This window comes from Limanda limanda, chromosome 22, assembly GCF_963576545.1.
Source record: "Limanda limanda chromosome 22, fLimLim1.1, whole genome shotgun sequence".
In the NCBI taxonomy this organism is placed as follows: Eukaryota; Metazoa; Chordata; class Actinopteri; order Pleuronectiformes; family Pleuronectidae; genus Limanda; species Limanda limanda.
Genome location: NC_083657.1, coordinates 13,611,996 through 13,728,278, shown reverse-complemented (window position 1 = coordinate 13,728,278; position 116,283 = coordinate 13,611,996). Strand labels below are relative to the sequence as shown.

General features: G+C 41.1%; 8 protein-coding genes, 1 long non-coding RNA gene and 5 pseudogenes across 9 annotated transcripts; 1 reads left to right on the top strand and 13 right to left on the bottom strand.

The window, feature by feature from the left end:
• Positions 1-12,427: 12,427 nt before the first annotated feature.
• LOC133028841 (uncharacterized) lies at positions 12,428-13,784 on the bottom strand (annotated as a pseudogene).
• A 610-nt stretch (positions 13,785-14,394) lies between these two features.
• On the bottom strand, positions 14,395-18,526 carry LOC133028839 (uncharacterized). Its single transcript, XM_061095871.1, has 7 exons — positions 18,475-18,526; positions 17,737-18,090; positions 17,349-17,381; positions 17,078-17,191; positions 15,477-15,518; positions 15,330-15,394; positions 14,395-14,403 (listed from the first exon to the last, which is right to left on the bottom strand). Exons 1-7 carry the CDS (start codon positions 18,524-18,526, stop codon positions 14,395-14,397), a joined length of 669 nt encoding a protein of 222 aa, XP_060951854.1.
• A 4,816-nt stretch (positions 18,527-23,342) lies between these two features.
• On the bottom strand, positions 23,343-25,200 carry LOC133028838 (uncharacterized). Its single transcript, XM_061095869.1, has 5 exons — positions 25,149-25,200; positions 24,455-24,808; positions 23,726-23,839; positions 23,615-23,644; positions 23,343-23,509 (listed from the first exon to the last, which is right to left on the bottom strand). Exons 1-5 carry the CDS (start codon positions 25,198-25,200, stop codon positions 23,343-23,345), a joined length of 717 nt encoding a protein of 238 aa, XP_060951852.1.
• Positions 25,201-26,121: 921 nt separating this feature from the next.
• Positions 26,122-27,459, top strand: LOC133028837 (immunoglobulin kappa light chain-like). The gene is made up of 4 exons (XM_061095868.1): positions 26,122-26,152; positions 26,257-26,622; positions 26,959-26,966; positions 27,028-27,459. The coding sequence occupies exons 1-4, from the start codon at positions 26,122-26,124 to the stop codon at positions 27,457-27,459; spliced, it is 837 nt and encodes a 278-aa protein (XP_060951851.1).
• Positions 27,460-29,273: 1,814 nt separating this feature from the next.
• Positions 29,274-29,935, bottom strand: LOC132996045 (uncharacterized). The gene is made up of 3 exons (XR_009677064.1): positions 29,828-29,935; positions 29,615-29,708; positions 29,274-29,523 (listed from the first exon to the last, which is right to left on the bottom strand). It is a non-coding gene; the product is annotated as an uncharacterized LOC132996045 (long non-coding RNA).
• A 20,601-nt stretch (positions 29,936-50,536) lies between these two features.
• On the bottom strand, positions 50,537-57,803 carry LOC133028836 (uncharacterized; annotated as a pseudogene).
• Positions 57,804-61,157: 3,354 nt separating this feature from the next.
• Positions 61,158-65,696, bottom strand: LOC133028834 (uncharacterized; annotated as a pseudogene).
• A 3,270-nt stretch (positions 65,697-68,966) lies between these two features.
• LOC133028833 (uncharacterized) lies at positions 68,967-70,257 on the bottom strand. Its single transcript, XM_061095867.1, has 4 exons — positions 70,254-70,257; positions 69,468-70,154; positions 69,328-69,386; positions 68,967-69,095 (listed from the first exon to the last, which is right to left on the bottom strand). Exons 1-4 carry the CDS (start codon positions 70,255-70,257, stop codon positions 68,976-68,978), a joined length of 870 nt encoding a protein of 289 aa, XP_060951850.1. The 3' UTR covers positions 68,967-68,975.
• A 1,996-nt stretch (positions 70,258-72,253) lies between these two features.
• On the bottom strand, positions 72,254-74,413 carry LOC133028832 (uncharacterized). The gene is made up of 5 exons (XM_061095866.1): positions 74,347-74,413; positions 73,558-74,247; positions 72,821-72,934; positions 72,472-72,515; positions 72,254-72,373 (listed from the first exon to the last, which is right to left on the bottom strand). Exons 1-5 carry the CDS (start codon positions 74,411-74,413, stop codon positions 72,254-72,256), a joined length of 1,035 nt encoding a protein of 344 aa, XP_060951849.1.
• Positions 74,414-75,950: 1,537 nt separating this feature from the next.
• LOC133028831 (uncharacterized) lies at positions 75,951-85,284 on the bottom strand. The gene is made up of 6 exons (XM_061095865.1): positions 85,131-85,284; positions 84,354-85,031; positions 84,160-84,267; positions 79,743-79,771; positions 76,173-76,205; positions 75,951-76,061 (listed from the first exon to the last, which is right to left on the bottom strand). The coding sequence occupies exons 1-6, from the start codon at positions 85,282-85,284 to the stop codon at positions 75,951-75,953; spliced, it is 1,113 nt and encodes a 370-aa protein (XP_060951848.1).
• Positions 85,285-86,695: 1,411 nt separating this feature from the next.
• LOC133028830 (uncharacterized) lies at positions 86,696-88,544 on the bottom strand (annotated as a pseudogene).
• Positions 88,545-91,765: 3,221 nt separating this feature from the next.
• Positions 91,766-101,268, bottom strand: LOC133028829 (uncharacterized). Its single transcript, XM_061095864.1, has 6 exons — positions 101,211-101,268; positions 100,749-101,102; positions 92,961-93,296; positions 92,197-92,310; positions 91,980-92,023; positions 91,766-91,885 (listed from the first exon to the last, which is right to left on the bottom strand). The coding sequence occupies exons 1-6, from the start codon at positions 101,266-101,268 to the stop codon at positions 91,766-91,768; spliced, it is 1,026 nt and encodes a 341-aa protein (XP_060951847.1).
• A 3,773-nt stretch (positions 101,269-105,041) lies between these two features.
• Positions 105,042-106,114, bottom strand: LOC133028828 (uncharacterized; annotated as a pseudogene).
• Positions 106,115-109,049: 2,935 nt separating this feature from the next.
• Positions 109,050-110,938, bottom strand: LOC133028827 (uncharacterized). Its single transcript, XM_061095862.1, has 5 exons — positions 110,872-110,938; positions 110,083-110,772; positions 109,417-109,530; positions 109,279-109,322; positions 109,050-109,169 (listed from the first exon to the last, which is right to left on the bottom strand). The coding sequence occupies exons 1-5, from the start codon at positions 110,936-110,938 to the stop codon at positions 109,050-109,052; spliced, it is 1,035 nt and encodes a 344-aa protein (XP_060951845.1).
• Between the last annotated feature and the right edge of the window lie 5,345 nt (positions 110,939-116,283).

Genomic DNA, 116,283 nt, shown 5'->3' with positions numbered 1-116,283 from the left:
ATATGTTTTAGAGAACAACTAGAATGGCACTTTGAAGAGCGCACACTGGAACCAAGGCCCAACAGCATGAAAGTATAAAATCTTTGTGCAGATAAGTCAGGTAGGATGGTGTTTGAGGAGGACTCACTAATTACAAGGAATACATCTGAAGTAGCATTGGGGCGTTAACACAGGACAAGAATACAATCCATTCCAAACAGGCAGGTTTACTATGGACACGACAGTATTAGTATAAAAAGCTCATAGGTGCGACAACATAATTTCTGGGTCCAAAACACATATAGAGACGATTTAGGATATTGGTCTGAACAGTAAAAGGAAGTTAGAATGGCCATTAATGGATCATTAAGATAAGTGTCACCTTTGGATTTGTTGTGGGGGAGCTGATGACTCTCTATATAAATCCCACCAAAGGTTCTGTTTTTCAGAAGTTATATTTAGTGAATGTATACACATATATATGTTCATGACCAGACTTTATATACAGTCTAATGTCATAATGTGTATAAGCCTGTACCAGATGACCCCGCCCCTTTAGCACATAACATATTGGTTGGTACACACGATGATAGTAAGTTACAAAAACCTTACTAAAGCAATGTGAGGTTGTGTTAACATTTCTGGCCACAAGTAAATTATAAAAAAACTGCTTGTACATGACATGTGGTCACCATGTTTCCAACAGATGGCTTTGGTCTGTGAATAATGAAAGCTCGGGCTTCATTAGAAAGCTCACGCTTCAGCAGGATGCACGTCGTCCACTGTTACCTGCACTACTTTGAATGCACAGACACAGAAGAAATGAGTCATGCACAGTCAAATAAAATCAAACTTGTTTTATTTATAGATGATAGCAAACTGAAGCTCTACATGTTTCACAAAGAGGTTAAAATAAAATTTACAAGACTGTTCTGATGTCAGTAAAGACATAATGTGTTGATTAAACACAGAGACAAATACAGAAGGTGTCCAGCTCTACTGCCTCACACCCAAGTACACACAATCACTCCAGGTATCATCCCTCTGTCCTCTGGATCTGTTCATCTGTATCTCCCTGTGAGTAATGTAGCAGGGGTCGTCTTCATTCTGCTCATCCTGTGCATGAGAAACATGCAGTCATGTCATGTTGTTGGCCATATCAGACAATGTGCAGGTGTTTGAACAGTAACACAACAGCTAATCTTTACCTCTGCATTCATTTTGGAGGATGGAGCATGGGGATCTGAAAAGACAGAATGACTTTTTAATATCATATAGTGATCACTGGGATCATGAGGAACAGATAGTAGCATTTACCTGTAACCCTCATCCTGCATATTGATAAAAGCCAGTAAAACACTCAGCAGGGTGGTGAATGCTGAAGTCATACTCAAGAAAACCACCAGCCAGTCCACCTCATCTGCAGAGTGCCAAAGGACAGGAGACGTCACACACTTTTAACCTAAGGAGTAATGATCACTATTCACCACGTGAGACTCACCATCAAACTCCAGCTTGGTTCTGTCTCCAAAAACTATGGTGCAGAAAAATGCTATCACCATCTAAGTAAGGCGTAAACATTTTTTATTGTATTTTTATGTTGAATAATTTGTGTTCTGATGTGGTTAGTGACCTTAGACAGCTGAACCATTTCAGCAGCAGTTTCTAGGCGACACATGTGACTGAAACTCAACTGAATCATATTTGGTATTTAATCTAGTCTGCACGTTGGTTCCATCATTTTAAATGTTTCCATCGAAAACTAAATCCCTATGTGGTGATCCTGTGAAAACCAAAACTGCTAAGACTCATGTGGAAGGTAAATTAAGCCAATTTAAGAACATAAATTAAGCTAAGGTCACTGAATTAAAACGCTGCTGTGGTGGGGCCATTGATGTCACTGCATGGAAACACCAAGGCATTGTTGTTTGTGGTTCTGGTGCATCGAGTCGAAGGCCAGTCTTCCTGTAGTTGTGGCAGATGTGCAATGTCTTAGACACGCAGGGGATTAAATGAAGTTCTGTCAGACAACTCGCGTTCAAATGTTTATTGCAGCAGTAGAACAGGTCATTGTTTGAGTTCTATAGGCTCCGACTTAATCACTCTCCCAGATATGATTACATAGATATGATGGAAGTGATGAACAAACACTCATAGCCCCCGTGAGAGCCTATAGGTGGATGCTGGGGTGGACGAGGGGCTGAAGCAAATGGCAGCAATATTGACGGAGCAGTGAACTAGTCAAAGTCAGAAAAACCTTTGACCCTAACCCTTGACCTCTCTGTCGCTTCCTGTCAAACAAGTGATGTTCCACCAGACTGCAGACTTCCACCTGGGTGATGGTGGTAATACATTTTAATTTAATTGAAGATGTGTATCATGTTGGCATCTGATCTTGGTGATGGATCATGATCGTAAAGGGGGACCCTGATATTAAATAGTGGTTGTGGATTATGATTACAACAATACCGCTTGATGTACAATATGAACGGAGAATCTCCTGCTGTTTTGTTCATGTATGATAGGCAAACACTGCAGGAAGTCCGGTCCCCATTCTCCGGACATCCCCCGGAGGTCGTCACTAAAACAAAACTCTTGACAGTCATCAACACCTTTTCCAGCCTTTTGCCGTTTTACTTTTGCATCAAGATACACATATACAATGAGAAGATAAAGAGTTGAGTTTAAGTATGATTTTAAATTGTGGCATAGATATCACAATTATTTTTCACAACATCTTGTCACAGTGATGGCAACTGCTCCCATCCACAAGCAGCACAAAAGCCCAAAAGCAGACTGACGACAACGCCTCAGTTCCTCTCTGAGCTTCAGTTCCGGTGGTTTCTTGAGTGCATGGTGGTGGCGTAGACAACATTAGGCTCCGGCTCACTCTCTCTAGCCGGCCTTCTGCTCCGCTCTGCTCTTGGAAGGAAACTCAGTCCTGCGTAGTTCAGGTCATCAGAGCCCACATTCTGTAAATGGAAGTATTCAATGACTTATATCACCCTGAGCTCTCTGTGTGTCATTACATGAAACCATTACTTGATGACTGAAAGACTTGGATCAATGTTAATCTATGGTTCAAGTTTGATTACCTTACTGTCTTGTGGATCCTGTGTCTCTTTATGTGCTAAATGGCAGAAACAACACATCTGGTCAGGAGTCAGGGAGCTTTGTATTGACCATGTTGGAATAAAAACTCATAAATACCTGTCTGAAGTTTCCAGATTTTAAGAACCAGAGCGATGATGATTATAATCAGTGTTGGGAAGGATACTTTCAAAACGTATTCCGTTACAGAATACAGAATACATGCCCAAAAATGTAATCTGTAACGTATTCCATTACATTAACTAATCTGAGTAACGTATTCTGAATACTTGGAATACTTTTGGTTTGTATTGCATTTTTTAAGTGTATGATTGCCGCGTTGTTATAGTCAGTGGAGCAGCAGCAGTTTAAACTCTCTCTCCGCCGATGCGGCGGGCCAGCTGGATGTCCGGCTCCCATCCACTCCCACCTCTGTGCCGGCCCCACCGGAGGCTGAAGGACCCCCCCCTGCGCCAAGGCTGCCTCGCGCCGTGCTACGATCGTTTCGGCGTCGAGTCTATTTTTTTTTGCGCTTGACGCGAGCGTATCGCTCCATGAAACACACTGAAAAATGATTTTAAACGATATTGATGACATTTTATATGATATAAATGATAAAGTATGCATCCCATAGTTTGTATTCCCCTTCTGTTGTCCTGGAGTTTTAATTTTACCAATTTTACCGATCATATTATTAAATGCCCCCCTCTGCCCATCCACTACAGACACACAAGCAGTCATAAAGATAAAAAGAGAGGGGGGGCGGCGGAGAATACGTAATTTACCCTCGACACCCGACATTGAACGGAGAGAACAGCGGAGAAGTTCTTGAAGATGGATGAAATTAAATTGGGACGCTGTTGCAGTTAATGTTGGAGCAACAAGTGACTATATGCTTTTATACTACTGGGTCAACGGGTGATATTATTAGCGCTGCCCGGCGCTTCAGCGTCCGGTGTGAACCCGGCGTGCCTCGCTGGTCTCCTGCAGAGCCATGACAGCGGAGCTCTGGAAGCGCAGGTCGGTCTTCTCTCACCAGGTGCTGGAAGGGCAGCTTGCGGATCAGCAGCTCCGTAGATTTCTGGTAGCGACGGAACTCTCTCAGAGCCTCGGTTCTTCTTCACGCCGCCGGGGGCCCGGGCGCTCTTACGGCAGCCCTGGTCTCCAGCTGCTTCCTGGGGGCTTTGCCGCCGGTGGATTTACGAGAGAGTGAATAAACTCGAGAAGTACCGTCATGTAATCCACTGATTTCAACAATGTAACTGTATTCTGAATACCATCTATTTAATTTGTAACTGTAACGGAATACAGTTACTCATAATTTGTATTCTAAATACGTAACGCCGTTACATGTATTCCGTTACTCCCCAACACTGATTATAATGAGGATGATAATCGGACCGCCCATGAGGATCTCGATGGTCAGATTTGCTTGTTCATCAGACTTTTCTACAAGAAAGATACATTTTTGAGCGTTGAGACCAAAGACTGTATAAATATGGACTATGCGGCTCCACTCCTACATTTCACCTCGTTTTTATGGCATCAGATAACAAATAAGAAAACACTTGAACCTAAGATGTAATGATCACTATTTATCACGAGAGACTCACCATCAAACTCCAGCTTGGTCCCGTCTCCAAAACCTATTGTGCAGACAAATTACAGCACAAAATATGACGTCATTTTCTGGTTTCATAGTGACATCATGATGACAACATTCCTACCATATGATCATGAATGATTTTTCCATCTAAGACTTCTTGATGATGTCACTCATCATATGACATCATAAACTATTTATATATGTAACCTACACATACGATTCTATACATGACCTTTGGCCTTTGTCCAGTCATCATCTGGAGATATTTCACATTTATTAGATTGGAGCAAATTAAAGTAAATCACAACTTGGTGGAGTGGAATCATTCACTTCCTGCCGAGGTCCTGACAAATGCTTAAAGTGTCACACAGAGTGACCTTTTTAACAGCCAATCAGCTGCAACCTAATTTTTACGTTTTGTTTTGTCTCGTGTGTTTCATCTAAATTGTTCTAATAGTTAATTTATTTATCGTACAATGGGTCCTTTATATTCAAATACTTTGAATACTATCAGGATTGGGTTCTCTCTACGGAGGCTACCATGTTTTTACTTCATTCGTGTTTGGAAGGGGAGGGTGAGGTGAGGGGTAAAATTTTCAGATTTATTGCAAAATGTCAAAGTTGTTGAGCAAGAAAAAACCCCACAGAAGTTTAACATTTTTCATTTATTTATTTCCATCTGTGACAACAACTGATTGGTGAAGGCAACATTTCCTTGCGAAGAGAAAACAAATGGTTTAATTCAGACTTTATAAACATATTTCTTCCCCACATGAAGTCACATCACAAGTAGAAGCTTCAAGCAGCATCGTGCATGAGGCTCCTCAGTTGGTCGTCCCTGTTCTCTGTTTCAGCCACGTGACGCCACGCTGCTTCACAGCGACCAATGTGAGCTGATCACTTCTTCAAACCCACTGGAGAAACCAAACGTGAGAAAACCCAAGTGACATCATCAGGGTGGAGAAGACATTCTGCATGCACATGACGCAGAAAAACTGACGTTTGATTAGTTTTGTACAGTTGGTGGAATTTGCCTTCAAATGGATTACAGATTGTTAACCCTCCCTCGCGGTGCAGTGAACAAACCAACCTCAAGCTACTGATCTGGGGACATCCTGTTTCAAACCACAGAGACACAAACAAACGAGAGGGTCTGAGAAGTTTTCTCTTGCTGCCTCTTACACCTCTTGCATGCTTGTTTGGAGTGAGCTGTTCGCTTGTGATGCAATGATGCTGTTGTGCATCCATGATCAAGCAGATTCATTTTTTTGCGCCAAATTTACAGTCAGTGTGATTTGTAGTGTGAATTTGCTGTATTACTGTCACCTGTGTGATAAGTTTGAATTATTTACTGGTTATTTATTCAGACTGTACATGTCGGCTATTTCAAGAGCTTCAGACAACTTTTCAAAATAAAGGCTAAGTAATTCAGCTCAGCATAAGACATGACGGCAACCTAAATAAACGCTGTACTTAAAAAATAAATAAATAAATACAATGTATAAAAAACAGTATTAGCAGGAACGTATTGGGTTATTTACAAACTTATAGAACAAATATAGTCCGGTTGTTCTCCCTCTTTTGTCGGTTTCATGTTTTTACGCCATGTTACGTATGATGTGCTGGATATTCACTGATAGCTACACAACAAAGGAATCATCTTTTCTGTGCTGTTGTCCATACTTCCCACCTCTGATTATTATATTTCATTGCAAACTCTTTCAGTTTGCTCTGTTAGGGCTTTGTCCTTCCCTTCGTTGCACACGGCATTTGTTGTAAATATGACCTGTCTTTGTTTAACACTTCAGTCTTCCTGTGTTAGAGCGACAGGACTCCATTTTCCACCAGCGGAAACCTGCTCACAGTCACAGTGCTCTCACCTTATCCACCACAGAGTCAGAGCAAAAGTCAAACACTGAGAAGAGGCCAGTTTCAAGTCTGCACCGTCCGTTTATGTTTTCGGTTCGAGGAAGTTATAGATCAGAGGAGACTTTTGAGCATGATCTGTTTTTTGTTTTTTCGTGGTTGCTTTAGCACTGCACACCTATATTGATGTTTTGAGATATGCATCTCTGAGTTCCCTGAGGCCCCCAACGTCCTCACTTCAGAAAGGTGGAGTTAGTATCAAATGACCCCGCCTCATTACAGTTAACACTTCTGGCCACAAGTAAATTACAAAAAACTGCTTGTATGTGACATGTGGTCACCATGTTTCCAACAGTTAGCTGTGGTCTGTGAATAATGAAAGCTCGGCTTCATGAGAAAACTCACACTTCAGCAGGATGCACGTTGTCCACTGTTACCTGCACTACTTTGAATGCACAGACACAGTAGAAATGATTCATGCACACACAAAATAAAATTAAACTTGTTTTATTTAGAAGATAGCAAGCTGAAGCTTCACATGTTGCACACGGAGGTAAAAATCTACTTTGCAGGACTGTTCTGATGTCAGTAAAGACATACTGTTGTGATTAAACACAGAGACAAATACAGAAGGTGTCCAGCTCTACTGCCTCACACTCAAGTACACACATTCACTCCAGGTATCATCCCTCTGTCCTCTGGATCTGTTCATCTGTATCTCCCTGTGAGCAATGCAGCAGGGGTCGTCAAACAAGTGATGTTCCACCAGACTGCAGACTTCCACCTGGGTGATGGTGGTAACAGATTTCAATTTAATTGAAGATGTGTTTCATGGTGGCATCTGATCTTGGTGATGGATAGTGATCGTAAAGGGGGACCCTGATATTAGATAGTGGTGGTGGATCATGATTACAACAATACTGCTTGATAAACAATATGAGCAGAAAATCTCCTGCTTTGTTCATGTATGAAAGGCAAAAACTGCAGGAAGTCCGGCCCCCATTCTCCGGACATCCCCCTGAGGTTGTGACTAAAACAAAACTCTGGACAGTCATCAACACCTTTTCCAGCCTTTTGCTGTTTTACTTTTGCATCAAGATACACATGTACAATGAGAAGATAAAGAGTTGAGTTTAGGTATGATTTTAAATTGTGGCATAGATATCACAATTATTTTTCACAACATCTTGTCACAGTGATGGCAACAGCTCCCATCCACAAACAGCAAAAAAGCCCAAAAGCAGACTGACGACAACGCCTCAGTTCCTCTCTGAGCTTCAGTTCCGGTGGTTTCTTGAGTGCATGGTGGTGGCGTAGACAACATTAGGCTCCGGCTCTGTCTCTCTAGCAGGCCTTCTGCTCCGCTCTGCTCTTGGAAGGAAACTCAGTCCTGCGTAGTTCAGGTCATCAGAGCCCACATTCTGTAAATGGAAGTATTCAATGACTTATATCACCCTGAGCTGTCTGTGTGTCATTTCATGAAACCACTACTTGATGACTGAAAGACTTGGATCAATGTTAATCTATGGTTCAAGTTTGATTACCTTACTGTCTTGTGGATCCTGTGCCTCTTTATGTGCTAAGTGACAGAAACAATACGTCTTGTCAGGAGTCAGGGAGCTTTCAATTGGCAAAGTTGGAATAAAAACACATAAATAACTGTATGAAGTTTCCAGATTTTAAGAACCAGAGCGAAGATGATTATAATGAGGATGATAATCAGACCGCCCATGAGGATCACGATGGTCAGATATGCATGCTCATCAGACTGTTCTACAAGAAAGATACATGTTTTCACTTTACTTTTCACCTCGTCTTCATAGCATCAGATAACAAATAACAAAACACTTGAGCATACATCAGTGTGATAACAACGACCTGAAATGACAGAAACCATCTATCTTATTTTGGTCCATGTCCAATTTGCTATCATGGAGGGGGCTTTGGCCTTACTTTCATGGTGCTGTCATGTCGTGCATCTTTTTATACAGTCTATGGTGCAGACAAATGCCATCACCATCACAAAGTCTTCAGCAGTGATTACATTTCTTTAGATCTAAACATGTAATAATTTTCTTATCATCTACTAACGTTGTATAAAACAAACAGGAAAATATAATTTGATGTGTATTTTAACTTTTCAGTTTGCTCCCAGTCCAATCCACTAACACGGAGGAATCAAAGTTTACGACCTATATGGCAGCCAGCCACTAGGTGGCGATCAAGATGCTTTGGCTTCTTTTTGCAAGAACTTAGTAGTAGTTTAGTTCAGACCAGCTCTTATTTCAGGACGGCATAAAATCCATTTCCCCTATAACAAAACACAGACAAAACTCTGCAGCGATCTTACCTTTAACCTTTAAATACGTTGCACTGTAAACTGCTGGGGATTTTCTTGAGTTCCCAGCAGTTCTCGAGTTATAGCCACATATATAGAGTCCAGAGTCAGATAAATCCACTTGTTTGATTTGGAGAAAGACGTTACTGACCTTGGACGTCATGTTGAACTTTTCTCTTTCAAACCCATCGAAGTACAATGCACCTGTGTCATGGGAGAGCATGGAGGAGATGGGGCTGGTGTTGGATCCGTGTTCCAGTCTGAACCATGATATGTGAGAGGGGGAACTGGTGTAGTTGGTACACAGCAGCGTGACCTCTTCACCGGTCTGGACCTCCATAATGTGAAATTCACAACGTGAGACAGAGATCCAACCTGAAACAAACAAGATTCTGACATTTTTCCATTTGTTTTAAGTATTTTCTGTAGACGGATGATGTCAGAAGTATTAATTGTCACCTTATGCATCGGGGGTGAAAGGAGTATGATACGCCTTAAAAGTCAAGATGGCTACATAGCATTATTTAGTTTGTGGAGTGTCTCCCTATCAGTCTTAGGCTAACTGCTGTTTTTTCTAAACAATAGGTCCGACAGATACTGCAAAAGAGTAATGGAGGCCTAATAACAAAGTGGATAAAGGAGAATAAAACTAAGTCAACAAAATAGATCTAAACCATTAAAAATCATAAAAGTTGGCTGTTGATATGTTCAGAAAAAATAGATGTACTTACTGAGTATACAGAGTATATCTGACAGGAGGGTGAAGTTCATTGTCGTGCGCATGGTGCGACAGCACTGCTGTAATGTTCGTCACTGAACTGTGTTTCAAAGACAAGTCGTCTCAGTGTAAAGAGGCGGGGAACAGGCTGACAATACACAGGACTGTCATCATGTATTTGATGCATGTTACACAGGATTTGATTATATATTATCCACTTTCCTCATGCCTGCACTTTTTAAGAAGGTTTCCATTTGCCAAACAGTTTTTATTGTGATGTGTCAGTTTAAGAGTAACTTGCACTTTAATGGTTTATGAAAATATAGTTGTACTATCAACAGAGTAAAGGTGAGATTTTATGAGAGAAAACGTCTTAACTTTATGAAAATAAAGTTGTTATATCATGAGTTATATTATGAGAATCAGTCAAAAAAGTCTTAATATATACCTATATATATTAATATATGTGACTCAACAGTTACTGGTTGCAAAAGTTAAAACATTAACACAAAATATGACATCTTTGTCTGGCTTCACAGTGACATCGTGATGACAACATTCCTGCCATAATCAGCATTTTTTCCCCATCAATATCAGTTTTAGGTCGTGCCTTAAGTCCAGGAAGCAGAGATGCCTCAAATGACAACGATATCAACTTAAGACCTCTTGATGATATCACTCTTTATATATAAACACTATACATACCATACTATACATGACCTTTGGCCTTTGTCCAGTCATCATATGGAGATATTTTACATTTATTAAATAGAAATGAAAGTAAATCACAACTTGGTGGAGTGGAATGATACACTTCCTGCTTGGGTCCTGACGGATGTTTAAAGTGTCACGCAGACTGACCTTCTTAACAGCCAATCAGCTGCAACCTCATTGTTACAGCTGTTGTCTGCTCTTTTTGCACAAAATGTTCATTTCTATTTCTAGGCTCCTCAGTTGGTCGTCCCTGTTCTCTGTTTCAGCCACGTGACACCACGCTGCTTCACAGCGACCAATGTGAGCTGATCACTTCTTCAAACCCCACTGGAGAAACCAAACATGAGAAAACCCAGGTGACATCATCAGGGTGGAGAAGACATTCTGCATGCAAATGACGCAGAAAAACTGACGTTTGATTAGATTTATAAAGTTGTTGAAATCTGCCTTTAAATGGATTAAAGATTGTTAACCCTCCCTCGCGGTGCAGTGAACAAACCAACCTCAAGCTACTGATCTGGGGACATCCTGTTTCAAACCACAGAGACACAAACAAACGAGAGGGTCTGAGAACGTTTATCTTGTTGCCTCTTACACCTTGTGACAGAAAGTTGAATTATCCACCTACATAGAATTCTCTTTGGCCTTTCATGTGCTCATATCGTACACTAGTGCAGTGCCTGTTCTAAACATGTATGTTTAGAGTGAGCTGTTCGCTTGTGATGCAATGAAGCTGTAGTTCAGCCGTGATCAAGCGGATTGTGTTTCCAATTTTACAGTCAGTGTGAATAGTAGTTTGAATTGGCTGTATTATTGTCACCTGTGTGATTGATTCATTAGTCTGAATTATTTACTTTCCTGGTTATTTTGTCAACTTTTCAAAATAAAAGCTTTGTAATTCAGCTCAGTATAAAGCATTACAGCAACCGAAATAAACGCTGTACTTTAAAAAAAAAAAGAAAAGGACAAATTACCAAACAGGAACTGATTACATGAATGTTGTTGCAATGATGCAAAAAAGCTCCTGTCGCGGGTCATACTACATAATAGTTATCAGTCGTATAAAAATAAAATAACAGTATTAGCAGTGACATAAATTGGGTTATTTGCAAACTTATAGAACAAATACAGTCTGGTTGTTCTCCCTCTCTTGTCGGTTTCATCTTTTTACGTTGTGTTACGTATGATGTGCTCGATATTCACTGATAGCTACACAACAGAGGAATCATCTTTTCTGTGCTGTTGTCCATACTTCCCTCTGTGCTGTTGTCCATACTTTCTCCTCTGATTATTACATTTCATTGCAAACTCTTTCAGTTTGCTCTGTTCGGGCTATGTCTTTCCCTTCGTTGCACACAGCATTTGTTGTAAAGATATCTTTGTTTAACACTTAAGTCTTCCTGTGTTTGAAAGACAGGACGTCATTTTCCACCAGCGGAAACCTGCTCACAGTCACAGTGCTGTCACCTTATCCACCACAGAGAGTCAGAGCAAAAGCCAAACACTGAGAAGTGGCCAGTTTGAAGGCTGCACCGTCCGTTTATGTTTTCGGTTAGAGGAAGGTATAGATCAGAGGGGACTTTTGAGCATGATCTGTTTTTGTTTTTTTTAGCACTGCACACCTATATTGAGGCTTTGAGATATGCATCTCTGAGATCCCTGAGGCCCCCAACGTCCTCACTTCAGAAAGGTGGAGTTAGTATCAAATGACCCCGCCTCATTACAGATAATACTTTTGGTTGGTGCACAAGGTTGTGTTAACACTTCTGGCCACAAGTAAATTACAAAAAACTGCTTGTATGTGACGTGTTCACCATGTTCCGAACAGATAGCTGTGGTCTGTGAATAATGAAAGCTCGGCTTCATGAGAAAGCTCAGGCTTCAGGAGGATGCACGTCGTCCACTGTTACCTGCACTACTTTGAATGCACAGACACAAAAGAAATGATTCATGCACACGCAAAATAAAATTAAACTTGTTTTATTTAGATGATGGCAAGCTGAAGCTTCACATGTTGCACTCGGAGATAAAAATCTACTTTGCAGGACTGTTCTGATGTCAGTGAAGACATAATGTGTTGATTAAACACAGAAACAAACACAGAAGGTGTCCAGCTCTACTGCCTCACACTCAAGTACACACATTCACTCCAGGTATCATCCCTCTGTTCTTTGGATCTGTTCATCTGTATCTCCCTGTGAGCAATGTAGCAGGGGTCGTCTTCATTCTGCTCATCCTGTGCATGAGAAACAGTCAGTCATGTTGTTGGCCATGACAGACAATGTGCACAAGTGTTTGAACAGTAACACAACAGCTCATCTTTACCTTTGCATTCATTTTGGAGGATGGAGCATAGGGATCTGAAAAGACAGAGTGGCTTTATAATGTCATATAATGATCACTTGGATCATGAGGAACAGATAGTAGCATTTACCTGTAACCCTCATCATGCATATTGAGAAAGCCAGTACAACACTCAGCAGGGTGGTGAATGCTGAAGTCGCACTCAAGAAAACCACCAGCCAGTCCACCTCATCTGCAGAGAGGCAGAGGGCAGGAGACGTCACACACTTTTAACTTAAGGAGTAGTGATCACTGTTCATCACGTGAGACTCACCATCAAACTCCAGCTTGGTCCCGTCTCCAAACACAATGTGTCCACATGCAGCGACAGCACAGTAGTAGGTCCCAGCATGAGAACGGTTCAGTCTCTCCATTGACAAGTTGTAGAAACAGGTGTGTGTCTGTGTGTCGGGTTTCTTCTCACACTGATCGTTCCTGTCTCCGTGGGTGTAAATTAATCCTGGCTGAGGTTCTTCAGAGCTCTTGAACCAGTAAACACTGTGTTCTCCATCACAGGTCCCAGTGTGAACTGTACAGCTGAGTGTCACTGAGCCTCCTGGCTGGATGCACTCAGACTGATGCACCAGAGCCTGGATGTTAGACCCTGAACCTTTCACACTTACAGTGACGCCCTCCATAAACTCAAAGACGGATGAATTCAGCTGTAAACAGTAGTAAGTAGCTGAGTCTGAAAGCTGCAGATCTGAGATATTTAGGTGACTCACAACATAATTAGATTCCACAGTGAAGTGTCGATTGTCCATGAAATCATTCCGTAACCAAATATCTTTTAAAAGTCTGTACGTCTTTGAGATAATTCGAGGTTTCTGCCCTAGTGTCTGTTTGTACCAATAAATGTTTTTGTCATCCCCCTCATAGAAACACTTCAAAGTCAAGTTGTCTCCAACATCAGCTGATATGAATCCACTGTCTTGATGAGACAAGATAAAGTGATGCATCTGAACTGAAAAGAAAAAGGAGAAAAGCTAAATAACAGTTAATGTTATGTGACAGAAATGAAATTGTATTCAGCACCAGGACTGACTGAATGTTTAAAAAACACACAACTCACCCATTTTCCCCAAGAAGAAACATGTCAGGTAGAGAACGAACTTCGGAGATGTGTTCATGTTGAAATCGTCGTGTTGAGTGACAAACAGCCCGACACTTTCTCCTCTCTTCAGAGTAAAGACTTGTGTTGATTGGCCAGCAGGGCAACACTGATCACATGATCACTGCCCCCTCTGATATTAATCTTTTTTCTTTGAAAAGAGTCACAGTGTTGCAGACTTCTGAAGCAATTAGAGTACATAATACTACTACAATTGTATTCAATTTTTCATACAGCACCTTTAGAAGCACAGTTACAAGGTGATTTACTAGTTAAAAGTGAAGAATTAAGGGCAAACAATAGAACATATTTAAAAAAAAACTGAAAAGAATATATAGTCTAACATGAATAAATAAGACACAGTAGGTAAAGTCGGAGAGAGATTCAAATATATTCATGAAAGTAAGAGGTGAATTCAGACCCGAAGGACTAAGACAGCCCATTTATAAAATGTATTTCTAAAGAGGATACGGAGTTTGGAACAATCTTCCGATGGAGATCCGTCTGACAAAGAGGGGGGGGGGGGGGGGGGGGCTCTAACAGAAAGGACAATTGTTCCAGCCGGGAAAGTGGAATGGTTATTAGGGCCTTTGCCAAAGACCGCAGGTTACAACAGGGACCACATGGTATCAAAAAGTCTGGAGTCAACAGTAAAATCATAGAATAAATTAAAAAATGTTCGACTACTCTACAATTTAGGCAATGAAGAGAAGTGATGAAAACATCCTGGATCAGCCCCTTTTGTCCAGATCTGCACCTCAATTGAATGGGTTGTTTCTTGGCCCATGTCCTGTCCTTCTCCCAAGCAGCCAACCAGCCAAGACAGGGGTGAAAACATGACCTCCTTAGTGGAGTTAATAATTCTATCATAAGAGTAACATCAACACTGCTTGATGAGAGGATTGGTGATTTAGTTTTCTGTCAACTTCTGTTTATTTTATCGCTGTTCATTTGAAGTAGTCTGCTGGGGTGTAGTGAGGACACTGCAGAGACTTCCTGTTTGAAAGCGCTCAGACAAAGAGAGCAGACGGTCTTTTGACCACACGGAGGCTAAATCGTATCCTCACATGTCAGGTACCAAATTGTTAAATAACTTGGGCTTAAGTTCAAGGAGTATATTATATATTTAGTAGAGAGAGTAAATATGGCAACTGACAACATCAAATCAATTCGTATGATTTAAAATCTTTAATTAGTTTTGCAAAGAGAAAATTTACATTCAGCATGTATGGAAGTGTAAGATGTTCAGCTTTACTGCTTTACACTGGTGTACACACATTCACTCCCGTCACCGTCTGTTTGTCTTCTTGCTCTGCTAAACTAGTGTTCCATTAAAATTAATGTTATTCAAATCTGAATGTATGATGCTGACATTACAAAATGTTTTAGAGAACAACTAGAATGACATTTTGAAGAGTGCACACTGGAACCAAGGCCCAACAGTATAAAAGTATAAAATCTTTGTGCAGATAAACCAGGTAGGATGGTGTTTGAGGAGGACTCACTAATTACCAGGAATACATCTTAAGTAGCATTCCTGTGTTAACGCCCCAATGCTTCTTACCTGAACCAGCAGGGTGGTGATTGCTGAGGTCGCACTCAAGAAAACCACCAGCCAGTCCACCTCATCTGCAGAGAGCCAGAGGAAAAGGAGACGTCACAAACTTTTAACCTGAGGAGTAATGATCACTATTCATCACGTGAGACTCACCATCAAACTCCAGCTTGGTCCCGTCTCCAAAAACGACAAATGCTATCACCATCACAAAGTTTTCAGCAGAGCTTACATTTCTTTAGATTTCAACATGTAATACTTTTTCTTATCAAGGACTAGTTTGCACTGTAGTATTTTCAATGCTTGACATCTAAGTAAGGCGTAAACATTTTTTATTGTATCTTTACGTTGAATAATTAGTGTTCTGATGTGGTTTGTAACCTTAGACAGCTCAACCATTCCATTAGCAGTTTCTAGGCGACACATGTGACTGTAAACTCACCTGAATCATATTTGGTATTTAGTCTAGTCTGCACGTTGGTTCCATCATTTTAAATCTTTCCATCGAAAACTAAATCCCTATGTGGCGATCCTGTGAAAACCTAAACTGCAAAGACTCATGTGGAAGGTAAATTAAGCCAATTTAAGAACATAAGTTAAGCTAAGGTCACTGAATTAGAACGCTGCTGTGGTGGGGCCATTGGTGTCACTGCATGGAAACACCAAGGCATTGTTGTTTGTGGTTATGGTGCATCAAGTCGAAGGCTTGCTGTAGTTGTGGCAGATATGCAATGTCTTAGACACGCAGGGGATTTAATGAAGTTCTGTCAGACAACTTGCGTTCAAATGTTTATTGCAGCAGTAGATCAGGTCATTGTTTGGCGTCTATAGGCTCCGACTTAATCACACTGCCAGATATGATTACATAGATATGATGGAAGTGATAAACAAACACTCATAATCCCCATGGGAGCCTATAGGTGGATGCTGGGGTGGTGGAGGGGCTGAAGCAAATGGCAGCAATATTGGAGCAGTGAACTTGTCAGAGTCAGACAAACCTTTGAACCAAACCCTTGACCTCTCTGTCGCTTCCTGTCAAACAAGTGATGTTCCACCAGACTTCCACCTGAATCTCACTTTAAATTTACATGTGGATTGGGATGGTGTATCCTGACAGTGGTGGAGGATCAGGACGATGGATTGACCTTTTATGTAAAGAGCCTTGAGATAATATATATTATGATTTGGTGCTATCAAAATTTCATTTAATTTAATTTAAAATGTGTATCATGGTGGCATCTGATCTTGGTGATGGATCATGATCTTGAAGGGGGTCCCTGATATTAGATAGTGGTGGTGGATCGCTCCCATCCACAAACAGCACAAAAGCCCAAAAGCAGACTGACGACAACACCTCAGTTTCTCTCTGAGCTTCAGCTCCGGTGGTTTCTTGAGTGCATGGTGGTGGCGTAGACAACATTAGGCTCCGGCTCTCTCTCTCTAGCAGGCCTTCTGCTCCACTCTGCTCTTGGAAGGAAACTCAGTCCTGCGTAGTTCAGGTCGTCAGAGCCCACATTCTGTAAATGGAAGTCTATTCAATGACTTATATCACCCTGAGCTGTCTGCGTGGCATTATATGAAACCACTACTTGATGACTGAAAGACTTGGATCAATGTTAATCTATGGTTCAAGTTTGATTACCTTACTGTCTTGTGGATCCTGTGCCTCTTTATGGGCTAAATGACAGAGACAACACATCTGGTCAGGAGTCAGGGAGCTTTGTATTGACCAAGTTGGAATAAAAACACATAAATACCTGAATGAAGTTTCCAGATTTTAAGAACCAGAGCGATGATGATTATAATGAGGATGATAATCAGACCGCCCATGAGGATCTCGATGGTCAGATTTGCTTGTTCATCAGACTTTTCTACAAGAAAGATACACTTTTGAGCGTTGTAAAGACTGTATAAAGATGGACGTGGCTCCACTTCTACGTTTCACCTTGTTTTTACAGCATCAAATAACAAATAACAAAACACTTGAACCTAAGGAGTAATGATCACTATTCATCACGTGAGACTCACCATCAAACTCCAGCTTGGTCCCGTCTCCAAAACCTATTGTGCAGACAAATGCTATCACCATCACAAAGTCTTCAGCAGAGGTTACATTTTTTTAGATCTAAACATGTAATAATTTCCTTATCAACTACTAACGTTGTATACAAACAGGAAAATATAATTTGATGTGTATTTTAACTTTTCAGTTTGCTCCATGTCCCATCCACTAACACGGAGGAATAAAAGTTTACGACCTATATGGCAGCCAGCCACTAGGCGGCGATCAAGATGCTTTGGCTTCTTTTTGCAAGAACTTAGTAGCAGTTTAGTTCAGACCAGCTCTTATTTCAAGACGGCATAAAATCTATTTCCCCTATAAAAAAACACAGACAAAACTCTGCAGCAATCTTACCTTTAACCTTTAAATACGTTGCACTATAAACTGCTGGGAATTTTCTGTTGGTGCCCACCTTATAGCCACATATATAGAGTCCAGAGTCAGATAAATCCACTTGTTTGATTTGGAGAAAGACGTTACTGACGTTGGACGTCATGTTGAACTTTTCTCTTTCAAACCCATCGAAGTACAATGCAACTGTGTCATGGGAGAGCATGCGGGAGATGAGACTGGTGTTGGATCCGTTCTCCACTCTGAACCATGATATGTGAGTGGGGGAACTGGTGTAGTTGGTACACAGCAGCGTGACCTCTTCACCGGTCTGGACCTCCACAACGTGAAATTCACAACGTGAGACAGAGATCAAACCTGAAACAAACAAGATTCTGACATTTTCCCGTTTGGGTAGAGAGGTTGTTTTAAGGAAATCTTGCAGGGTGAAGTTTTTCTGGAGACGGATGATGTCAAAAATATTAATTATCATTTTACCTGATGCATCGGGGGAGAAAGGAGTATTATAAGCCTTCAAAGTCAAGATGGCTACATAAAATGAGTCAATTTGTGGAGTGTCTCTCTATCAGTCTTAGGCTAACTGCTGTTTTGTCTAAACACTAGGTCCGACAGATACTGCAAAAGAGGCCTAATAACAAAGTGGATGAAGGAAACTAAAACTAAGTCAACACAATAGATCAAAATCATTAAAAATCATTAAGGTTGGCTGTTGACATATTGAGAAGAAATAGATGTACTTACTGAGGATACAGAGTATAGCTGACAGGAGGGTGAAGTTCATTGTCGTGCGCATGGTGCGACAGCACTGCTGTAATGTTCGTCACTGATCTGTGTTTGAAAGACAAGTGGTCTCAGTGTAAAGAGGCGGGGAACAGGCTGACAATACACAGGACTGTCATCATGTATTTGATGCATGTTACACAGGATTTGATTATATATTATCCGCTGTCCTCATCCCTGCACGTTTTAAGAAGGTTTCCATTTGCCAAACAGTTTTCATGGTGATGTCTGTTTTTAGAGTTACTTTCATTTAAATGGTCGACAGTTAAAAGTCTTAACTTAAAATAAAGTTGTTATATTGTAAGAAAAACGTCTTTATTTTACGAGAATCAGTCAAATAGTCCGTAATGAAAAAGAGGATTCAGAATATATATATGTGACTTAACTGTTACTGGTTGCAAAAGTTAAAACATTACAGCACAAAATATGACGTCATTTTATGGCTTCATGTTGACATCATGATGACAACATTCCTGCCATATGATCACAAATGATTTTTCCACCTAAGACTTCTTGATGATGTCACTCATCATATGACATCATAAACTATTTATATATGAACACTACACATATGATTCTATACATGACCTTTGGCCTTTGTCCAGTCATCATCTGGAGATATTTCACATTTATTAGATTGGAGCAAATTAAAGTAAATCACAACTTGGTGGAGTGGAATGATTCACTTCCTGCCGAGGTCCTGACAAATGTTTAAAGTGTCACGTAGACTGACCCTCTTAACAGCCAATCAGCTGCAACCTCATTTTTACGTTTTGTTTTCACTCGTGTGTTTTATCTAAATTGTTCTAATAGTTTATTTATTTATCCTAGAATGGGTCCTTTACATTCAAATACTTTGAATACTATCAGGATTACGGCCTCTCTACGGAGGCTACCATGTTTTTACTGTAGCCCAGACTGGACAAACTAAACACTGTTTGAGTTTTTAGAACAGAAGCATCCACAGGTTCTCTTTCATGTTTGGAAGGGGAGGGTGAGGTGAGGGGTAAAATTTTAAGATTTATTACAATCTGTCAAAGTGGTTGGGCAAGAAAACCCCCCACAGAAGTTTGACATTTTTCAATTATTTATTTCTATCTGTGACAACAACTGATTGGTGAAGGCAACATCTCCTTGAGAAGAGATAACAAACGGTTTAATTCAAACTTTATAAACATATTTCTTCCCCACATGAAGTCACATCACAAGTAGAAGCTTCAAGCAGCATCGTGCATGAGGCTCCTCAGGTGGTCGTCCCTGTTCTCTGTTTCAGCCACGTGACGCCACGCTGCTTCACAGAAACCAATGTGAGCTGAACACTTCTTCAAACCCCACTGGAGAAACCAAACACGAGAAGACCCAGGTGACATCATCAGGGTGGAGAAGACATTCTGCCTGCACATGACGCAGAAAACTGACGTTTGATTAGTTTGTTAAGTTGGTGGAATTTGCCTTTAAATGGATTAAAGATTGTTAACCCTCCCTCGCGGTGCAGTGAACAAACCAACCTCAAGCTACTGATCTGGGGACATCCTGTTTCAAACCGCATAGACACAAACAAACGAGAGGGTCTGAGAACTTTTTTCTTGTTACCTCTTACACCTTGAGACAGAAAGTTGAATTATCCACCTACGTAAAGTTCTCTTTGGCCTTTCATGTGCACATATCGTACACTAGTGCAGTGCCTGTTCTAAACATGCGTGTTTAGAGTGAGCTGTTCGCTTGTGATGCAATGAAGCTGTTGTGCATCCATGATCAAGTAGATTCAGTTTTTTGCACCAATGGCACCTGTGTGATTGTTTGAATGATTGACTTTACTGGTTATTTTGTCACTATTAGCAGTAACATAAATTGGGTTATTTGCAAACGTATAGAACAAATACAGTCTGGTTGTTCTCTCTCTTTTGTCTGTTGCATCTTTTTACGTCGTGTTACGTATGATGTGCTCGATATGCACTGATAGCTACACAACAAAGGAATCATCTTTTCTGTGCTGTTATCCATACTTCCCACTTCAGATTATCACATTTCATTGCAAACTCTTTCAGTTTGCTCTGTTAGGGCTTTGTCTTTCTCTTCGTTGCACACAGCATTTGATGTAAAGATAACAGCGTAAACCTGCTCTCAGTCACAGTGCTCTCACCTTATACACCACAGAGAGTCAGAGCAAAAGCCAACACTGAGAAGGGGAGAAACGTATCCTTCGGTTAGAGGAAGATATAGATCAGAAGGGACTTTTGAGCATGATCTGTTTTTGTTTTTTTGTCGTAGCTTTTAGCACTGCACACCTATATTGAGGCTTTGAGATATGCATCTCTGAGATCCCTGAGGCCCCCAATGTCCTCACTTCAGAAAGGTGAAGATGGTATAAAATGACCCCGCCCCTTTAGTAGATACAATTTTTGGTAGGTACACTAGGTTGTGTGAACACTTCTGGCCACAAGTAAATGACAAAAAACTGCTTGTATGTGACATGTGGTCACCATGTTTCCAACAGTTAGCTGTGGTCTGTGAATAATGAAAGCTCTGCTTCATGAGAAAGCTCACGCTTCAGCAGGATGCACGTCGTCCACTGTTACCTGCACTACTTTGAATGCACAGACACAGTAGAAATGATTCATGCACACACAAATCAAATTGAACTTGTTTTATTTAGATGATAACAAGCTGAAGATTAACATGTTTCACACGGAGGTAAAGATCTAAGTTACAGGACTGTTCTGATATCAATAAAGACATAATGTGGTGATTAAACACAGAGACAAATACAGAAGGTGTCCAGCTCTACTGCCTCACACTCAAGTACACACATTCACTCCAGGTATCATCCCTCTGTCCTCTGGATTTGTTCATCTGTATCTCCCTGTGAGCAATGAAGCAGGAGTCGTCTTCATTCTGCTCATCCTGTGCATGAGAAACAGTCAGTCATGTTGTTGGCCATGACAGACAATGTGCACAAGTATCAGTAACACAACAGCTCATCTTTACCTTTGCATTTATTTTGGAGGATGGAGCATGGGGATCTGAAAAGACAGACAGACTTTTTAATATCATATAATGATCACTGGGATCATGAGGAACAGATAGTAGCATTTACCTGTCACCCTCATCATGCATATTGAGAAAGCCAGTAAAACACTCAGCAGGGTGGTGATTACTGAAGTCACACTAAAGAAAACCACCAGCCAGTCCACCTCATCTGCAGAGAGCCAGAGGACAAGAGACGTCACACACTTTGAACCTGAGGAGTAATGATCACTATTCATCACGTGAGACTCACCATCAAACTCCAGCTTGGTCCTGTCTCCAAACACTATGGTGCAGACAAATGCTATCACCAGCACAAAGTCTTCAGCAGAGATAACATTTCTTTAGATGTCAACATGTAATATATTTCTTATCAAGTACTAGTTTGCGCTGTAGTATTTTCAATGTTTGACATCTAAGTAAGGCGTAAACACTTTTATGGTATTTTCACGTTGAATAATTAGTGTTCTGATGTGGTTAGTAACCTTAGACAGCTGAACCATTTCAGCAGCAGTTTCTATGCAATACATGTGACTGTAAACTCAACTGAATCATATTTGGTATTTAATCTAGTCTGCACGTTGGTTCCATCATTTTAAATCTTTCCATTGAAAACTAAATCCCTATGTGGCGATCCTGTGAAAACCTAAACTGCTGAGACTCATGTGGAAGGTAAATTAAGCCAATTTAAGTACATAAATTAAGCTAAGGTCACTGAATTAGAACGCTGCTGTGGTGGGGCCATTGATGTCACTGCATGGAAACACCAAGGCATTGTTGTTTGTGGTTCTGGTGCATCGAGTCGAAGGCCAGTCTTCCTGTAGTTGTGGCAGATGAGTAATGTCTTAGACACGCAGGGGATTAAATGAAGTTCTGTCACACAACTCGCGTTCAAATGTTTATTGCAGCAGTAGATCAGGTCATTGTTTGGTGTCTATAGGCTTAGACTTAATCACACTGCCAGATATGATTACATAGATATGATGGAAGTGATGAAGAAACACTCATAATCCCCATGGGAGCCTACAGGTGGATGCTAGGGTGGTGGAGGGGCTGAAGTAAATGGCAGCAATATTGACGGAGCAGTGAACTAGTCAGAGTCATACAAACCTTTGACCCAAACCCTTGACCTCTCTGTCACTTCCTGTCAAACAAGTGTTGTTCCACCAGACTGCAGACTTCCACCTGGATCTCACTATAAATTGACCTGTGGATTGGGGTGGTGTATCCTGACAGTGGTGGAGGATCAGGACGATGGATTGACCTTTTATGAAAAGCGCCTTGAGATTATATATATTATGATTTGGTGCTATCAAAATAACATGTATTTTAATTTAAAATGTGTATCATGCTGGCATCTGATCGTGGTGAGGGATCTTGATCGTGAAGGGGGTCCCTGATATTAGATAGTGGTGGTGGATTGTGGATTATGATATCAACAATACTGCTTGATATACAATATGAGCGGATAATCTCCTGCTGTTTTGTTCATGTATGAAAGGCAAACACTGCAGAAGTCCGGCCCCCATTCTCCGGACATCCCCCGGAGGTCGTGACTAAAACAAAACTCTGGACAGTCATCAACATCTTTTCCAGCCTTTTGCCGTTTTACTTTTGCATCAAGATACACATGTACAATGAGAATATAAAGACTTAAGTTTAAGTATGATTTAAAATTGTGGCATAGATATCACAATTATTTTCACGACATCTTGTCACAGTGATGGCAACTGCTCCCATCCACAAACAGCGCAAAAGCCCAAAAGCAGACTGACGACAACGCCTCAGTTTCTCTCTGAGCTTCAGTTCCGGTGGTTTCTTGAGTGCATGGTGGTGGCGTAGACAACATTAGGCTCCGGCTCTCTCTCTCTAGCCGGCCTTCTGCTCCGCTCTGCTCTTTGAAGGAAACTCAGTCCTGCGTAGTTCAGGTCATCAGAGCCCCCATTCTGTAAATGGAAGTATTCAATGACTTATATAACCCTGAGCTCTCTGTGTGGAATTCCATCAAACCACTATTTGATGACTGAAAGACTTGGATCAATGTTAATCTATGGTTCAAGTTTGATTACCTTACTGTCTTGTGGATCCTGTGCCTCTTTATGTGCTAAATGACAGAAACAACACATCTGGTCAGGAGTCAGGGAGCTTTGTATTGACCAAGTTGGAATAAAAACTCATACAATACCTGTATGAAGTCTCCAGATTTTAAAAACCAGAGCGATGATGATTATAATGAGGACGATAATCAGACCGCCCATGAGGATCTCGATGGTCAGATTTGCTTGTTCATCAGACTTTTCTACAAGAAAGATATATTTTTGAGTGTTTAGACCAAAGACTGTATAAATAGGGATGCGGCTCCACTTCTACCTTTCACCTCATTTTTATAGCATCAGATAACAAATAACAAAACACTTGAGCATACATCAGTGTGATAACAACTACCTGAAATGACAGAAACCATCTATCCTATTTTGGTCCATGTCCAATTTGCTATCATGGAGGGGGCTTTGGCCTAACTTTCATGGTGCTGTCACGTCGTGCATCTTTTTATACAGTCTATGGTGCAGACAAATGCCATCACCATCACAAAGTCTTCAGCACTGCTTACATTTCTTTAGATCTAAACATGTAATAATTTTCTTATCAACTACTAACTTTGTATAACAACAGGAAAATATAATTTGATGTGTATTTTAACTTTTTAGTTTGCTCCATGTCCCATCCACTAACACGGAGGAATCAAAGTTTACGACCTATATGGCAGCCAGCCACCAGGTGGCGATCAAGATGCTTTTGCTTCTTTTTGCAAGGACTTAGTAGTAGTTTAGTTCAGACCAGCTCTTATTTCAAGACGGCACAAAATACATTTCCCCTATAAAAAAACACAGACAAAACTCTGCAGCGATCTTACCTTTAACCTTTAAATACGTTGCACTGTAAACTGCTGGGAATTTTCTGTTGGTGCCCACCTTATAGCCACATATATAGAGTCCAGAGTCAGATAAATCCACTTGTTTGATTTGGAGAAAGACGTTACTGACGTTGGACGTCATGATGAACTTTTCTTCTTCAAACCCATCGAAGTACGATGCAACTGTATCATAGGAGAGCATGGAGGAGATGAGGCTGGTGTTGGATCCGTTCTCCAGTCTGAACCATGATATGTGAGAGAGGGAACTGGCGTAGTTGGTACACAGCAGCGTGACCTCTTCACCGGTCTGGACCTCCACAACGTGAAATTCACAACGTGAGACAGAGATCCAACCTGAAACAAACAAGATTCTGACATTTTTCCATTTGTTTTAAGTTTTTTCTGGAGCAGATGATGTCAGAAGTATTAATTGTCACCTTATGCATCGGGGAGAAAGGAGTATGATTAAAGGTCAAGATGGCTACATAGCATTATTTAGTTTGTCGAGTGTCTCTCTATCAGTCTTAGGCTAACCGCTGTTTTGTCTAAACATTAGGTCCAACAGATACTGCAAAAGAGGCCTAATAACAAAGTGGATGAAGGAGACTAAAACTAAGTCAACACAATAGATCGAAACCATTAAAAATCATTAAGGTTGGCAGTTGATATATTGAGAAGAAATAGATGTACTTACTGAGGATCCAGAGTATAGCTGACAGGAGGGTGAAGTTCATTGTCGTGCGCATGGTGCGACAGCACTGCTGTAATGTTCGTCACTGAACTGTGTTTCAAAGACAAGTGGTCTCAGTGTAAAGAGGCGGGGAACAGGCTGACAACACACAGGACTGTCATCATGTATTTGATGCATGTTACACAGGATTTGGTTATATATTATCCACTTTCCTCATCCCTGCACTTTTTAAGAAGGTTTCCATTTGCCAAACAGTTTTTATTGTGATGTGTCAGTTTAAGAGTAACTTGCATTGAAATGGTTGATGAAAATATAGTTGTAGTATCAACAGAGTACAGGTGAGATTTTATGAGAGAAAAAGTCTTAACTTTATGAAAATAAAGTTGTTATATCACAAGTTATATTATGAGAATCAGTCAAATAGTCCGTAATAAAAAAAAGAGTCAGAATATATATCTATATATATATAGATATGTATGTGACTCAACTGTTACTGGTTGCAAAAGTTAAAACGTTATTACAAAATATGACGTCATTGTCTGGCTTCATAGTGACATTGTGATGACAACATTCCTGCCATATGATCATCATTTTTTTTTCCATCTATATAAGTTTTAGGTCGTGCCTTTAGTCCAGGAAGTGGAGATGCCTCAAATGACAAGGATATAAACTTAAGACTTCTTGATGATGTCACTATTTATATATAAACACTATACATACCATTCTATACATGACCTTTGGGGTTTGTCCAGTCATCAAATGGAGATATTTCACATTTATAAAATTGAAATGTAGCAAATGAAAGTAAATCACAACTTGGTGGAGTGGAATGATTCACTTCCTGCCGTGGTCCTGTCGGATGTTTAAAGTGTCACGCAGACTGACCTTCTTAACAGCCAATCAGCTGCAACCTAATTTTTACGCTGTTGTCTGCTCTTTTTGCACAAAATGTTCATTTCCCAAGAGCTTTGAGACGATGCACCTGCCTACCTTGGTCTGTGTTGTATGTAAGTGTCTGGATACAAGATCAATTGCGTCTGTGGTCCTGAGTGAGGCTGAAAACTGAATGCTCTCTACTGCTGTGGTAACGTTTTATCTTTTCTTCACCCAGTTCACCTGTCAGCCGTGATCCAGTCGGCTGCAGTCGAGCAGGACACTGGTGTTGTATCGGTCAGCATTGGGGACAACGTGACTCTACGCTGCTCCTACGACAGTCAGGTGTTGATGCACTTCTCCTGGTACAGACAAACATTAGGATTCAGACCGGAGCTCCTGTCTAGTGTTTACAAACATGATGAGCCGTCTAAAGTCTTCCACTGGTTGGAGGAGAATCCTCGTTTCTCTGTGCGGAGGGAGGAAGGGAAGAATCATTTACACATCTCTGACGTCCAACTCTCAGATTCGGCTTCGTACTTCTGCGGAGGCTCGCACTCCAACATGTTGGATTTTGGAGAGGGGATCTTTTTAAGTGTCAGAGGTTGGTGGGGGCTTTTACATTCCTTCGCATGTCATTGGTCATTAGATATTATAAGTAATGATTTATCGCTGGAAGTATCATCTGGATTGCTAGTGTTCAAATCTTAGTTGTTTTCCTGTCATTATTCAAGAGCGTGGTTTTACACTTGAGAGCAGTGCTTCTGTACACACATGACTGACCTGCTCTCAGATTTCTCCTCTTCACTCTGATTTTTTGGTGCAACAAGTCAGTCCAAATTGCAGATTGTTGGAAAAGTTTTAGGCAATTCGAATTATTATGTGTATGTACTGTTCATAGTGCTTATTGTCAGCATTCATTCTTATTAAATTGTCTCAGAAAAAGTAGTTTACTAATATAAAATACTCAATTGTCACAAATACATGTAATTTAGGAGCCAGACTCCAGGAACACGAGGATATTGTCCAGGGGCCTGTATCTGAGACCGTTCCCCAAGGAGGCTCTGTGACTCTCAACTGTACAGTTCTCACCAGGACCTGTGATGGAGAACACAACGTTTACTGGTTCAGACGCGGGTCTCGCCACGGCATCCTTCACACACATGGTGATCAGTGTGAACGCATCTCTGTACCGGGGTCTCCATCACACAGCTGTTCATACCACCTGCAGAGGACCAACCTCAGGGCCTCTGACGCCGGGACCTACTACTGTGCTGTGGCCTCCTGTGGCGAGATACTGTTCGGCAGCGGAAGCGAGCTGCTGGTCCCAGACGACCAAACGGCACAGATGAGAACCTTGGTTTGGCTCTCCATCATTAGAACTGGGATTCTCTTGCTCTGTCTCACTGTTTGTCTCTTGGTTTACTTCACAAACGGCTGAGTACGTCCTTAAAGCTCGGACTTCAACAGGTTATTTCAACTTAAAGGTTCAACTTGTAAGATTTGGGGGAAAGGGATCTATTGGCAGAGAGTGAATTTAAGATAATCCTACTGATATTTTCACTTGTGTGTCTCATCTGAATTGTACAAATTGTTCTTTTCTTTATCCTAGAATTGGCCCTTACATTCAAAAACATTGAATACCATCAGGAGTGGGTCCTCTCTACGGAGGCCGCCATGTTTAAACTGTAGCCCAGACTGGACAAACTAAACACTGATGAGTTTTTATTAAAACTGAAGCTACCACAGGTTCTATTTCATGTTTGGAAGGGGAGGGTGAGGTGAGGGTATCCATCTGCAATATGCGACTTCACCAGTGGATGTCACTAAATTCTACACACTGAACCTTTAATGCTTCCGTCACAGTTCAAAAATATCACAGACAAAATGTGAAATGTTAGATTCATTATTTGTTTTTTGCCATTTGACACTCTCCTTAATAAAACTGTGAAGTTATTTTTATGCTTGTTTTAAACATGCTTTTTGATTAAGCTTGTTATTGCTTTTTACACAAACATAAAAATAAAGACATTTACATGTGTATATAGCAAAGAAAAATAAATAAATTAGAAAAAGCAACAAAAAAAACCACAACAGGGGTTATCATTATGCAACACCTGATGTCAATTTACTGAGCAAACAAAATCACCTGATACATAAATCAGGGATGGGAGATGGGTGATGCTGTACCTATCAAATCCAATAATTCATGGCCCTTCAATTAGTCTGTGCAAGTGCTGCGGCAATTCATAAGTACAACATTTAAGTGTAACATTTTCAGATTTATTACAATATGTCAAAGTGGTTCAGCAAGAATAAAAAATACAGAAGTTAAGAAATTGTTCATTTATTTATTTCCATCTGTGACAACAACTGATTGGTGAAGGCAACATCTCCTTGAGAAGAGAAAACAAACGGTTTAATTCAGACTTAATAAACATATTTCTTCCCTCATGAAGTCACATCACAAGTAGAAGCTTCAAGCTTCATCGTGCATGAGGCTCCTCAGGTGGTCGTCCCTGTTCTCTGTTTCAGCCACGTGACGCCACGCTGCTTCACAGCGACCAATGTGAGCTGATCACTTCTTCAAACCCCACTGGAGAAACCAAACATGAGAAAACCCAGGTGACATCATCAGGGTGGAGAAGACATTCTGCATGCACATGAAGCAGAAAAACTGACGTTTGACACTAGACGAAAAGCAGTATTATTGTCACAGTGAACCTCTACGGACAGGCCTAATCCCCTGCTGTAACCAACTGTTTCCATGATGTTACCTCGGCGTTCGCCAGTGAAGACAAGGTGGGTCTATCGGCGTTTGCGGACCTTAAGGGGGATTTGGAGAACAAAGGAGAGAGCCGCGGGGGGGCTCGCTGAGCCTCGCGGACCGATCGCGACGTGTGATCTAATTAGCATATGAATCGGAGTCCAGCCGCTGGCTAGAACCTCTCTCTACTCACCATTGGAGGAAACCACAGACCCTTGAAACTAATGTCACTCGTGATTGGTTGGTAGAAGTGTTGCTATTGGTCACCTTATGGGTCATTGCAGTGCACACGTGGGGTCACAGCATTCCGCACGTGGGGTAAGCCCCTCCCACACAATATTTATAATAAAAATGTATATATTAATATTTATTATTATTTATAAGTAAGCCTTTACCAAAAGCACTGCAGTTAATTAAAACTTAACATTCATGTGATGCTTGATGTTATAGGTGAACATATTGTACAGGGAACAAATGTGAACAAGGTATATGTGGAGTGAAAGCTTTATTTACATACAGCAAAAATATTGTACAAAAACTCAGATGAGGCTTGAAATGTTTCTCTGCAGCCTCTGGGTCATGACTTCTTTGTGGGACTCTTCTCCAGTGTGTAGACGTCTGTGGTGTGTAGCTGTGAGATCAGTGTAGCTTCCAGTCTTATATGAAGTGTGGGACACAGGTCGGTGCACTCCTGGCTGTGGAAGGATGGATCCATGTCATCTGTCCCGCTTCAATCAGCTGTAAACACATTCAGTAAAATTAGCACAGTTCAATTACAACATACACCTTTACATGTAACTGGAAAATTATTTAATGAATATAACCTTACCCTCTTTCTTCTCCGACAACTCCTCAATGCTGATGTAAGGTCTGGTCGGATCATACTGGCTCATAGTGTGTCTTTGTACGTCATGGACAGGCAGCTGGAAAACAACACATGTAACATGACTTTATTATTAATAAACGGAAATAGCCGCGCTGCATCACCGTTGGAAGATCCACAGCAAAAAAACACCAAAACAATTCCTAAACAGTTACTTACATTCAATGGCTTCATTTTCTGCACTTTAAATCCGGACTTTCAGCGTCTCAGCCTAACGCCTCTTTGTTTGTGTGTGTGTGTGCGTGTGTGTGTGTGTGGGGGGGGGGGGCTGAGGCTGTGAAAACATACAGAAAAAAGTCACGTTGATGAAAAAACTTAGCGAGAACAAACTGTTACATCTAAGTAATTCATACGTATTTACACATGCACTAGATCTGCTCCAGCACTCGATGCTGTATTCGTATTTAAGCAACTTTCTCGCTATCCCAAAGAGTGGCGGACATGCTTTCAGATGTACCAGTTAGCTTAGTGGTTAGCATGGCGGCTCTAGCTCACCGTAACTCAGGGACTGTGCGCCCGTCTTCTCCGCCTCGACTCGTCCACACCGGGCCCGCGGCTCTGCCTCCACACGCACTCATCTTCTCCTCCAGGGAACAGCGTCGTGTCGACTTCAGCAAGTTATTTACCCCGAAGACAGAGTCACTCGTACGGGACAAGCTAAACACGACCCGCTTCCTGTCTGCGGGACACTCGACGCTGCTGCACGGCGTTTACGAGGCTCTGATTGGACGAGTCCATCAGCTGATGACGCGAGCGGGTGACGTGAGCAGCGGTTAATTCATATGGGATAAGTATTTGACTGAGGCCAGGTTTATTTTTTGTGGTGTTTAGTACATTTACACACATGATTCACGCTGTTCTGTGTTCGTAACCTTATAGTTGAATGCACTTATCGTAAGTCGCTTTGGATAAAAGTGTTGACTGTTTTAATGGAATACTGAGAAAGTTTAATAACAACAATTAGACAATTGAAGTTCAAATTATGAAGGAATTTAAGCTCTATATTGTGTCTCCTTTATATTTAAAATAATAATCAAACTGAGTGGAGATGTATGTTGTATCCAAACAGCCGGCTGCTGTGTTTTGTCACTGTGCAGTCCATGGGGGATTAAATATTACTATTTTTATTATTAAATCATTAAATCAATGAATGTTTCATAGCAATTTTGAAAGTAGTGGTGAAAAGGTACCATTTATAATTCATGGAACAGCTTAGTTTGCCATTGACATGTGAATTTGATGCCAGTATTTTGGGAGGACAGATATTTTTATGGAAAGCCAGTAGAAGTTTGGAGCTTACAGGACACAGATGATCATACCCAGCATCATTTATTTGCTGGTAGAGGTGTGGTTTACACTTCCTCTGTGCATTTAACCAGCACAATTGAAAAAGTGACTGTAATCATGCCACTCTGTACAGTTGTTGAGATTTAGGATTGGATGACAATAAAAATTTGAAATAAAGTGCATTGTTTCATTTCTTTTGACTGCATTGACCTTTGTTCGTGGTATACAATATAATTCATTATAGCACACTTACTTACTTAAGAACAATTTAAAATTTCAGGTTTAATATTTATTTTAAGCCTGGTTTACTCAGCCAGATAGTTTGTTGGTGCCTCTTACACATTGGTGTTATCTGCTCTCAGGGAAACTGATTTGCATTTGTGAAGCTCAGAGCATTGTCATTTGCATGTGAAAGCGTCCTCTAGGAGTTGGAGCAGGGGGGGTCAAATCTCAACAGCTCACAGGCTTGACAACTGCAGGAACCCTGAGCGTTTCCTTTGCTGCCTGCAGATACGTGTGAAAGTCGTTAACCGAAGGATGTGCCAACACTTCTCTGCGACACAGATTGACACAAACGCTTCTTTTCATGCAGTGTGATTAGTTTGTAAAGTTGGTGGAATTTGCCTTTAAATGGATTACAGAAAGTTAACCCTCCCTCGCGGTGCAGTTAACAAACCAACCTCAAGCTACTGATCTGGGGACATCCTGTTTCAAACCGCAGAGACACAAACAAACGAAAGGGTCTGAGAACGTTTCTCTTGTTGCCTCTTACACCTTGTGACAGAAAGTTGAATTATCCACATACGTAAAAATTCTCTTTGGCCTTTCATGTGCACGTATCGTACACTAGTGCAGTGCCTGTTGTAAACATGCGTGTTTAGAGTGAGCTGTTCGCTTGTGATGCAATGAAGCTGTTGTGCATCCATGATCAAGCAGATTCAGTTTTTTGCAACAAATTACAGTCAGTGTGAATAGTAATGTGAATTTGCTGTATTACTGTCCACATGTGTGATTGATTCATACTTTTTAATGATTGACTTTACTGGTTATTTTGTCACACTGTACATGTCGGCTATTTCACCAGCTTCAGTCAACTTTTCAAAATAAAAGCTTTTTAATTCAGCTCAATATAAAGCATTACAGCAACCTAAATAAATGCTGTAATTAAAAAAAAAAAGGACAAATTACCAAACCAGAAGTTATTATATGAATGTTGTTGAGATGACACAAAAAGCTCCTGTCACGGGTCACACTATATAATAGTAATCAGTCATATACAAATAAAATAACAGTATTAGCAGTAACATAAATTGGGTTATTTGCAAACTTACAGAACAAATACAGTCTGGTTGTTCTCCCTCTCTTGTCGGTTTCATCTTTTTACGCCGTGTTACGTATGATGTGCTACATATTCACTGATAGCTACACAACAAAGGAATCATCTTTTCTGTGCTGTTGTCCATACTTCCCTACTCTGATTATTACATTTAATTGCAAACTCTTTCAGTTTGCTCTGTTAGGGCTTTGTCTTTCCCTTTGTTGCACACAGCATTTGTTCTAAAGATAACTTCTCTTTGTTTAACACTTCAGTCTTCCTGTGTTCAAGCGACAGGACTTCATTTTCCACCAGGGGAACACTAGGTTGTGTTAACACTTCTGGCCACAAGTTAATTATAAAAAAACTGCTTGTATGTGACATGTGGTCACCATGTTTCCATCAGATAGCTGTGGTCTATGAATAATAAAATCTCGGCTTCATGAGAAAGCTCAGGCTTCAGCAGGATGCATGTCGTCCACTGTTACCTGCATTACTTTGAATGCACAGACACAGTAGAAATGAGTCATGCCCACACAAATCAAAATCAAACTTGTTTTATTTAGATGATAGCAAACTCAAGCTTTACATGTTTCACAAAGAGGTAAAAAATCTAATCTACATGACTGTTCTGATGTCAGTAAAGACATAATGTGGTGATTAAACACGGAGACAAATACAGAAGGTGTCCAGCTCTACTGCCTCACACTCAAGTACACACATTCACTCCAGGTATCATCCCTCTGTCCTCTGGATCTGTTCATCTGTATCTCCCTGTGAGCAATGTAGCAGGAGTCGTCTTCATTCTGCTCATCCTGTGCATGAGAAACAGTCAGTCATGTTGTTGGCCATGACAGACAATGTGCACAAGTGTTTGAACAGTAACACAACAGCTCATCTTTACCTTTGCATTTATTTTGGAGGATGGACATGGGGATCTGAAAAGACAGACAGACTTTTTAATGTCATATAATGATCACTGGGATCATGAGGAACAGATAGTAGCACTTACCTGTAACCCTCATCATGCATATTGATAAAAGCCAGTAAAACACTTAGCAGGGTGGTGATTGCTGAGGTCGCACTCAAGCAAACCACCAGCCAGTCCACCTCATCTGCAGAGAGCCAGAGGACAGGAGACGTCACACACTTTTAACCTAAGGAGTAATGATCACTATTCATCATGTGAGACTCACCATCAAACTCCAGCTTGGTCCCGTCTCCAAAAACTATGGTGCAGACAAATGCTATCACCATCACAAAGTCTTCAGCAGAGATAACATTTCTTTAGATGTCAACATCTAATAATTTTCTTATCAAGTACTAGTTTGCGCTGTAGTATTTTCAATGCTTGACATCTAAGTAAGGCGTAAACATTTTTTATTGTATCTTTACGTTGAATAATTAGTGTTCTGATGTGGTCAGTGAACTTAGACAGCTGAACCATTTCAGCAGCAGTTTCTAGGTGACACATGTAACTGAAACTTAACTGAATCATATTTGGTATTTAATCTAGTCTGCATGTTGGTACCATCATTTGAAATCTTTCCATCGAAAACTAAATCCCGATGTGGCGATCCTGTGAAAACCTAAACTGCTAAGACTCATGTGGAAAGTAAATTAAGCCAATTTAAGAACATAAGTTAAGCTAAGGTCACTGAATTAGAACGCTGCTGTGTTGGAGCCATTGATGTCACTGAATGGAAACACCAAGGCATTGTTTGTGGTTATGGTGCATCAAGTCGAAGGCCAGTGTTGTGCAATAATGGTTAGGAATGATACCATAAGCTAGTGTGCCTTTAGGCGTTCAATAAATTTGGTTATCAAAAATAGAAAAATAAAACATTAATATATAAAATATTAATATTAAATCATAACTTTAGTTTGACTAAGTTCTCGCGGGGCACCACCCTTCATAGAAGGGAAAAGATAGCCAATTTATTGATTAAGATCAGTCTCATTTAGATCTAGTTCAATTAGAAATCTTAATATTTACTATTAAAGACTATATAATGAACAGTTAAGGTTTATAGAGTTCTTGACAGTGTAGAGGTTGGCAAACTTCACTTATGCAACTGTGACGGTTCCCTGTATGTTGTGTCCCCCACTTTGTGAATAATAAGGCTTAAGCAAGTTCACATGGCAAAGTTGGGTTGGTTTCCTACGTTTAGGTGTTGAGATAATGTAATTTTGCTCCGAGATCTGCTTTACTACAGTATGTGGACCTGAGAATTTTGCCTCAAAGGGTGAAGTAACAATAGGAAGTAAAGCCAACACCTGGTCTCCAGGGCTAAACACCCGGAGCTCTGTTTTAGTGTCATACAACCGTTTCATTTTATCCTGAACTGATGCTAACTTTTCCTTAGCCAACAACCCAGCTGTATAAAGCCGATGGCGGAAACCATTAACATAATCAATCAAATTCTTTGGAGGGTGTGCCTCTATCCAATCGCCCGACAGTGCAGCCAAAGGACCTCTTACTGTATGAGCAAAAACCAACTCATTTGGACTGAACCCTGTGCTCTCCTGTGTTACCTCTCTAGCCGCAAGCATCAGCCAAGGCAGACCCTCTTCCCAATCTTTTCCCAGCTCTGTGCAGTAGGCGCGCAAGATAGCCTTTAGCGTTTGGTGAAATCGTTCCAAAGCCCCCTGACTCTGTGCATGGTATGCAGAGCTTTGATTGTGGTGCACACGCAACTGCTTCAGAACCTGGGAAAACATATGAGAACAGAAATTGGATCCCTTATCAGATTGGATGACCTTAGGAATCCCAAAAATAGAAATAAATTGAGAAAGGGCACGCACAACTGACCTAGTGGTAATAGTACGCAGAGGATACGCAGCCGGATAGCGAGTTGCCTGGCACATTACTGTTAACAAATACACCGCTCCAGATTTTGAAGGAGGTAGAGGACCTACACAGTCTATTATCAAATGTTCAAACGGCTGGCTAATGGCCGGAATGGGATACAATGGTGCTGGTTTCAACTTTTGATTAGGCTTGTCAGTTAACTGGCATGTATGACAAGTTTTGATAAATGCTGACACATCTCTCTTCATACGAGGCCAAAAGAAATGCCTAAGTAGTCTATCGTAAGTTTTTCTCACACCAGCATGTCCAGATTCATTATGCGCTACTTTTAACACTGACTGGCGGAGTTTCTCTGGCAACACAATTTGGAACACTGGTTCACCCACAAACCTTCCTTTATGGGACAGCCATTTTCTCACCAACAATGAGTCCTGCAGAAAATACCCACCAGCACTGTCAAACAGCTCCTCCTCTGGCCGTACCAATGGAACTATCTCCTTCAGATAGGCATCAGCCTGCTGTTCCGCAACCAGATCTGAACGGGTTATGGACAATGGAAAATCAGAAAGAGGTATCGAAAACTTTTCAGATACTTTTGTCTTAATTGAATCATTTAAATGAGATTTCTCTTTTAACTTAGCCATTGCACGGGTCACCGCACACGCTGTAAAAACCTCTGGGAAGTCATGTTCACATTCATCAGCTTCCTCCGTTACCAAGGGAACAGAGGTCACCACTGCCGGCTGCGGCGGGACCCCAGCCCAGACCTTAGCACCCACCAGGTCGTTGCCCAGGATCAGCGTCACACCCGGAATAGGCAGTGCTGGGCGCACAGCGAGCTTTGCTTCTCCCTGGAACAGTTCACATTTTAGGACAACATTATGCAAGGGAACCAACAAAATATTCATGTCTATGCCCCGGATAGGAACCTTATCACCAGTGTCAGAAACATTAGTCAAAGGGAGAACACCAGCTTGAATGAATGAATCAAAAGCCCCAGTGTCCCTCAAAATAGTTACCGGTACTTCTTCCCCACCCTGCACCAAAGACACAGTCCCCTGCATGATAAATGGACGGTAAGCATTCAGAGCTACAACCGATGTATCCTCATTTGAACCGAAAATAGGTGTAACACAAGTGGACACCGGACGAACTGGAGCTGCCGTAGCAACCCCTTTTGGTTCCCAATGACCCGCCTTAGGGGAATTTAACAAGAAGCAATCTTTTTTCCAGTGCCCCCATTTGTTACAGTGATGGCAAACCTTCCCCGAGTCACGCACATCCCTACTGTTGTTGGCGTTAGCTCTGGAATCGACAGGCAGAGGTTTATTAAATCGGCCATGCGACTCACTGGCAGCAACATAATTGCCACCGCCCGCTCTAAACTCTCCACGGTGCGTTAAGACAAAGTCATCTGCGAGCGCCGCCGCATCTGCTGCGTTGCGTGCTTTCTGCTCACTGATATATATTGCCACACGAGCTGGAACAGAATCTTTGAACTGCTCCAAAATCATCAAATCTTTTAAGCCTTCGAAATCTTCCACCTCCGAGGCGTTACACCAGCGGTTAAAGCTCGTCGTCAAATCACGTGCAAATTCCAAATGACTTTGTCTGTCATGTTTCTTCCAAAATTGAAACCGCTGCCTATACGCCTCAGGAACGAGCTCGTATGACTTCAGTACCACCGCCTTAACACGGGCATATTCTTGACTGTCAGCCGCATTCATAGCCGAAAAAACCTCTTGCGCCCTGCCTGTTAAGACGCACTGCAGCATCAATGTGCGCGCCGAGTCAGGCCATTTACGCACATCTGCCACCCTCTCAAACATGGCAAAGAATGCCTCAGGATCACGTTCGGAAAACTTGGGCACCAGACGTAGATTGCCACTAATGTCAAACCCCCCTGCAGATCGTTCTGCAGGTTCTTTGTTAAGTGACGCCAGTTCCCTGTGACGGTTCCCTGTATGTTGTGTCTTCCATTTGTTTCTAGGACTGGAGAGCAGAGACCTACTTAAGTGGTCATTAGGAGTGATTGGCGTGCACCTGGGCCCGGGTGCCAACGCCCTATAAGAGTCTGCTTCCCCAGTCCTTCTCTCTCTGTTCTTTGCAGCTCCATAGCCATGCACACCTTTCAACACTTATGTTGAAACAACACACACCTATAATCCACTCATGCATACACACTCCACACTACAGACTTACTGACTTCCACATCCCATACTTTTATTATAAGTTGAGCACTTGGATTGGTTTGGTTTGATTAAATACTTATTTTGATTGGAAAACTGTTGTCTCCCGTCTTTTTGTTGTGTAGCCTGGCGCCCCTAGGCCAGGTGCGTAACAAAGTGGGGGCTCGTCCAATAATTTGTTTGTACAGTGAGTTTGGAGCGTCAATTTAGTCTTTCCGGGGAATCTTTCCGGGAGGGTCCGTTGTTCCATTGTTTGGTCAGCAGTCCGGTGAGTAGACAAAGCAATGTTACAGGCTTGTTATTCGGACTTTGGGGAGATGCAGTTAATTGTTATGAGTTGAATTAATGTGTTTAAATTTGAGTTAATTTGATTAGGTTTGGTTATTTCAGTACAGTACGGTAGCTGTTTGGTTCATTTTGTGCGGTTGGACAGTTGTTTATTTCTGGTAGTTGTGCAGCTAAGTAAACGTCATTTGGGACGTCAAAAGTTGCCTGGCTGGGTTTTTTTTTTGTATTTGTTGATACGAGTGTCCCTGGTAGGTGCGCTTAGCTGCCTGGGTAAAATAGCTCGTTGGTTTAGGCCGGGGGGTGGCTAGGTGCGTCAGGTGCGGCAGTAGCGAGAAGTTCGTACTGAATATCTCGACTCGGGGGCACGGCTAAGGGGGGCATGCGGGTCGCCAGTTATTGGTTGCCTTTCCTCCCCTTTGGTATGAGCTAGGCCTTTGCGGTGGCCTTCAGTGCGTAGAAATCCTCCGCAACCGGCACACGAAGAGGGTGGAGTTAGCTGGGGTTTATATAGGCTAGGGGGACACTTGTATTGTATTTTGTTTGTTTGTTTTTGTTTGGTTTGCCAGCTAGGAGGTTCTTAAAGCGCACAATACCCAGGATGGTGACAGTGGATGACGTTGTTCAGTCTCCCTCGGTGGAGCTCTTAAATCAATGCACCAAAGACCAATTGCTGAACATTGCAGATCGTTTTGGATTGAAAATTGAAGCTAGTGATAGAAGGTTAAAGGAGACATTGTTGGAAGTCTTGAAAAGAGAGCTATGTGGTATAGCGGTTTCAACTGAGGAACGGGATAAGAAAGAGGAGGCGTCTCTTTCTCCCGCAGTAGGTGCCGCAATGGCGGTGCCTTCACCAGCAGCTATGTCAGGGTTGACGTTCGACCAACAAAAAGAATTAATCATTTTGCAAGCTAAATTACAAACTGATCAGGAACAACTTAGGCTAGATAGTGAGTATGCTATTGAAAAAATGAAACAGCAGACAGAACAGGCTAAGTTGCAGGTAGAGCAAAATAGATTGGACTTGATAGGGGAGGGTAAGATTTCAGCGGCTGCACAAGGGTTTTCAGAACCTGCAGAACGATCTGCAGGGGGGTTTGACATTAGTGGCAATCTACGTCTGGTGCCCAAGTTTTCCGAACGTGATCCTGAGGCATTCTTTGCCATGTTTGAGAGGGTGGCAGATGTGCGTAAATGGCCTGACTCGGCGCGCACATTGATGCTGCAGTGCGTCTTAACAGGCAGGGCGCAAGAGGTTTTTTCGGCTATGAATGCGGCTGACAGTCAAGAATATGCCCGTGTTAAGGCGGTGGTACTGAAGTCATACGAGCTCGTTCCTGAGGCGTATAGGCAGCGGTTTCGATTTTGGAAGAAACATGACAGACAAAGTCATTTGGAATTTGCACGTGATTTGACGACGAGCTTTAACCGCTGGTGTAACGCCTCGGAGGTGGAAGATTTCGAAGGCTTAAAAGATTTGATGATTTTGGAGCAGTTCAAAGATTCTGTTCCAGCTCGTGTGGCAATATATATCAGTGAGCAGAAAGCACGCAACGCAGCAGATGCGGCGGCGCTCGCAGATGACTTTGTCTTAACGCACCGTGGAGAGTTTAGAGCGGGCGGTGGCAATTATGTTGCTGCCAGTGAGTCGCATGGCCGATTTAATAAACCTCTGCCTGTCGATTCCAGAGCTAACGCCAACAACAGTAGGGATGTGCGTGACTCGGGGAAGGTTTGCCATCACTGTAACAAATGGGGGCACTGGAAAAAAGATTGCTTCTTGTTAAATTCCCCTAAGGCGGGTCATTGGGAACCAAAAGGGGTTGCTACGGCAGCTCCAGTTCGTCCGGTGTCCACTTGTGTTACACCTATTTTCGGTTCAAATGAGGATACATCGGTTGTAGCTCTGAATGCTTACCGTCCATTTATCATGCAGGGGACTGTGTCTTTGGTGCAGGGTGGGGAAGAAGTACCGGTAACTATTTTGAGGGACACTGGGGCTTTTGATTCATTCATTCAAGCTGGTGTTCTCCCTTTGACTAATGTTTCTGACACTGGTGATAAGGTTCCTATCCGGGGCATAGACATGAATATTTTGTTGGTTCCCTTGCATAATGTTGTCCTAAAATGTGAACTGTTCCAGGGAGAAGCAAAGCTCGCTGTGCGCCCAGCACTGCCTATTCCGGGTGTGACGCTGATCCTGGGCAACGACCTGGTGGGTGCTAAGGTCTGGGCTGGGGTCCCGCCGCAGCCGGCAGTGGTGACCTCTGTTCCCTTGGTAACGGAGGAAGCTGATGAATGTGAACATGACTTCCCAGAGGTTTTTACAGCGTGTGCGGTGACCCGTGCAATGGCTAAGTTAAAAGAGAAATCTCATTTAAATGATTCAATTAAGACAAAAGTATCTGAAAAGTTTTCGATACCTCTTTCTGATTTTCCATTGTCCATAACCCGTTCAGATCTGGTTGCGGAACAGCAGGCTGATGCCTATCTGAAGGAGATAGTTCCATTGGTACGGCCAGAGGAGGAGCTGTTTGACAGTGCTGGTGGGTATTTTCTGCAGGACTCATTGTTGGTGAGAAAATGGCTGTCCCATAAAGGAAGGTTTGTGGGTGAACCAGTGTTCCAAATTGTGTTGCCAGAGAAACTTCGCCAGTCAGTGTTAAAAGTAGCGCATAATGAATCTGGACATGCTGGTGTGAGAAAAACTTACGATAGACTACTTAGGCATTTCTTTTGGCCTCGTATGAAGAGAGATGTGTCAGCATTTATCAAAACTTGTCATACATGCCAGTTAACTGACAAGCCTAATCAAAAGTTGAAACCAGCACCATTGTATCCCATTCCGGCCATTAGCCAGCCGTTTGAACATTTGATAATAGACTGTGTAGGTCCTCTACCTCCTTCAAAATCTGGAGCGGTGTATTTGTTAACAGTAATGTGCCAGGCAACTCGCTATCCGGCTGCGTATCCTCTGCGTACTATTACCACTAGGTCAGTTGTGCGTGCCCTTTCTCAATTTATTTCTATTTTTGGGATTCCTAAGGTCATCCAATCTGATAAGGGATCCAATTTCTGTTCTCATATGTTTTCCCAGGTTCTGAAGCAGTTGCGTGTGCACCACAATCAAAGCTCTGCATACCATGCACAGAGTCAGGGGGCTTTGGAACGATTTCACCAAACGCTAAAGGCTATCTTGCGCGCCTACTGCACAGAGCTGGGAAAAGATTGGGAAGAGGGTCTGCCTTGGCTGATGCTTGCGGCTAGAGAGGTAACACAGGAGAGCACAGGGTTCAGTCCAAATGAGTTGGTTTTTGCTCATACAGTAAGAGGTCCTTTGGCTGCACTGTCGGGCGATTGGATAGAGGCACACCCTCCAAAGAATTTGATTGATTATGTTAATGGTTTCCGCCATCGGCTTTATACAGCTGGGTTGTTGGCTAAGGAAAAGTTAGCATCAGTTCAGGATAAAATGAAACGGTTGTATGACACTAAAACAGAGCTCCGGGTGTTTAGCCCTGGAGACCAGGTGTTGGCTTTACTTCCTATTGTTACTTCACCCTTTGAGGCAAAATTCTCAGGTCCACATACTGTAGTAAAGCAGATCTCGGAGCAAAATTACATTATCTCAACACCTAAACGTAGGAAACCAACCCAACTTTGCCATGTGAACTTGCTTAAGCCTTATTATTCATGCACTTCGGAGACGCCTGTGTTGTGTGTGCAGCCAGAGGTTGGCTTGGCTCATGCAGTTTGCATGGCAGTTCCGGTCTTGTCTCCCAGTCAGGAGTTAGAAGAAGATGGGTTGGGTACACCAGATCCAGCGTTGGTGCATGGTCATGTTAAAAATTCAGAGGCGCTTGCATGCCTCGATACACTGTTGTCTCATTTACCTGCAACAGGCCGGAGGGAACTGGCGGCATTAATCCAGGAGTTTCCATGCTTATTTGGTGATACACCGAGTTGTACTCATTGGATCGAACATGACATTGACATTGGTGATGCGAAACCAATAAAACAGAGGTTTTACAGGGTAAATGCAGATAAACGTAATTATTTGGAAGCCGAGGTTGATTACATGTTAAAAAATGGCATTGCAGAGCCATGCGCATCCAGTTGGGCTTCACCTTGTATTTTGGTTCCCAAGCCAGATGGTACGTTTCGTTTTTGTTCTGATTTTCGTAAAGTGAATAATGTCACTAAACCCGACTCTTTTCCACTTCCCAGAATGGAAGATTGTATTGATCAGGTGGGCTCTGCAAAGTTTGTGAGTAAATTTGATCTATTGAAGGGATACTGGCAGGTACCTCTGTCAGCACGAGCACGTGAGATTGCCGCTTTCATAACACCTAATGGTCTTTATTCTTACAAGGTCATGCCGTTCGGACTTCGCAATGCACCTGCTACATTTCAGCGGCTGATGAATCGAGTGGTTTGGGATATGCCGGGGTGTGCAGTGTATTTGGACGACGTTGTAATTTATTCGGACAACTGGAAGATTCACTTGGAACGCATTCGGGAACTGTTCGATCGCTTGAGGGGGGCTGGGCTCACAGTCAATCTTGCAAAGTGTGAGTTTGCAAGGGCGACTGTGACCTACCTCGGTCGAGTGGTTGGACAGGGCCAAGTGTGTCCTGTGGATGCCAAAGTTCAGGCAGTGGCGAAGTATCCAGTTCCAACGACGAAGAAAGAACTCATGCGTTACCTTGGTCTGATAGGTTACTATCGTAGTTTCTGTAGGAATTTTTCGACAGTTGTGGCGCCTCTCACTAACCTGCTGAAGGCTAAGGAACAGTTTGTCTGGTCATCCGCTTGCCAAGAAGCATTTGAGCAGGCTAAAAAGCTCTTGTGTACTGCTCCGGTTCTTGCAGCTCCCCGCTTAGACAGGTAATTTACAGTCTACACTGATGCTAGTCATGTGGGGGCGGGGGCCGTTCTAATGCAAGAGGACAACCTGGGCATAGATAAACCTGTTAGCTTCTATTCTAAGAAATTCAACTCTTACCAGCTAAATTACTCTGTCATTGAAAAGGAAGCATTGGCTTTGATTTTAGCTCTGCAACATTTTGATGTTTATGTTGGCGGTAGTACCCCCCTGGTTATTTATACAGACCATAACCCCCTGACTTTTTTACATTCTTTGCAGTGTCCAAACCAGAGATTGATAAGATGGTCACTGTTCCTGCAATCCTATGCCCTGGACATTCGTCATGTTAAAGGGGCGGAGAACGTGGTGGCCGATGCGCTGTCACGGGCTCCTCATGACTGAGGTCCGGTCTCCGTTGGTCCTTTTTGCCTCTGTCTGTCTTGCACCCCTTAAAGTGCTTCCGTGGTACCGGTTGCTGGGGTGGAGGCCTGTGACAGTGGGCAGGTGGCCATTGGAGTAGAGGTTGGGTATGATAGAGGGTAGATAGTATATATTTATCTAATGTTAAATGGGTTGCCGGTGATCCCTTTGGGACTCCGTCTTTATGGGGGGGGGTGTGACGGTTCCCTGTATGTTGTGTCTTCCATTTGTTTCTAGGACTGGAGAGCAGAGACCTACTTAAGTGGTCATTAGGAGTGATTGGCGTGCACCTGGGCCCGGGTGCCAACGCCCTATAAGAGTCTGCTTCCCCAGTCCTTCTCTCTCTGTTCTTTGCAGCTCCATAGCCATGCACACCTTTCAACACTTATGTTGAAACAACACACACCTATAATCCACTCATGCATACACACTCCACACTACAGACTTACTGACTTCCACATCCCATACTTTTATTATAAGTTGAGCACTTGGATTGGTTTGGTTTGATTAAATACTTATTTTGATTGGAAAACTGTTGTCTCCCGTCTTTTTGTTGTGTAGCCTGGCGCCCCTAGGCCAGGTGCGTAACACAACATTAATGACAGGACAAGGTTAAAAGAAAGCATTTATTATAAACATAATAAGTATAAAACACCAATTACTAAACAATATACTAACTAATAAAGATGTGTGTGGGTGTGTGTGTGTGTGTGTGTGTGTGTGTGTGTGTGAGGGTCTCTCTGGTGGCTAACAAAGAGAGTCACACCTTCCTGTGATCTTTTAAGATCTCTAAGCTAGCAGGCCCCCCCCCTCCTTCTGGTCGGGGGACGTAGCTAAGTAGGTGAAGAGATATGCGGGGTCTGTGAGAATGCTAATCAGAAAATGGCAGGGTCTGTGTTGAGCCCGACTTACATTAACCTTGATTTAACTTGTAATACAATATCACCACATATATCAAACTTATAAACACCACACAGAATCAAATAAACAGTCTTGCTTAGCCTAGTAAAATTATTAAGCCCAGATTATGTTACCAGTCCAAGGACAGGGAGAAAGTTGCTGTGCAGTTCGGGTAGCAGTTCTGGCTTTTGAAGTCTCTGGTTCGTGTGGTCTCTGCTTCCGCGGTTCTGTTGAGCTGTGCAGTTCAGTTGCTTATTGAAGCCGTAGTTCTTACCTGCAGGACATCGAGTCGCTGCAAGGAGTTTAGAAGAAGCTTGAGATGCGTGGAGGTTTTCTTGAGAAGATGACCTGGAAGCTCGACCTTTGACTTCCAGTTGTTGGAAAGAGAATATTTGAGCTGGAGGAATCCGGTTCCTCCACTCGCCGATGCAGGAGGAAAGGCCAGCGGCCTGCTGTCCTCAGTGGTGGTCGGTGGAGAAGAGCGCTGCTGGAGCAGCCTTCGGCCCTCCGAGGGGTTGGAGAAAGAGAAGGACTTTGGGGGAGGCCTGCTATTATATAGGCCCAGTGGCCTCCAGGTCATGTGGCCAGATTTGACCAATTGGCAGCTGATCCTGGTAGAAATTCGCACCTATGTGCGAAGATGCTGAAACAAAGGGGACATGTTGCCTCCTGGGAGACGGAGTTATTTGACCTTCTCAGGACAAAGAGAACACATTGCACTCTGGGAGATTGAGTATTCTCCAGCCCATGCGGCTTGTCAGGACAAAGGACATGTGCTTTCAGGTTTTTACTTCGAATACAGGCCTGAAAGAGAGACCTGCCTTTTTGCACAAAAACCATGTCCCAACATCCCCCTTGCGGCGTCAGGATCGCACCTGACGTGTGTTCCTGAGGGCGTACTTGAACATGTTTAGTGCAAAGCTGGAAAAGTCAATTGTCAGCTCATTTGGACTGTAACATCTGGGCATTTGTATACACTATCTAGTTAGCTAAGCAAGATTCAAATTAGACAAATCATTCAGAGTTACAGTAACAGTACAAAATGAATAACCTGTGCTCTTCACTAGGTTTAAGGAGAAAACAGAAAATGTGACATTTGTAAATTGTAAGATAAGATGTAGAGAGATACGCGTACAATGATAAGGTCATTTTTGAAATGTCCAAGAGTTTTGTTCACTCATGGGATCTTACTCAATGTAGTACTCAGTCGTATCTGTTAGATTGAACAATTTTCCTGCAGAAGGATGTCATAATTTTCAAAATCTCAAAATTCAAATGACTGTATCATTGTTTCTGTAATAATATGCTAATGTAATAACCTATGTGGTATGGACTACATTTATTGAGGAATGAAAGTAGTCGATCCAAACATATTTACAAAGTTGGCAGTGGTATGTAAGTTTTAATCAGAATTAAGGTTTTGAGTTTGCTGCTGTTGCTAACAAAACAGTTTTCCTATTTTAACTGCATTAAACTTAATACTGACTGTCAGTACAGTGTTTAACTGTGATGGTTATGACCGTGAGGGTCGAGCTCTGGATCGCCTGTGTCGTGGCTCAGGGCTGTAACGCTCTGCGGAGCCAGACTCTAAGTTGACTTTAGAGGCGCTGTCACTTTGTGCTCGGTCATAACCATATTTTGAGCTGTACTCAGAGATGCTGTCGTCATCTTCTGAGTAGTGGTAATTTTGTCTGGGCCAGAATGTCAGAGTACGGCTTCCTGCAGCTTCTACTGTGGGAATGCCGATCTCTGGGAAGGTGGTGAACAGAGCGCCTGCACTCTGTGTCCCCATGCTGCCTGCTGTCACCCCCCCTTCTTTTGTTTTGAGGGGGGCGCTTTGAGGCTGCAGACAAATTTGACACCTTGATGTTTGTTCTGACAGGCTCGGTTGCACCAACTGCTGCCTTGACAGTGACAACAGTTTCCCAAGCCACCTGTGACATCTTCCTGATCTGCTGCATTGAAGGTTTTCCTTCCTGTGTCATCAGTACAACGTGTGTGCGTATACATGGATGTAAGTTACGTAAGAAAATGGTCTTGAAGGTGGGATCTTCTTCTAGTCCTGGTGTGTTCTTTCCCTGAAAATAAACATGCCTCAAGCGTTTGAAATAATCCTTGGGATTTTCACGACGTGAGTGTTTAATTTGGGAGGCTGTAACAATGGCTGTTATCACATCAGGAGTAGAAGAGAATTCTTCGACTAGTGCTCGACAGAGCTCTGTGTAGTTACATGCGACGCTGGAAGGAAGTGACTGAATAAACTTGTGAACAGCTGTAGAGCTGGTTTTTAACACAAGTCTAACCTTCTCTCTTTCTGTTGCATTTGGCACATCGCTTAAGCTGAGATCTAGTTCCCTAAAGTAATTATCAATGTTGTTATCACAGTTGTCTGGATCAAATTGTTCAATATCTTTAGCTAGAAACTCAAGCAACTCAAAGCGCGGACACTGTGGGGTCCGGCTGCGTGCATCACCTGCTACAGGTCTCTCTGGTTGAGGGGGAGGTGCTAAAACATTTTGGAATGTTGAAGTCCCCCCTTTCAAGAGTTGTGCATGGAAAAATGTGTCATGCATCAGTGGATGAGAAGTGTATGAGGCACAATGTGTTCTTGAAGATAAACTACATGTGTCATCAATGTCAGTGTCAGAGTCAGTGAGATGGGAAGTTAGGAAGCTGTTACCTCCTCCTGTCAGTGGAGGATCAGAAGGTGACTTAATTCCCAAAGACTTCGGGTCAGATGGGATTTTGTCCCATCTTGGGAGTGAAGAGGGAGTTAACCGTACACTATCGGAGGAGTTTGAATCGGAATAACCAGAATCACTTTGGTTCAAAAACTGATGTGAGGCCGCGCCTTCTAATCTAAGTTTTAACAATTCCTCCTTGTGTGAAATTAGATCTGACTCTGCTGAGTGCAGGTCTTCCAAATAGTGCAGAGTTTTCTTACTAGCAGTCTGGACCTCCTGGAGGAGAAAAGCATTTTGTGCTCTCAGGGAATTTACCTCCTGTTCCATGGCTGCTTTGCTCTGACAGGCAAGGTTGATTTGCCTGTGGAAATTTAGAATCATGCATCTCAACAATGGGCCCTTTGATGCTGTTTGTGCATCACACCTTTCATTAAGAAGTGAATCTATTTCTTTATTGCAATCATTGAAGTTCAGCTTGCTGATGAATTCAGGATAGCCAGGGGTCAGGCTCTGTGCTAGGGAAAAAACAAATTGTTCAACACAGGGGTTCTCCATTGTTGAATCTGAAATTTAAGGATTAGATTTAAGTTTATAAATCAAAAGCCTTGTGGTTGGCTTTTGTGTCGCGATGGCAGACACCTTGTAGTGTGGATTCTATCTTACACTAGCCTAACCAAAACTATGGTGGGTTAAACAGTTCACCAAACTTTTAATAGCACTAACTGATATGCAAGGCAGTAACAGTTAGGGATTCTATAAATTCACAGGGCTGAAAGCACACTGTGGCTCTTTCTCAGGTTCTCTTTATCCAACTTGGGCTGATATGCTAGGCAGTAGCAGCTAGGTACAAGCTCTGTTACATATGGCCGGTGGATCGATATGTCTTAATTCAAAAGCATTTAACAGTTACAGGAAATTTCGCAGCTTGACCAGTTAAAATTTCAACAAAAAACATTCAACTAGAATTATTAGCAATAGGCAATCTTTTAGTGTAACACTATGGGGACTTAAAATGGTAGTTATTAATAATTAATTATTAATAAACATTTAATTTATGTGTAAATTAAATTTTGACCACAATGCACTTGTTTGTAAATACGGTTGAATGTCTACTCTGGTGGCAGACTAGTGGAATTGAATTCAAACCTTTAGCTTGACTGGAAATTCCAAATTCAGTTATTTCTGGCGTTGGTCAAAGCTGAAAAACACATTAATATTGCATAGTCATGAAGTTTTGCCAACTGCACTCTGCCTCACACGGGGCACCATTAATGTTGTGCAATAATGGTTAGGAATGATACCATAAGCTAGTGTGCCTTTAGGCGTTCAATAAATTTGGTTATCAAAAATAGAAAAATAAAACATTAATATATAAAATATTAATATTAAATCATAACTTTAGTTTGACTAAGTTCTCGCGGGGCACCACCCTTCATAGAAGGGAAAAGATAGCCAATTTATTGATTAAGATCAGTCTCATTTAGATCTAGTTCAATTAGAAATCTTAATATTTACTATTAAAGACTATATAATGAACAGTTAAGGTTTATAGAGTTCTTGACAGTGTAGAGGTTGGCAAACTTCACTTATGCAACATTAATGACAGGACAAGGTTAAAAGAAAGCATTTATTATAAACATAATAAGTATAAAACACCAATTACTAAACAATATACTAACTAATAAAGATGTGTGTGTGGGTGTGTGTGTGTGTGTGTGTGTGTGAGGGTCTCTCTGGTGGCAAACAAAGAGAGTCACACCTTCCTGTGATCTTTTAAGATCTCTAAGCTAGCAGGCCCCCCCCCTCCTTCTGGTCGGGGGACGTAGCTAAGTAGGTGAAGAGATATGCGGGGTCTGTGAGAATGCTAATCAGAAAATGGCAGGGTCTGTGTTGAGCCCGACTTCGTTAACCTTGATTTAACTTGTAATACAATATCACCACATATATCAAACTTATAAACACCACACAGAATCAAATAAACAGTCTTGCTTAGCCTAGTAAAATTATTAAGCCCAGATTATGTTACCAGTCCAAGGACAGGGAGAAAGTTGCTGTGCAGTTCGGGTAGCAGTTCTGGCTTTTGAAGTCTCTGGTTCGTGTGGTCTCTGCTTCCGCGGTTCTGTTGAGCTGTGCAGTTCAGTTGCTTATTGAAGCCGTAGTTCTTACCTGCAGGACATCGAGTCGCTGCAAGGAGTTTAGAAGAAGCTTGAGATGCGTGGAGGTTTTCTTGAGAAGATGACCTGGAAGCTCGACCTTTGACCTCCAGTTGTTGGAAAGAGAATATTTGAGCTGGAGGAATCCGGTTCCTCCACTCGCCGATGCAGGAGGAAAGGCCAGCGGCCTGCTGTCCTCAGTGGTGGTCGGTGTAGAAGAGCGCTGCTGGAGCAGCCTTCGGCCCTCCGAGGGGTTGGAGAAAGAGAAGGACTTTGGGGGAGGCCTGCTATTATATAGGCCCAGTGGCCTCCAGGTCATGTGGCCAGATTTGACCAATTGGCAGCTGATCCTGGTAGAAATTCGCACCTATGTGCGAAGATGCTGAAACAAAGGGGACATGTTGCCTCCTGGGAGACGGAGTTATTTGACCTTCTCAGGACAAAGAGAACACATTGCACTCTGGGAGATTGAGTATTCTCCAGCCCATGCGGCTTGTCAGGACAAAGGACATGTGCTTTCAGGTTTTTACTTTGAATACAGGCCTGAAAGAGAGACCTGCCTTTTTGCACAAAAACCATGTCCCAACACCAGTCTTCCTGTAGTTGTGGCAGATGAGTAATGTCTTAGACACGCAGGGGATTAAATGAAGTTCTGTCAGACAACTTGCGTGCAAATGTTTATTGAAGCAGTAGAACAGGTCATTGTTTGAGGACTAAAGGCTCCGACTTAATCACTCCCCCAGATATGATTACCTAGATATGATGGAAGTGATGAACAAACAATCATAACCTACAGGTGGGTGCTGGGGTGTCGGAGGGGCTGAAGCAAATGGCAGCAATAGTGACACAGCAGCTGTTGTATTTCTGAAACGACTCTGTAGCAGTGAATTAGTCAGAGTCAACCTTTGGCCCAAACCCTTGACCACCCTGTCACTTCCTGTCAAACAAGTGACGTTCCACCAGACTGCAGACTTCCACCTGGGTGATGGTGGTAACAGATTTCAATTTAATTGAAGATGTGTATCATGGTGGTGACGTATATTCTGGTCGGCCGAGAGGTCGCCGTGTTGTTGTAGAAGTTGATGATGAAGGGAAGGACCGCGGACCCAGTACTTACAAGTAAAATGATGTTTATTAAACAAAGTAGTACAGGTCAGGACGAGCTCTAGAGACTCGGAGAAACCACACAGCCAAATGGTGAAGTCTGAAGTCTCCCTGCAGAGCAAGAAGTTTTATAGGTTGGAGGTGGGACCCCAAACCTAGAGATAACATTACATCACACAACAGGGTCTTCAGCCTAAATAAGGACATGTTTAGTATCTTGTAGTGTAAGGCGTCTTCATTGTACAGGTCGAAAGTATTCTCTGGGGGAGAGAGTTAACGCATACATTCCATACCCTCTGGGAAAGTGTTTAACGAGTGTAAGAGTTTGAGAATCAACACTGAAGATGGTAACATGTCATCGTGGTTTATGACCATGTTCAAAAGAGTTATCTAGCTAAAATACACCACAGTGGCATCTGATCTTGGTGATGGATAGTGATCGTAAAGGGGGACCCTGATATTAGATAGTGGTGGTGGATCATGATTACAACAATACTGCTTGATAAACAATATGAGCAGAAAATCTCCTGCTTTGTTCATGTATGAAAGGCAAACACTGCAGGAAGTCCGGCCCCCATTCTCCGGACATCCCCCTGAGGTTGTGACTAAAACAAAATTCTGGACAGTCATCAACACCTTTTCCAGCCTTTTGCCGTTTTACTTTTGCATCAAGATACACATGTACAATGAGAAGATAAAGAGTTGAGTTTAAGTATGATTTTAAATTGTGGCATAGATATCACAATTATTTTTCACAACATCTTGTCACAGTGATGGCAACTGCTCCCATCCACAAGCAGCACAAAAGCCCAAAAGCAGACTGACGACAACGCCTCAGTTCATCTCTGAGCTTCAGTTCCGGTGGTTTCTTGAGTGCTTGGTGGTGGCGTAGACAACATTAGGCTCCGGCTCTCTCTCTCTAGCCGGCCTTCTGCTCCGCTCTGCTCTTGGAAGGAAACTCAGTCCTGCGTAGTTCAGGTCGTCAGAGCCCACATTCTGTAAATGGAAGTATTCAATGACTTATATCACCCTGAGCTCTCTGTGTGTCATTACATGAAACCACTACTTGATGACTGAAAGACTTGGATCAATGTTAATTTATGGTTCAAGTTTGATTACCTTACTGTCTTGTGGATCCTGTGCCTCTTTATGTGCTAAGTGACAGAAACAATACATCTTGTCAGGAGTCAGGGAGCTTTCAATTGGCCAAGTTGCAATAAAAACACATAAATACCTGTATGAAGTTTCCAGATTTTAAGAACCAGAGCGAAGATGATTATAATAAGGATGATAATCAGACCACCCATGAGGATCTCGATGATCAGATTTGCTTGTTCATCAGACTGTTCTACAAGAAAGATACATTTTTTCACTTTACTTTTCACCTCATCTTTAAAGCATCAGACAATAAATAACAAAACACTTGAGCATACATCAGTGTGATTACAACTACCTCAAATGACAGAAACCATCTATCCTATTTTGGTCCATATCCAATTTGCTATCATGGAGGGGGCTTTTGCCTAACTTTCATGGTGCTGTCATGTTGTTCATCTTTTTATACAGTCTATGGTGCAGACAAATGCTATCACCATCACAAAGTCTTCAGCAGTGATTACATTTCTTTAGATCTTAACATGCAATAATTTTCTTATCAACTACTAACGTTGTATAAAACAAACAGGAAAATATAATTTGATGTGTATTTTAACTTTTCAGTTTGATCCATGTCCCATCCACTAACACGGAGGAATCAAAGTTTACGACCTATATGGCAGCCAGCCACTATGGGGCGATCAAGACGCTTCGGCTTCTTTTTGCAGGAACTTAGTATTAGTTTAGTTCAGACCAGGTCTTTAATGTCTATTTAAAGCATAAAATCTATTTCCCCTATAACAAAACAAAGGCAAAACACTGCAGCGATCTTACCTTTAACCTTTAAATACGTTGCACTGTAAACTGCTGGAAATTTTCTGGAGTCGGTTTTCCGAGTTATAGCCACATATATAGAGTCCGGAGTCAGATAAATCCACTTGTTTGATTTGGAGAAAGACGCTACTGACGTTGGACTTCATGCTGAACTTTTCTTCTTCAAACCCATCGAAGTACGATGCAACTGTGTCATGAGAGAGCATGGAGGAGATGAGGCTGGTGTTGGATCCGTTCTCCAGTCTGAACCATGATATGTGAGAGGGGGAACTGGCGTAGTTGGTACACAGCAGCGTGACCTCTTCACCGGTCTGGACTTCCACAACGTGAAATTCACAACGTGAGACAGAGATCCAACCTGAAACAAACAAGATTCTGACATTTTCCCGTTTTGGGTAGAGAGGCTGTTTTAAGGGAAATCTTGCAGGGTGAAGTTTTTTCTGGAGACGGATGATGTCAAAAATATTAATCATCATTTTACCTGATGCATCGGGGGAGAAAGGAGTATTATAAGACTTCAAAGTCAAGATGCCTACATAGCTTGAGTCAATTTGTGGAGTGTCTCTCTATCTGTCTTAGGCTAACTGCTGTTTTGTCTAAACACTAAGTCCGACAGATACGGCAAAAGAGGCCTAATAACAAAGTGGATGAAGGAGACTAAGTCAACAAAATGGATTAAAACCATTAAAAATCATAAAAGTTGGCAGGTGAGACATTATTAAAAAATAGATGTACTTACTGAGTATACAGAGTATTGCTGACAGGAGGGTGAAGTTCATTGTCGTGCGCATGGTGCGACAGCACTGCTGTAATGTTCGTCACTGATCTGTGTTTCAAAGACAAGTGGTCTCAGTGTAAAGAGGCGGGGAACAGGCTGACAATACACAGGACTGTCATCATGTATTTGATGCATGGTGCAGAGGATTTTATTATATATTATCAGCTTTCCTCATGCCTGCAATATCACTATTTACATATAAACACTATACATACTATTCTATACATGACCTTTGGGGTTTGTCCAGTCATCTTATGGAGATATTTCACATTTATTAAATTGAAATGGAGCAAATTAAAGTAAATCACAACTTGGTGGAGTTGAATGATTCACTTCCTGCTGGGGTCCTGACGGATGTTTAAAGTGTCACACAGAGTGACCTTCTTAACAGCCAATCAGCTGCAACCTAATTTTTACACTGTTGTCTGCTCTTTTTGCACAAAATGTTCATTTCCCAAGAGCTTTGAGACGATGCACCTGCCTACCTTGGTCTGTGTTATATGTAAGTGTCTGGATCCTGAGTGAGGCTGAAAACTGAATTTTGTCTACTGCTGTGGTAATGTTTTATCTTCTCTTCACCCAGTTCACCTGTCAGGGGTGATCCAGGCGGCTGCAGTCGAGCAGGACACTGGTGTTGTATCGGTCAGCGTTGGGGACAACGTGACTCTACGCTGCTCCTACGACAGTCAGGTGTTGACGCACTTCTCCTGGTACAGACAAACCTTAGGATTCAGACCGGAGCTCCTGTCTAGTGTTAACAAACATGATGAGCCGTCTAAAGTCTTCCACTGGTTGGAGGAGAATCCTCGTTTCTCTGTGCGGAGGGAGGAAGGGAAGAATCATTTACACATCTCTGACGTCCAACTCTCAGATTCGGCTTCGTACTTCTGCGGGGGCTCGCACTCCAACATGTTGGATTTTGGAGAGGGGGTCTTTTTAAGTGTCAGAGGTTGGTGGGGGCTTTTACATTCCTTTGCATGTCATTGGTCGTTAGATATTATAATTAATGATTTATCGCTGGAAGTATCATCCGGATTGCTAGTATTCCAATCTTAGTTGTTTTTCTCTAGTTGAACGCATCTCTGTACCGGGGTCTCCCTCACACAGCTGTTCATACCACCTGCAGAGGACCGACCTCAGGGCCTCTGATGCCGGGACCTACTACTGCGCTGTGGCCTCCTGTGGCGAGATACTGTTCGGCAGCGGAAGCGAGCTGCTGGTCCCAGACAACCAAACGGCACAGATGAGAACCTTGGTTTGGCTCTCCATCACTAGAACTGGGATTCTTTTGCTGTGTCTCACTGTTTGTCTCTTGGTTTACTTCACAAACGGCTCAGTTCGTCCTTAAAGCTCTGACTTCAGCAGGTGATTTCAACTACAAGGTTGAGCGTGTAAGATTTCGGGGAAAGGGGTCTATTGGCAGAGAGTGAATATAAAATAATCCCACTGATATTTTCACTTGTGTGTTTCATCTGAATTGCTCAAATTTTTCTTTTCTTTATCCTAGAATTGGCCCTTACAATCAAATACTTTGAATCCTATCAGGAGTGGGTCCTCTCTCCGGAGGCCGCCATGTTTTAACTGTAGCCCTGAGTTGACAAACTAAACACTGTTTGAGTTTTTAGAACAATTGAAGCTACCACAGGTTCTCTTTCATGTTTGGAAGGGGAGGGTGAGGTGAGGGATATCCATCTGCAATATGCGACTTCACCAGTAGATGTCACTAAATTCTACACACTGAACCTTTAATGCTTCCATCACAGTTCAAAAATATCACAGGCAAAATGTGAAATGTTAGATTCATTATTTGTTTTTTTGCCATTTGACACTCCTTAATAAAACTGTGAAGTTATTTTCATGCTTGTTTTAAACATGCTTTTTGATTAAGCTTGTTATTGCTTGTTACACAAATATAAAAATATAGACATGTACATGTGTACATAGCAACGAAAAATAAATAAATTAGAAAAAGCTACAAAACAAACAAACAGGGGTTATCATTTATTGCGACACCTGATGTTGATTTACTGAGCGAACAAAATCATCTGATACATAAATCAGGGACGGGAGATGGGTGATGCTGAACCTATCAAATCCAATAATTCATGGCCCTTCAATAAGTCTATGCAATTGCTGTGGCAATTCATAAGTACAACATTTAAGTGTAACATTTCAGATTGATTACAATAAGTCAAAGTGGTTCAGCAAGAATAAAAAACACAGAAGTTTAAGACATTTTTCAATTATTTATTTCCATCTGTGACAACAACTGATTGGTGAAGGCAACATCTCCTTGAGAAGAGAAAACAAACGGTTTAATTCAGACTTAATAAACATATTTCTTCCCTCATGAAGTCACATCACAAGTAGAAGCTTCAAGCTTCATCGTGCATGAGGCTCCTCAGGTGGCCGTCCCTGTTCTCTGTTTCAGCCACGTGACGCCACGCTGCTTCACAGCGACCAATGTGAGCTGATCACTTCTTCAAACCCCACTGGAGAAACCAAACATGAGAAAACCCAGGTGACATCATCAGGGTGGAGAAGACATTCTGCATGCACATGACGCAGAATGGATTTGTAAAGATTTCTAAAGTTGGTGAAATTTCCCTTTAAATGGATTACAGATTGTTAACCCTCCCTCGCGGTGCAGTGAACAAACCAACCTCAAGCTACTGATCTGGGGACATCCTGTTTCAAACCGCAGAGACACAAACAAACGAGAGGGTCTGAGAACTTTTCTCTTGTTGCCTCTTACACCTTGTGACAGAAAGTTGAATTATCCACCTACGTAAAATTCTCTTGAGCCTTTCATGTGCACATATCGTACACTAGTGCAGTGCCTGTTGTAAACGTGCGTGTTTGGAGTGAGCTGTTCGCTTGTGATGCAATGAAGCTGATGCGCATCCATGATCAAGCGGATTGTGTTTCCAATTTTACAGTCAGTGTGAATAGTAGTTTGAATTTGCTGTATTACTGTCACCTGTGTGATTGAGTCATAAGTTTGAATTATTTACTTTCCTGGTTATTTTGTCACACTGTACATGTCGGCTATTTCACAAGATTCAGTCAACTTTTCAAAATAAAAGCTTTGTTATTCAGCTCAGTATAAAGCATTACAGCAACCGAAATAAACGCTGTACTTAAAAAAAAAAAAAAGGGACAAATAACCAAACAGGAAGTGATATATGAATGTTGTTGCAATGACACAAAAAAATCCTGTCATGGGTCACACTATATAATAGAAATCAGTCGTATAAACATCCCTTCGTTGCACACAGCATTTGTTGTAAAGATGACCTCTCTTTGTTTAACACTTCAGTCTTCCTGTGTTAGAGCGACAGGACTTCATTTTCCACCAGCGGAAACCTGCTCACAGTCACAGTGCTCTCACCTTACTCTCCACCACAGAGAGTCAGAGCAAGTCAAACACTGACAAGTGGCCAGTTTGAAGGCTGCACCGTCCGTTTATGTTTTCGGTTCGAGGAAGTTATAGATCAGAGGAGACTTTTGAGCATGATCTGTTTTTTTGTTTTTTCGTGGTTGCTTTAGCACTGCACACCTATATTGTTTTTTTGAGATATGCATCTCTGAGTTCCCTGAGGCCCCCAACGTCTTCACTTCAGAAAGGTGGAGTTAGTATCAAATGACCCCGCCTCATTACAGGTAACATTTTTGGTTGGTGCACAAGGTTGTGTTAACACTTCTGGCCACAAGTAAATTACAAAAAACTGTTTGTATCTGACATTTGGTCACCATGTTTCCAACAGATAGCTGTGGTCTGTGAATAATGAAAGCTCAGCTTCATGAGAAAGCTCACGCTTCAGCAGGATGCACGTCGTCCCCTGTTACCTGCACTACTTTGAATGCAGAGACACAGTAGAAATGACTCATGCACACACAAAATAAAATTAAACTTGTTTTATTTAGATGATAGCAAGCTGAAGCTTCACATGTTGCACACGGAGGTAAGCATCTACTTTGCAGGACTGTTCTGATGTCAGTAAAGACATAATGTGGTGATTAAACACAGAGACAAATACAGAAGGTGTCCAGCTCTACTGCCTCACACTCAAGTACACACATTCACTCCAGGTATCATCCCTCTGTCCTCTGGATCTGTTCATCTGTATCTCCCTGTGAGCAATGTAGCAGGGGTCGTTTTCATTCTGCTCATCCTGTGCATGAGAAACAGTCAGTCATGTTGTTGGCCATGACAGACAATGTGCACAAGTGTTTGAACAGTAACACAACAGCTCATCTTTACCTTTGCATTTATTTTGGAGGATGGAGCATGGGGATCTGAAAAGACAGAGTGACTTTTTAATGTCATATCATGATCACTGGGATCATGAGGAACAGATTGTAGCATTTACCTTTAACCCTCATCATGCATATTGAGAAAGCCAGTAGAACACTCAGCAGGGTGGTGATTGTTGAGGTCACACTCAAGAAAACCACCAGTCAGTCCACCTCATCTGCAGAGAGCCAGAGGACAGGAGACGTCACACACTTTTAACTTAAGGAGTAATGATCACTATTCATCACGTAAGACTCACCATCAAACTCCAGCTTGGTCCCGTCTCCAAACACAATGTGTCCACATGCAGCGACAGCACAGTAGTAGGTCCCAGCACGAGAACGGTCCAGTCTCTCCATTGACAAGTTGTAGAAACAGGTGTGTGTTTTTCTGTCGGGTTTCCTCTCACACTGATGGTTCCTGTCCACTTGGGTGTAGATGAGTCCTGGCTGAGGTTCTTCAGAGTTCTTGAACCAGTAAACACTGTGTTCTCCATCACAGGTCCCAGTGTGAACTGTACAGCCGAGAGTCACAGAGCCTCCTGGCTGGATGCTCTCAGACTGATGCACCACAGCCTGGATGTTAGACCCTGAACCTTTCACACTGACAGTGACGCCCTCCATAAACTCAAACACATATCTTTGATCCATTAAACAGTAGTAAGTTGCTGAGTCTGAAAGCTGCAGATTGAAGATATTAAGGTGACTCGCATTACCAATAGTTTCCAGAGTGAAGCGTGAATTGTTCTTGAATTCATTCAATAAGGTAAAATCTTTATAATATTTGTACGTCAATGAGATAATTCGGGGTTTCTTTCTTGGTGTGTGTTTGTACCAATAAATTCTATTGTCAACCCCCTCATAGAAACACTGCAAAGTCAAGTTGTCTCCAACATCAGCTGATACAAATCCACTGTCTTGATCAGTCAAGATAAAATGATGCATCTGAACTAAAGAGAAAAAGGAGAAAAGCAAAATAACTGTTAATGTTATGTGACAGAAATGAAATCGTAATCATCATCAGGACTGACTGAATATTTAAAAAACACACAACTCACCCATTTTCCCAAAGAAGAAACATGTCAGGTAGAGAAAGAACTTCTGAGATGTCATCATGTTGAAATCGACGTGTTGAATGACAAACAGCCCAACACCTTCTCCTCTCTTCAGAGTAAAGACTTGTGTTGATTGGGCAGCAGGGCAACACTGATCACATGATCACTGCTTCCTCTGATATGAATATTTTTTCTCTGAAAAGAATTACATTGTGAGAGACATCTGAAGAAGTTAGAGTACATGATACTACTACTAGTACAATACATTTTTCATATTGCATTTTTCAAAGCACGGTTACAAGTTTATAGTTAATCAAAAAAATATTTAACCCAGACAAAATTTTAAAAGCAATTTATTTTTTCAAAGTTCAAGATCAAACATTTTGGCCTGGATTTGGCTCCACATGTTTACACAGTAAGTCTACTTCTATCTTTTTAATTCACACATATACCTGCTTTGCCCAATCACTCTTTATTCTGCCTCCTGCCAACATGGTGTCATGGTTACACTCACACACACAACCATTTCCTGTTGCATGTTCAAACTCACTTTGTTTTATTTTAATACTAACGCTTGTCTCTGTTTCCTGTAGGCAAGCCCCCGTCCCCCGCCCCCCCCCCCCCCCCTGTGTCTCACATATTGGCTTCCCCTCCCTAATGTGTTTCACCTGTGTGTAGTTTAGCTGATGTCTGTCTGTATATAAGGTCTGTGTCTTCCCCTTGTCCAGGGCCAGTTGGTCTGGTATTGCACGCAGCGTTCCAGTGATCTCACCAAGACTTGTCTCATCTCATGTTTTCTCGACCAGGTTTGCCTGGATTGTTTGACCTGGTTTTTGCCTCACGTTTCAGATACCTTTGTCTGATTTTGACTCCCTGTGTACCGAGCCCTGCCAGGTAATAAAGACCACTCCTTTTTGAGAACTGAACTCTGTCTGCAGCTGTGCTATTGGGTCCAAGTTCTACCACAAAACCTTAAACATGAAACCCTGACACGACTTAATCAGCGTATGGAAAAGTTGTTATGATCAATACGAGGAAAACATCGCACAGTTTTAGTTTTTATTTCAAGAGTTTGCAAATATAGCAAAACAATGTAACTTATTCCCATTAAAAAACTCAATTATACAAAATATAAGCACATATGTAAATATAATACACAGGCAAAAGGAGACCAGCATTGAAACAAAAAGGAAACAAAGGAGGGGACATTTTTTGTGTGATCACCTGCTGACACCACTGACCACTGTTGTACCTGCATGGCCTCCACTGGAGCCAGTTCACATGTAGCAGTGAATCCACACAGCCAATCAGATCTTTAAAAACTCTCAAAGGATATAGGGTTAGTCATTTCTGGCATCCATTTGATGTAGGATATGGATATATGGTGGAGGCTAAAACCTGGAACGCTAACTGCTAAACCATATGGGATCATAGACGAAGCTTCCAGGAAACAGTGAAACCGATATCAATTAATTAATTTCATAGTTTGCTGTCCCAGCACTTATTGTAGGGATGAGTCATGAAAGTAAAGAAAAATGTATCATCTACTCAAACCATCTACCAATGAAGCCATTGGTAGTTGACTATGACAAACACAAGACAACAATCGACTATATACGTGTGTGTGTTTCTGTGAACATGTGTAACGCAGAGGGAGTGAGAAGCTGTGTTTGTGTGCGTGTGTGTATTTGTGTGTGTGTGTGTGTGTGTGTGAGAGAGAGAAACTTAAGAGCATTAATGATGTTAATGATGTAATGGTGTTACGGCCAAAACAACAACATAAATTAAAATTTGGTTCAGTCCAGTGGCCGCAACATATCAAAGAGGACGACACGCCAGATTTAACCGGAATTTATTCACAAAATCAAAGTTTAAACAAATGAAGCTCGCGCAAGTTCAGTGAGGAAGACTTAAGCTGCACACGGTCAGCTGATCTACGGAGCACCTAACCTGCAAAGTGATCAGCTGATCGTGGGCGTTTCTAAATGCCCAATCAAGTCTGGCGCGGGCTTTTCAGCCAATCATTCAGCACCTGGCAAACTTTAAAAATCCCTTCTGTTCTCTTCCGCAGTCAGGCGTCCTTCAGCGACGCGCATAACCCCTCCTCCACCCCAATCTCCTCCAGTCCCCAGTAGGATATTCATCGACCTCAACCGACTACATGCCTAATCTCACATCATGCTGGCAGAGATCATGGACCTTGATGACGGATCCCAAGACTGTCAGCGGATCGTGATTACGGCGGCACCCGATCACGGTGGGAGCTGATCGCGGACTAAAAAGGCAACAACCTGCCGACAATATACCTAGTACTCGTGGCATCCATTGCACTTCTGTCCGTCCTGGAAGAGGGATCCCTCGCATGCGGCTCTTCCTGAGGTTTCTACGTTTTTCCTTTAAGAAGGTTTTGTAGTTTTTCCTTACTCTTGTGAGGGTTAAGGGCAGAGGATGTCACAATTGGCGAAGTCCAATAGGACAATTCTCACGGACATGGGCCATCCAAAACTATCGCTTGACTGATGAACCACCACCAGTGTCTAGACCCCGGGGGGGTGTTCCTGTTCGATGTCCTGCTCCGCCCCCTTCTAACCCTGACATCTCACAGGGGTCTAAATGCCACAGACCGTAAACATTCATATCTTGTGTGTTTACAAAATAAATATTGTAAAGTAAAAACCAAGTCTCTCCTCATTGAAATGTTATATTAATATGAGAGAGTGTAGAGGCCCGACAAAAACAGAAAACATGGGAAGATCTGGACCAACAATGCAAAGGGCCGTCAAAACCAAATACTTCCCCTCCTGTCTATAGAACCTGTATCTAAATTAAATAGAAAAAACTAAAGGAGAGGACTACTACTAAAACTGTAAAATGCAATGTTGAAGTGTTGGATGTTTTCTGCCACATGTCTCCATGATTGCAGAGGACGTTACAGTGACTTGTCTATGACTCCAACCTTTACCCTGACCTCAACCGAAGCTTAAAACACTCGAAATTTTATGATTTACATTTTCTGGACTCATATTTTGTTCCCATAACGTGAGGGTGTTAACATATTTAGGTCCCTGCTACATGAGTAATACCCTTCATTGGACTTTCATTACAAGAAGTTTAATCATTGTTTTCCATATGTCATCGTCAAAGTGTAATTTCATCAAAGACCAACAGCAACTGTCCAAACATTGCCCCCCCCCACACACACACACAAATTGTCTAACCATAAAAGTGTAATAACATCATGAGTTGTTTTTTATCATTAATCACAAAACACATTTACAATCAGAAAAAGGATATAAAAAAGTATTACAGGTAAGAATCATGCTCCACCTCTAAACCCTAACCCTAACCCTAACCCTAACCCTAAAGGACTGAGAAATCCCTCATCTCAACATAGACTGTTCTAAAAAACACAATTCTACAGTTTAACACTTGAGTACACACATTCATCGTTTGTGTTGTCCCTCTGTCGTCTTGATCTGCTGGCCACGTTCACATTTACTGCAGCGTAATGGAGGTCATCTGCATGTTGGTTGCCCTAGAAACAACATATAAGTACATCAAGATGGCTCCTGATAAAAAAAACGTATTTATTGTCAAATGAAAATTTCATTCTTAAAAAGATTGTATTTACCTCTGCTTTTGTTCTGGAGGGAGATGATGGTTGTGTACAAGACTCTGGTTATGAAACACAGACAAAGACAAAGTCACTCTTGTGTTCACATATGTCCTGTTAAGTGCAATTACATCTTAACCTGGATTTACCTCTTAACTAGTCTTGTGAAGTAGTTGTTGAATTTAGGTGGTTTTGTCTCCTAATCCACCTTTAACACTTGGTTTAACTTTAATTCATGATTCATCGATTTATTTATCCTTTATGTTAAGGTGTCCTTATCTAGAAAGGTGCCATGGAACAAAATGTTGTTTATTTTGCATCAAGTGAGATGATGGTTGTGTACGAGACTCTGGTTATGAAACACAGACAAAGACAAAGACTTAGTCACTCTTGTGTTCACATATGAACTGTTAGGTGCCTCTACCTCTTGACCTGGGTTTACTTCTTAATTAGTCGTGTGTTGTATGTGTTTAATTGAGCGTCTCCTAATCCACTTTTAACACTTGGTTTAACTTTAACTTATGATTCATTGATTTATTTATCATATATTTTAATTTCTTTAACGTCTGTATCTAAAGGTTCTATGAAATGAAACTTATTATGATTATTAAACTTAAAACCCAAATTGAGTGAACACAAGCTAGAGATGAGTGGTTACCTGAACATCTCCAGCATCTTCTCTTGTTTATCTTGTACAGTAACACAGCCAGCAAAAGGCTGATGGTGAATCCAAAAGCTCCACTCAGGAAATACACCAACCAGTTCACTTCATCTGCAACAGGAGAAATTCTACTAATTCTGTCTCTTCTTTTTTTAAATGTTCATTTTAATTTGCAAGACAAGAGACAAGACATTGACAGAACAAAACAAAGAGGACAAGAACAGTGAAAACAGGGCAGTTAACAGAATGGAAGGACAAAGCAGTGTGTAATAAAAATACTAATAATCGTATAATCATTATAATCAGACCATTTTTAAAATGATCTTATTATAAAAAATTATCTCACCGACATAATAATAATTATAGTAATAATAATATTAACTTGCTGAAAAAATAAAGAAGAAAAGTTGTACTAATACGTAATTAATTATCATTTATAATGAAATTATAATCATTAATATGATTATTGGGTCACCGTCAGTGGGGACATTCAGACAGGACCAACTGGGTTACTGTTTCATTTAGTTGTTATACGGTATTTTACCAATTGTTTGGTCCTGTCTCTTCCTACGTAACTGTCACCATTCATTAAATGAGACAGTCTCTGGTAGCAACTCACCATCAAACTCCAGCTTGGTCCCGTCTCCAAACACAATGTGTCCACATGCAGCGACAGCACAGTAGTAGATCCCAGCATGAGAAAGGTTCAGTCTCTCCATTGACAAGTTGTAGACACAGGTGTGTGTCTGTGTGTCTGGTTTCCTCTCACACTGATGGTCCCTGTCTCCGTGGGTGTAAATGAGTCCTGGCTGAGGTTCTTCAGAGTTCTTGAACTAGTAAACACTGTGTTCTCCATCACAGGTCCCAGTGTGAACTGTACAACTGAGAGTCACTGAGCCTCCTGGCTGGATGCTCTCAGACTGATGCACCAGAGCCTGGATGTTAGACCCTGAACCTTTCACACTGACAGTGACGCCCTCAGTAAAATCATACACATATCTTGTTTCTCTTAAACAGTAGTAAGTAGCTGAGTCTGAAAGCTGCAGATCTGAGATATTTAGGTGACTCGCATTACCAATAGTTTTCACAGTGAAGCGTGGATTGTCCATGAATTCATTCGGTAACCAAATATTTTTTAAAATTCTGTACGTCTTTGAGATAGTTCGAGGTTTCTGTCCTAGTGTGTGTTTGTACCAATAAATGTTTTTGTCATCCCCCTCATAGAAACACTTCAAAGTCAAGTTGTCTCCAACATCAGCTGATATAAATCCACGTCGTGTTGAATGACAAACAGCCCGACACTTTCTCCTCTCTTCAGAGAAAAGACTTGTGTTGATTGGCCAGCAGGGCAACACTGATCACATGATCACTGCCACCTCTGATATGAATCATTTTTCTTTGAGCAGTTAGATTACATAATACCACTACTACTACAATTGTATTCAATTTTTCATACAGTACCTTTCGAAGCACAGTTACAAGGTGATTTACCAGTTAAAAGTGAAGTATTGAGGGAAAACAATAGAAAATATTTAAAAGAAAGCATAAGAGCACACATATAAGGATACAAATGTTACAGATTAGAAAGAATTGTGAAAAAAATATATAGTCTACCATGAATAAATAACAAACAGCAGGTAAGATCGGATGGAGATTAAAATATTATTAATGAAAGTTAGAGGTGAATTCAGACCCAATGTGGAATGATTATTAGTGCCGTGGACCTCACGTTTCAACAGGGACCACATGGTATCAAAAAGTCTGAAGTCATCTATAAAATCACAAAATAATTTCTAAAATGTACTAATACTCTGCAATTTAGGCAATGAAGAGAAGTGATGAAAACATCCTGGATCAGCCCCTTTTGTCCAGATCTGCACCTCAATTGAATGAGTTGTTTCTTGGCCCATGTCCTGTCCTTCTCCCAAGCAGCCAACCAGCCAAGACAGGGGTGAAAACATAACCTCCTTCGTGAAGGTAACAATTCTAACATAAAAGTAACAGCAACACTGCTTGATGAGAGCATTGGTGATTTAGTTTTCTGTCAACTTCTGTTCATTCCATTGCTGTTCACTTGAAGTAGTCTGCTGGGGTGTAGAGAGGACACTGCAGCGACTTCCTGTTTGAAAGCGCTCAGTCAAAGAGAGCAGACGGTCTTTTGACCACACGGAGGCTAAATACAGATCCTCACATGTCACGTACGAAATGGTTAAACAACTTGGGGAGCACACACTGGAACCAAGGCCCAACAGTATGAAAGTATAAAATCTTTGTACAGATAAACCAGGTAGGATGGTGTTTGAGGAGGACTCACTAATTACAAGGAATACATCTGAAGTAGCATTGGGGCGTTAACACAGGACAATAAAACAGTCCATTCCAAACAGGCAGGTTTACTATGGACACAACAGTATTAGTATAAAAAGCCCATAGGTGCAACAACATAATTTCTGGTTTCCTGCACTGCACAAAAGGAAGTCCATTAATGGATCATTGAGATAAGTGTCACCTCTGGATTTGTTGTGGGGGAGCTGATGACTCTCTATATAAATCCCACCAAAGGTTCTGTTATTCAGAAGTTATATTTAGTGAATGTATATACATATATATGTTCATGACCAGACTTTATATACAGTCTAATGTCATAATGTGTGTAAGCCTGTACCAGATGACCCCGCCCCTTTAGCACATAACATATTGGTTGGTACACACAATGATAGTAAGTCACACAAACCTTACTAAAGCAATGTGAGGTTGTGTTAACATTTCTGGCCACAAGTAAATTATACAAAAACTGCTTGTTTATGACTTGTGGTCACCATGTTTCCAACAGATAGCTGTTGTCTGTGAATAATGAAAGCTCAGGCTTCATGAGAAAGCTCAGGCTTCAGCAGGATGCACGTCGTCCACTGTTACCTGCACTACTTTGAATGCACAGACACATTCGAAATGAGTCATGCACACACAAATACAATTAAACTTGTTTTATTTATAGATAATAGCAAACTGAAGCTCTACATGTTTCACAAAGAGGTAAAAATCAAATTTACAGGACTGATGTCAGTAAAGACATAATGTGGTGATTAAACTCAGAGACAAACACAGAAGGTGTCCAGCTCTACTGCCTCACACTCAAGTACACACATTCACTCCAGGTATCATCCCTCTGTCCTCTGGATCTGTTCATCTGTATCTCCCTGTGAGCAATGTAGCAGGGGTCGTCTTCATTCTGCTCATCCTGTGCATGAGAAACAGTCAGTCATGTTGTTGGCCATGACAGATAATGTGCACAAGTGTTTGAACAGTAACACAACAGCTCATCTTTACCTTTGCATTTATTTTGGAGGATGGAGCATGGGGATCTGAAAAGACAGAATGACTTTTAAATATCATATAATGATCACTGGGATCATGAGGAACAGATAGTAGCATTTACCTGTAACCCTCATCATGCATATTGAGAAAGCCAGTAGAACACTCAGCAGGGTGGTGAATGCTGAAGTCACACTCAAGAAAACCACCAGCCAGTCCACCTCATCTGCAGAGAGCCAGAGGACAGGAGACGTCACACACTTTTAACCTGAGGAGTAATGATCACTATTCATCACGTGAGACTCACCATCAAACTCCAGCTTGGTCCTGTCTCCAAACACTATGGTGCAGACAAATGCTATCACCATCACAAAGTCTTCAGCAGAGATAACATTTCTTTAGATGTCAACATGTAATATATTTCTTATCAAGTACTAGTTTGCGCTGTAGTATTTTCAATGTTTGACATCTAAGTAAGGCGTAAACACTTTTATTGTATTTTCACGTTGAATAATTAGTGTTCTGATGTGGTTAGTAACCTTAGACAGCTGAACCATTTCAGCAGCAGTTTCTATGCAATACATGTGACTGTAAACTCAACTGAATCATATTTGGTATTTAATCTAGTCTGCATGTTGGTTCCATCATTTTAAATCTTTCCATTGAAAACTAAATCCCTATGTGGCGATCCTGTGAAAACCTAAACTGCTGAGACTCATGTGGAAGGTAAATTAAGCCAATTTAAGAACATAAATTAAGCTAAGGTCACTGAATTAGAACGCTGCTGTGGTGGGGCCATTGATGTCACTGCATGGAAACACCAAGGCATTGTTGTTTGTGGTTCTGGTGCATCGAGTCGAAGGCCAGTCTTCCTGTAGTTGTGGCAGATGAGTAATGTCTTAGACACGCAGGGGATTAAATGAAGTTCTGTCAGACAACTTGCGTTCAAATGTTTATTGCAGCAGTAGATCAGGTCATTGTTTGGCGTCTATAGGCTTAGACTTAATCACACTGCCAGGAAATGATTACATAGATATGATGGAAGTGATGAACAAACACTCATAATCCCCATGGGAGCCTACAGGTGGATGCTGCGGTGGTGGAGGGGCTGAAGTAAATGGCAGCAATATTGACGGAGCAGTGAACTAGTCAGAGTCATACAAACCTTTGACCCAAACCCTTGACCTCTCTGTCACTTCCTGTCAAACAAGTGTTGTTCCAACAGTCTGCAGACTTCCACCTGGATCTCACTATAAATTGACCTGTGGATTGGGATGGTGTATCCTGACAGTGGTGGAGGATCAGGACGATGGATTGACCTTTTATGTAAAGCGCCTTGAGATAATATATATTATGATTTGGTGCAATCAAAATAACATGTATTTTAATTTAAAATGTGTATCATGCTGGCATCTGATCGTGGTGAGGGATCGCCACGGCATCCTTCACACACACGGTGATCAGTGTGAACGCATCTCTGTACCGGGGTCTCCCTCACACAGCTGTTCATACCACCTGCAGAGGACCAACCTCAGGGCCTCTGACGCCGGGACCTACTACTGCGCTGTGGCCTCCTGTGGCGAGATACTTTTCGGCTGTGGAAGAGAGCTGCTGGTCCCAGACGACCAAACGGCACAGATGAGAACCTTGGTTTGGCTCTCCATCATTAGAACTGGGATTCTCTTGCTGTGTCTCACTGTTTGTCTCTTGGTTTACTTCACAAACGGCTCAGTTCGTCCTTAAAACTCAGACTTCAACAGGTTATTTGAACTTAAAGGTTCAGTGTGTAGGATTTGGGGGAAAGGGATCTATTGGCAGAAATTTAATATAAAATAATCCTACAGATTTTGCACTTGTGTGTTTCATCTAAATTGTATAAATTGTTCTTTTCTTTATAGTAGAATTGGTCCCTTATATTCAAATACTTTGAATACTATCAGGAGTGGGTCCTCTCTACAGAGGCCGCCATGATTTAACTGTAGCCCTGAGTTGACAAACTAAACACTGTTTGAGTTTTTAGAACAACTGAAGCTACCACAGGATTATTTGTTTTTTTGCCATTTGGCACTCTCCTTAATAAAACTGTGAAGCTATTTTCATGCTTGTTTTAAACATGCTTTTTGATTAAGCTTTTTATTGCTTTTTACACAAATCTAAAAATTTAGACAGGTACATGTGTACATAGCAAAGAAAAATAAATGAATTAGAATGAATTACTTGTTATTTTTTCAGACTGTACATGTCGGCTATTTTTAAAGCTTCAGACAACTTTTTAAAATAAAAGCTATGTAATTCAGCTCAGTATAAAGCATTTATTTATTTATTTATCCTAAGTAAACGCTGTACTTGAAATGAAAAAACAAACAAAGACATATTACCAAACAGTAAGTGATTAGAAGAAAATAACAAAAAAACAGGTGGTGTCCCTCAAATACATGAAAATGAAAGTAGAACTGAAAATTTGTAAGGAGAACAATATTCATATATTACCGTATTTGTCATTCCCACCACTGATAATAACATTTCACTGCAAAGTCTTTCAGTTTGTCTCTGTTAGGCTTTGTGTTTCCCTTCGTTGCACACAGCATTTGTTGTAAAGATGACCTCTCTTTGTTTAACACTTCAATCTTCCTGTGTTAGAGCGACAGGACTTCTTTTTCCACCAGCAGAAACCTGCTCACAGTCACAGTGCTCTCACCTCATCCACCACAGAAGAGAGTCAGAGCAAAAGCCAAACACTGAAAAATAGCCAGTTGAAAGGCTGCACCGTCCGTTTATCATCTGTTTTTGTTTTGTTTTCGTGGTAGCTTTTCGCACTGCACACCTATATTGAGGTTTTGACTAATGCGTCTCTGAGTTCCCTGAGGCCCCAAACGTCCTCACTTCAGAAAGGTGAAGATAGTGTCAAATGACCCCGCTTCATTACAGATAACATTTTTGGTTGGTACACTAGGTTGTGTTAACACTTCTGGCCACAAGTAAATTACAAAAAACTGCTTGTATGTGACATGTGGTCACCATGTTTCCAACAGTTAGCTGTGGTCTATGAATGATGAAAGCTCGGCTTCATGAGAAAGCTCACGCTTCAGCAGGATGCACGTCGTCCACTGTTACTACTGTTACTGACTAGTGGCAGAAACTTGGACTATGGGCAGAAAAGGTCTCTGGTTCGTCTCTGGTTCGACTCCACGGAGAAACAACAAAAAGACGAACCTGGATTGATCTGTCCAAAACTCCAAGAGGATTCTCTCTACCCTGTCTAGTGCCCCTGAGCAAGGCACCTTACTCCCCCAACATCTGCTCCCCGGGCGCCGTACACGGCTGCCCACTGCTCTGTGTGTCCTGCACCAGATGGGTTAAAAGCAGAGGTTAAATTTCCCTCCTTGCATGGCTTGTGCATGTCTGTGCATGTGTTTGGGACAAATAAATGGATCTTAATCTTAATCTTACTTTGAATGCACAGACAGAGAAGAAATGAGTCATGCACACACAAATAAAAATTAAACTTGTTTTATTTAGATTATAGCAAGCTGAAGATTTACATGTTTCACACAGAGGTAAAAATCTTATCTACAGGACAGTTCTGATGTCAGTAAAGACATAATGTGATGATTAAACCCAGAGGCAAATACAGAAGGTGTCCAGCTCTACTGCCTCACACTCAAGTACACACATTCACTCCAGGTATCATCCCTCTGTCCTCTGGATCTGTTTATCTGTATCTCCCTGTGAGCAATGTAGCAGGGGTCGTCTTCATTCTGCTCATCCTGTGCATGAGAAACAGTCAGTTGGCCATGACAGACAATCTGCACAAGTGTTTGAACAGTAACACAACAGCTCATCTTTACCTTTGCATTTATTTTGGAGGATGGAGCATGGGGATCTGAAAAGACAGAATTACTTTTAAATGTCATTTAATGATCACTGGGATCATGAGGAACAGATAGTAGCATTTACCTGTAACCCTCATCATGCATATTGAGAAAGCCATTAACACACTAGCAGGGTGGTGAATGCTGAAGTTGCACTCAAGAAAACCACCAGCCAGTCCACCTCATCTGCAGAGAGCCAGAGGACAGGAGACGTCACACACTTTTGACTTAAGGAGTAATGATCACTATTTATAACGAGAGACTCACCATCAAACTCCAGCTTGGTCCCGTCTCCAAACACAATGTGTCCACATGCAGCGACAGCACAGTAGTAGGTCCCAGCATGAGAACAGTTCAGTCTCTCCATTGACAAGTTGTAGACACAGGTGTGTGTCTGTGTGTCGGGTTTCCTCTCACACTGATGGTTTCTGTCTCCGTGGGTGTAAATGAGTCCTGGCTGAGGTTCTTCAGAGTTCTTGACCCAGTAAACACTGTGTTCTCCATCACAGGTCCCAGTGTGAACTGTACAGCTGAGAGTCACTGAGCCTCCTGGCTGGATGCTCTCAGACTGATGTACCACAGCCTGGATGTTAGACCCTGAACTTTTCACACGGAGAGTGATGCCCTCCATAAACTCATACGTGTATAAAAAGCCTGTTATGCAGAAGTAATTTGCTGAGTCTGAAATTTGCACGTCTGAGATCTTCAAATGATTTCTACCTGTGGTAATTTCCGGTTTAAAGCGCATATCATTCTTAAATTCATCACTCAGTTTGCACCCATTTTTATCAGGGCTGTCATGCTTGTAGAACTTACACATGAGCTTTGGTGTCTGTCCAAGAATCCGTTTGTACCAGTATAGCATCATTGTAGACTCATCTTCATTGAAACAGTCCAAAGTCACGTTTTCACCAACTTCAGCCGATTTAAAACGTGAAGATGGTGTCACATCAGCTGAGGAGAAAATGGACAGTGAGCATATTGTAACACATGGCAGAGAATGAAAGTTTAAATCTTGACCTCACTAGTGCCCCTAAAAAAGAAACAACTTACCCATTCTCCCCAAGAGCAGACATGCCACGCACAAAGCAAAAGTCAGGTTGTTCATTTTGTTGGAGTTGCCGTGGTTAATGGAGAAGATCTCTACACCTTCTCTGCTTTTCAGACACAAGACTGCTGTGTTGGCCAATCAGAGAGGAGCCTGCATGATCACGTCACCAGTGCCCCCCCCCTTCGCCGCCCCACATTTCTGGTCCACGAGAAGATTTGTACGGAGTTAAGTGGGGCAGAATTGGAAAATACTACAATATATGCTTTCAGGAAGGACTTTGATTAAGACTTATTGAGGAAAATGGAGACATTATTTTCAAAAATCTAAATCCTTGCAATCAAAACATTCACTTTCACTTCTTTCTTTTCAAATGATCAAACATTTTGGGCTGGATTTACCTCCATATGTTTACACAGTAAGTCTCATTCTGTTTTTTATTCACACATATACCTGCTTTTCCCATTTGTTCTTTTTTCTGCATCCTACAAACCAGCTTATTGAAAAGTTGGTATGATAAATACAAGGAAAACTTCACACAGTTTTAGTTTCTATTTCAAGAGTTTGCAAAACAATGTAAATTATTCCCATTAAAAAACTAAATTATACACAATATAAGCGCAAATGTAAATATAATACAGAGGCAAAAGGAGACAGGCAGTGAAACAAAAAGGAAGCAAAGAAGGGAATTTTTAAATATTTTTAACATCACCTTCTGACACCTCTGACTGTGTCTGACTGTTGTACCTGCATGGCCTCCACTGGAGCCAGTTCACATGTAGCAGTGAATTCACACGGCCAATCAGATCTTCAAAAAACATAATTCTCTTAAAGGACAAAGGGTTAGTAATTTCTGGCGTTCGTTTTATGTAGGTTATGGATATGTGGTGGAGGCTATAACCTGGAACGCTAACTGCTAGACCATATGTGATCATAGACGAAGCTTCCAGGAAACAGCGAAACCTATGTCAATGAATTCATTTAATATTTTGCTGTCCCAGCACTTTTTATAGGGACGAGTCATGAAAGTAAAGAAGAATGTATCATCTACTCAAACCATCTACCAATGAAGCCATTGATAGTGGACTATGACAAACACAAGACAACAATCGCGTACGATTCATGATAACGGAGAGGGAGTGAGAAGCCGTGTGGATGTGTGTGACTTAAGAGCATTAAGCAGCAGACCTAAGTATCCAATTACAGCAACAACAACATAAATGAATGTTTGGTTCAGTCCAGTAGCTTCAACATATTAAAGAGGACGACACGCCAGATTTAACGAAGAATTTATTCACAAAACCAAAGTCTAAACAAATGTTATATTAATATGAGAGAGTGTGGAGGCCTGACAAAAACAGAAACGTGGGAAGATCTGGACCAACAATGCAAAGGGCTGTCAAAACCAGATACTTCCCCTCCTGTCTATAGAATCTGTATCTAAATTAAATTGAAACGACTAAAAGAGAGGACTACTACTAAAAATGTAAAATATAAGGTTGAAGTTTTGGATGTTTTCTCCCACATGTCTCCATGATTACAGAGGACGTTACAGTGACTTGTCTATAACTCCAACCTTAACCCTGACCTCAACCGAACTTAAAACATACGAGTTTTAATGATTTACATTATCTGGACTCATGTTTTGTTCCCATAATGTGAGGGTGTTAACATATTTAGGTCCCTGCTATATGAGTAATACCCTTCATTCGACTTTCATTACAAGAAGTTTAATCATTGTTTTCCATATGTCATCATCAAAGTGTCATTCCATCAAAGACCAATAGCAACTGTCCAAACATTGCCCCCCCCCCCACACACATTGTCTAACCATAAAAGTGTAATAACATCATGAGTTGTTTTTTATCATTAATCGCAAAAAAAGCCACATTTACAATCAGAAAAGGATAAAAAAAAGTATTACAGACAAGAATCATGCTCCACCTCCAAAGAAAGACTGAGTTATCCCTCATTCCAAACATAGACCGTTCTAAAAAACACAATTCTACAGTTTAACACTTGAGTACACACAGTCATCGTTTGTGTTGTCCCTCTGTCGTCTTGATCTGCTGGACACGTTCACATTTACTGCAGAGTAATGGAGGTCATCTGCATGTTGGTTCACCTAGAAACAACATATAAGTACATCAAGATGGCTCCTGATAAAAAAAAAACGTATTTATTGTCAAATGTAAATTTCATACTTAAAAAGATTGTATTTACCTCTGCATTTGTTCTGGTGGGAGATGATGGTTGTGTGCAAGACTCTGGTTATGAAACACAGACAAAGACAAAGTCACTCTTGTGTTCACATATGTCCTGTTAGGTGCCTTTACCTCTTAACCTGGGTTTACTTCTTAACTAGTATTGTGTTGTATGTGTTGAATTGAGGTGTTTGTGTCTCCTTATCCACTTTTAACACTTGCTTTAACTTTATTTAATGATTCATCGATTTATTTATCCTTTATGTTAAGGTGTCCTTATCTAGAAAGATGCCGTGAAACAAAATGTTATTTCATTATTTAGGTAAAAAGCCAAATTGAGTGAACACAAGCTAGAGATGGGTGGTTACCTGAACATCTCCAGCATCTTCTCTTTTTTATCTTGTACAGTAACACAGCCAGCAAAAGGCTGATGGTGAATCCCAAAGCTCCACTCAGGAAATACACCAGCCAGTTCACTTCATCTGCAACAGGAGAAGTTTTACTAATTGTGTCTCTTCTTTTTTGAAATTTTCAATTAACTTTGCGAGACAAGAGACAAGACATTGACAGAACAAAACAAAGAGGACAAGAACAGTGAATACAGGACAGTTAACAGAATGGAATGACAAAGCAGTGTGTGTGTTTTCTATATTTATAGAAAAAATATATATAATTATAATAACAATACTTATGATATAATTATAATCATTGTACCACTTTTAAAATAATCATATTATTAAAAATAATCTCACCATAACAATAAAAATTATAGTTATAATAATATAATTTGGGAGAAAAAAGAAAAAAAAGAACTTGAACTAATATTTAATAAATTATTATTTATAATAACATAAATTATAATCATTACTATGATCATCGTTATCATAACTAATAATAATTACAATAATAATCATCAATAAAAAAATATATTTAGTCGTGGAGCACACCTCCAGGGGGTCACCGTCAGTGGGGACATTCAGACAGGACCAACTGGGTTACTGTTTCATTATGTTGTTATAAGGTATTTTACCAATTGTTTGGTCCCGTCTCTTTCTACGTTACTTTCACTATTCATTAATTGAGAAAGTCTCTGGTAGTGACTCACCATCAAACTCCAGCTTGGTCCCATCTCCGAACACGATGTGTCCACATGCAGCGACAGCACAGTAGTAGGTCCCAGCAGAAGAACGGTTCCGTCTCTCAATTGAAAAGTTGTAGACACAGGTGTGTGTCTTTGTGTCTGGTTTCCTCTCACACTGATCATTCCTGTCTCCGTGGGTGTAAATTAGTCCTGGCTGAGGTTCTTCAGAGTTCTTGACCCAGTAAACACTGTGTTCTCCATCACAGGTCCCAGTGTGAACTGTACAGTTGAGAGTCACAGAGCCTCCTGGCTGGATGCTCTCAGACTGATGCACCACAGCCTGGATGTTAGACCCTGAACCTTTCACACAGACAGTGACGCCCTCCATAAACTCAAATGTGTATATATTACCCTTTGAACAGTAGTAAGAAGCTGAGTCTGAAAGCTGCAGATCGAAAATATTAAGGTGACTCGCATTACCAATAGTTTCCAGAGTGAAGCGTGATGTGTTCTTGAATTCATTCAATAACGTAAAATCTTCAGAGAATTTGTACGGCATTGAGATAATTCGAGGTTTCTGTCCTGGTGTGTTTTTTAACCAATACATTATATCGTCATCCCCCTCATAGAAACACTGCAAAGTCAAGTTGTCTCCAACATCAGCTGATATGAATCCACTGTCTTGATCAGTCAAGATAAAATGATGCATCTGAACTGAAGAGAAAAAGGAGAAAAGACAAATAACTGTTTAAGTTATGTGACAGAAATTAAAACATAATAAGCATCAGGACTGACTGAATATTTAGAAAACACACAACTCACCCATTTTCCCCAGGAAGAAACATGTCAGGTAGAGAACGAACTTCGGAGATGTCTTCATGTTGAAATCGTCGTGTTGAATGACAAACAGCCGACACTTTCTCCTCTCTACAGAGCTAAGACTTTTGTTGATTGGCCAGCAGGGCAACACTGATCACATGATCACTGCTACCTTTGATGTGAATCTTTGTTCTTTAAAAACAGTCACAGGGTGAGAGACATCGAAGCAGTTAGAGTACATAATACTACTACTACTACAATTGTATTCAATTATTCATATAGCACCTTTCAAAGCACAGTTACAAGGTGATTTACCAGTTAAAAGTGAAGAATTAAGGGAAAACAATGGAAAACAATTAAAATAAAACATAAGAGCACAAATATAGGGATACAAATGGTTTGGAACAATCTTCCTATGGAGATCCGTCTGACAAAGAGGGGGGGCTTTAACAGAAAAGACCTGGTCCCCTTTGGTGCTCCAGCCGGGAATGTGGAATGGTTATTAGGGCCTTTGCCGTGGACCACAGGATTCAACAGGGACCACATGGTATCAAAAAGTCTGAAGTCAACAATAAAATCATGGAATAAATTCAAAAATTCACTTCTACTGTACAATTTAGGCAATGAAGAGAAGTGATGAAAACATCCTGGATCAGCCCCTTTCGTCCAGATCTGCACCTCAATTGAATGGGTTGTTTCTTGGCCCATGTCCTGTCCTTCTCCCAAGCAGCCAACCAGCCAAGACAGGGGTGAAAACATAACCTCCTTAGCAGAGGTAACAATTCTAACATAAAAGTAACAGCAACACTGCTTGATGAGAGCATTGGTGATTTAGTTTTGTGTCAACTTCTGTGCATTTCCTTGCTGTTCACTTGAAGTAGTCTGCTGGGGTGTAGTGAGGACACTGCAGAGACTTCCTGTTTAAAAGCGCTCAGTCAAAGAGAGCAGACGGTCTTCTGACCACACAGAGGCTAAATACAGATCCTCAGATGTCAGGTACGAAATTGTTAAACAAATTGGGGTTAAGTTCAAGAAGTATTTTCTGTATTCAGTGGGAGGGGTTAAATATGGCAACTGACAACATCAAATCAATTCATCTGATTTAAAATGTTAAATTAGTTTTGCAAAGAGAAAATTTACATTCAGCATGTATGGAAGTGTAAGATGTTCAGCTCTACTGCTTTACACTGGTGTAGATGCATTCACTCCCATCACCGTCTGTCTGTCTTCTTGCTCTGCTGAACCTGTGCTCCATTAAAATTAAATTTTTTAAAATCTGAATGTATGATGCTGCCATTACAATATGTTTTAGAGAACAACTAGAATGGCACTTTGAAGAGCGCACACTGGAACCAAGGCCCAACAGTATGAAAGTATAAAATCTTTGTGCAGATAAACCAGGTAGAATGGATTGAGGAGGACTCACTAATTACAAGGAATACATCTGAAGTAGCATTTGAGCGTTAACACAGGACAAGAAAACAGTCCATTCCAAATAGGCAGGTTTACTATGGACTCAGCAGGGTGGTATTAGTATAAAAAGCCCACAGGTGCAACAACATCATTTCTGGTTTCCTGCACTGCACACTTTCACTGCTTTATGCTGAGTACACACATTTAGCCTCTCTGTTGTCCCTCTGTCGTCTTGACCTGTTGGGGAATTTAATATTCAAAGCAACATAATGGAGGTCGTCTGCATCTCGGTAACCCTGGGTCCAAAACACCCATAGAGACGAATTAGGATATTGGTCTGAAAAGAACATTTTAACAGTAAAAGGAAGTTTGAATGGCCATTAATGGATCATTGAGATAAGTGTCACCTCTGGATTTGTTGTGGGGGAGCTGATGACTCTCTATATAAATCCCACCAAAGGGCTGTTATTCAGAAGTTATATTAAGTGAATGTATATACATATATGTATGTTACTGACCAGACTTTATATACAGTCTAATGTCATAATGTGTATAACCCTGTAACAAATGACCCCGCCCCTTTAGCACATAACATATTGGTTGATACACACGATGATAGTAAGTCACACAAACCTTACTAAAGCAATGTGATGTTGTGTTAACACTTCTGGCCACAAGTAAATTGTAAAAAAATGCTTGTACGTGACATGTGGTCACCATGTTTCCAACAGATAGCTGTGGTCTGTGAATGATGAAAGCTCGGCTTCATGAGAAAGCTCACGCTTCAGCAGGATGCACGTCGTCCCCTGTTACCTGCAATACTTTGAATGCACAGACACAGTAGAAATGAGTCATGCACACACAAATAAAATTAAACTTGTTTTATTTAGATGATAATGAGCTGAAGATTTACATGTTTCACATGGAGGTAAAAATCTAATTTACAGAACTGTTCTGACTCAAGTACACACATTCACTCCAGGTATCATCCCTCTGTCCTCTGGATCTGTTCATCTGTATCTCCCTGTGAGCAATGTAGCAGGGGTCGTCTTCATTCTGCTCATCCTGTGCATGAGAAACAGTCAGTCATGTTGTTGGCCATGACAGACAATGTGCACAAGTGTTTGAACAGTAACACAACAGCTCATCTTTACTTTTGCATTTATTTTGGAGGATGGAGCATGGGGATCTGAAAAGACAGAAGGACTTTTAAATGTAATTTAATGATCACTGGGATCATGAGGAACAGATAGTAGCATTTACCTGTCACCCTCATCATGCATATTGAGAAAGCCAGTAGAACACTCAGCAGGGTGGTGAATGCTGAAGTTGCACTCAAGAAAACCACCAGCCAGTCCACCTCATCTGCAGAGAGCCAGAGGACAGGAGACGTCACATACTTTTAACCTGAGGAGTAATGATCACTATTCATCACGTGAGACTCACCATCAAACTCCAGCTTGTTCCCGTCTCCAAAAACTATGGTGCAGACAAATGCTATCACCATCACAAAGTCTTCAGCAGAGATTACATTTCTTCAGATGTCAACATGTAATACTTTTCTTATCAAGTACTAGTTTGGGCTGCAGTATTTTCAATGCTTGACATCTAAGTAAGGCGTAAACATTTTTTATTGTATTTTTACGTTGAATAATTAGTGTTCTGATGTGGTTAGTGAACTTAGACAGCTGAACCATTTCAGCAGCAGTTTCTAGGCGACACATGTGACTGAAACTTAACTGAATCATATTTGGTATTTAATCTAGTCTGCACGTTGGTTCCATCATTTGAAATCCTTCCATCGAAAACTAAATCCCTATGTTGCGATCCTGTGAAAACCTAAACTGCTAAGACTCATGTGGAAGGTAAATTAATCCAATTTAAGAACATAAGTTAAGCTAAGGTCACTGAATTAGAACGCTGCTGTGGTGGGGCCATTGATGTCACTGCATGGAAACACCAAGGCATTGTTGTTTGTGGTTATGGTGCATCGAGTCGAACGCCAGTCTTCCTGTAGTTGTGGCAGATGTGCAATGTCTTAGACACGCAGGGGATTAAATGAAGTTCTGTCAGACAACTCGCTTTCAAATGTTTATTGCAGCAGTAGATCAGGTCATTGTTTGAGGTCTATAGGCTCCGACTTAATCACTCCCCCAGATATGATTACATAGATATGATGGGAGTGATGAACAAACATTCATAATCCCCATGGGAGCCTATAGGTCAGGGGTGTCCAAACTACGGCCCGCCATCCATTTTAAATTGGCCCGCCTAAAAAAATTAAAAAATAATATAATTTTTTTTTTTTTTTTTTTTTTTGAAACTAACAATTTAGTAGCACTTAAATGGCTCTTACTTATAGCACACTTACTGTAGTTTTGCTCTATTTTTGAAGAAATTGTACTTTCTTGATTCTTGTTGTTCTGGGTTTGTACCCTCGGGTACCCTTGAATGCACTTATTATAAGTAGCTTTGGATAAAAGCTTAAGCTAAATGTAATGTAATTGACTATGGCCCACTGTATTGTACTTCTCAGTTAACACCGTTACGCCCCCTCCGCCCTGAGCGACGCGATTGTCAACAGTCCGCTCCAGGGCAGGGGGGCGTGGCGGCGTGAGTGGCCCAGACCTTCGTATTATTTCTGTATGTGGCCCTCGGGATAAAAAGTTTGGACACCCCTGCTATAGGTGGATGCTGGGGTGGTGGAGGGGCTGAAGCAAATAGCAGCAATATTGACGTAGCAGTGAACTAGACCTCTCTGTCGCTTCCTGTCAAACAAGTGTTGTTCCACCAGAGTGCAGACTTCCACCTGGATCTCACTATAAATTGACCTGTGGATTGGGATGGTGTATCCTGACAGTGGTGGAGGATCAGGACGATGGATTGACCTTTTATGTAAAGCGCCTTGAGAATCAGAATGACGACAATGCCTCAGTTCCTCTCTGAGCTTCAGTTCCGGTGGTTTCTTGAGTGCATGGTGGTGGCATAGACAACATTAGGCTCCGGCTCTCTCTCTCTAGCAGGCCTTCTGCTCCGCTCTGCTCTTGGAAGGAAACTCAGTCCTGCGTAGTTCAGGTCATCAGAGCCCACATTCTGTAAATGGAAGTATTCAATGACTTATATAACCCTGCGCTGTCTGTGTGGCATTCCATGAAACCACTACTTGATGACTGAAAGACTTGGATCAATGTTAATCTATGGTTCAAGTTTGATTACCTTACTGTCTCTTGGATCCTGTGCCTCTTTATGTGCTAAATGACAGAAACAACACATCTGGTCAGGAGTCAGGGAGCTTTGTATTGACCAAGTTGGAATAATAAGACATAAATACCTGTATGAAGTTTCCAGATTTTAAGAACCAGAGCGATGATGATTATAATGAGGATGATAATCAGACCGCCCATGAGGATCTTGATGGTCAGATATGCTTGATCATCAGCCTTTTCTACAAGAAAGATACATTTTTTAGCGTTGTGACCAAAGACTGTATAAATATGGATGCGGCTCCACTTCTACGTTTCATAACAAAACACTTGAGCATACATCAGTGTGATAACAACTACCTGAAATGACAGAAACCATCTATCCTATTTTGGTCCATGTCCAATTTGCTATCATGGAGGGGGCTTTGGCCTAAAGGCTCTTATATACTACTACGTGTCCGTTTCTCGGAGAGGTCTCAGCGGGAGACAAAGAGTCTTTTTGATTTTTACTTCTCCGTCAGTCTACGTCCGGAAAAAATTCACCGCCAAACCCATAGGTGGCGCAACGCAAGACGAGCTCAGAGAAGCCTACCCCATTTGGGAAGAAGAAGTCCACGTGTCTCTGTTGACATTTTAGCTTGCGTCCCACACACTGAACCATGGCAACTAACAGAACTAAATAAAGTGACACCCAGCGGGTCAAGATGCTGATGTTATAGTTTCTTAGCGCAGCGGTTCTCCGGTCTTGTTTCCGAACTGTGTTGCTGATTCCACAGCTTGAATCTGCTTGAGGCTACATGTAGCTAGAAGCTACACGGACATAGCTCCCCCCAGCTTCCACACACAGTCAGCAGGGACTCCCGACACTAACTACTACTATCCAGTGTTTGCTTCTAACCTGACGGTATTATAGAAACAGTGTCATGATAGAAGTGGAATTAAAGTCGTGAAGGCGGGTTCTTGCACTGTTACCACCGCAGTTAGCATGGTGGCTAGCCTAGCCCGCTAGCCTAGCCTGCTAGCGCCGTTTTGAAAGCTCGTTATAACCGTATGTGACCGTGCACACATACCCTCAGTGCTCTAACGAGCCACCGTCAGCCGGACAACTCCGCTGGCTTAACACACACGTCACATTAATCGTAGAATCATAGTTGTGTTCGTGTTTGTTGCTACATGTAAACAGGAAGTTTGAGGTCCGGAAATACGGAAATGACGTCATACGGAAATGATGTCGTTCGCGGACCAATCACAGCCAAGAGCGGTCCGTCGGGTCTCCAACATGAAGACGGATAGTTAGAAAAATCAGACGTGTACGAAAAGCTGTCCGACGCCCTCGGAGTGGACGTTTCACGACGGATAGGGCAGTCTTATCTGTCCGTAATAGAAAAAACGGAGAGGCATAAATTGGCCTTAACTTTCATGGTGCTGTCACGTCATGCATCTTTTTATACAGTCTATGGTGCACACAAATGCCATCACCATCACAAAGTCTTCAGCACTGATTACATTTCTTTAGATCTAAACATGTAATAATTTTCTTATCAACTACTAACTTTGTATAAAAACAGGAAAATATAATTTGATGTGTATTTTAACTTTTTAGTTTGCTCCATGTCCCATCCACTAACACGGAGGAATCGAAGTTTACGACTTATATGGCAGCCAGCCACCAGGTGGCAATCAAGATGCTTTGGCTTCTTTTTGCAAGGACTTAGTAGTAGTTTAGTTCAGACCAGCTCTTATTTCAAGACGGCACAAAATACATTTCCCCTATAAAAAACACAGACAAAACTCTGCAGCGATCTTACCTTTAACCTTTAAATACGTTGCACTGTAAACTGCTGGGAATTTTCTGGAGTCGGTTCCAGAGTTATAGCCACATATATAGAGTCCAGAGTCAGATAAATCCACTTGTTTGATTTGGAGAAAGACGTTACTGACGTTGGACGTCATGATGAACATTTCTTTTTGATCTTGATTAAAGATCAAGATGGCTACATAGCATTATTTAGTTTGTCGAGTGTCTCTCTATCAGTCTTAGGCTAATCGCTGTTTTGTCTAAACACTAGGTCCAACAGATACTGCAAAAGAGGCCTAATAACAAAGTGGATGAAGGAAACTTGTGACAAGTGGTCTCAGTGTAAAGAGGTGGGGAACAGGCTGACAATACACAGGACTGTCATCATGTATTTGATGCATGTTACACAGGATTTGGTTATATATTATCCGTTTTCCTCATCCCTGCACTTTTTAAGAAGGTTTGCCAAAGAGTTTTCATGGTGATGTCAGTTTAAGAGTAACTTTCATTTAAATGGTCGACAGTAAAAAGTCTTTACTTTATGAAAATAAAGTTGTTATTTTGTGAGAAAAACGTCTTTTTTTTATGAGAATCAGTCAAATAGTCCGTAATGAAAAAAAAGATTCAGAATATATATATATGTGACTCAACTGTTACTGGTTGCAAAAGTTAAAACATTACAACACAAAATATGATGTCGTTTTCTGGCTTCATAGTGACATCATGATGACAACATTCCTACCATATGATCAAAAATGATTTTTCCACCTAAGACTTCTTGATGATGTCACTCATCATATGACATCATAAACTATTCATATATGAACACTACACATACGATTCTATACATGACCGTTGGCCTTTGTCCAGTCATCATCTGGAGATATTTCACATTTATTAGATTGGAGCAAATTTAAGTAAATCACAACTTGGTGGAGTGGAATGATTCACTTCCTGCCGAGGTCCTGACAAATGTTTAAAGTGTCACGTAGACTGACCCTCTTAACAGCCAATCAGCTGCAACCTCATTTTTACGTTTTGTTTTCACTCGTGTGTTTCATCTAAATTGTTCTAATAGTTAATTTATTTATCCTAGAATGGGTCCTTTTATATTCAAATACTTTGAATACTATCAGGATTGGGTCCTCTCCACGGAGGCTACCACGTTTTTACTGTAGCCCAGACTGGACAAACTAAACACTGGTTGAGTTTTTAGAACAGAAGCATCCACAGGTTCTCATTCATGTTTGGAAGGGGAGGGTGAGGTGAGGGGTAAAACTTTCAGATTTATTACAATATGTCAAAGTGGTTGAGCAAGAAAACCCCCCACAGAAGTTTGACATTTTTCATTTATTTAGGTCCATCTGTGACAAAAACTGATTGGTGAAGGCAACATCTCCTTGAGAAGAGAAAAAACAAACGGTTTAATTCAGACTTTATAAACATATTGCTTCCCCACATGAAGTCAAATCACAAGTAGAAGCTTCAAGCAGCATCGTGCATGAGGCTCCTCAGGTGGTCGTCCCTGTTCTCTGTTTCAGCCACGTGACGCCACGCTGCTTCACAGAAACCAATGTGAGCTGAACACTTCTTCAAACCCCACTGGAGAAACCAAACACGAGAAGACCCAGGTGACATCATCAGGGTGGAGAAGACATTCTACATGCACATGACGCAGAAAACTGACGTTTGATTAGATTTGTAAAGTTGGTGGAATTTGCCTTTAAATGGATTAAAGATTGTTAACCCTCCCTCGCGGTGCAGTGAACAAAACCAACCTCAAGCTACTGATCTGGGGACATCCTGTTTCAAACCGCATAGACACAAACAAACGAGAGGGTCTGAGAACTTTTCTCTTGTTACCTCTTACACCTTGAGACAGAAAGTTGAATTATCCACCTACGTAAAGTTCTCTTTGGCCTTTCATGTGCACATATCGTACACTAGTGCAGTGCCTGTTCTAAACATGCGTGTTTGGAGTGAGCTGTTCGCTTGTGATGCAATGAAGCTGTTATGCATCCATGATCAAGTAGATTCAGTTTTTTGCACCAATTTTACAGTCAACAGTAATGTGACTTTGCTGTATTACTGGCACCTGTGTGATTGTTTGAATGATTGACTTTACTGGTTATTTTGTCACTATTAGCAGTAACATAAATTGGGTTATTTGCAAACGTATAGAACAAATACAGTCTGGTTGTTCTCTCTCTCTTGTCTGTTTCATCTTTTTACGTCGTGTTACGTATGATGTGCTCGATATGCACTGATAGCTACACAACAAAGGAATCATCTTTTCTGTGCTGTTATCCATACTTCCCACTTCAGATTATTAAATTTCATTGCAAACTCTTTCAGTTTGCTCTGTTAGGGCTTTGTCTTTCTCTTTGTTGCACACAGCATTTGTTGTAAAGATAACAGCGGAAACCTGCTCTCAGTCACAGTGCTCTCACCTTATACACCACAGAGAGTCAGAGCAAAAGCCAAACACTGAGAAGGGGAGAAACGTATCCTTCTGTCAGAGGAAGATATAGATCAGAGGGGACTTTTGAGCATGATCTGTTTTTGTTTTTTTGTCGTAGCTTTTAGCACTGCACACCTATATTGAGGCTTTGAGATATGCATCTCTGAGATCCCTGAGGCTCCCAATGTCCTCACTTCAGAAAGGTGAAGATGGTATAAAATGACCCCGCCCCTTTAGTAGATACAATTTTTGGTAGGTACACTAGGTTGTGTGAACACTTCTGGCCACAAGTAAATGACAAAAAACTGCTTGTATGTGACATGTGGTCACCATGTTTCCAACAGTTAGCTGTGGTCTGTGAATAATGAAAGCTCTGCTTCATGAGAAAGCTCAGGCTTCAGCAGGATGCACGTCGTCCACTGTTACCTGCACTACTTTGAATGCACAGACACAGTAGAAATGATTCATGCACACACAAATCAAATTGAACTTGTTTTATTTAGATGATAACAAGCTGAAGATGTTTCACACGGAGGTAAAGATCTAAGTTACAGGACTGTTCTGATATCAGTAAAGACATAATGTGGTGATTAAACACAGAGACAAATACAGAAGGTGTCCAACTCTACTGCCTCACACTCAAGTACACACATTCACTCCAGGTATCATCCCTCTGTCCTCTGTTCATCTGTATCTCCCTGTGAGCAATGTAGCAGGAGTCGTCTTCATTCTGCTCATCCTGTGCATGAGAAATAGTCAGTCATGTTGTTGGCCATGACAGACAATGTGCACAAGTATCAGTAACACAACAGCTCATCTTTACCTTTGCATTTATTTTGGAGGATGGAGCATGGGGATCTGAAAAGACAGAATAACTTTTTAATGTCATATAATGATCACTGGGATCATGAGGAACAGATAGTAGCACTTACCTGTAACCCTCATCATGCATATTGAGAAAGCCAGTAGAACACTCAGCAGGGTGGTGAATGCTGAGATCGCACTCAGGAAATACACCAAGGGAAGATAGTCCACCACCTCTTCAGAGAGCCAGACATCAGGAGACATTACTAAGCTTTCCACCACTATTTAACAAATGTCACACACTGGCTAAAATTCTACTTACCTTCAAAGTCCACTTTGCTGCCGTCTCCAAACACAATGTGTCCACATGCAGCGACAGCACAGTAGTAGGTCCCAGCTTGAGAACGGTTCAGTCTCTCCATTGACAAGTTGTATACACAGGTGTTTGTCTGTTTGTCGGGTTTCCTCTCACACTGAGATCCATGGGTGTAAATGAGTCCTGGCTGAGGTTCTTCAGAGTTCTTGAACCAGTAAACACTGTGTTCTCCATCACAGGTCTCAGTGTGAACTGTACAGCTGAGAGTCACAGAGCCTCCTGGCTGGATGCTCTCAGACTGATGCACCACAGCCTGGATGTTAGACCCTGAACCTTTCACACTGAGAGTGATGATCTCCATAAACTCAAACGTGTATAAAAAGCCTGTTATGCAGAAGTAAGTTGCTGAGTCTGAAATCTGCACGTCTGAGATCTTCAAATGATTTGTACCTGTGGTAATTTCCGGTTTAAAGCGCGTATCATTCTTAAATTCATCACTCAGTTTGCAACCATTTTTATGAATGCTGTCATGCTTGTAGAACTTACACATGAGCTTTGGATTCTGTCCCAGAATCTGTTTGTACCAGTATAGCATCACTGTAGACTCATTTTCATAGAAACAGTCCAAAGTGACGTCTTCACCAACTTCTGCTGATTTAAAGCGTGAAGATGGTGTCACATCAGCTGAGGAGAAAATGGACAGTGAGCATATTGTAACACATGGCAGAGAATGAAAGTTTAAATCTTGACCTCACTAGTGCCCCTAAAAAAGAAACAACTTACCCATTCTCCCCAAGAGCAGACATGCCACCCCCAAAGCAAAGGTCAGATCGTTCATTTTGTTGGAGTTGTTGTGCTTAATGGAGAAGATCTCTACACCTTCTCTGCTTTTCAGACATAAGACTGCTGTGTCGGCCAACCAGGGAGGAGCCTGCATGATCACGTCACCAGTGCCCCCCCCCTTCCCCGCCCCACATTTCTGGTCCACGAGAAGATTTGTACAGAGATAAGTGAGGCAGAATTTGAAAATACTACAATATATGCTTTCAGGAAGGACTTTGATTAAGACTTGAGGAAAATGGAGACATTATTTACAAAAATCTAAATCCCTGCAATCAAAACATTCACTTTCACTTCTTTCTTTTCAAATGATCAAACATTTTGGGCTGGATTTTGCTCCATATGTTTACACAGTAAGTCTCATTCGTTTTTTTATTCACACATATACCTGCTCTGCCCATTTGTTCTTTTTTCTGCATCCTGCAAACACGGAGCTTATTGAAAAGTTGGTATGATCAATACAAGGGAAACTTCACACAGTTTTAGTTTTTATTTCAAGAGTTTGCAAAACAATGTAACTTATTAAAAAAACTCAATTATACACAATATAAGCACAAATGTAAATATAATACAGAGGCAAAAGGAGACTGGCAGTGAAACAAAAAGGAAGCAAAGAAGGGAATTTTTTTTAATATCATCACCTTCTGACACCTCTGAGTGTGTGTGTGTGTGTGTGTGTGTGTGTGTGACTTAAGAGCATTAAGCAGGAGACCTAAGTATCCAATTACGGCAACAACAACATAAATTAAAGTTTGGTATAGTCCAATGGCTTCAACATATTAAAGAGGACGACACGCCAGATTTAACGAAGAATTTATTCACAAAACCAAAGTCTAAACAAATGTTATATTAATATGAGTGAGTGTAGAGGCCTGACAAAAACAGAAAACCTGGGAAGATCTGGACCAACAATTCAAAGGGCCGTCAAAACCATATACTTCCCCTTCGTTCTATAGAATCAGTATCTAAATAAAATAAAACAATATAAAAGAGAGGACTACAACTACTACTAAAAATATAAAATGCAATGTTGAAGTGTTGGATGTGTCCTGCAACATGTCACCATGATTTCAGAGGACGTTACCGTGACTTGTCTATAACTCCAACCTTTACCCTGACCTAAACCGAAGCTTAAAACATAATAAATGAAATGATTTACATCATCTGGACTCATGTTTTGTTCCCATAATGTGAGGGTGTTAACGTATTTAGGTCCCTGCTATATGAGTAATACCCTTCATTCGACTTTCATTACAAGAATTTTAATCATTGTTTTCCATATGTCATAGTCAAAGTGTCATTCCATCAAAGACCAACAGCAGCTGTCCAAACATTGCCCCCCCACAAACATTGTATAACCATAAATGTGTTAATTAATCACAAAAAAATGCCACTTTTATAATAAGAAAAAGGATAAAAAAGCATAACAGACAAGAATCATGCTCCACCTCTAAAGAAGGACTGAGAAATCCCTCATCTCAACATAGACCGTTCTAAAAAACCCAAATCTACAGTTTAACACTTGAGTACACACATTCATCGTTTGTGTTGTCCCTCTGTTGTCTTGATCTGCTGGCCACGTTCACATTTACTGCAGCGTAATGGAGGTCATCTGCATGTTGGTTGCCCTAGAAAAAACATATAAGTACATCAAGATGGCTCTTGATAAAAAAAAAGTATTTTTTGTCAAATGTGAATTTCATACTTAAAAAGATTGTATTTACCTCTGCATTTGTTCTGGTGGGAGATGATGATTGTGTAAGAGACTCTGGTTATGAAACACAGACAAAGACAAAGTCACTCTTGTGAAAAAAGGCTGATGGTGAATCCCAAAGCTCCACTCAGGAAATACACCAGCCAGTTCACTCCATCTGCAACAGAAGAAATTCTACAAATTCTGTCTCTTCTTTTTTGAAATGTTCATTTTAATTTGCAAGACAAGAGACAAGACATTGACAGAACAGAACAAAACAAAGAGGACAAGAACAGTGAATACAGGACAGTTAACAGAACGGAATGACAAAGCAGTGTGTGTGTGTGTGTTTTCTATATGAAAAGAACAAATATTATTAATAATTATAACAAAAATAATAATAATCTTATAATAATAATAATAATCAGACCACTTTTAAAATCATCTTAATATATAAAATCATCTTACCGATATAATAATAATTATAGTAATAATAATATAATCTTGGAGAAAAAAAAAGAAGAAAAGTTGTGCTAATACTTAATATGTTATTATTTATAATAACAGTAAGTTATAGTCATTACTATGATCATCGCTATCATCACTTATAACAATTACAATAATAATCATCAATAAAAAAAATCTATTTAGTCTTGGTTCACACCTCCACCCTCCACTGGTGGTGACATTCAGACAGGACCAACTGGGTTACTGTATTTTGCTGATATATGTATTTTACCAAATGTTTGGTCCCGTCTCTTTATACGCAACTGTCACTATTCATTAAACGAGTCTGGTAGCGACTCACCGTTAAACTCCAGCTTGGTCCCGTCTCCAAACACAATGAGTCCACATGCAGCGACAGCACAGTAGTAGGTCCCAGCATGAGAACGGTTCAGTCTCTCCATTGACAAGTTGTAGACACAGGTGTGTGTCTGATTGTCGGGTTTCTTCTCACACTGATCGTTCCTGTCTCCGTGGGTGTAAATGAGTCCTGGCTGAGGTTCTTCAGAGCTCTTGAACCAGTTAACACTGTGCTCTCCATCACAGGTCCCAGTGTGAACTGTACAGTTGAGAGTCACAGAGCCTCCTGGCTGGATGCTCTCAGACTGATGCACCACAGCCTGGATGTTAGACCCTGAACCTTTCACAATGACAGTGATGCTCTGCATACACTCAAACTTAATTTTATTACTCTTTGAACAGTAGTAGGTAGCTGAGTCTGAAAGCTGCAAATCTGAGATTTTTAGGTGACTCTTATCATCAAAAGTTTCCACAGTGAAGCGGGAATTGTTCTTGAATTCATTCAATAACGGAAAATCTTTAGAGAATTTGTACGTCATTGAGATAATTCGAGGTTTCTGTCCTGGTTTGTGTTTGTACCAATACATTCTATTGTCATCCCTCTCAAAAAAACACTGCAAAGTCAAGCTGTCTCCAACATCAACTGATTTAAATACGCTGTCTTGATTAGACAAGATAAAATGATGCATCTGAACTATAGAGAAAAAGGAGAAAAGCATAATAACTGTTTAAGTTATGTGACAGAAATGAAATCGTAATCAGCATCAGGACTGACTGAATATTTAAAAAACACACAACTCACCCATTTTCCCAAAGAAGAAACATGTCAGGTAGAGAACAAACTTCGGAGATGTCTTCATGTGGAAATCTTCGTGTTGAGTGACAAACAGCCCGACACTTTCTTCTCTCTTCAGAGTAAAGACTTGTGTTGATTGGCCAGAAGGGCAAAACTGATCACATGATCACTGCTTCCTCTGATATGAATATTTTTCTCTGAAAGAATTACATGGTGAGAGACATATGAAGCAGTTAGAGTTAGGGATGGGTATCGTTTGGTTTTTATCCGATACCGGTTCCTAACCGATACTTTTAAAACAATACCGGTTCCTAAACGGTGCCTGAACCGATACTTTTTTCAAAAAAGTGCACAAAACGATACTTGAATAAGAAAGGCTTTTTTTATTGCCAAATATATTAACTGTTTAAAGTAGATTATAAATATAAATAAATACGAAACCCTTTTTAACTTAAAACTATGAATAACATACGAACTGTTAACAAAAGTTTACACTATACTTAAATAAATAAAAATAAATACAAAACACACACACTCTGACTCGTGACTCTGACTTCGCCGTCTCCGCGGCTGGGGCTGTCGCAGGCAGGCTTCGGCCCCCCGTCTTCGTGCCCCTAACATGCGGTCGCTTTTATGAAACATTTCTCGGCGTGGTCTTCGTTCCTCCCGCCCCCGAGCCTTTCCAAGCCGACCCGGAGCAGGTCGCGACGCAACGCCAGGGAGGAAATGCGCCCGGCGGGGGGGGGGGCAGCCAGCGCCAGGGAGAGGTCTCACGAGGAGATCCCCCCCCCACCACCTGCACGGAAGCCCTGACGCACGCGGGGCGCGGGCAGCGCGGAGACAAGAGTCTGTCCACCGGGGGTCCGCGGCCGCGGGGGCCTCCGGGGGCCCGGCGGGAGCCGCCGCTTCCCGTGAAGGAAGGAGCGGAAGTGTGAGGAGGCGGGACGAGCGGAGACCTCAGGCTTCGATTGGCTCAGGCACCGAAATGAGGCACCGAAATCTCCGTTGCATTTCGGTCCGGGTAGGTACCGGTTGTATTGGAACCGGTTCCATATTGGAACCGGTTCTCGGTACCCAACCCTAGTTAGAGAGTACATGATACTACTATTAGTACAATTATATTAAATTTTTCATATTGCATTTTTCAAAGCACAGTCACAAGGTTACAAGTTAATAGTTAATAGTTAATAGTTAATCAAAAAAATATTTAACCCAGACAAACTTTTAAAAGCAATTTATTTTTTAAAAGTTCAAGATCAAACATTTTGGCCTGGATTTGGCTCCACATGTTTACACAGTAAGTCTACTTCTATCTTTTTAATTCACACATATACCTGCTTTGCCCAATCACTCATTATTCCGCCTCCTGCCAACATGGTGTCATGGTTACACTCACAACCATTTCCTGTTGCATGTTCAATGTCACTTTAGGTTTTATTTTAATACCCACGCTTGTCTCTGTTTCCTGTAGCCCCCCCCCCCCGTGTCTCACATATTGGCTTCCCCTCCCTAATGTGTTTCACCTGTGTGTAGTTGCTGATGTCTTTCTGTATATAAGGTCTGTGTCTTCCTCTTGTCCAGGGCCAGTTTGTGTCATATTGCACGCAGCGTTCTCACCAAGACTTGTCTCGTCTCATGTTTTCTCAACCACGTTTGCCTGGATTGTTTGACCTGGTTTTTGCCTCACGTTTCAGATACCTTTGTCTGATGATTTTGACTCCCTATGTACTGAACCCTTCCAGGTAATAAAGACAGACCACTTCTTTTTGAGAACTGAACTCTGTCTGCAGCTGTGCTATTGGGTCCAAGTTCTACCACAAAACCTTCCACATGAAACCCTGACACGACTTAATCAGCGTATGGAAAAGTTGTTATGATCAATACGAGGGAAACATCGCACAGTTTTAGTTTTTATTTCAAGAGTTTGCAAATATAGCAAAACAATGTAACTTATTCCCATTAAAAAACGAAATTATACAAAATATAAGCACATATGTAAATATAATACACAGGCAAAAGGAAACCAGCATTGAAACAACAAGGAAATAAAGGAGGGGACATTTTTTTTGTCATCACCTGCTGACACCTCTGAGCACTGTTGTACCTGCATGGCCTCCACGGGAACCAGTTCACATGTAGCAGTGAATCCACACGGCCAATCAGATCTTTAAAAACATAATTCTCTGAAAGGATATTGGGTTAGTAATTTCTGGCATCAGTTTGATGTCGGATATGGATATGTGGTGGAGGCTAAAACCTGGAACGCTAACTGCTAGACCATATGGGATCATAGACGAAGCTTCCAGGAAACAGTGAAACCGATATCAATGAATTCATTTCATACTTTGCTGTCCCAGCACTTATTATAGGGACGAGTCATGAAAGTAAAGAAAAATGTATCATCTGTTTGTGTGTGTGTGCGCGTGTGTGTGTGAAACTTAAGCGCATTAATGATGTCAATGATGTAACGGTGTTACGGCCAAAACAACAACATAAATTAAAATTTGGTTCACTCCAGTGGCAACAACATATCAAAGAGGACGACACGCCAGATTTAACCAGAATTTATTCAAAAAAACAAAGTTTAAACAAATGTTATATTAATATGAGAGAGTGTAGAGGCCTGACAAAAACAGAAAACATGGGAAGATCTGGACCAACAATTCAAAGGGCCGTCAAAACCAGATACTTCCCTTCCTGTCTATAGAATCAGTATCTAAATAAAATAAAACAAAATAAAAGAGAGGACTGCTACTACTATTAAAAATATAAAATTCAATCTTCAAGTGTTGGATTTGTTCTGCAACATGTCTCCATGACTTCAGAGGATGTTACAGTGACTTGTCTATAACTCCAACCTTTTCCCTGTCCTCGATCGAAGTTTAAAACACTCAAAATTTTATGATTTTACATTTTCTGGACTAATGTTTTGTTCCCATAATGTGAGGGTGTAAACATATTTAGGTCCCTGCTACATGGGTATACCCTTCATTGGACTTGCATTACAAGAAGTTGAATCATTGTTTTCCATATGTCATCGTCAAAGTGTCATTCCATCAAAGACCAACAGCAACTGTCCAAACATTGCCCCCCCCCCAAACACATTGTCTAACCATAAAAGTGTAATAACATCATGAGTTGTTTTTTATCATTAATCACAAAAAAGCCACATTTACAATCAGACAAGGATAAAAAAAAGTATTACAGATAAGAATCATGCTCCACCTCTGAAGAAGGACTGATAAATCCCTCATCTCAACATAGACCGTTCTAAAAAACACAATTCTACAGTTTAACACTTGAGTACACACATTCATCGTTTGTGTTGTCCCTCTGTCGTCTTGATCTGCTGGCAACGTTCACATTTACCACAGCGTAATGGAGGTCATCTGCATGTTGGTTGCCCTAGAAACAACATATAAGTACATCAAGATGGCTCCTGACAAAAAAAACGTATTTATTGTCAAATGTAAATTTCATACTTAAAGATTGTATTTACCTCTGCATTTGTTGTGGAATGAGGTGATGGTTGTGTACGAGACTCTTGTGATGAAACACAGACAAAGACAAAGTCACTCTTGTGTTCACATATGTCCTGTTAGGTGCCTTTACCTCTTAACCTGGGTTTACTTCTTAACTAGTCTTGTGTAGTAGTTGTTGAATTGAGCTGGTTTGTCTCCTAATCTATTTTTAACAAGCTAGAGATGAGTGGTTACCTGAACATCTCCAGCATCTTCTCTTGTTTATCTTGTACAGTAACACAGCCAACAAAAGGCTGATGGTGAATCCAAAAGCTCCTCTCAGAAAATACACCAGCCAGTTCACTTCATCTGCAACAGGAGAAATTCTAATAAATATGTCGCTTTTGTTTGAAATTTTCAATTAACTTTGCGAGACAAGAGACAAGACATTGACAGAACAAAACAAAGAGGACAAGAACAGTGATTACAGGACAGTTAACAGAACGGAATTACAAGGCAGTGTGTGTGTTTTCTATATTTATAGAAAAAATATATATAATTATAATAACAATACTTATGATCTTATAATTATAATCATTGTACCACTTTTAAAATAATCGTGTTATTAAAAATAATCTCACCATAACAACAAAAATTATAGTAATAATAATATAATTTGGGAGAAAAAAGAAAAAAAAGAACTTGAACTAATATTTAATAAATTATTATTTATAATAACATAAATTATAATCATTGCTATGATCATCCCTATCATCACTTATAATAATTACAATAATAATCATCAATAAAAAAAATATATTTAGTCTTGGAGCACACCTCCAGCGTCCACTGGTGGTGAAGCCTTATTGGGTCACCGTCAGTGGAGACATTCAGACAGGACCAACTGGGTTACTGTTTCATTATGTTGTTATATGTTATTTTACCAATTGTTTGGTCCTGTGTGTTACTACCTAACTTTCACTATTCATTAATTGAGACAATCTCTGGTAGTGACTCACCGTTAAATTCCAGCTTGGTCCCGTCTCCAAACACAATGTGTCCACATGCAGCGACAGCACAGTAGTAGGTCCCAGCATGAGAAAGGTTCAGTCTCTCCATTGACAAGTTGTAGACACAGGTGTTTGTCTGTGTGTCGGGTTTCCTCTCACACTGATCGTTCCTGTCTCCGTGGGTGTAGATGAGTCCTGGCTGAGGTTCTTCAGAGCTCTTGAACCAGTAAACACTGTGTTCTCCATCACAGGTCCCAGTGTGAACTGTACAGCTGAGAGTCACAGAGCCTCCTGGCTGGATGCGCTCAGACTGATGCACCACAGCCTGGATGTTAGACCCTGAACCTTTCACACTGACAGTGACGCCCTCCATGAACTCAAACACATATTAACGACTCTTTGAACAGTAGTAAGAAGCTGAGTCTGAAAGCTGCAGATCTGAGATATTTAGGTGACTCACAACCAGGGGTGGACTGGCCATCTGGCATACCGGGCATAATCCCGGTGGGCCGTTGACCCAATGTGGGCCGGTCTGGTCCGCTATGTTGTTGTTTTTTTTTTTTCTCTCTTCTTCCTCTCTAAATTCCCTCCAATTGGGCCGGCCAATTGGCTACAGAGGGCTAGCAGTGTGTTGCCAGCATCGACACATATTATTGGTCTATTGTTTGTCATTGTCAATCAATCATGGGCTGACAGGCTCAGAGAGCCCCGACAGTGCTGTCAATCACATCACAAACCGGGGGCGGGGGGGGGGCGGGACCTCATGGCATTGGCGGGGGGAGTCGCGGGACTGGCTGCTGCTGAGACAGAAACTTAACTTAATGGATAATAAGAGTAAAAAAACGCCCGGGTGGCGCTGAGAAGCATCGGGAAAAAAAGCTGAAGTCTCTGGAGGTGGAGGCTGCTAAATGTGCCAAACTGACGGACCTATGTGGTGCCGGGTTCACCAGCCCAGCAGCAGCAGGTGCGCCGGGAGACGAGCGAGGAGGACTCGACAATGATGAGCGAGTGGAGGCAGACATGTGAGCGCGCATTTTCAATTTTCAATACATTCTCAAAACTGGCTCGTTACTTGAGCAGCGGAGGTTGGCGTAGCACGCCTCTACCCACGGCGCACCCCTCTCTCTCTCTCTCTCTCTCTCTCTCTCTCTCTCTCTCTCTCTCTCTCTCTCTCTCTCTCTCTCTCTCTCTCTCTCTCTCTCTCTCTCTCTCTCTCTCTCTCTCTCTCTCTCTCTCTCTCTCTCTCTCTCTCTCTCTCACTCGCTCGCTGCCCCCTCCCTCCTGAGATGTGCAGGTCCGGTGGCGTGTTTGCCGTTGGGGGGGGGAGCAGCGCGAGAGGTTGGTCTATCCCTCCGCAGGTTCACCTTCAGAAATCTTGTTACGACTTTTACTTCCTCTAGAATAGGATAAGAGATAGTGTCTTATTTTGTGTGCCTATAGTATAGTGGTTATACTGTGGTTTATTAATGTTCTTGGGCAGACACAAGAGGCACTTGTTTATAGTTAATTAGAAGTTCAGATGCACTGGTCCATTACTATTTGAACCTCAGCATCTAGGGTTCAAAATTGGTAAAATTATACATTTTATGCATATTGTTGTTGTAATTTTTCAGTCAGTTGAGATAAATCTTGAGGAGAAACATTTTGGGTTGTTTTGTGTCTGTATAGACCTACTATAAAAAGCACTTCGCATTTTTAATTTTTGTTCTTGTACTTTTGATACTTAAGTACATTTCAACACCAGATACTTTTGATACTTAAGTACTTTTAATATGAGCTACTTTAAGACATTTAGAAGACATAAGTTACGTCAATTTAATGGCAGATGTGCTCGGCTAATTATGTGGGCCGGTCTGAGCCAAAAAATGCCCGGGCCGTTTTGTTCTCCCAGTCCAGCCCTGCTGTGAGCTGATCACTTCTTCAAACCCCACTGGAGAAACCAAACATGAGAAAACCCAGATGACATCAGGGTGGAGAAGACATTCTGAATGCACATGAAGCAGAAAAACTGACGTTTGATTAGATTTGTAAAGTTGGTCGAAATTGCCTTTAAATGGATTAAAGATTGTTAACCCTCCCTCACAGTGCAGTGAACAAACCAACCTCAAGCCACTGATCTGGGGACATCCTGTTTCAAACCGCAGAGACACAAACAAACGAGAGGGTCTGAGAACGTTTCTCTTGTCGCCTCTTACACCTTGTGACAGAAAGTTGAATTATCCACCTACGTAGAATTCTCTTTGGCCTTTCATGTGCACATATCGTACACTAGTGCAGTGCAAGTTCTAAACGTGTGTTTGGAGTGAGTTTTTCGCTTGTGATGCAATGAAGCTGTTGTGCATCAATGATCAAGCAGATTGTGTTTCCAATTTTACAGTGTGTGAATAGTAGTTTGAATTTGCTTGATTACTGTCACCTGTGTGATTGAGTCATAAGTTTGAACTATTTACTTTCCTGGTTATTTTGTCAAATTTTCAAAATAAGCCTTTTAATTCAGCTCAGTATAAAGCATTACAGCAACCGAAATAAATGCTGTAATTAAAAAGAAAAAAGGACAAATTACCAGACAGGAAGTGATTATATGAATGTTGTTGAGATGACGCAAAAAGGCTCTTGTTGCGGTTCACACTATAATAGTAATCAGTCGTATAAAAATAAAATAACAGTATTAGCAGTAACATAAATTGGGTTATTTACAAACTTATAGCAAATACAGTCCGGTTGTTCTCCCTCTCTTGTCAGTTTCATCTTTTTACATTGTGTTATGTATGATGTGCTCGATATGCACTGATAGCTACACAACAAAGGAATCATCTTTTCTGTGCTGTTGTCCATACTTCCCACCTCTGATTATTACATTTCATTGCAAACTCTTTCAGTTTGCTCTGTTAGGGCTTTGTCTTTCCCTTCGTTGCACACAGCATTTGTTGTAAAGATGACATCTCTTTGTTTAACACTTCAGTCTTCCTGTGCTAGAGAGACAGGACTCCATTTTCCACCAGCAGAAACCTGCTCACAGTCAGTGCTCTCACCTTATCCACCACAGAGAGTCAGAGCAAAAGTCAAACACTGAGTAGTGGCCAGTTTAAAGGCTGCACCGTCCGTTTGTCTTTTCGGGTCAAGGAAGTTGTAGATCAGAGGGGACTTTTGAGCATGATCTGTTTTTAGTTTTCATGGTTGCTTTAGCACTGCACACCTATATTGAGGTTTTGAGGTATGAATCTCTGACATCCCTGAGGCCCCCAACATCCTCACTTCAGAAAGGTGAAGATAGTATCAAATGACCCCGCCCCTGTAGTAGATAACATTTTTGGTAGGGGCAATAGGTTCTGTTAACACTTCTGGCCACAAGTAAATTACAAAAAACTGCTTGTATGTGACATGTGGTCACCATGTTTCCATCAGATAGCTGTGGTCTGTGAATAATGAAAGCTTGGCTTCTTGAGAAAGCTCACGCTTCAGCAGGATGCACGTCGTCCACTGTTACCTGCACTACTTTGAATGCACACACAGAAGAAATGAGTCATCCAAACACAAAATAAAAATTAAACTTGTTTTATTTAGATGATAACAAGCTGAAGATTAACATGTTTCACACATAGGTAAAAATCGAATTCACAGGACTGTTCTGATGTCAGTCAAGAGATAATGTGGTGATTAAACCCATAGACATCTCAGAAGGTATCATCCCTCTGTCCTCTGGATCTGTATATCCCTGTGAGCAATGTAGCAGGGGTCATCTTCATTCTGCTCATCCTGTAGGGATTTGGGGGGGAGGAGTAGGACCCAGAATTTTAAAATAAAAGGTCATTTTAATTAAACAAGCTCTTTAACTAACAAAACAAACGTGAACATTAAAGGGACCAAACAAAAAGCACAAGGAAGCTTACATGAGGCTCAGGAGATCAGGACAGGAACATCAACGACCAAGAGCAACCAGAACAAGAGCAGCAAGACCAAGAACGAGAACAATCCGACAAGGACAAAGGGAAGGACAGAGGCTTAAATACACACAGGGACGGCAGGGGCACAGGTGAAACACATGAGGACTGGGGCTGACAATCACAGACAGGAAGTGAAGACAGAAACAACACACAAGGAACAGAGACTACAGAATAAAACAGGAAACAGAAACACAGTGTGAAAACATGAAAACACTTTGAACATAAACAACAGAGATCTACTAGAATACACTGAACACACTTTTACAATATATAATACAAAGTATAAAGTCAGTCATGTTGTTGGCCATGACAGACAATGTGCACAAGTGTTTGAACAGTAACACAACAGGTCATCTTTACCATTGCATATTTTGGAGGATGGAGCATGGGGATCTGAAAAGACAGAATGACTTTTAAATGTAATTTAATGATCACTGGGATCATGAGGAACAGATAATAGCATTTACCTGTAACCCTCATCATGCATATTGAGAAAGCCAGTAGAACACTCAGCAGGGTGGTGATTGCTGAAGTTGCACTCAAGAAAACCACCAGCCAGTCCACCTCATCTGCAGAGAGCCAGAGGACAGGAGACGTCGATAGTATAACCCTCCCTCACGGTGCAGTGAACAAACCAACCTCAAGCTATTGATCTGGGGACATCCTGTTTCAAACCACAGAGACACAAACAAACGAGAGGGTCTGAGAACTTTCCTCTTGTTGCCTCTTAAACCGTGACAGAAAGTTGAATTATCCACCTACGTAGAATTCTCTTTGGCCTTTCATGTGCACATATCGTACACGAGTGCAGTGCTCGTTCAAAACATGCATGTTTGGAGTGAGCTGTTTGCTTGTGATGCAATGATCATGTTGTTTATCCATGATCAAGCAGATTCTGTTGTTTTGCACCAGTGTGATTTATAGTGTGAATTTGCTATATTGCTGTTTACCTGTGTGATTGATTTATAAGTTTGTGTTATTTACTTTACTTGTTATTTTTTCAGACTGTATATTTCGGCTTTTTTACAAGCTTCAGACAACTTTTCAGATTAAAACCTCTGTAATTCAGTTCAGTATAAAGCATTACAGCAACCGAAATAAACGTGTACTTAAAAAAAACTAAAAACAAAGACAAATTACCAAACAGGAACAGATTAGAACAAAATAACAAAAAACAACAACAGGTGGTGTCCCTCAAATACATCAAAATGAAAGTAAAACTGAAAATTTGTAAGGAGAACAATATTCATATATTTCCGTTAAAATGTAGTGAATTAAAGCAAAAGTCTGCATAAATACTTAATTAAAGTACATACACCTACATCTTAACTCCAATCAAGAACTATTTGTACTTCACTCATCTGATTATAACATTCCACTGCAAAATCTTTCAGTTTGCTCTGTTAGGGCTTTTGTGTTTCCCTTCGTTGCATACAGCATGCGAGCTGCCTCTTGTAAGGATGACTTTTATTTGTTTAACACTTCAGTCTTTCTGTGTTCTAAGCGACAGGACTTCATTTTCCACCAGCGGAAACCTGCTCACAGTCACAGTGCTCTCACCTTATCCACCACAGAGAGTCAGAGCAAAAGTCAAACACTGAGAAGTGGCCAGTTGAAAGGCTGCACCGTCCGTTTATGTTTTCGGTTCGTGGAAGTTGTAGATCAGAGGGGACTTTTGAGCATGATCTGTTTTTAGTTTTTTTCGTGGTTGCTTTAGCACTGCACACCTATATTGAGGTTTTGAGATATGCATCTTTGAGATCCCTGCGGCCCCCCACGTCCCTTACTTCAGAAAGGTGAAGATAGTATCAAATGACCCCGCCCCTCTAGTAGATAACATTTTTGGTAGGTACACTAGGTTCTGTTAACACTTCTGGCCACAAGTAAATTACAAAAAACTGCTTGTATGTGACATGTGGTGACCATGTTTCCAACAGATAGCTGTGGTCTGTGAATAATGAAAGCTCGGCTTCATGAGAAAGCTCACGCTTCAGCAGGATGCACGTCGTCCACTGTTACCTGCATTACTTTGAATGCACAGACACAGAAGAAATGAGTCATGCACACACAAAATAAAAAAATAAACTTGTTTTATTTAAATGATAGCAAGCTGAAGCTTCCCAGGTTTCCCACAAGATCTAATTTACAGGACTGTTCTGATGTCAGCAAAAACACAATGTGTGGATTAAACACAGAGACAAATACAGACGGTGTCCAGCTCTACTGCCTCACACTCAAGTACACACATTCACTCCAGGTATCATCCCTCTGTCCTCTGGATCTGTTCATCTGTATCTCCCTGAGAGCAATGTAGCAGGGGTCGTCTTCATTCTGCTCATCCTGTGCATGAGAAACAGTCAGTCATGTTGTTGGCCATGACAGATAATGTGCACAAGTGTTTGAACAGTAACTCAACAGCTCATCTTTACCTTTGCATTTATTCTGGAGGATGGAGCATGGGGATCTGAAAAGATAGACAGACTTTTTAATGTCATATAATAGTCCAGGCAAAGTAACCCATTTTGGAGCCAAAAATAGAATTTTTCTCAGCATAGATTATTTATATGAGGTGTCCAGAACAACATACTAAAAGTCCTAAGAAATCCTAGTTGAGGAAATATGTTCAATTCTCATCAATGTGTGCCGATAAGGCCAGGCAACAATATACCCCAAGGGGGTATTTTTTCCTTTACTCCTATCAAAATGAAACTTTACATAATGAAAGTAACCATGAAACGTAACATTTTTTGTATTACAAGTTTCTTTGAAAATGAATTTTAATATGCAAGTGAGCTATACACTAATCGAATATGCCCAAAATACACCCAAATAGGCTTAATTGTTTCCTTTACTCTTACCACAATAAAACTTTACATGGTAAAAGTATACATGAAAAGTAACTTTTTTTGTATTACAAGTTTCTTTTGAAATGAATTTGAATGTGTACATGAGCTCTCCACTTATTGAATATGTCCTAATTTGCATAGGCAGAAACATCATTCATATGTATGACAAAAAAATAGCCCCTTTGGGGTGTATTGTTGCCTGGCCTTATTGGCACACATCTCGGATTGATGAGAATTAAACATATTTCCTCAACTAGGATCTCTTAGGACTTTTAGTATGTTGTTCTGGACACCTCATAGAAATGATCTATGCTGAAAAAAATTATTTTACAATTAGTCGGTCGTAAAACGCTACTTTGCCTGGATTATAATGATCACTGGGATCATGAGGAACAGATAGTAGCATTTACCTGTAACCCTCATCATGCATATTGAGAAAGCCAGTAGAATGCTCAGCAGGGTGGTGAATGCAGAGGTCGCACTCAAGAAAACCACCAGCCAGTCCACCTCATCTGCAGAGAGCCAGAGGACAGGAGACGTCACACACTTTTGACCTAACTAGTAATGATCACTATTCATCACGTGAGACTCACCATCAAATTCCAGCTTGGTCCCGTCTCTTTCTACGTAACTGTCACTATTCATTAAATTAGTCTCTGGTAGAGACTCACCATCAAACTCCAGCTTGGTCCCGTCTCCAAACACAATGTGTCCACATGCAGCAACAGCACAGTAGTAGGTCCCAGCATGAGAACGGTTCAGTCTCTCCATTGACAAGTTGTAGACACAGGTGTTAGTCTGTGTGTCGGGTTTACTCTCACACTGATGGTTCCTGTCTCCGTGGGTGTAAATGAGTCCTGGATGAGGTTCTTCAGAGTTCTTGAACCAGTAAACACTGTGTTCTCCATCACAGGTCCCAGTGTGAATTGTACAGCTGAGAGTCACAGAGCCTCCTGGCTGGATGCTCTCAGACTTATGCACCACAGCCTGGATGTTAAACTCTGAACCTTTCACACTGACAGTGACGCCCTCCATGAAGTCAAACACATAGTATTTACTCTTTATACAATAGTAAGTAGCTGAGTCGGAAAGCTGCAGATCTGCTATTTTTAGTTGACTCTCAACATCATTAGTTTCCACAGTGAAGCGTTGATTGTTAGCAAATTCATTCTCGAAGAAAATACTTTTAGTGGATCTGTACGTCAATGGGATAACTCGAGGTTTCTGTCCTGGTGGTTGTTTGTACCAATACATCCTATGGTCCCTCTCCTCATTCAAACACCGCAAAATCAAGTTGTCTCCAACATCAGCTGATATAAATCCCCTGACTTGATGAGACAAGATCAAATGATGCATCTGAACTGAAGAGAAAAAGGAGAAAAGCAATAATTATGTTAATGTTATGTGAAAGAAATGAAATCGTAATCAGCCTCAGGACTGACTGAATATTTAGAAAACACACAACTCACCCATTTTCCCCAAGAAGAAACATGTCAGGTAGAGAACAAACTTCGGAGATGTCTTCATGTTGAAATCGTCGTGTTGAATGACAAACAGCCCGACACTTTCTCCTCTCTTCAGAGTAAGGACTTGTGTTGATTGGCCAGCAGGGGAACACTGATCACATGATCACTGCTACCTTGGATGTGAATCTTTGTTCTTTAAAAAGAGTCACATTCTTGAGACATCTGAAGCAGTTACATAACACTACTACTACTACAATTTTATTTAGCTATTCATATAGTACCTTTCAAAGCCCAGTTACAAGTTAAAAGTGAAGAATTAAGGGCAGGCAATGATGTCAAAAAATAAATAAACATAAGAGCACAAATATAAGTATATAAATGTTACAGATAAAAAAAAAGAGTAAAATAAGATATAGTCAAACATAAATAATTAAAAAACAGTTGGTAAGATCAGAAATAGATTAAAATATATTAATGAAAGTGAGAGGTCAATTCAGACCCCAAGGACTGAGACAGCACATCTAAAAAATGTATCTCTAAAGAGGATAAGGAGTTTGGGAGATCCGGATGGAGATCTGTCTGACAAAGAGAGGGGGGGGGGGAGCGCTCTAAAAGAAAAGACCTGGTCCCCTTCGCTGCTCCAGCCGGGAATGTGGAATGATTATTAGGGCCTTTGCCGTGGACTTCAGGTTACAAGGGAACCACATGGTATCAAAAAGTCTGAAGTCAACAATAAAATCATGGAATAAATTCGGAAAATTACTACTACTCTACAAGTAAGGGAATGAAGAGAATTGATGAAAACATCCTGGATCAGCCCCTTTTTTCCAGATCTGCACCTCAATGGGTTGTTTCTTGGCCCATGTCCTGTCCGTCTCCCAAGCAGCCAACCAGCCAAGACAGGGGTGAAAACATTACCTCCTTATTGGAGGTAACAATTTTAACATAAGAGTAACATCAACAATGCTTGATGAGAGCATTGGAGATTTAGTTTTTTTTTTCAACTTCTGTTCATTTCATCGCTGTTCACTTGAAGTAGTCTGCTGGGGTGTAGTGAGGACACTGCAGAGACTTTCTGTTTGAAAGCGCTCAGACAAAGAGAGCAGACGGTCTTTTGACCACACGGAGGCTAAATACAGATCCTCACATGTCACGTACGAAATTGTTATACAACTTGGGGTTAAGTTCAAGAATCATATTCTATAATTAGTGGAAGGGGAAAATATGGCAATTGACAACATCAAATCATTTTCAGCATTTATACAATTTAGTTTATAGCTAAAGTAGTGCAACAGTACCTCCTTATTCAGAGGTGCTACAGCTACTTGAGATTCTAGTTTGTGACAATAGACAACAAAAAAAGTCGTATTCAAGATGCAATGAACTGGATGTGGGGTGACTCTATTTACTTAGTAGTGTGAACAAAAGTAATGAAGTAAATTTGTCCATCACTTCATTGAAATTGAGTCATGGTGCTGTACTGAGGAAAAACAAACCACAGCACTTTATTACCACTCTCTATCTGTGGCATGGAAAATGTTTTCCTGTATTTTACTTTCTGGAAATGTACAAAATCTGATTGTATGATGCTCCCATTACAATATGTTTAAGAGAACAACTAGAATGGCACTTTGAAGAGCGCACACTGGCACCAAGGCCAAACAGTGTGAAAGTATACAATCTTTGTGCAGATAAACCAGGTGGGATGAATAAGGGACATTACATAGTTTAAGTGTTTGAGGAGGACTCACTAATTACAATGAATAATTCTGAAGTAGCATCAGGGCTTTAACACAGGACAAAAAAACAATCCATTCCAAACAGGAAGGTTTACTATGGACACTACAGTATTAGTATCAAAAGCTCATAGGTGCGACATCATTTCTGGTTTCCTGCGCTGCACACTTTCACTGCTTTATGCTGAGTACACACTTTCAGCCTTTCTGTTGTCCCTGTCGTCTTGACCTGTTAGGGAATTTAATATTCAAAGAAGAAACATAGTGGAAGTCGTCTGCATCTTGGTAACCCTGGATCCAAAACCCCCATAAAGACAAATTAGGATATTGGTCTGAAAAGAAAATTTAAACAGTGAAAGGAAGTTTGAATGGCCATTAATGGATCATTGAGATAAGTGTCACCTCTGGATTTGTTGTGGGGGAGCTGATGACTCTCAAAATAAATCGCACCAAAGGTTCTGTTGTTCAGAAGTTATATTTAGTGAATGTATATACTAGGGCTGCTCAATTAATCGAAATATAATCGTGATTACGATTAATGGGTCAAACAATCTCCAAACTAGTATAATCGAGTTGAAACGATTATTTGGCATTTTTTTCTAAAGAGACGCGCATGCGCAATTCAGTCCCTCCGCCGGAGCATTCAGCGCGGCCCCGCTGACAGGCACTCACTCTCCAGCAGCTGTGAAGTGAAGGAGGCGAGTTGTGTGCGTGGGGACCGGAGGTATTTAAAGAAAACAGCACGACTGGAAAATGGCAGAGGGAGGGCAGCCCCCGTGTGACCGACAGAAAGTGTAGAAAAAGTTTGTCGAATCCGACGAGCAGCAGCACCACACGATGTAGTGTCCACTCTCCAGCGCGCAGCCGCCGGCTGTTCACACCGGACCCGTGCGGATCAGCTCGCGATTTTCCGCGTGTTGTTGTATGGAACCCATTCAATGTCGGGGTTCGGGGGTAAATTATGATGGTCCTCATAGCCCCCCCCCCCACCCCTCTCTTTCTCTCTCTGTCTGTGTGCTTGTAGTGGGGGGGCAGATGGGGACATTTAATAATGAGAGGAAATTTCAAAGTTCTCAGTTACAAAGTGTTTTTATGGAGAGTGTTAATGTTGCCATCATTAAGGGTTTGAATAACCAGGCACCGATATCCTGCATGGCTTCACGGAGGAATAAGACACGCAGCCGTAATCGGTGTTTACCGGAACCGGAAGTGACTGGTACTTCCGGTTAGTCGTTTAAAAAAATAAGGGCACATATTAATAATCGTCTGAATAATCGTGATTTTGTTTTTGTCCAAAATAATCGTGATTTTGATTTTTTCCATAATCGAGCAGCCCTAGTTTATACATATATTTATGTTCATGACGAGACTTTATATACAGTCTAATGTCATAATGTGTATAAGCCTGTAACAAATGACCCCGCCCCTTTAGCACATATCATATTGGTTGGTACACACGATGATAGTAAGTCACACAAACCTTACTCAAGCAATGTGAGGTTGTGTTAAAACTGCTTTTATGTGGTCACCATGTTTCCAACAGATAGCTGTGGTCTGTGAATGATGAAAGCTTCATGAGAAAGCTCACGCTTCAGCAGGATGCACGTCGTCCACTTTTACCTGCACTACTTTAAAAGCACAGACACAGAATTATAAGTCATGCACACACAAATAATAATTAAACTTTCTTTATTTAGATGATAACAAGCTGAAGCTTCACAGGTTTCACACGGAGGGTAAAGATCTAATTGACAGGACTGTTCTGATGTCAGTAAAGACATAATGTGGTGATTAAACACAGAGACAAATACAGAAGGTGTCCAGCTCTACTGCCTCACACTCAAGTACACACATTCACTCCAGGTTTCATCCCTCTGTCCTCTGGATCTGTTCATCTGTATCTCCCTGTGAGCAATGTACCAGGGGTCGTCTTCATTCTGCTCATCCTGTGCATGAGAAACAGTCAGTCATGTTGTTGGCCATGACAGACAATGTGCACAAGTGTTTGTACAGTAACACAACAGCTCATCCTTACCTTTGCATTTATTTTGGAGGATGGAGCATGGGGATCTAAAAAGACAGAATGAATTTTTTAATGTCATATAATGATCACTGGGTTCATGAAGAACAGATAGTAGCATTTACCTTTAACCCTCATCATGCATATTGAGAAAGCCAGTAGAACGCTCAGCAGGGTGGTGATTGCTGAGGTTGCACTCAAGAAAACGACCAGCCAGTCCACCTCATCTGCAGAGAGCCAGAGGACAGGAGACGTCACACACTTTTAACCTAAGGAGTAGTGATCACTATTCATTACGTGAGACTCACCATCAAACTCCAGCTTGGTCCCGTCTCCAAACACAATGTGTCCACATGCAGCGACAGCACAGTAGTAGGTCCCAGCACGAGAACGGTTCCGTCTCTCCATTGACAAGTTGTAGACACAGGTGTTTGTCTGTGTGTCTGGTTTCCTCTCACACTGATGGTTCCTGTCTCCGTGGGTGTAAATGAGTCCTGGCTGAGGTTCTTCAGAGTTCTTGAACCAGTAAACACTGTGTTCTCCATCACAGGTCCCAGTGTGAACTGTACAGCTGAGAGTCACAGAGCCTCCTGGCTGGATGCTCTCAGACTGATGCACCACAGCCTGGATGTTAGACCCTGAACCTTTCACACTAACAGTGACGCCCTCCATAAACTCAAACACATATGAACGACTCTTTGAACAGTAGTAAGTAGCTGAGTCTGAAAGCTGCAGATCTGAGATATTTAGGTGACTCACAACATCATTAGATTCCACAGTCAAGCGTTGATTGTCCTTGAATTCATTTAATAATGGAAAATCTTTAGAGAATTTGTACGTTATTGAGATAATTTGAGGTTTCTGTCCTAGTGTCTGTACCAATAAATGTTTTTGTCATCCCCGTCATAGGAACACTGGAAAGACAAGTGGTCTCCAACATCAGCTGATATGAATCCACTGTCTTGATGAGACAAGTTAAATTTATGCATCTGAACTGAAGAGAAAAACAAAATAACTGTTAATGTTAGGTGACAGAAATGAAATCGTAATAAGCATCAGGACTGACTGAATATTTAGAAAACACATAACTCACCCATTTTCCCAAAGAGGAAACATGTCAGGTAGAGAACGAACTTCAGAGATGTCTTCATGTTGAAATCGTTGTGTTGAATGACAAACAGCCCGACACTTTCTCCTCTCTTCAGAGTAAAGACTTGTGTTGATTGGCCAGCAGGGCAACACTGATCACATGATCACTGCCACCTCTGATATGAATCTTTGCTTTTTAAAAGGAATCACAGGGTGAGAGACATCTGAAGCAGTGAGAGTACATTATACTACTACTACTACAATTGTATTCAGTTATTCATATAGCACCTATCAAAGCACAGTTACAAGGTAACAAGTTAAAAGTCAATAAAAATTATATTTAACCCAAAAAACCTTTGATCATGTTAATGTAAAGTAAATGTTGTATTTTTCAAAATTCAAGATCAAAACTTGAATTCTCACTTTCAATTTGTTTTTTCAAATGATCAATCCTTTTGGCCTGGATTTGGCTCCACATGTTTACACAGTAAGTCTACTTTTGTTTTTTAATTTACACATATACCTGCTCTGCCCGTTTGTTCTTTTTTCTGCATCCTGCCAACATGGTGTCATGGTTACCCTCACACTCACACACCATTTCCTGTTGCATGTTCAATATAAGTTTTCTCAACCACTTTTGCCTGGATTGTTTGACCTGATTATTGCGTGACGTTTCAGATACTTTTGTCTGATGATATTGACTACCTGTGTACCAAGCCCTGCCTGGTAATAAAGACCACTTCTTTTAGAAAACTGAACTCTGTCTGCAGCTGTGCTATTGGGTCCCATAATACACAGTTAAATGGAAACCAGCAGTGAAACAAAAAGGAAACAAAGGAGGGGAAGTATGTGTGAAACCTATGTTGTAGTTGGCAAGTACATTTTTGCAGCCATGTCTAAAAACTTTAATGACAGGTGTCTACATACATACACAAACTGTCCAAATACTTCATGACCTGAGCTGTTTATATGGTCTGTGAACTGTGCTGACTTGAAAACCCTTTAGACTGCCCAAAGACCTGAACGTGTGTCTGCTTATGTTCAAAGGAAACACATGTAAATCAATTGTCTGTGTTAAGATTCCTCTCCCATCCTGCGCTTACAGAACCAGTCTGAACTGGTTCTGAGAGAAAGCCTTAGTCCTTTAGCCTTAGTGTTGATCCTTTCTGCAGAAAGCCCCTTCTTAGATATACAAAGACAAATATGTTGTTCCAGCCTCTTGTATTTCCAGATTTCCATCACACAACAAAGTGCAGGCAGTGGAGGCAGAGAGCAGTCTGGCTGGTGGAACCCCAAAGGTGACAGGAGTGCTGAGCACATGGAAAAAGCTCATTGCACAGAAGACTCACTGTAGGCGAGCAACAAGGCCTCCTGGCCACTCCCAGGTGCATTAGTTAAACCAAAAAGGCATCACAAGGTATTCAAAATGTCCGGGTGGAGTATAAAAAGCAGTCTTTCACTCCTCCCCCTCCTTTATTCTCACCAGGTGGTTGGCATTGCGAAGGTCCAACTGAGAGAAGATGGTAGCTTGATGAAGGGGCCAACAGCAGAGTCGATGAGTGGAAGGGAATACTTGTTTTTCACAGTTATGTCATTCAAGCCTCTGTAGTCAGTCAGGGGCGGAGAGACTTGTCTTTCTTCTCAACAAAAAGAACCCTGCTCCCATCGGTGAAGAAGAGGGATGAATTAGACCAGCAGCAAGAGAGTCAGTGATGTGTGCTTCTACGTCATCCCTTTTGGGAACATATTAAAGAAGATAACACGCCAGAGTCTTTGGTTTTGTGAATAAACATAAAATTTATTCACAAAACCAAAGTATAAACAACTGTTGAATTAATATGAGAGAGTGTGGAGTACCGACAAAAAACAAAGCAGAAAACATGGAAAGACTCGACCAACCATGCAATGAGCCGTCAAATTCAAATTCTTCCCGTCCTGTTCATAGATCAGTATGGAAATTAAAAATAAATAACAGAGAGGACTACTACTACAACTTAAAATGTGAAATGCAATGTTAAAGTGTTGGATGTGTTCTGCAATATGTCTTCATGACTTCAGAGGAATTACAGTGACTTGTCTATAACTCCAACCTATACCCTGACCTAAACCGAAGCTTAAAACATGAGAAATGGTATGATTTACATTATCGGGACTCATGTTTTGTTCCCATAATGTGAGCGTATTTAGGTCCCTGCTATATGAGTAATACCCTTGGACAGGCAAGTTTTAAATGGGGTCTCAGCTCTGCAGGGGTTTGTTTCCACATGCTAAACCTCCTCTCGCCTCTCTTGGAGGAAACATGACAGAACGTTGTGCGTTTTCATTATGTTGCCCAGATCAGGGTCGGCTACGTGGACCAGATGAGCAGCGCTTGGGGTTTCGCCTATTTCCTCCAGATGCTGCGTTCTGTTTCAATGTCTGTTGAATATGTTACAAATATAAATATTTGCAATGCTTCCTGTACCTGTTTAAACTAGTTTTTTATTGTTACTATTGTAGGACGGGAAGATGCACAGCTTCATATTGTAGAGTCCTGGCAGTTAGTTGAGAACAAACCTTCTTTTATTCAAGGAAATACAGAAGTCATAACCTCACGTAGCAGCTCCTCAGTAGACCCACTCCCTAAGTGAACACACCTCAGATCAAAGACGCAGCCGTCACCCGCTGCACACACACCCAGAAACTGGGCCACAAACTTTCATTACATGACGTTTATTCATCGTTTTCCATATGTCATCGTCAAAGTGTCATTCCATCACAGACTAACAGCAACTGTCCAAATATTGCCGCCCCCCCCTCCACACAAACACACAATGTCTAACCATAAAAGTGTAATTACATCATGAGTTGCTTTTAATCATTAATCACAAAAAAAGCCACATTTATATTTGGAAAAAGGATATAAAAATCATTACAGACAAAAATCATGCTTCACCTCTAAAGAAGGACTGAGAAATCCCTCATCTCAAACATAGACCCTTCTAAAAAAACAAAATCCTACATTTTAACACTTGAGTACACAGATTCATCGTTTGTGTTGTCCCTCTGTCGTCTTGATCTGCTGGCCACATTCACATTTACTGCAGCGTAATGGAGGTCATCTGTATGTTGGTTGCCCTAGAAACAACATATAAGTACATCAAGATGGCTACTGATAAAAAAATATAATAATAAATACTTTTTTATTGCCGAATGTAAATTTCACACTTAAAAAGATTGTATTTACCTCTGCATTTGTTGTGAAGGGAGATGATGGTTGTGTACGAGACTCTGGTTATGAAACACAGACAAAGACAAAGACTTAATCACTCTTGTGTTCACATATGTCCTGTTAGGTGCCTTTACCTCTTAGATGAGTGGTTACCTGAACATCTCCAGCATCTTCTCTTGTTTATCTTGTAAAGTAACACAGCCAGCAAAAGGCTGATGGTGAATCCCAGAGCTCCACTCAGGAAATACACTAGCCAGTTCACTTCATCTGCAACAGGAGAAGTTCTACTAATTTTGTCTCTTCTTTTATGAAATTTTCATTCAACTTTGCAAGACAAGAGTCAAGAGACAAGACATTGACAGAACAAAACAAAGAGGACAGTTTACAGAACGGAATGACAAAGCAGTGTGTGTGAGTGTGTATCTTCTATATTAAAAGAAAAATACAAATAATCTTAGAAAAATAATTAGCAAACCAGTTTTGAAATAATAATTAAAGTAATAAAAATAAAATCTTGGAAAATTATTATTATTATTTATAATAACAGTAAACTATCATCACAACTATGATCATTGCTTTCATCACCAATAACAATTACAATAATAATCATCAATAAAAAATATATATTTAGTTGTGGTGCACACCTCCACCGTCCACTGGTGTTGAAGTTCTATTGGTTCACTGTCAGTGGGGACATTCAGACAGGACAAACTGGGTTACTGTTTCAAGTTGTTTCACATGGTATTTTACCAAATGTTTTGTCTTGTTTCTTTTGATCTAACTGTCACTATTCATTAAATGAGTCTGGTAGCGACTCACCATCAAACTCCAGCTTTGTCCCGTCTCCAATCACAATGTGTCCACATGCAGCGACAGCACAGTAGTAGGTCCCAGCATGAGAACGGTTCAGTCTCTCCATTGACAAGTTGTAGACACAGGTGTGTGTCTGTGTGTCGGGTTTCCTCTCACACTGATCGTTCCTGTCTCCGTGGGTGTAAATGAGTCCTGGCTGAGGCTCTTCAGAGTTCTTGAACCAGTAAACACTGTGTTCTCCATCACAGGTCCCAGTGTGAACTGTACAGCTGAGAGTCACAGAACCTCCTGGCTGGATGCTCTCAGACTGATGCACCAGAGCCTGGATGTTAGACCCTGAACCTTTCACACTGACAGTGACGCTCTGCATGAACTCAAACTTATGTGAACAACTCTGTAAACAGTAGTAAGTAGCTGAGTCTGAAAGCTGCAGATCTGAGATTTTTATGTGACTCACAACATCATTAGTTTCCACAGTGAAGCGTGAATTGTTCTTGAATTCATTCACGGACCAAATAGTATTAGAAGATCTGTACGTCTTTGAGATAATTTGAGGTTTCTGTCCTGGTTTTTGTTTGTACCAATACATCGTATTGTCCCTCTCCTCATAGAAACACTGCAAAGTCAAGTTGTCTCCAACATCAGCTGATATGAATCCACTGTCTTGATGAGACAAGATAAAATGATGCATCTGAACTGAAGAGAAAAAGGAGAAAAGAAAAATAGCAGCTAATGTTATGTGACAGAGATGAAATCGTGATCAACATCAGCACTGACTGAATGTTTAAAAAACACACAACTCACCCATTTTCCCCAAGAAGAAACATGTCAGGTAGAGAACGAACTTCAGAGATGTCTTCATGTTGAAATCGTCGTGTTGAATGACAAACAGCCCGATACTTTCTCCTCTCTTCAGAGTAAAGACTTGTGTTGATTGGCCAGCAGGGCAACACTGATCACATGATCACTGCTACCTTTGATATGAATCTTTGTTCTTCAAAAAGAATCACAGGGTGAGAGACATCTGAAGCAGTTAGAGTACATAATACTACTACTAATACAATTGTATTCAATTATTCATGTAGCACCTTTCAATTAATTAATAGAAAATATAATATCACAAATAAAAGGGTATAAAGGTTACAGATTAGGTTTGAAACAGGGACCACATGGTATCAAAAAGTCTGAAGTCAACAATAAAATCATAAAATAATTTCTGAAATTGAGTACTACTCTACAATTTAGGCAATGAAGAGAAGTGATGAAAACATCCTGGATCAGCCCCTTTCGTCCCGATCTGCACCTCAATTGAATGGGTTGTTTCTTGGCCCATGTCCTGTCCTTCTCCCAAGCAGCCAACCAGCCAAGACAGGGGTGAAAACATAACCTCATTAGTGGAGGTAACAATTCTAAAATAAGAGTAACAGCAACACTGCTTGATGAGAGCATTGGTGATTCTGTTTCCTGTCAACTTCAATTAATTTTATTGCTGTTCACGTGAAGTAGTCTGCTGGGGTGTAGTGAGGACACTGCAGAGACTTCCTGTTTGAAAGCGCTCAGTCAAAGAGAGTAGACGGTCTTTTGACCACACAGAGGCTAAATACAGATCCTCACATGTCAGGTCTACGACATGTTAAACAACTTGGGGTTAAGGTCAAGAAGTATATTCTATATTAAGTTGAAGTGGAAAGTATGTCAACTGACAACATCAAATCCTTTTGGCTGATTTAATATCTTTAATTTGTTTTGCATAGAGAAGATTTACATTCAGCATGTATGGAAGTGTAAGACGTTCAGCTCTACTGTATATTAAAATCTGAATGTATGATGCTGACATTACAATATGTTTTAGAGAACAACTAGAATGGCACTTTGAAGAGCAAAACACACATAGAGACGTATTAGGATATTGATCTGAACAGTAACAGGAAGTTTGAATGGCCATTAATGGATCATTGAGATAAGTGTCACCTCTGGATTTGTTGTGGGGGAGCTGATGACTCTCTATATAAATCCCACCAAAGGTTCTGTTATTCAGAAGTTATATTTGGTGAATGTATGTCGATTGTTGTCTTTTGTTTGTCATAGTCAACTACCAATGGCTTCATTCATAGATGGTTTGAGTAGATGATACATTCTTCTTTACTTTCATTACTCGTCCCTATAATAAGTGCTGGGACAGCAAAGTATGAAATTAATTCATTGATATCGGTTTCACTGTTTCCTGGAAGCTTCGTCTATGATCCCAAATGGTCTAGCAGTTAGCGTTCCAGGTTTTAGCCTCCAGCACATATCCATAACCTACATCAAACGGATGCCAGAAATTATTTACCCTAAATCATTTACGAGCATAATGTTTCTAAGGATTTGATTGGCCATGTGGATTCACTGCTACATGTGAACTGGCTCCAGTGGAGGCCAATAGGCCATGCAGGTACAACAGTGCGGAATAAGTTACATTTCTTTGCTATATTTTCAAAAACTTGAAATAAAAACTAAAACTGTGTAATACTTCCCTCGTATTGTTATAATAACTTTTCCATATGCTGATAAAGTCGTGTCAAGGTTTCATGTGGAAGGTTTCTTGGTAGAACTGGGACCCAATAGCACAGCTGCAGTCAGAGTTCAGTTTTCTAAAATAAGTGGTCTGTCTTTATTACCAGGCAGGGCTCGGGCAGGCAACAGTGACAAGCGTTAGTATTAAAATAAAACATAAAGTGACATTGAACATGCAACAGGAAATGGTTGTGTGTGTGAGTGTAACCATGACACCATGTTGGCAGGAGGCAGAATAAATAGTGATTGTGCAAAGCAGGTATATGTGTGAATTAAAAAGATAGAAGTAGACTTACTGTGTAAACATGTGGAGCCAAAATGTTTGATCTTGAACTTGATTAACTATTTACTTGTAACCTTGTAACTGTGCTTTGAAAAATGCTATATGAATAATTGAATATAATTGTAGTAGTAGTAGTGTTATGTACTCTAACTGCTTCAGATGTCTCTCACCATGTGATTCTTTTCAGAGAAAAAATATTCTTATCAGAGGTAGCAGTGATCATGTGATCAGTGTTGCCCTGCTGGCCAATCAACACAAGTCTTTACTCTGAAGAGAGGAGAAAGTGTCGGGCTGTTTGTCATTCAACACGACGATTTCAACATGATGACATCTTCGAAGTTTGTTCTCTACCTGACATGTTTCTTCTTGGGAAAATGGGTGAGTTGTGTGTTTTCTAAATATTCAGTCAGTCCTGAAGCTGATTACGATTTCATTTCTGTCACATAACATTAACATAATTATAGCTTTTCTTCTTTTTCTCTTCAGTTCAGATGCATCATTTTATCTTGTCTCATCAAGACAGTGGATTCATATCAGCTGATGTTGGAGACAACTTGACTTTGCAGTGTTTCTATGAGGAGAGGGACAATACGATGTATTGGTACAAACAAAAACCAGGACAGAAACTTCAAATTATCTCAATAATTCACAGATCCAGAATTAGTTATCGTTACTGAATGAATTCAAGGATAATCAACACTTCACTATGGATCTAATGATGTTGTGAGTCACCTAAATATCTCAGATCTGCAGCTTTCAGACTCAGCTACTTACTACTGTTCAAAGGGTAATATGAGCATCCAGCCAGGAGGCTCAGTGCCTCTCAGCTGTACAGTTCACACTGGGACCTGTGATGGAGAACACAGTGTTTACTGGGTCAAGAACTCTGAAGAACCTCAGCCAGGACTCATTTACACCCACGGAGACAGGAACGATCAGTGTGAAAGGAAACCAGACACACAGACAAACACATGTGTCTACAACTTGTCAATGGAGAGACGGAACCGTTCTCATGCTGGGACCTACTACTGTCCTGTCGCTGCATGTAGACACATTGTGTTTGGAGACGGGACCAAGCTGGAGTTTGATGGTGAGTCTCCGTGATGAATAGTGATCATTACTCCTTAGGTTAAAAATGTGTGACATCTCCTGTCCTCTGGCTCTCTGCAGGTGAGGTGGACTGGCTGGTGGTTTTCGTGTGACTTAAAGTCCAAAGTGAAACATATGATTTTGTATAAAGGAAACATACATATTTTGACCATATCTGGCCATTGAATACCACTTAACCATATTTGACAGATTTGATCCAGCTTGGACGTCAAAGGGGTCTAAGAAAGTATACCCGAGAGGGCCTGTGCTTGGAGCAAGATGAAATGTAAACTTTGTCGTAGGACAAAAGCAAAGACATCATCTTAAAGGTCTTGGCGTAACATTATGTCAGTGGGAAAATTTTGGATGGCTCCTCCTCCTTAGGGATGACCTTTGAACTTTGCACCTGGGTCAGTTTTGATGGCTTACAGGATGGAAACTAAATATGCAACAGACATGGTAAGAACTGTTTGGAAAGGTTTTGAACTCCACTACAATAGCCCAATGCAAACCTATGGGGGGTGCCACTGAGTAGGGCCAAAACCTTGAAAAAACTAGATTTGACCTTTTTATTAGTAAGAAATGAAAGGTGAAAAAAACATTAAAAAGCATGCAAGGTTCCTGGTCGCAATCTCACATAATACTGAAAACACACATAAGGGAACACCGTTCAATTTGTAGTTCTTTGTGTCGTTCTTCTTCCGGTTTGAGATTAGGGTTGTGAAAATAGGGTTTAGAAAACGGATTAACGGTTTGTTTTTTAACCACCAATGAAAATATTGAAACTGAAACACACATATCTCGTCATAAATATCATCAAAATGCAATTTTATTTAGAAGCATTGATAAAATATAGCGTTTTCACCAAGAATACAGTATTGCCGCCATCTTGCTTGATCAGAGCGCCGCAGTGGTCTGCGCAGGCACACTTGTCGTTTGTAGCCCTGTGCATTTGGTAGGATTCTATAGGAGAATGTTTCCGTTTCATGAGGCCATGTTGTCCCAGTGATCATTAAATGACATTAAAGTCATTCTGTCTTTTCAGATACCCATGCGTCATCCTCCAAAACAAATGCAAAGGTAAAGATGAGCTGTTGTGTTACTGTTCAATCAGTTGTGCACATTGTCTGTCATGGCAAACAACATGACTGACTGTTTCTCATGCACAGGATGAGCAGAATGAAGACGACCCCTGCTACATTGCTCACAGGGAGATACAGATGAACAGATCCAGAGGACAGAGGGATGATACCTGGAGTGAATGTGTGTACTTGAGTGTGAAACAGTAGAGCTGGACACCTTCTGTATTTGTCTCTGTGTTTAATCACCACATTATGTCTTTACTGACGCCAGAACAGTCCTGTAAATTAGATCTTTACCTCCGTGTGAAACCTGTGAAGCTTCAGCGTGTTATCATCTAAATAAAACAAGTTTAATTTTTATTTTGTGTTTGCATGACTCATTTCTTCTGTGTCTGTGCTTTCAAAGTAGTGCAGGTAACAGTGGACGACGTGCATCCTGCTGAAGCGTTAGCTTCCTCATGAAGCCAAGCTTTCATTATTCACAGACCACAGCTATCTGTTGGAAACATGGTGACCACATGTCACTACAAGCACCTTAATGTAATTTACTTGTGACCAGAAGTGTTAAAACAACCTAGTGTACCAACCGAAAATGTTATCTGTAATGAGGGGGGTCGTTTGACACTATCTTCACCTTTCTGAAGTGAGGACGTTGGGGGCTGCAGGGATCTCAGAGACGCATTAGTCAAAACCTCAATATAGGTGTATTGCTAAAGCAATCGAAAAAAACTAAAAACTAAAAACAGATCATGCTCAAAAGTCCCCTCTGATCTATAACTTCCTTGAACCGAAAACATAAACGGAGGTTGAAGCCTTCAAACTGGCCACTCAGTGTTTGGCTTTTGCTCTGACTCTCTGTGGTGGATAAGGTGACAGCACTGTGACTGTGAGCAGGTTTCCTCTGGTGGAAAATGAAGTCCTGTCTCTCTAACACAGGAAGACTGAAGTGTTAAACAAATAGAAGTTACCTTTACAATAAATGATGTGTGCAGCGAAGGGAAACACAAAGCCCTAACAGAGCAAACTGAAAGAGTTTGCAATGAAATGTAATAATCTGAAGTGGGAAGTATGGATAACAGCACAGAAAAGATGATTCCTTTGTTGTGTAGCTATCAGTGCATATCGAGCACATCACACGTAACACGACGTAAAAAGATGAAACCGACAAGAGAGGGAGAACAACTAGACTGTATTTGT

Coding starts and splice junctions, on each gene's coding strand:
- LOC133028832 (XM_061095866.1), bottom strand. CDS start 74,413: ATGAAGACATCTCCGAAGTTCGTTCTCTACCTGACATGTTTCTTCCTG. Junction 74,248..74,346: donor GGGGAAAATGGGTGAGTTGT/GTGTTTTCTAAA, acceptor TTTTCTCTTCAG/TTCAGATGCATCATTTTATC. Junction 72,935..73,557: donor GACCAAGCTGGAGTTTGATG/GTGAGTCACTAC, acceptor CTCCTGTTGCAG/ATGAAGTGAACTGGCTGGTG.
- LOC133028838 (XM_061095869.1), bottom strand. CDS start 25,200: ATGCGCACGACAATGAACTTCACCCTCCTGTCAGCTATACTCTGGATC. Junction 23,840..24,454: donor AACGTATTTAAAGGTTAAAG/GTAAGATCGCTG, acceptor TCTTTCTTGTAG/AAAAGTCTGATGAACAAGCA. Junction 23,510..23,614: donor GGCACAGGATCCACAAGACA/GTAAGGTAATCA, acceptor GGGTTATATAAG/TCATTGAATACTTCCATTTA.
- LOC133028827 (XM_061095862.1), bottom strand. CDS start 110,938: ATGAAGACATCTCTGAAGTTCGTTCTCTACCTGACATGTTTCTTCTTG. Junction 110,773..110,871: donor GGGGAAAATGGGTGAGTTGT/GTGTTTTTTAAA, acceptor TTTTCTCTTCAG/TTCAGATGCATCATTTTATC. Junction 109,323..109,416: donor AAGATGCTGGAGATGTTCAG/GTAACCACTCAT, acceptor TTTCATAACCAG/AGTCTCGTACACAACCATCA.
- LOC133028837 (XM_061095868.1), top strand. CDS start 26,122: ATGCACCTGCCTACCTTGGTCTGTGTTGTAT. Junction 26,153..26,256: donor TACCTTGGTCTGTGTTGTAT/GTAAGTGTCTGG, acceptor TTCTTCACCCAG/TTCACCTGTCAGCCGTGATC.
- LOC133028829 (XM_061095864.1), bottom strand. CDS start 101,268: ATGAAGACATCTCCGAAGTTTGTTCTCTACCTGACATGTTTCTTCTTG. Junction 92,024..92,196: donor AAGATGCTGGAGATGTTCAG/GTAACCACTCAT, acceptor TTTCATCACAAG/AGTCTCGTACACAACCATCA. Junction 91,886..91,979: donor ATTCCACAACAAATGCAGAG/GTAAATACAATC, acceptor TGTTGTTTCTAG/GGCAACCAACATGCAGATGA.
- LOC133028831 (XM_061095865.1), bottom strand. CDS start 85,284: ATGCAGGCTCCTCCCTGGTTGGCCGACACAGCAGTCTTATGTCTGAAA. Junction 76,206..79,742: donor GCCTCAAGCAGATTCAAGCT/GTGGAATCAGCA, acceptor GGATTTATATAG/AGAGTCATCAGCTCCCCCAC. Junction 76,062..76,172: donor CCCCCACAACAAATCCAGAG/GTGACACTTATC, acceptor TTTTGGACCCAG/GGTTACCGAGATGCAGACGA.
- LOC133028833 (XM_061095867.1), bottom strand. Junction 69,387..69,467: donor GACCAAGCTGGAGTTTGATG/GTGAGTCTCTCG, acceptor GGCTCTCTGCAG/ATGAGGTGGACTGGCTGGTG. Junction 69,096..69,327: donor CAGCATTCACCACCCTGCTA/GTGTGTTAATGG, acceptor TCTCATGCACAG/GATGAGCAGAATGAAGACGA.
- LOC133028839 (XM_061095871.1), bottom strand. CDS start 18,526: ATGCGCACGACAATGAACTTCACCCTCCTGTCAGCTATACTCTGTATC. Junction 18,091..18,474: donor AGCTATACTCTGTATCCTCA/GTAAGTACATCT, acceptor TGTTTGTTTCAG/GTTTGATCTCTGTCTCACGT. Junction 15,519..17,077: donor AATCTGGAAACTTCATTCAG/GTATTTATGTGT, acceptor TGATGGTGATAG/CATTTGTCGTTTTTGGAGAC.